At 45.8% G+C, this 143,414-nt stretch overlaps 3 protein-coding genes across 4 annotated transcripts; 2 read left to right on the top strand and 1 right to left on the bottom strand.

The window, feature by feature from the left end:
- Nucleotides 1-11,798: 11,798 nt before the first annotated feature.
- On the bottom strand, nucleotides 11,799-85,504 carry PTDSS1 (phosphatidylserine synthase 1). 2 transcript variants are annotated; one of them, XM_062188207.1, is made up of 13 exons: nucleotides 85,242-85,504; nucleotides 70,570-70,661; nucleotides 56,014-56,058; nucleotides 53,210-53,334; nucleotides 44,590-44,748; nucleotides 40,221-40,372; nucleotides 37,735-37,876; nucleotides 35,399-35,511; nucleotides 32,585-32,650; nucleotides 24,260-24,359; nucleotides 16,285-16,353; nucleotides 14,516-14,576; nucleotides 11,799-12,893 (listed from the first exon to the last, which is right to left on the bottom strand). In XM_062188207.1, the coding sequence occupies exons 1-13, from the start codon at nucleotides 85,418-85,420 to the stop codon at nucleotides 12,784-12,786; spliced, it is 1,413 nt and encodes a 470-aa protein (XP_062044191.1). In that variant the 5' UTR covers nucleotides 85,421-85,504; the 3' UTR covers nucleotides 11,799-12,783. The 2 variants fall into 2 exon arrangements, with proteins under 2 accessions (XP_062044191.1, XP_062044190.1); XM_062188206.1 differs by having other exon boundaries at nucleotides 14,507-14,576; nucleotides 85,242-85,502.
- A 359-nt stretch (nucleotides 85,505-85,863) lies between these two features.
- MTERF3 (mitochondrial transcription termination factor 3) lies at nucleotides 85,864-106,330 on the top strand. Its single transcript, XM_062188208.1, has 8 exons — nucleotides 85,864-85,961; nucleotides 88,982-89,329; nucleotides 90,823-90,975; nucleotides 97,015-97,204; nucleotides 100,087-100,234; nucleotides 100,615-100,686; nucleotides 102,465-102,626; nucleotides 106,080-106,330. Exons 2-8 carry the CDS (start codon nucleotides 88,996-88,998, stop codon nucleotides 106,272-106,274), a joined length of 1,254 nt encoding a protein of 417 aa, XP_062044192.1. The 5' UTR covers nucleotides 85,864-85,961; nucleotides 88,982-88,995; the 3' UTR covers nucleotides 106,275-106,330.
- Nucleotides 106,331-110,059: 3,729 nt separating this feature from the next.
- Nucleotides 110,060-115,473, top strand: LOC133757620 (cytochrome b-c1 complex subunit 7). The gene is made up of 4 exons (XM_062188209.1): nucleotides 110,060-110,164; nucleotides 112,328-112,399; nucleotides 114,545-114,711; nucleotides 115,320-115,473. The coding sequence occupies exons 1-4, from the start codon at nucleotides 110,146-110,148 to the stop codon at nucleotides 115,395-115,397; spliced, it is 336 nt and encodes a 111-aa protein (XP_062044193.1). The 5' UTR covers nucleotides 110,060-110,145; the 3' UTR covers nucleotides 115,398-115,473.
- Nucleotides 115,474-143,414: the final 27,941 nt, after the last annotated feature.

Raw genomic sequence — 143,414 nt, forward strand, 5'->3', positions numbered from 1 at the left:
CCGGTTCTGAAGCTGAGAAACGCGCACTGCTGAAGAAGGGAAAAAGAAGCTTGGGGGGAAGGATACACGTCCTCAATGGTGGACATGCTGCCCAGAGCAGGCACCAGAGGGGTAGGGACCCAGATGTGGCCTGAACCCCAGCTCTGCTATAGCCAGGGGTGTGCTCATGGCTGAGTCATTTCACTACCCCAGGCCTCAGTGTTTGACCTGTGAAATGTAGGGGTTCAACAACAGGCTGACTCCCATCCCCACTCCCTACCCCCACCAGGTCTCCCCCACCCCCTGGCTTCTAGCTCCTCTGCATATGCATGTGTTGCAATGTGACAGTTGCGTCATGGGGGCTTTGCCATGCAGCCCATAACCTCCCTCTGGAACTGTTTGCAAGTCAGACGCTGGACTGCAGATCCTGCCTGTTGGAGCGAATCTCTTTGGATGGGAAAAGGGCTGAAACCATGCTCTCCTGTGTCATTTCCTCGGCCATCTTTTACTACTGCCCAGTCATCTGCTCCCCTAGTAGGTGGATGATGGGATTACAGTCTTTCAGAACGGAGGGCCGGCCCCTCCCTGAGGCCGAGTGAGTGATTCATGTTTGGCTGTCTTCCCCAGACAGAAATCAGATGAACACGGACATTTGCTCAGAAAGGAGGCTCTTGCCCATGGGGTGGCTTTCTCAAGGAAGCGCATCATTAAAAAAAGACAGAAACCCACAAGTGCCTTTATTCGGGGATGAACCATTTTGCTCAATGATCCGGCGTCATCGCCTTTCTGAAGAGCCTGCAGTGAGCGGATGCAAGAGGAAGAACGTTTGTGTTCAAAAGCAAAAATAGTTCCCCAAACTAAACCGGTCACAGCGGGAGAGAGTTAGCAGGATGAAAGATAATTAGTTCAGTTTGGGCAGCGCCACCAGTGGAAGTGCCTTTTCTTTAGGGCTCTTTTCTCATTAAAGTGGTAACCAGGCCTCACCAGACGTGGAGCAGATGCCAACCCCAGCAGCCAAGAGTCCATGGCTCAGCAAAGCTTAGGAAAACAAAACAAAGCAAAACAAAACCAGAGGGACTCCAGGTCCCGTCAGGAAGGCAGGAGCTTGTATGGGAGCTGGAGCTCCTCTGTGAATTGGCAGGTCCCATGAAGCAGATCCAGCCAGTGCCCAGTGGAAAGGCCCTTGAAACAGGGGGCCTGCTGCAGGGGAAAGGTTCCGCTTTGCTTTTGCAACCCGTTTACCATACACCCTTAGCAAGTGGCTCTGGGGAGGAACTGACAAATCTGCAGAGGCCATAGGAGGAGGAAAGGGACCAAGGATCCCACCTCTTTCCTTCTCAAGCAGCCCTCATGGGAGTCTCCTGCATGGATTAGGTTGGCACTGGTAGAGATGAATACCAAGGCCCCAAAGGGAGATTCGCCCATCCAGAGGAATGGAGGTTTCCAGCAGGCCAACTAGGTGAAGGTGGGGTCTGGAGTAGGTTGCACCTGAACTCCCAATGTCCCAAGCATAGTCTTCTATGCTTGGTGGCACCTCACCACCCAAGCTGGGGCATGACCACTGTGGGATGGGGCTGGCAACAAGTGTCATGGCACCAGGGGACCACTGTTCACTGCCTGTGCTGAGCCAGTGTGCCGGAATCACAATGCTCTGGGGTTGGGGGAACTGCCCAGTACTCTGACCCCCCAGTGGATGGCATAAATCCCTGGTGTTCTTAAGGGAATTGGGGAGGGGTCAGCGGCCTCTGTGGACGTAATACACTTGCTGCTGAGAATGGCATTGTGGGATTTGAGCAAGTTTTTTTAAAAAGATTCATTTATTTATTTCAAAGTCAGAGTCACCAGGTAGGGGAGACAAGGAGGGATAGAGAGCTCTTCCTCCCACTGCTTCACTCCCCAGATGGCCGCCATGGCCAGCCTGGGCCAAGCCAAAGCCAGTAGCCAGGAGCTTCATCCCGGTCTCCCACATGGGTGCAGGGGCCCAAGTACCCAGGCCATCTTCCGCTGCTTTTCCAGTGGCATTAGCAGGAAGCTGGATTGGAAGTGGAGCAGCCAGGACACGAACTGTTGTCCATGTGACCTGCCAGTGTCGAAGGTGGCAGCTTTACTTGCTACACCACAATGCCAGCCCGAAATTTGAGCAATTTCCTGGAAAAAAAAAAAAGATGTACCCTACTTGAACCTCAAGCAGGTAAGGCCAGTAATACTGGCTTTCTCAGAGGTGGATGTACTGTGAAGTTACTGAGGTTCACACTGTGTGTCCCCTTTTCTTTTTTTTAATTTATTTTTTTATTTCATAAATGTGAATTTACAAAGTGCAACTTTTGTATTGTTGTGGCTCCCCCCCCCCAACCTCCCTCCCTCCCACTGCCCTCCCCCTCCCTCTCCCATCCCGCCCTTTATCGAGTTTCATTTTCAATTACCTTCATATACTGAAGATCAACTTAGTATATACTAAGCAAGGATTTCAACAGGCTGCACTCACACAACCGCACAAGGTATAGGGTACTGTTCGACTACTAGTGTTTTTACGTTTCATAGTAAAACACATTAAGGACAGAGGTTCTACGTGGGGAGCATGTACCCAGTGACTCCCGTTGTTGATTTAACAATGGGCACTCTTATTTATGACGTCAGCAATCACCCGAGACTCTTGCTATGAGCTGTCTAGGCTATGGAAGCCCCTTGAGTTCACCAACTCTGAACTTGTTTAGTCAAGGCCTTCAGAGAAAGGCGCCTCTCTCCTTGATGGCCTGTTCCTTCTGATGGGGTCTTGTTCACCAGGATCTTTCATTTAGATTGTTTTTTGCCACCATGTCATGGCTTTCCATGTCTGTGAGTGTCCCCTTCTCTTGCATGGGCCTGGTCAAGAAGGCAGCTTAGCAATGGGACCACTTGGCTCTTGCTTTTGTGAAAGTTCAGGAGCGAGAGCTTTCTGCATGGGTTTTCTTAGAAAGGGCCCATAAACTGGCATCCAGGGCAGAAAATCACAGCCTTCTCTGCATCTGGCCAAGCAGGTGCCTGGGGGAGGAGACTGGATGCTTTGGCACCTGCCCCAGGCCATGTGCAGATGATCAAGAAGTGTCCTCCATCGCGACCTTCAAAGAACAGATGTCCTGAGAAACTGGGAAATGTGGCATTTTCTGATAACACTCCAAAGCAGCGGCTGTCAGTTTCTACAGGAAAAAGGCAAGCAAAGCCACCCTCTGAACGCCGGGGTGGGCCCACGACACAGTTAAGTGTGCCAGCGGAGGAAGCGGAGGCAGCAGAACCCAACTACAGATGCAGACCGAGGTGCACCTGCACCCGAGGACCCTGCCCAGGATTCCTGCAGATGTAGAGCCACCTGCATCAGAGGTGTCCCATCCTGGAAGGCTGGGGGCTGGGTGCTGGAGACCCTGCAGTCTAGCCAAGGGGATCCATGACATACCCACCGTCAAAGAGGTGAATGAGAACACCTAGGAGCAGCAGGATTTCCGCAGGCATCAGGATCTAGGAGGGCCTGAGTGAAGGGTTTGAGCCTTGAAGGATGAGTGGGCTGCCAAGTAGAATGTCAGGGGCAGGTGTTCCAGCCTTGGCGAAAGTGCAGAGACCCTCGAAGTATGGTGCCCTGGGTGGGCTGTGGGCTGTGGTTCCTCAGGGCTAATGACAGGGCTGTGAGGGTCAACAGGAGCTGCCACTGGCCACAAGGCTGGATGGGATCCTGGTGACCCCTCACATGCGGAGAAGTGAGGGCTTTGTCCTGAATTCCCCTCTCACTGAGTATCAAGCCTCATCGCTTCTCTGTATTAGGTCTCTCCAGTCTGTCCCCTTCTCCCCAGTCTAAGGCTGCCTGAGTTCACGTCCCCACCAGCTCCTGCCTCATCTGTCACCATCACTTCCTCCTAAATGGCTCCCTGCCTCAAATGAGGTCATCAGCCCAATGACCGCTGTGCACACTCACTGGGCGCTGGCGCCAAGGTGCACATTGTTCTATGCACTTTTTGAGTGATGCATCTAGTCATTCTTCTTAACAGCCCTATGAAGGTTTGAGGAAACCGAGGCGCACAGCTGAAATAGCACACAGGTTGTAAGTGATGGCAGCAGGATATGAACCAGGAAAAAGTCTGGTACACGAGCCCAGATTCTCCCACTATCACCTCTCACTCATGTAGAGGGATCAAGAAGACTTGCATGCTGGTCCTGGATTTCTTGAGTCACTTATGTTTTTTTTTTAAAGATTCATTTATTTATTTGAGAGGTAGAGTTATAGACAGTGAGAGGGAGAGACAGAGAGAAAGGTCTTCCTTCCGTTGGTTCATTCCCCAAATGGCTGCAAGGGCTGAAGCTGCGCTGATCTGAAGCCAGAAGCCAGGTGCTTCTTCCCAGTCGCCCATGCAGGTGCAGGGGCCCAAGCACTTGGGCCATCTTCTACTGCTTTCCCAGGCCATAGCAGAGAGCTGGATTGGAAGAGGAGCAGCCAGGACTAGAACCATGCCCATATGGGATGCAGGTGCTGCAGGCGGAGGATTAACCTACTGCACCACCACGCCGGCCCCTCCTGAGTCACTTATCTTCCTCAACACTCTTGCTTCTCCAACCAAAAAATGGGGCGACACCACTGAGAATCTTGTGAGGAGCAAATCATGTAACCCATGGAGAGCTGCAAGTACTGTGCCTGGCATAGTTAAAGGAAGTGTTAGCTTTTTAATACTATTTCACCAAGTACAGCAGAACACATCACTGACCAGTCACATCAGCAACTCCAAGACTGGAGGGCAGCATCCACATATTAAATATAAAGAAATTTATTGGAAAAGCTAAATATTCTTTTTCTTTCTCCCAAACGGTGCAACCAGGCAGCCAAGTATTTTCCTAAAGAAGATACAATGAACTGTTTGCAATGATGTTTTAAAATCAAGAGCTGGCATAGGACAGATGGGGAATATGGAAGCAGGTGCATCTCACATACAGGGTAGATTTTTGTTTTTGCCCTTGGGCCAACTGTATTACACCCATTTTGGGTGAGATTTCACACAATGCCAACAGGCTCTGAAGTCAAGTTCCTGGAGCTGTGCTTATATCTTTGTTCTAAACTTAAAAGGCAAGTCTGCTGTTTACATTGTCTGAAAAACCGGTGACAATTCAATTCACAGGCCCACAATCACATTGTGGGGCATCCACATTCCAGGGGTCCGATTCTGTCACTTCCTTTTGTGTTCAACTTGCAAACCTTAGTGAAAATATGAGGCTGTGGTTTACATGTTCTCTGTGTTCCAATTGGGCTTCCCTCCTCTGTTCAAGTTTCTGAGAGGTTCCTAAGCAGAAATTTCGGGCAGAGACACAACACTGTCAAATGGACCCAAAAGCTGAGGTTATCTGAGTGGCCAAAACATGCACATCAAGCCAGTGTCTCTGGAAGCCACAACGGCCCTCTCCTTCAAGGCCTCTGTCGGCTTGGCTATTCATGCTCAAGCTGAACCTGGCGTTTTGTGAATCAAATGTGGTCCCAAGAAAATGACAGGAAGACACAGAGGGGGAGTGTGTGAGTGAATGAATAGGTGCTTGTGAGAGTCTGGATTTCTGTGGGTGGAGAGGTCTCTGATTTCAAACATCCTGTTCTCACACACACGAGGCACACCGCTCCTCCATCAGCATTCTTCCCTGACCACACCAAGAAAAACGCCACGCTAGTGACTGTAATAGACGCTCCAGCAGACTCGGGCTGTTTGAACGGTAGCTTGGGAACTTTGAGCCCTGGGTGTTTTTTCAGCTTGCACCCATCATTTTGAGCTGGGAAGAGGCCGGGCTTAAGGGGAAAATGCTGAACACCAGCACCACAACACCAACCATTGGCTTCTGTGGTCTGAGAGTTCCAGCAGATGGAATTCACACGGTGACCAGCGGCTCCTTCCCACCTCGGCGGAGCAAAGGGCTGCCGCTGCCCAGCTTGTGGGACCTAAGACAGGGGCTGCCCACCCATGGGAACCAGAGCTTCAGCCTGTGCCACCCTCGGGTCTTCAGGGCAACTGTGGGGCTCTGTGTGTACCACCGGCAACAGCCATGAGAGCTCTGTTCCCAGTGAGCGAGCAGAACCCCGACTGATCAGAGCGGCAAGAGGAAGAGTTCCACCATCAGACCAGGAATCTCCTCCTAGAAAGTTAAGATCCTGGGCTTGCTAGGTGAGAACGCTGGGAATTGGTCTGGGTGAGAGCAACCAGGCTGGTGAGTGTACGAGAGTCCTAGTCATGGTCATCTCCCATTGCCCTCCGGGAAGAGTGGCATTTCAATGTATCTGACCGGTGAGTCATCACAGCAATGCTATCTTTCACTTTGGAAAGACACTGTATCCCAGCAGGACGTTTGCTGTTATCTGTTCTCCTTAGAAATACAGTGGTGGGGTGTGGGGCGGGGAGGACCCAAGCCCTTAGAAATGAAAGCCATATGCAGCCAGTATTTTTTTAAAAAATAACCCATGCAGGCCACTCCAGTATCGCCGACCGTAGGAATTCGGTATTTATAATTTACATTCTTTCCCATACTCCGCTGTGTTTCAGATGTGACGAGCCGAGGTTTATGGCCCCACCAGATTGTAAATCACATTCCTGAGGGCACAGGGAGCTGCTCCAGGGGCGAGGCACTGCCTCTGGACAGTCTGCAGAACGCCTCCAAACGTCAGGAAGAGGACCCACATGGAGACGGACCTGAGCTCAAGCAACGGCACCTCAACTCATCGGAGGCCCCAGAAACAGGGATGTGGAGGCCAGAGCCTGGGTTGGCACAAACAGGAGAGACGCTCCGGGTGGATGGCAGTCGCTCCCTTCCACGGTGCTGGCAAGCAGCCGGTCACGCCCAGAGCCGGCATCTGCAGAGTGGCTTGGGGCTTAGCCACCTCTGAGAGTGCCAGCAGCTGAGATCGGTGTCTCCTACCAGGGAGGGGGCGACAAAGGTGTGGGATGTCCCCCAGGAGCTGGCTCCTCACCCTCACCCCGCCCACTTGCCAGCTGCTCAGGCTGCCAGGAAGGAGGTCGGTGGGAACACCCGGGGGCTGAAGTCTGGCTGTGCACAAGATCAAGCTTGGAGAGAGCTTGGGCGCTGGGTTGATGTGCCCACCGTCTGTGGCTGTGTGCTGTGAGGTCAGGCACACATGTTCCCGGCATGTGAGGACACCACCACCATCTCACAGGCTCCACGCTTGCATCCGTGAGGAGCTGTCCATGGCGGGGGCTCTGGGACACACACCCTACTCCCGCCCTGCCCAAATGTGGCTCCGCCCTGCACTGGCTGGCGTCCAACTCAGGAGCAGAGCAAACTTTGTGCTACTGCAGCCACGTGGCAGACTCAGGGGCAAGGCGAGGGGGCTGCCAGGGCCCCAGCTAGGGATCTTTTGAAAGTTCTAGTCCCCCAGAGGCCTATGTCTGGGACACCTGTGGGCAGCAGCACTAGTGGCCCTTGTCCCCCCACTCCTGGGCTGGACTTCATTCTAACTGAAGGTGGAGGAGTCTCAACATTTTGAAAGCTGGAGACATTCTTAAGCCTTTCCCAGGGCGCCCTGTAGAAGACCCAGCCCGTCCACAACTCACGCAGCGGGACTGGCCGGAATCAGGCAGGGCTCCGCACAGCCAGGCTGACAGTCGGATTCCCAGTACAACGTGTTTCGCAAACCCTGCCTGCAATTTCACTCTGTAATTAGGTCTATTGTGTGTAGCCTTCAGATGTGAGGATGCAATATTTTGGTTCTTTAGTCTCCAATTTAAGAATTATTTTAAAGGCAGACAAACCTCATTTCCTGTTTTTAAAGCCCCATGAGTCCCCTTTACTCAGCATCCAGAAGGGAGCCCACGCCCCGCACCCTGGCCCAGTGCTCAGGGGGCTCTCAGCAAACCCTCCAGCCATCGCAGGGCAGCTTCGGGACCTACAGGTGGCAGGCCCTGGGCTTGATGTCTTCAGAGCGCTCCAGTAACAACATACAAAACTTTAATAAACTGAACATCCAAGCATGAGGCTCGGTAGGTTAAAGAGGTGGGGTGGCTGCCTGCACCGGCTCCAAAGGCAAAGTCCTGGGGCAAATTCTCTTTTCTGAATGTTGTTCCTGTGCTCCCCAGGGGTTGACTGGACGGAGATAGTGTCCTCCTTCTCTGCTTCAAGAGGGCAACACTGCTGGGAGCCTGGGAGCCCTGTTCCCTAGGACAGCGGCGGGAAGCTTGCTGGCCACCCTCCTCTGACCAGCAGAGGGTGCTGTCCACAGAACTAGCTCTTCAGCCAGAGTCTTCAAGTGGCCCAAGGCAGAAATGAAGCTCCTTATTCCTGGCTTTGGCCTGGCCCAGCCCCGGTCATTGCAGCCATTTGGGGAGTGAACCAGCCGATGAAGGCCTTTCTCTCTTTCTCTGTCTCTACCTCTCTCTGCAACTCTGCCTTTCAAACACATTTTTTAAAAAATCTTATCTTTTAAAAATACTGTGACAGTTAAGTATCCTCATAGGCCAGGCAGCTTCACGATTCCACCCAGCAAGTTCCAAGGGAATATGAGGGTAGACAAAGTCACAGACAGAACTTCTGCAAGGGGCCAATGAACATCAGAGGTGAAGGGTTTTTTTATAATTCAGAACTCCTAAAAGCTAAAAAAAATTCACTTTTCCCCCTTTTCTTTGGTAGACATCAATGACCAATTCTTTATTTTAAAAGGAATTTTCAAAATTAGAGAAGCAAAGATAGAAAGAGAGACACAGAAAGACCGCGTGCTCTCATCTACTGCTTCACTCCCCAAATGTCCCCAACAGATGGGCAAGGCCAAAGTTGGGAGCCAGGAACTCAGTCTAGGGTGGGAGTGGCAGGAAACTGACAACTTGAGCCTTCACTGGTGCCTCTTGGGGTCTGTGTTAGCAGGAAGCTAGAATCAGGAGCTGGAGGCAAGTTTCAAATGCAGACATCCTGATACTGGTGTGGATATCTTAACTACTAAGCCAACCACCTGCCCACCAATTCCTTTAAATTCAAAGGTAGCAAAATAAAAGAGCCATATTTATTTATTGCATCAAATGCCGGAGTTCAATCTAAAAGCCATCGCAATCTTTGCCTGTGATAGTCCTACCATCAGGTCTAGATTATAATGCGGTAAGGGGAAATGTTATAAAAATGCCATCATTACAGGTTTGCAGCAAGTGCAATTGGTCTCAGCGTTGCCAGTGCCGGCCCTTGCAAACAACAAATCTCAAATGCAATCCACGAAACGTGCACACACAAGCAGGGCAGAGGTTCTACGATGTAAGGAACACTGATAAACAGAGAGCTGGTCCTCCTTACATCCTGACTTCAGTCCTATAAACAGGAACTATACCTAGCACGGTCATCCTTTACCTGTGGGATTTCTTTTTTTTTTTAATTATTACTATTATTTTTTATTTTTATTTTTTTGACAGGCAGAGTGGACAGTGAGAGAGAGACAGAGCGAAAGGTCTTCCTTTTGCCATTGGTTCACCCTCCGATGGCCGTCGCAGTAGCGCGCTGCGGCCGGCACACTGCGCTGAGCCGATGGCAGGAGCCAGGTGCTTCTCCTGGTCTCCCATGCGGGTGCAGGGCCCAAGCACTTGGGCCATCCTCCACTGCCTTCCCGGGCCACAGCAGAGAGCTGGACTGGAAGAGGGGCAACCGGGATAGAATCTGGCGCCTGACCGGGACTAGAACCCGGTGTGCTGGCGCCGCAAGGCGGAGGATTAGCCTAGTGAGCTGCGGCGCCGGCCTACCTGTGGGATTTCTAGCTGTCATCACAATAAGATTGATTAAAAAGAAAAAAGAAAAAGGTGTCCCTGATAAAGACGGTGATGGGCCCTGGAATTCCACGGCAGTCACTGAGCACAATCCAGAGTGTGGAAGTGAAGTGCCCTGTGTTTAAGGGGCTCACTGCCATCCGGCTTCCAACAGTGGTGTTTTCTGTCCCACTCTGCATGCGGCAGCCTCGTCATGTGTGTCCAGCCTGTGTCTTTTCAGTCAGCTAAACGTGAGCTAAGTGCACTGTTCTCCCCCAAACACTGTGAACGGCCCAGGCTTGATGAAAAGAGGCCACCACTGGGGGATGCTGCCCAGCACGTGGCAAGACCGACAGGGCTGGGCCTCATGTGTTCTGCAGCACGCTCTCTCTTCTCTCACCTGCGCAAGGACTTTATTCACGAGCTTCCTACAGAATCCTCCCACCCCACCCCACTGAAAACAAGACTGGCGTTTGTAGGCTGTCTTGTACCGTCAACATGTTTAAGTGGTCAATAAGATGTCGCAGCACTGCTGTGGGAGTAGTTCAGCCAAGGACCCTGCCAATGGTGCAAACACACACAGGAAAAAGCACGGGAGGACTGGCAAGACCCAGAGTGACAGAAAGGGAAAGTACCTAACACTCAGTGCAGTGCTACCTAAGGAGAAATAGACCCAGAACATTCTTCTTGCTTTATGCCCGACATAATGATCTCTTTTAAGAGACAGAGGTTTGCAAATGGGGAACTTGAGATAATTTACAGTTGATGACTTGGAATCAGGTTCTATTTCCATCTGAGTGAGCCCCATCCCCAGAGTCGCTGTGGGACACAGCTGGAAAAAGCAGGCCGAGTCCAGCGGTATGGTTTGCAGGGGGACTGGCAGCTGTGGGTCTGACCAGCCATGGGAAGGCTGGTTTTGTAACCGCTGTAGTCAAGAGCTCTGATCGAAAGGGGAAAAAGAAAGTTTCAACTCATAGTAAGAGCACGGACAGTAATCTGAAGACTTTCCCAGCTGTTTCCTACAAAGCCAGAGGGACAAACACTGTCCCTCACACTGTGCTCATCACATACGCCTCAGTAATGTCAACTGTGGCACACGCTAAACAGTGCTGGCCTTGGAGAAAGGACGTGGGCAGGCCTATCAGTGGACGGGGCAGGCGTTCCAGTGCACCAGGCCCAGCTCTCCCAGCTCTCCCAGTGGTTACTTGGCACCACTGACGAGCCAGAGGCAGGGTGAGGAAGGAAGTACAGAATATGATGCACCTGAGATGTATGTTCAGAAAAGCGGGGCACAGATGCAAACAAAACATACTCAAGGGCATGCTTTGTGAACTGCACCTCTGTTTTAAAAAGGCTTTTTTGAGGGGTTGTAGAAGCGCAGGCAGGTGTGTGAATCATGCACTCTTAGTCCGTCTTCCACATTTACACAGATGGGTGTGTCCACGTGGCTGGGCTGCATGGCAAAGCTCAGAGCTGGGGCCCAACCCAGCCCACTCCCTTCCTCAGGACGAAGACCCAGCTGCTGTGCGGCGCCACCACGACACATCCGTCCGGCTGCAGGAGCAAGTCGGCGGGTGGCTCTGAACCACATGGCGGCCAAAAGCCCAGGATGGGACCCCAGCTTGGTGTAATTCATTTAACCCCTTCACCTTGGAAATCTTTTGCAGCCAAAGACAAACAGACGCTTCTAGGGTCAAAGATTTCCTTAAAGGGAGAAAAGACATTGACAGCTTTGTGCTCTGTGAAATGAGGGAACAAAAGGGCTGCTTTCAGTGGGTTTATATCTGTAAGCTAATCAACCAGGCACTGGCCACTTGTTGGATGGAAAACAAATCCCACTTTGGTCACCATTATCATAGCAAAAAACAATGAGCATGTGTTCTCCTGTTAACTGTTTGGGAAGGTTAGGAAACCGGACATATGCGGTTGAAAACCCTTTAAAATACCTATTATTTTGCTTTTTTTCTCTTCACCATATAAAACAACCATATGTGCATATTATCCTAGAGTTTCTTGCAAAATACAGAGATTTCTTACAAACAATGGAAGACGCCAGTAGGACATAAAGAAATGAGCAGCTGATGGAGACAGACCTTTGACGGGCTTGCGCGTGTTTTATTGAAAACAGGAATCCATCAGAGGTGGTGAACTACCGGGGAGAGTGTTCTAGAGCATGGCACGCATGGAAGGTAATACTCACCAGCACCTCACACGGGACTAAAGACAGTGTCAGCTGTAACACACCAGGGAAGGAAAACGGAGCGAATGTAAAAGGCACCTGGCTGGGGGAGGAGCCGTGGTGTTCACTGCCCCTGTCACAGGTTTGCTTTTGTGCATGGTGGGTCAGTCTGGACGAGTGACATTTGCAACGGAACGAAATGGGTTCAGATGTGAAGCTCAGGTTCCTATGCAGGCAGCCAACCCTTCCTCAGACTGCAGCGCACCTGCCACGCGGCAGAAGGTCTTCAAAGGGGGCTGAGGTTGCTAGACAGGAACGCAAGAGCGCTCCCCCCTCTCCTCTCTAGATTCAAGGAAGGGGAGCCTCCCCCAGTTTCAACAGTGGCTTCTGAAGGCTCTTAAGCATCCTAAACTTAAAAACAACAAAATAAAAGACAGAAAAATGGCCTGAACTTACAGAAATCAATCAGATGGAAAGGCAGATTCATAAAAATAAAAACCGGTGACCAGTCCATTAACCGTCCAGTTAACGCCTTGTCTGAACGTAGATGTTGAACGGCATCCACAACACACAGCAGCCTGGAGCTGCCCTTGGCAACACTGAGTGAAGAGCTGCCTTGTCCGCCCAACACACGGCACTGTTTCCGGTGACTGTGTGCCAAGTGCTGAAGTTAGGACAGACCCTAAATTGGCAAAAGACCCCAGGCAAAGATCTGCCTGCTGCAGCCAGGTCTGTGGGAAACAAGACTTACGCTCTTCACACAATGACCCCCCCACCGTTCCCGCTCCTCTTCCCATTGGCTCTGCGCGTTCCGACCTCCTAACGGGGAGATCTAAACGAGTTCTGCTTCCCTCTCAGTTCTAGGCACTCTCTGGGACATCTTTGATTAACCAGGGTCTTTCATTTCTTTCCAACTCCGTTGGTGACTTTAGACTTGGAATGCCGATTCCGTCTTCTGGAAGAATGGCTCTCGTTGTTGCCTGAATGCTTGGGTGGGCTGTCTTCAGAACCTGGCCAAAGGAACCAGAGCACACGGTCACCCTGGGCTGTGAGGCTCCCGGAGCTTATGCCCGGATGTGTGGTCTCTAGTCTTAGCTGCCATAGGCCTGCCAGCTGACGGTGCGCTCTTCCCTAGTACATGCACTCCCTCTAGTGGCCTCCTCGGTGCGTCAAGGCCAAGCGCATGGACACCCAGCACTAAAGTAAGGCTGCTGAGGGGCCTTGGTGTTTAACAGCCCCATGAAGCCTGGGTGCGTCTTGAAAAATGCGCTCAGCCCCCTGGGTAGCGAATGTGTGCTCGTGGGGATGAGGACCGGAAGTGGGAGAGCAAACAAGTGAGGCACAAACGAAGGACAACAAAAATGTGAGCCGACGGGCGTCCTTCCCACCTCTGCAAGCCAAGGGTGCGTTCCCTGGGTCTCCACACCTTGACCCGGGACACGCCAGGGTTCCTAAACCTTAAACTGGAAAGGATTCTTGACTTGTGGAATTAAAGAGGGCGCAGGGCCTCTATTCTTTGATCTCAAAGCCATTTTTCCAAATCAGGCTTCTGCTGCCCTGACAGACAGACGGGGGGCCACACTGCAGCAGCACCATCGGGCTGGCTCTGACCTCACACTGGGGCTGGGGTCAAGCCCTGGTCTCATGGCCAAGCCCATGGGTTCCCTGCCCCTGGGCTCTGCCATGGAACATCTCCACCTAGGAGTTGCCTGTTAGTCCAAGGGGTTTTTTTGCTGGAGCCTTACTATTTTTTTCTTTTTACGGATCCATTTAATAAGTCTAGCTCCACCACTGCTTAACTCTTTCCACTAGAGAAACTGGGGGTGCCAAGGCCTGGTCTGGAAAGGGCCAAGTCTACCTAACGCAGGTCTGGGAGCCCCATGGCCCCTCTTAACAGCACTCCACAGTGGGACACCCACCCTCTCCTTGAATGGGGAGAAACCAGCCCCAAAGGATGGCAGGCACCTCAGCACGGTGCACACTGCTGCTTCCCAGGGCAGGGATCTCCGAGCTTAACCCCAAAGGAACGTAGCACAGCAACTGTGACAGTGGCGCTTCTGAGCAACTAACTCACCAACTCGGGCACGCAGCACTGCCCCTGGCGGAGCTTCCCAATCAGCTTCCAAGAACTGGCCAGGAGCTATTGGCCAAAGGAGCCTCCTTGGGGTCACTGGTGCACAGGCCTAGTGCTTTAAAATAACCACGTGACCCAGATCTCTTCCAAAATGCTCCCTGGAGCAATGCCTCTCCCCCACTGCGCTGCCTCTTAAACCAACCCTTCTCCTCTTCTGACAATTCCCTCTGACGCTTTTCACTGGCAATGAAAGCCAAGAGGAAGCACATCCCCACCAGGGGGCTCGGGACAGTGCAGGCCTTGGCAGCTTTTCTCGCCTAGGGAAAGGCAGGGCCACGCAGAACAAAGCCGGCGTCTCGGGCAGATCCTTCGAGCGTTTTGTCTGTTTCTTAATGAGTGACAAGAGACGCGGGATGAGCAGCTTGGAGCTCCCACGAGGCCTACAGGATGGACATTCAGAGGATAACACTCCGAGTCCCAGCCTCCTTAGTGGGCCTGCCGGGTCAGAGGAGCCAGGAACACTTTATAAACAGAGCAAGAAACAGGTACCTTTTGTACCTTTCCCGTGGTGCCAGGAGATGTCCGGGCTGTAGGTGCTGTCTTCACACTCTGAGTAGGTCTGGGGAGACAGAGAGGCTTGGTGAGTGATGCTATTTCCGGGACTGCCCGGGAGGGAGCAGGGCTGGCGGGGTGGGGCAGGGGTGGGCAGTGTGGAGGAGCCGGCCCTGCCACGGGGCTGGGATCATCACGAGCAGGAGACAGAACCGCACACTTCTGGTCTCTCGGCCAGAAACACAAGCCTCTTCCGCCAAGGGATGCAGAATCGGCCTTCCAGAAACTGTCTTGCAACCCTTACGCTAAAGTTACAAAGAATGGGCAAGAGCAATATTTTTCCTTTAAAAAAAAAAAAAAATACAGCTGGGAAGACGGCAGTGCCGGCATCCCATATGGCATTAGTTTGTGTCCCAGATGCTCCACTTCCGATCCAGCTCCCTGCTAATGTGCCTGGGAAAGCAGCGGAAAATGGTCCAAGTGTTTGGGTCCCTACCACCCATGTAGGAGACCCAGAAGTTCCAGGCTCCTGGCTTTGGCCTGGCCCAGTTCTTACCCTTGCAGCCAGAGATGGAAGATCTCTCTCTCTCTCTCTCTTTCTCTCTGTCTGTATCTCCCTGTCTCTGAAACTCTTTCAAATAAATAAATAAATATTAAAAAAAAAAAAAAATGAGGACATGTTGTTGCACAGTGGGTAAAGCCACCACCTCATCGCTGGCATTCCATATGGGTACCGGTTCATGTCCTGGCTGCTCCACTTCTGATCCACCTCCGTGCTAATGGCCTGGGAAAAGTGGCAGAAGATGATCCAAATGCTTGGGCCCCTGCACCCATGTGGGAGACCTGGAAAAAGCTCTGGCTCCTAGCTTTGGGCTGGCCTAACCCTGGCCATTGTAGCCACTTGGGGAGTGAACCAGCAGATGGAACATCTCTCTCTCCCTCTTTCTCTCTCTCTCTCTCCTTCTCTCTGTAACTCTAACTTTGAAAGAAAGAAATCTTAAAAAAGAAAACAAAAAAGAAGGGTAAAAATATAGTCTTCTGTTTTTTCCTTTCTGCCTTTCAAAAAAAAAAAAAAACCTGCTATTTTTTAAAGATTTTTTTTTTCCACTTTGGAAGGCAGAATTTTAAAGAGAGAGAGAAATCTTCCATCCACTGGTTTACTACCCAAATGGCCAAAATGGCTGGGGCTGGGCCAGATTGAAGGCAGGAGCCAAGAGCTTCTTCTAGGTCTATATGGAATGCCAGCATCACAGGCATAGGCTTAACCTGCTATGCCACAACGCCAGCCCCATACAATAACTCCTTTAAAAAAGGAGTCAGGTGTTCAGTGCGGCAGGTAAGGATCGGACTGGGACGCCCTCATCCCGCACTGGAGTGCCTGGGTCAGGGTCCCAGCTCTGCTTCTACTTCCAGCCTCCTGCTAACATGCACCCGGGGAGGCAGCAGGTGATGGCTCAGGTACTTGGGTCCCTTCTTCCCATGTGGGAGACCTGGATGGAGTTCCCAGCCCCTGGCTTGGGCCTGGCCCACCTCCAGCTGATACAAGCCTTTAAGGAGTGGATCAGCAGCGGGGAGATGTCTCTGCTTCTCTGCTGTTCAAGTAAACAAAACTAACAAAATTAAAAAGAAAATACCGACAATCGGACGAGGGCAGTGACAAGCAGGGCAAGAATCCTGGCATGGGTAGATTTCCCTGGTGGCCAGGCTGAAGGAGCCCCACAAGCACAAGCCCCGGTGAGCATTTAAGGGGAGGCCAGCTCTGCTCGCTTCCGTACCTTCTCCCGGTGGCCATAGTGCTCCGCGTACCAGACCATGCCGTACAGACACAGGAAGGTGGTGAAGGCCTGGAAGGAGGAGACAAGCACAGGGTCACTGCGTGAATGGAGCTGAGCAAAAACCCAGCTCCCAGAACCTCAGGGTTCCCACGGGAGCCGTCCAGGAAGGCGCGACGCGTTCCTGCCACGTGTCCACGGAGCTGGGTTCAAGAAGGCTGGGTGTGGCAGAGATGAGTCCCTGAGAGACAGCAGGGGCTGGAATGGGGGCACGAGCCCAGAGTTTTTGACAAGGGTGACCCTGAGACCACAGCCGCCACCTGTGACTCTGACAGCGCCACAGATGACGTGGGGCGGGGGCGACAGCAGGACACCCTTTTGTTACGACTCTGTGGTCCCGCTGAGGAGGACTTGGGAGCCCCCATGTCATTTGTGACTTTCCTGGTGGCTCCTCGTCCCCCTGCCGTGAGGACTCAGGGTGGGGAAGAGTGTTCCCAAGCTCTGTCTGGGCCCCGGTGTCGCCTGCCGTGTCGTGGCACAGCTCGGTGGTGCACTGTTGCCCATGCTGCCAAGGGCCCGGCCCTGACCTTAGCTCTTGTTGCTTTCGTTCTTCTTGTTTAAGTAGATAGGGAAATCAAGGGAAAATAAAAATGCTTGGTCAGGCACCCAGGGAAATGAGAAGGCCTGATCCATGCGTGCCCAGGGACAGGGGCAACCTTGACCCCTGGTTTACACTGCCCACCTGCCTCGTGCCACCGCCTAAATGGTCCCGATTCGAGAACAGACAAGTATATCCAGATACACTGCACACAGGATGGGGCTACATCCCCATCCACTCATCGTAAACTGGAAATGCGCTTTGTACCCCTAACCTATTGAATGTCCTTGCTTGGCGATGCAGTAGGGTGCTTGGCTATGTCCCCTTGCGGCCCGGCTGCCTGGCTGCCTGGGAGCTGTGCTGGCTGCCACTGCCCAGCACGGGCAGGGAGGATCATACGGCCACCGGTAACACTAGCCTGGGAAAAGATCCACATTCAGACTCAGTTCCTTCTGGACCGTCCTCGCCAAGTTGAAAATCGTCGATGGGATCACGGTTGAGTTGAGGATCGCCTATACGAGAATCTGGAGTTTCAAAACACGTCAGGGAAAGCCCCTGAGAGCTGGGGAAAGTCTCGGGCTGCCACAGCTGAGTGCCAGTGGAGGGAGGGCGGAGGGTGTGAGAGAGCAGGGCCAGGACCGGCGCCCAGCAACAGTCTGCACTGTATGTGCAGCGATGACTGAGCCGCCTGCTCCCTCGGAACTCCTTGCTTTAGGGGCCCATTTACAGCAGGCCATCCTGGCTGGCCAGCTACTGTCTCTCCCACTGTGTACCCAGTGGCAAACTGGGCACCTGTCATTTACCTGTCACCTCACCCCAAATCCAGGTGCAAACTGGCTGCATCTACAGAGATTCCAAAGATCAAACTGACCACTAGATAAACCAGCAACAAATGAATGTATTAGAGTTATAAAATGGAAATTACTTTTTTTAACTTTGAACATATTCTTAATATTTGGATAATTTCTTTTTTTTTTTTTTTTTTAGACAGGCAGAGTGGACAGTGAAAGAGAGAGAGACAGAGAGAAAGGTCTTCCTTTGCGTTGGTTCACCCTCCAATGGCCGCCGCGGTAGGCACGCTGCGGCCAGCACACCGCGCTGATCCAAAGCCAGGAGCCAGGTGCTTCTCCTGGTCTCCCATGGGGTGCAGGGCCCAAATACTTGGGCCATCCTCCTCTGCACTCCGTGGCCACAGCAGAGAGCTGGCCTGGAAGAAGGGCAACCAGGACAGAATCCGGAGCCCTGACAGGGACTAGAACCCGGTGTGCCGGCGCCGCAAGGCGGAGGATTAGCCTATTGAGCCACGGCGCCAGCCTGGATAATTTCTTAAATAAAATGTGCCATTTTCGGCTTATAGATAAGATTGTCCATAAATTTAAGCTGCTAAAATCAATCAAAGATACATTTTAATTTGTGTGACCTGAATCTGTGTATCATATGTTTTAAACTTGTTGGTAGAAAGAAACTAAAAACATTTTAGATGGTTGTGCTTAAGTTTACTGGTTAAACAAACTACACCATGTTAGATATTTAAGAGGTGTTTTCAAATACATGATTCTTAAAATTTATAGAAGGCATTGGACCTTCTGGTAAATGTTTTCTTAAGTTGTTATCTAATGGTTGAAACGGTTTGCTAAGTATTCATGTGATATTGCTATTGTCAGCAAGCGATCTAGGACTTGCTCCCTCATTTCTCTATTCTAAGCCCAACTTGTTCTTTCATTTCTCTATTCTCTTCAAAGTAGGAAACTAATTCTATTATGAAGGAATCTGTAGGACGCACAATTTAATCTTTAGACCTTATAAAAGAGATGGCTAACATTTTTGTATAATAGCATAGCCAAAATAAGAACTTAAATAATAATCTCATAGCTAGATTCACTTCGCCATCAGCAAAGTATACAGTAAGCAGAAAAAACCTCCCTTTCAGACCAAAGGGAAAGAAAGTTTTTAAGCGAGAATATAATTTTCCTCATGGGCATTGTCTACCTTAGAAAAACTACTACAGAACATGCCTGTGAATATAGACTTGTAGTTCAGGCCACCGAAGATTAGAGATGGGACTTGAGCACTCCCTTGACTTGCATCCTCTGGTCTGCTTTAACACAAACCAGGAGGAAAAGAAAGCTAGGCATCAGAAGCAATGGGTGGCAGGCCTATTAATGGCTGATCTGTACAGTGATCTGCCCTCAAGGAGACCCAACAGGCCAGTCCACTGCAGTGGCTTTCAATGTGGTAAGCCTGGGCTTCAGCAGAAGTCAGCTTGTGAAGAGCCCTGGCAGCTCTGCCAAGAGTTGGATCACTGGAAATGGACCTGCCCTGGAGTCGAAGGATGCCCAGGTCAGACCCACAGATCTTATTGGCTCTAAGCTGAAAAGCCCTTCACTCAGCCCAACTTCCAAGTGACCACTGCAGCTGAGGGTATGGTCAAGTAGGGTCAGCAACATTGCAGGCAGAACTGTAAATTTCTTGTTAGAGATGCCACCTGCCTTTACCTGACCAGCTCTCCTCCCACGCCAGCCAAGTAATGAAAGTCAACAGAGTGCCTTCCCCTAGGAGGTTCACACCTCCCTTAGGATATACCCCATGTGAAGAGATAGATAGGTCTGGGCCTCTTAACTTACAAGGCCTAAAGCCCACCAGATTATTATCAAGCCCCTTCTATCAGGTTCTATTTGCCTCTCAATCAGAAAACTTAATTGTAGCTTAGACAGCACCTTTCTTAGCTCCTCTAATAATGACTCTGTCCTTTGTTCTAGACCCTGTCTAGCGTACTTGGGCCTCATTCCTGTGTAATCATAACCTCTACTCTACCACCAATGGCTCTACTCCCAACCTGTGTGTACTGATGGTCCTCTTCCCCACTTAATGCTGTATAATTGTTCAAACCTGGTAAATGCCACTCTTAGGATCATTGGTTACTATCCTCACTCTGTCTTTTATGACCTTGTCTAAATATGATCAGAGTCGGCAAACTTGGAAGGCTTCCATAGCCTTGGCAACTCATGACGAGAGCCTAGGGTGGTTACTGGTGCCATAAACTAGAGTGTCAATTTGTTGGGTCAACAACAGGAGCCACTGTGCACTTGCTCCTCATGTGGGATCTCTGTCCTTAATGTGCTGTACATTGTGATTTAATGCTATAACTAGTACTCAAACAGTATGTTTCACTTTGTGTTTCTATGTGGGTGCAAACTGTTGAAATCTTTACACTAAATTGATCTTCTGTATATAAAGAGAATTGAAAATGAATCTTGATGCAAATGGAAGGGGAGAGGGAGCGGGAGAGGGGAGGGTTGTGGGTGGGAGGGAAGTTATGGGGGGGGGGGGGAAGCCATTGTAATCCATAAGCTGTACACTGGAAATTTATATTCATTAAATAAAAGTTAAAAAAAAAATGTGCCATTTTCATGACATGGAGAGTTTACAGTGTGTAAGCCTCTCCCATGTGTTGGGTTCTTTACAAGGAGCAAAACAGGCCTCCCTGAATTTCACACAGTGGGGCCCCATGGTTAGGGTCCCCCTCCTAAACCTGTTGCTGTGGGGAGGCTAGCGGGTCACTGCACTAGACTGCCATTGCGAATTCTGACCACTAGAGGGCAGGCGCCCAGGCTCTTCGGTTCTGCTCAGGCCTGGGAAGGCAGGAGTGGCCAGCTGTGGCTCCCTCCAGTAGCCGACAGCAGCAGGCAGAGCTGGTTTTGCAAGAGCCAGGCAAACATAGGCAGGTGGCAAGGACAGATGCTTATCATCACAATCGCCACACAAAGGGCTTGCCCGGCTGCCAAACCTCCCACATCACCTGTGGGGAGAGAGGCCCATTTCACACTTGTCCCAGGAGACAAAAGCCCGCAATTTGAAGGCTTGCAATCGCACCTGCCAAAAGCCAGGGCCCATACACACTTCCAATGTGCAGACTGTACCGAGAAAAGGAAAGCATGTGGGACGAGAGCCAGGCAGTCAGTCCATGACCAGCATGGGTGTGGCAGCAGGGAGGGCGGGGCCCCGGCTCAGCTTCCACATCCCGGCAAGGAGCACTCACTACTGTGCTACTTCCACCTTAACCTCCAGCTCGGTGCCCACCCCTCACCCAGCAAGGGGAACCATCAGGGGCTCGTACCTTCCTGGGTGTGAGACCCCTCCTGCTCTTTTAACAAAGGCCATGAAGAGGAAGAAATGTCAGGACCTATCTCCACCATTCTCTGGTCAGTAAAGGGGCCAGGCAGCAGGGACCCCTGAGCCCGCCCAGCCAGAGTCTCACCAGGGGATTCTGTCTGTCTGCCAACGCCCCAGCTTCTTGAGCACTGCTGCTCCACGTAATGCATCCTCAGGCTATGTATCTTGCTGAGGTTCGCCCCTTACTCAGAACCTAATCCCCAGCTTCAGCCGTGCCCTCCACATGGACAGCCAGGTCCTGAGTCTCTCATCTCCACTGATGACCAAGATGGCCTGGAATCCCCAACAGAACAGGCTGCATCCACCTATAAGCTGGAAAGTCCTTCAGACCGCAACCCTCCTGACCCAAACTCACCTCCTGCTTCACCGGCCTTCTCCTACAACCCCCACTCCGAGTCTAGGAACCTTGGAGTCACCCTCGGGTCCCCTTCCAGCTACCACGGGGACAGTGGGGTCCCGTTGAGTTAAGATGCTACTCAGATCTCCGTATTCTTCTTCTGCCCTATTTATGTCTTAATTATATTTAAAATTGGGTGGGGAAAAAAAGATTCCATTATTTGGTCTCTCAATTCCTCCAACCCCAGGGGATGATTCTAAGTAGCATAGACTCAGGTCTGGATTTTGGAGGTCACTTTGGCAGCTGTGTGCAGAATGGACCTGAAGCAGAAGTGCAAGAAAATATGGCATCCAGACAGTCTCGCGGCAGCGGGACTGCAGAGGGAGAGAGAGAGCTGAGCTACGCTGCTGAGTTAACAGAGCTTGGCCACTACTGATTTGAAGAGAGGGAGAGGAGCCAGGTTTTTAGCTTCAAAATCCTGCTCACACTTGACCTTCACCAACTCCCCAGCTCGACCGGTACTCCCTCTGGTGGCCACAGCCTGATGCGCACATCTATTGCAGCCTTCATCGCGTATCCACCTCCCGGGAGCAGTGATGAACAGTGTGGGCTCTCTAGCCAGATTATCTGGGCTGGAGGCTTGGCTCAAGGACCTCTTTGATGTTGGATGAGTGAGTGAACCTCTCTGCACCTTTGTTTCCTCATATATAAATGTGGGATAATAAAATATCTCATATAGCATCAGGGTCACAAGGACAAATAGTGACACGGCTTTGCCCGGAGTCTGGCGCACTGCGAGCCCCAGTCTACTGCTATCTGTGTCCCTGAGGAGCACTCAACAGGTGTTTTGCGAATGAGTGATGGACTGCACTGCCCGGGGGTGGGAGGAGTGGGGTGCTAAGTGAAGGGGCCAGCTCATGCCCTCAGCAAGTTCCCGTTACCCAGATAGGAGGGCAAGTCACAACTCAGCCACACAGAAGGCACAGGTGAAATGTCAGTAACACAACACAGAGAAAGTCAGAGGGAGGGAGACTGCGGGGAACCCCACAAAGCTTCTTGGATCAATGGTCTAAGAGGACCTCTCTGGCCAAAGATGTGGGAAGGGCAGCAGCGGGCAGCCCCGTGATGTGCTGTGAGAATGGCCGCCTGCCACATCTCTGGCGTTTGGTCCACCTGACCCTCTCTGTGACGTGTGGCTCCGTAATGCCAGTAAGGACAGCACCCACCTGTGCCCATGCAGCCAGACCAGGCTCCAAGCCAACCTGAGGTGCACACACCAGAGAGACATCCAAGAAGAGCCCCGGCCAGCTCTCCCCTGACCCCACAGCTGACACACTCCCCCGGCCGACACAGTATATATACTCTCAGTGGCATGGAAACATACACTGGCACACTAATTCTGTAGTTTAAATACAAAGGAGAGGACTATTCCCTTTTGTTGTCCAAGATGAGACAGAACAGAACAGACTCAAGGTACCCTGGCACACTGTGAGAATTTCTAACAAGTAACCCTGAAAACAGACACTGGGAAATACAATAGAAGACTTGACAAATACCAAGTTCAGTCTTGCCAAAAAAAAAAAAAAAAATCCGAATCTCATTAAGCCTCTAGATCTAATTACTGATTTAGAGAATATATAAAGGACAGAGAAATATGCTAAATTACAGGACAGGAAGAATCCACACTGTGGGAGGATCTACAGGCCAAGAAAGCAAGTTTCTTTAACAAATAGATGTCAAGGAAGACAGAACCAGAAACAGAAGGAAAGCCTACAGACTCAAAGAGACTTAAAAGGCAAACCAACCAATCACAATGAGTGGGTGTTGATCATACCACATTGCTGAAAAATATGAAGCTTCAGAAAAAAAACTCATAATTTAGACGCTGTAGATATTTACTAATATTAGGGAATGATTATCAATTATTCTTCAGATGCAGCAATGGTATAACAGCTGCTTTCAAACAAAGGAGCATTCTCATCTTCTTTTAGAGACACATCCTGAGAAACGAAGGTGGATCTGCTCTAAAAATAATGCAGAGTGAGGACAGCAGGCGGGGCAAAAAAGGAAACAAGATCGCGCGATGTAAGGCTGAGACTTGATGGCGGGCACGTGAGGCGTCATCTATTCTAGTGGCAAATACGTTGGGAATTTTCTATGACCATTAAAAAAGAAGGCCCAAATTCACTTTCTAGACCAAGTAAAGACTCTTAAGCATAAATGTAAAACTGGGACTTTTCTCTAAGATAGTAATGTCAAATGATTAAATTAAAAAGGGCAGTTCAGGATTTGGCTTCATTTAAAAATCGAGGGAAAAACCCTGGGACAAGAGAGGGAGGCCTAAGCGATTTCCCCTCTTCTTCCTTCCCTTCAGGGAGAGCTCCTCCTACCCAGGCGAGGGTTGTAACATTGCGCCATGGGGCAGAATTCCCCTCCGAAACATCTTCTATCACCTAGAAGCCACGGTCTGGTCTGTCCCTTCGTAAGTGCCGAGCGTGTTAAGACGTGTAAGACATGATGTCGAGATGAAGGAGCAGCGTTGCGACTGTCCTTGTCCCTTCACAGCAGTCTTTAAATGCCCAGCACGTGTAAAGAAATTCCCGTAGGTGACATCAATGGACACGTGGTGCACCTGCGGACAGCACGGTCTTTCTGAGAAGGTGACCTAGTTCAGATGCCAAGTGGTCATCTGTGTTTTGTTCTTGAACCATAGTCTGACAGCCAACCTCAGGTTATTACAAGTAGAACATCATCTTGTGGATTTCTAAGGAAGCTTCATTCACAGAGTGTGTGTGTGTGTGTGTGTGTGTGTTTTAAACAGACACCCTGGGAATTTAGCCAATATCCTTGAGCAAAAAGGAATGACTTACCACACAAAGAAGCCAAAGCACAACATAGAGTATTTGGGTCTTAGAGAAGAGATCTTGTCCAAATTTTATGCAAACAATAGCTTCCAGGAAACCAATGACCCTGTTAGACAGAGAACGACAGGTCAAATACTCACTCATCTTACCCGAGCATTTACCATGCCAGAAATATGCACGATTGAACCAGAAAGTTCAACTCACCCCAAGATTTTCATCCCCAACACTGGTAGGAGGCGTCCCACAAGATGACTTTGTACTAACCCGCTGTAGCTTCTTCAGAAATAAATCAACAGTTTTTGCCTCTCACTTCCTCTTAGAGACCCTCAACTGCTGGTGGTAACAGATATCATCCAACACGGGGCCCCTGTTCCCCTGTTCTCACCTGGGGAGGTCCTCGCTCAGGCTGCAGAGGACACTCTCCAGCCCAGCCCAGCACCTTGGCAGGGAAGTGTCTTCCCTTGGGTGAACGCTGGCTGTCCTGGGCTGGCATCTGCCTCCTGCAGCTTTATGCAAGGGTCCTGGCTCTGACCACTCAGGGTGTTTCAGTGTTGAAGGCAGGGGCTGGCAGGGTGGCACAGGGGGTTAAGCTGATGCATGGTTTGAGTCCTGGTTGCTTCACATTCGATCCAACTCTTGCTGATGCCCCTGGGAAAGCAGCAGACCATAGCCCAGGTACCTGGACCCCTGCCATCTACTTGGGAGATCCAGATAAAGTTCAAGGCTCCTAGCTTCAGCCTGGCCCAGCCCCAGCTGTTGTGGCCATCTGGAGATTGAACCAGCAGATGGAAGACTGATGTCTCTTTCTCTTTGTCTTTCCCTCCCTCCATCTCTGTTACTGCCTTTCTAATAAATAAATCAAATCTCTAAAAAAGAAGAACTTGAAGGAAGAAATACATTCCCTCCTAGCCTTCTAAAAATGTTTAAATAGCCCATCTTTGTTGACAACATAAATCCTTTATCCTCTCTTGATCTGTAAGCGATTTTGCTAAACACAAAAATGTTAAAACGCACACACATTCTCTCATGTTTTCCCCATTTGATCAAACTATTAAAGAAAAAAAGCTACTTTTTTGTTCTATGTCTTCACTCATGAATACAAAAATCAGGCCTGTATTCGGGTTCAGAGCTTGAAGGTAAAACGGAGGAGGCAGGGGTTGCACAGTGGCTGTGAGATCCTGAGGACAGTGTGGGACTACAGACTTCAGACAACGCTAGCTTCGGGTACCTTGCTTGAGGATCCAGACAATGGGGGATTGGTAGACTCTCACAAGTATTCTCTGAAAAGGCCTCAGTGCCCCTGCCCCCTGGCACACACACAGCTCACTGCCATCAGGAAAGGTCGAAAGGTCGTAGGCCTGGAATTAGAACTACAGCGGCACAGCAGGAACATCCAGAGTCTCCTTCATGCATCGTTAGAGGCGTGGGGGCTGTCTTCCCTTGCAGCCCCAGCCAAACAAGGGTCAGGAAGAAGGCCTGATTCTGCAGCCCGCTGTCCCCTGACAAAGCACGGCACGTGTGAGAGAGCACCATCGCAGCCGAAGAACAGTCAGGCTTTCTTCACTGGAATCCCGAGGCCCAGGCCACGGCCCAGCACGAGGTGGCAGGTGATCGTGCGGTGCGTCCAGCCTGCACGGTGAGGGGCCTACAAAGCATTTTCTCGTCTGCGGCTGGGACTCGCAGAGGAACTCCCAGCAGACAGTGCTGGGCCCAGGACAGAGGTGTCACCACTGACCTCTAAACCACACAAAACACCCTAAGCTCAGCATGAAAGATTTCTGGATATTCCACTTGGTCTGAGCCCCTTTTGAAAAGCATTGTGATCAATGGACTAGAGCAAGCTGGTCATGTGTTTAATTAATACTCTGTACACACACACACACACACAAACACATACACACCCCAAAACGGCAGTTTGTCAGAACCATGTATACTCTTTGTTAAATAAAAATTACAGGAGGTCATGGTTTGGGACAAAGCTCCTGTACCATGTCCCAAACAGGCTAAAAACAAGAATGGAGTCACTCATGCCAACATTCAACATCACTAGTCTGAAACTAGGCAGTTTCTTTGACCTTCTGAAAAATCATGATTAGAGAGAGAACAGCCAAACATCTCAACAGGCCAGTTTCAATCAGCACGATAACAAAATTCCCGCTCCTTAATCCTTACACACACAAAAAAGATAACCTGAAATAATCTGGTGTCAGCGGTCAGCCATGTCTCCACTGTCCCGTTCCCTGTGGCCTTACAGGTAACTGAAATGACCAATCTGCCCTGCCCCGTCTGTGAAACTACCTCTGCTCAGCTCCCTGGAATGTCAACTCTACGGCATGAGTGTTGTTGGAATATGAGATGCAAAGTGAGCCCATGAAGAACTTCAAGCTGTGATTTTGTCCTCCGTTCGCTTACGCTGCTGTTTCCATTCTATTTCACCTTAAGCGAATGCTGATCAAGGTCCACTTGACTGGCTGCTCAGCGCCCTGAAGTTTATTCTAAGGACCACTGCTTTTGAGTCAGAAACTTCAGGACGTGATTTGCTCCCATGTGTGGACACGCCTCACTGGGAAGGTGACAGAGGAGCAGGAGGAGGAGGCTGGGGTAGGCGTTTGGCCCAGTGGTGAGGATGCTGGTTGGCATGCCCACATTGCATAGCAGAGTGCTTGGAGCCAAGAGTGCTGGCTCCACTCTTCATTCCAACTTCCTACTAACGTGCACCTTGGGAGGCAGCAGACCATAATGGCTCAAGTACCTGGGTCCCTACTACCTGCACAAGAGACCTGGACTGAGTTCTCCTGGCTTTGGCTTGGCCCAACCCCAAGCACTGCAGACATCTGGGGGAGTGAATCATTGGATGGGAGCTCTCTGTTTGTCTGTCTCTCAAATAGATAAAACACATAAATTATTTTCTTAAAGGATCCAGCAAGGGAGCCAGCTGTGAGGTTATCTGGTTCTGGAAAGGCTCAGGAAGGGGCCGAGTGAGGGAAAAAGCAAAACTGAGGTCGGAGGAACACAGAGCAACATGAGGGCTGCTGCAGAGCTTGGGTTTTAGTCTGGGCAATCTTCCAGAGTTTGGAGCAGAGTGTTCAACACAACTGGATTCACACTGTGATGTCATCTTTCCAGCACTGGGAGATGGCAAGGGCGAAAGCTGGCAGGTATTGCACTAACCCAGGTACCAGGACCCACAGAGGAGCTGTGGGGATGAGAAGCAGTGGGAAGTGGGGGAAGCATCAAAGCCACCATCAAGGGACTCCTTTAATCTCTGGCCACTGCCCCCACTCTTATGGTGGCTCCCGCGGGGGTATCCTAATCAACAGCACCCTTTAAAAGGCTGCAAGACTCTAACGGTGCCCAATTTGGGGTCGAGGCCAAAGGCTCCAGCCCACTGGGAGCCTGGGTTAAGGCGCTCAGCTGAGACCTTACCTCCTCCTACCTCCTCATTCTCTTTATTCAGTTCAAGTTCAAATCTCTCTGACCTTTCCCAGGATGGTAAGCCGGCCACATTGTCATCTGGCAGAATTCAGCCAGCACCAAGACTCCCTCTGATGCCTGCAGCCATCCTTATCTCGCTTCAGCAGGTTAAAGGACAAACTTTCAGGAGATGAGCTGCTGGCTTCTGCGCTGGAGGCTCTGGATCTGCTGACTCACACAGGCTCAGCTCCACAGGATAGGAAAAACATGGTGTTACAGAGGAGCCAGGGCTGGGGAGCTCCTCCGTGAATGGAGCAAGACCGCAAGCGGGGTCATTACACAAAGTGGGGGCGCAAAGGCTCCAAGCCCACACGTGGACGCTGGGAGTACAAGCCGAGCCTGAGAAGCAGAGACAGACCTTCAGTTTGCCAGCAAAGCCTGCTCTTGCGTACTAAGGTTGCACCAGGAGGCCACCTGGCAGCCTGCATCTCACTAACCCTGTTCTGCAGCTGCTTGAGAACTCACTCCTAGGGCCACTCAGAGCCAGGCAGGCCACCCTCCTGCCAGCTCAGAGCTGGCTCCCAACAGTGCAAACGAGACATGGATCCATAAAATACAACCAGTGCACACTCACCTGGGAAGCCAGGAGGTGCAGAGTTTTAGAATGAGGCTCTTGTTTTGATTAGGGGGAGTAAAGGCATTTTCTTTTTTTTTTTAGAGGAAGTGAGAGTCTGGCTGGGCCTTGACAAACTGATAACAACTGCAGCTGTGCCCAGGATACTCTCTCCCAGAGAAGCTGGCAAAGGAACAGGGGGTCAGGGGTGCTGGTGCAGAAGGAGAAGAGTGCGGCAAAGTCTCCACCATTCAAAACATTCTGAGCACCCCTGTAACGCCATAGGTAGCAAGATCCATACCACAAAAACCTTGTTTCATGCACAAAATTATTAAAAAATACTGTATAAAGTTCCCTACATGTATAAGGTGTTCAGACCCGGGTCCCAGCCCCAAGATATCTCATTGCAAATAAAGGCAAATATTTCAACCTCCCTCCACTCTAAATTCCAAATCAGAAACACTTCTGGACCCATGCATTTCAGATAAGGGCCACTCAACCTCTCTATCTACCAAGGTCATTTGAGGAAAGGGAATCATATGAGAGAAGACTGTAGAGGAACTGCCAGGGGTTTGCGAGCTGGGTTGGGGTGTCAGTGAGGACGGATGGACAGACAGACACAAAGAGACAGGGTGAAGGGGCAGAGGCAGGCCAGCGTGTGAGCATGGTGGGCAGGGTAGGGGAGGCTGGCTTGAGGCTGTGAGATAACAGGCAGCAAGAGGGCGGGGATGACCCAGGAGTGCCTGGGGTGGGGGTGGGGGACCTGCCAACGTCTACCCCTCTCGATCTCTCCCTCCCCAAGTGACCCTTTGTGCTTGGGTGCCACTTCCAATGATGAGGATCTGTAGGAGGGCACAGAAGTGGGGTTTGGGGAGAGAGGTGGGAGCCAGAAAAGGTAACAGAGCAGTAGACAGGAACAAATCCAGGATGGAGGCTACAGAAGGAGGCAGGAGAAGGCGGAAGGGATGAGGGCAGAGACCAGAAAGGGCTGCAAAGAAGAGCTGGGCAGGCAGCAGCTCTGCAGACGGGCACTCGCGGGTGGGAGGCTGGGTCCGTCCTGGGCCCTCAGGCTCAGCCCTGGACTGTCAGAACTGACTGCTCCCTCCCCCCAGCCTCCTGCCAGGACCACGGCACAGAACTGCTTTTCTTTTTTAAATTGGGCTGACAGTCTCTCAGAAGCACAGGAGCTCAGCTATAATCAGGGCGATGCAGAACGAAACAAAGACAACATAAACAGCACACCTGGGGAATGTGCTCCCATCAGCCCGGCCCCAAACTCCCGCGGAGCTGAAGGAACACACGTGACTTCTAAACAGGGAAGGGGCCCGCTTGCCTCCACCACAGCTTTCTCCCTCCCTGGATGGAGTCCCAACTCCTCTGTGTGGTTCAAGGGCAGGGGACAGTGTGGTAAGGCAGTACTGAGCTATGAGGACATGGCAGTCACAGAAGAAAGTGCCTCCGCCTGCTCCAGGAAAAAAAGTCACCGGCTAGGAAGGAGATTCAGGTCCAGGGGCCCGTTTGACCTTTCTCCTGCCCCCTCCCATCTCCCCAAGGACCCCACTGTGGCATTCCTTCTCTTCTCTCCACACTTTGCTAAAGCCTGGGCTCACTCCAAGCCAGACGGTGGCTGCTGGTTGTCAAAGCTAGAAAGCTGGATAGTAGCTACTAGTTATCAAAGGAAACTGGACACAGAAAGGGTTTATGCTGGGACAGGAAAGGAAATGAGGGCCACAGGGAGGTGGGGGGTGGGGCAGAAAAGGGAGGAGGTGGCCTGGTAGGGGGATGGGAGTGGGGGGCCCCCGGAGGCGGCAAGCACTCAGAGAGAGGAGTCTGGAGGCCCTGCTTCTGTTCCACTCCCAGGCCAGCCTGTGGACAGTGCAGACTGACCGTGTGGTCGTGTGCTCTGGGCAGGAGGCGGTTCTCATCATGATCATGTTCAGGCCCATGGGTGGGTATACCGGGGTGATTTCTGAACAGGGATTTGTTATTTTTTTTCAGCACAGTGCACTGTGTCTCACAAGGGTCATAAATCTTGTTATTGTGGCCCTGGGAGTTCTCCATTCTCAACAAAGCACGCAGAAGTGGAGATCATCTTTCTTTTGCATTTCTGTTCTTTTCATCCCAGTCAACAAAGCAGGACATTCAGGGGAGGCGCTTTCTACCACTCTGTGGTCACAGCACCCCTCTCTGACCCCTCAGGTCAGGGGATACAGTTCCGTGGGAAATACCCAGTCCCTGGAGGAGTGAGAAGCTCCTGGGGACTTCTGACAGCCGGGAACGGGCAGTGTGAGAGGGAAAGGAGAGCTAAAGGCAGGATGCGGCACTTCCTCAGGGGCGAGGAAGGTCAGCCCACGTCCTCTGGCCGAGGCGCAGAAATCTGGTGGATGTGCGCCTGCTCCCCCTTGGACATTGCTGAACAGAGGGAACCTAAGCCACACCATCACCCCTTTAGCGGCAATCACCCATGGGCAGGAAATCAGCTTATGCCACAGAATTGATGGGGAACAAATGACGGTGGCCCTGTCTTCTGGGGATGGGGAGGTACTTGCTAAATCTCACTTGATGGTCTACATTCTTATCCTTTAGAAGTATTGGTGACCTCTGAGGATCTGGAATGGGAGCTCACACACACACACACACACACACACGCACACACACGCTACTCATAGGCAAATGCACACAAAGCAAACACTGGGAAGGAATGACATCAAAATACCAACGGCAACTGTCTCTGAATGGCTGACTTCTTTGCATGATCTTTAGTTTCTCTGATATTCTGACTTTTTAATCCATCTGCATGCAGTACTTTTTAAATGCTAAAGAGTTATTCTCTTAAAAAATACCCATTGGAAGTAGTAATTTTTTTTCTACTGTGCATTTTCTTTACATTTGTTTATATAGTCATGATCAATTCAGAACCTGGCTTAGGTCTAGGGGCTGAACCTGCACATATTTGCCGGGTATTTCTAGAACATCAGAGGCTAAATGGAAATTGTTGATGCTGTTTAAGCAGAAGAACTACTCGCCTGACATTCTGGAGAGGGTCTCTCATGTTTAACAGTCAGGGGAGGGAGCCTTACGCTAAATAATCTATGGTCCCTTTTAAAACGTTAAACAACAGAAAGTTAAGATGTAGCACTTGAATCTCTACCCAGACTGTAGATTGTGACCACATGACTAAGTGTTACTTCTCTCAAGAGCAGTAAGATCAGGCTGGCTTAGAGCAAGGAGCTATTTCAAGGGGTCCTTTTGGCATGAAAGTAACAAGAACTGTGGGCAAACACACATGAGTTGGATGTCACCTCACCTCAAGGTCTCTAGAGAGGAAACTGGACCAGTCCATTTTCTAATTTATTTTATAAAACAAGGTCTCCGAGTTCCATGTGGAAAATATCTTCTGATTTCCTAATTTTTTTTAAAAAAAGGGTACAGTTTCTATGTCCTCTTTTGATCATTTGCCAAATAATGATTCTTTACTTAAATCAGAAAAAGGAATGTTGAAAAATAAAATATGTTGGGGCAGGTGTCTGGCACAATGGTTAAACTGCTACTTGGGGGCTGGCGGGTAAAGCTGCTGCCTGCAGTGCTGGCATCCCATGTGGGTATCTGTTCAAGTCCCATCCAACTCATCCACTTCCGATCCAGCTCTCTGCTATGCCCTGGGAAAGTAGAAGATGGCCCAAGTCCTGGGCCCATGCACCCGTGTGGGAAACCCAGAAGTAGCTCCTGGCTCCTGACTTTGGATTGGCCCAGCTCTGGCCATTGCAGCCATTTGGGGAGTGAACCAGCAGATGGAAGACCTCTCTCTCTTTCTCTCTCTGCCTTTGCCTCTGTAATTCTGCCTTTCAACTAAATAAATAAATCATTTAAAAAAGGGGAAAAAAGGTTGCCACTTTGGATGCTTGTATCCCATACTGGAGTGAAGGAGTTTGAGTTCCAACTCTGCTTCCTCTCCAGCTTCCAGCTAAAGTTCACCCTGGAAGGCAGCAGATGGCTCGAGTACTTGGGTCCCTCCACCCATGGGAGACCTGGAACGAATTCTAGTTCCAATCTGGCCCAGTCCCAGCTGTTGATGGCATATGGGGAGTGAATCAGCAGATAGAAGATATTTCTCTCTCTCTCTGTATTTCAAATACACAATTTTTAAAAGAGATGGTTTAAAAAAAAAAAAAAAAACCTAAACTTTGTTCACTTACCTTTATACAAAAACTACACTGAAAGGTCCTTAACAAGGGGTCAAGAAATATGCAGAGAAATTTAGGGGTCTAAGTGGTTCTGAACCTTCCCCAGTAACAGATACTCACCCGAACACCCAGCACTGTGTTCCCACGCGCTTGCACTGTGTGTCGGTGAGGTAGGCGTAGTACTGCCTGAAAGAGCAAAGTGGGAACTCTCTGAGGGCTTCTGGAAGACCACAAGGCAAGGTAAAATTAAATCACGTTGACAGAGTGAGCCAAGAAAATGTTCTTCTTGTCCCACATGCTCCAGCTGCCTGGGCCAGTCCGGTTCAGGAGACTAAGAGCCAGGCCTGTTGAAACACTCCCAGAAGAGATTCAGAGTGGGAGTGAGGCTGGAGGGAGGGAAGTGCAGGGCGGAGAACCAGGCAGTTGGCAAAGGCGGTCTTTATTCAGCCACAGATGCCCACAGCCCAGAGCCAGGTTCCAGGCTCTCTCCGTGGAGGGGATGGCAGTGGTGAACTCCCTGGCTCGTCAACTGTCTCCCCTGGCACTCTCCAGGACAAAGGCTGTTGTTTGTAAACAGGCAGGAAATACAAATGTTTTCAGCTTTCAGAAACTGGAACGGGATCTCGGCTGCATCTCAGTGTCGCTGAAGGCCAGTGACTGGGGATGTGATAGAGAAGGTTGGAAACAGGGCGCAAAGGCTGACGGCAGCACTGTCTGCAGGAACCAAACCTGAGCCATAGAGACCACTGACATTTTTCCAGTTGTCACAGCAAAAAGTACAAAGCACAGATAAAATTCATTTCAATAATGCCTATGTTTCTTGAACCAAGGTTTATATCAGTACAGTAGCATACCGTAATGAGGTGTGTTGTGTGGAATCTGCACTAACTCTGAAATCTGGGGTGTGTGGTTTACACATTCAGCACATTTCGCTGCGAAGAGGCCACATCTGCAGTGCTCAACAGTCATGTGGCGAGGACAATGTGGCTCAGGGTCTCATGAGCACCCCCAAAGCTCCCTCCAGCCCTGCAGAGGCAGCACCTGGCCCAGCTCTTGGTGTGCAGCCCCAGGCTCCTTTGAGGATTTGATAAAGGCACAGACAACACACATGTGCTGCACCAAAGCTCATCTACAACCACTCCCTCCTTATCCGGAACCCCAGTCAAGAATCCTAGTTCAATACAAGGTAGGTTTTTCTCTGACTTCATATTTTCGTCACCTAATGGTTTTACCAGCTCAGTTCTTTGTATCCTCTCCCTGCATCCATCCCTTTTTCTCGCATGTTGTATTATCAGAAGAAAGGAACGTTCACTCAAGTATCTTCTAAGAGCAACCAGGTTCATGCAAAAGTCTCATCAAAAAGGAAGCAAATGGAGATGTGGGGCATATGACTTATCCATAAGCCTGTAAGCTTTCTCATGTGGGGCTGCCCTTTGCTGAGGGGGTTGGCTGTGTGAAATCCGTGAGACCAAGTCCATCTTGCAATGGACTTGTCAATGCACCTTCCTGCATGAGACTGTCTCAGGTAGAGCAACAGCCCTGCAGGCGGCCAAGTTTCAAAGGGAAAACAACTGTGTAGAAATTTACAGGTTGGGGCAAAAACTTTGAGACGCTGTCAAGAATTCCAAAAGGTCAGATTTTTTTTTTTTTGTCTCTAGTTTTTGTTGAGAAATGTTTGACAAAATTAAAATTTCATGAGACATCAGATGTGGTTTGCTATTTTGTTTCATACGAAGAGATTTCTTTTCTGTCTTATTCACTTTGTTGATTGTATCTAGTTTTACAAAAGAGCTGCTGCTAATCTCCCCTGAGAATAACTGTGAGGGCTCAAATTAAGGGACATTTTAAATGAAGAAGGGGCCCACCAAACCACTGAGGGAAAATGGCATTTAGGGAATGGTGGCTTTAATAGGCCAGTGGTCTATGAAGTTTCAAAGGGCTCCTGTCCCCCCCAACTGTTCCTTTCTCATTGGGCTCATAAGGAAAAAGAGGAGACAACATTTTTGCTTTAATTCCACAGGACTTGCAGGTGCCTTACTTGGTTTGCTCAATCCGGATCTGGAAAACATGCATACGTATGTATGTGTGTGTATAATTATTTTGTGCGTATGTGACAATGAGTATTGACAATAAGAGGAGCTGCCTAGGGGTCTGTTTGACCAAGGTGCGTATCTAGTCTCCTTGGCAAGGGAGGCCCTCGACCTGTGTGCTTTGCAAGCACATGAGAAATGATGGACTAAGTACTCCTGCAGTTTCTGTAAAGTTAACTCTCGTAACTGCTCGGTTCACATGTGTATCTTTGGCAGTTCTCTGGTGTTGCTACTGCTCAATGCTGAAACTCCACATCAGTGAGGAAACCCAAGTGCCACTGCTAAATGGGGAAAATGAAATAAATGAAAACAGTTTGCTTTGAAACAACATCTCACAGAATCCCCGCAGCCCAAGGGCCTTTACACCCAGAGTAAGGACACTTTTAAGAAGAAATCAGCTTCTTTGGGTTTGGAAAAAATCAGTAAAATACCATATTTAAAAATAACATCACTTATGACTTGAATTCTACCATAAAACTTTTGTGCTTTCCAATGATCTCACTTTAAAAAAAAATACTCAGTGTCCAACTCCTTTTTTTTTTTAAATAGGATGTGAGTAGGGGAAAAGATCTGCGGTGAAAAATTAATTAAGTGGTCAGAAAAAAGTGAGTAGCTCTATTGGTGTGCTGTGGATTATTAATTTTCTTCTTTTAAAGCTCCAATAATGTTCTGAGGTCTGAGCGCAAAGCATTTCCTTCATACTAAGAATGTTCAGGAGGCACGATTCTGTAGAATGCAATTTTCATGAACAACCTGCCAGTGGCTGTGACTTCCCTTCTGCCAAGCAGGGGGAGATAAAGCAAGTTAATATCCTCAGATGACAGTCAGGTGGGGATAGAATTACCTCACTGTGGGAGCCGTGATGCAGCCAATAAAGAGAATCCTACACCAACTTAATGGGTGGCTGGCTTGGAAGACAAAGATATGTTTCAGGAAGAAGGTATTCAACTCAGTCAGCTGGAAAAGAAGGAGAAATTAGACAACCTGGTACTTCATGCTAAGCCATAATCATGTTCCTTAAATAGACATTCTAAAACTAAAAGTAACTGGTATGTTCCAAGCATTTTTGGAAAATATATGGTGCTTTCCAAGGCTACCTATTCAAATGAATAACAGCCGGTACAGCATGAGAATGAACCAACTGGTGGTGCAGGGGTGGTGGGAGGGGTCCCCAAGGACTCCAGGCACCAAATCTTTTGCCATGTTTACTGGTTTGCATGAGTGTCACTTGGCTTGTGTGTGATCCTTGGGACACTGGGAGAGAAATGAAGTCATAAAAACAAGTGGGTGCCATGTGACACCCAAGCAGCCCTACAGAAGGTCTAAAGAAGTCTGGCCATGGATAAAGTAAACTCATCGACACCACAACGAAGCTGAAGATACACCCCAGAAAACGACGGTGTATTCCTGTAGCACATGCCTGGGACAGGGCAGATCCTCCACTAGACAGCTCTAAAGAGCGAGTGTGGGAGCTTGGTCCGTTTTTCCTAGGGGCAGTGGTAGTCCTCTCTGAGGTTAGAGTCCCAGTGCAGTTTATCATGAGTAGCCCTTAGCAGCACAGACGGCTCTGCCCAGAGCCCAGCTCCAGCTCACAAACAAGGTGTGCGGACCATGGGAAGGTCACTGCGCTTGAGATTTTGAGAACACATTACATGGACTGGCAGGTCCATTTCCATGATATAAAATGTGTATCATTTTCCCACGGTGTTGACTTCAAGGATAAGAAATTAAAAATAGTCCGCCTCTTAACACCACAGAGGGAGAGCTGATCCTGGTCCAGTGCTCAGAGCCACAGGAAAGGCGTGCTCCACAGAAGGCTAGGAGGTTCCTCTGTGGGAACACAATGGCATCTCTCCTTGGTAAAGCCAATCATTTGCCTTTCTAATAAAAGAACACTTAAACCTTCCTTGAGGTTTGCCCGGATAAGGCAAAACTTAATCTTGATCCATTCACAGGCCCATTCTTATAAACACAGTTGTCCCTTGTTATCCATGGAAACTGGTTCCAGAACACCCCACAGATACAAGATCCATGGACATTCAAGTCCTTCCTGTAAAATGTGCAGCATTGGCATATAACCTATGCACATCCTCTCAGATACTTGAAATCATCTCTAGATTATTTATAGTACCGAATACAATATAAATATTATGTGGATAGTTGTAGTACCGCATTACCTAGGGAATGGTGATGAGAGAAAAAAAGCCAATACATTTTAAGTACAGGTGCGACTTTTTAAAAAGTATTTTCAATATGCTGTTGGTTGAATCCACAGATGTGGAGTTGGCAGATAGAGAGGGCCGACTGTGCTGACTTCCCTAAACCACAGTGGTTACAGAACTATTCACATACCCTTCTGTACTGAGGTGGGCATTATATTCTCCATGTATGGCCAGGGAAGACTGACTGTCTTCAAAGTGACATCTGCTGATCTTTTCCTTATGTTGGGAGTAGTTTGGCACTTTTGTGTCCAAAATATAATTTCTGATGACTCTGAAAGACCCTTCAGATACAAGCTGATTTCCCTTAGTGAGTCGGCCAAAGTTGTGAAACCACCAGGGACAGGAGACTCAAAACAAAAAGGCTGTGTCTAGAAAACAGAGTTGGTGGACCATCCTTTGCCAAGACCCTTGGCTGTCTCCGCTACTTCCACCACAGAATGTGCTACATGTGAACCACGAATCCTGTCTGCCGAGGACAACACTCTGTAGGACCCACAGCTCCACAGAGCTCCAGGTCTCCCTGGCAGCAGAGAGCTGGGTTAGTGCTCTAGAAATCACCCGAAATGGTTACAGCTGGAGCACAAGTGGAACCAACACGCACTGACTCAGGAATGAAGGAAAAGCCTTCTCATTCATTCCTTTGGTCTTGAAAAATGACCATTCTAAAGAGCAATGCAAAGCTTAATTCATGGGGTGATGGATGCTAACCATGGCCACTTTCAGGGAATTTAATCTGCTTCTACTTTGTAACTCAGAGAGCCATATTTTAGCATTTCTTCACAGATGCAGCAAGACCTTAGGCAAAATAATATCACTTTGATTCCACAGGCCAGCTACAGAAGATTACAGGGAGCCAGGCATCTAGCTGGTGAGCAGCAACTAACATTAACTCTGAGTGCCTGGAAGGCTATTATTCTTTGTCCCCCCCGCCCCAATCCTGGGCTTCTGAAAAGAATACCTGCCAGATGATCATGAACAGGTATATTCCGGCCACTCTCTGGAAAGACGACTTGGGGTCAAACCATCTAACGTAGGTCCAGCTGGCGGGCGTGAACTGCAGCACGGCTCGTTTGATCTTGCCGGTGGTGGTGTGAATGTCCCTGGCGTGAAAAATCCAGAGACATAAGGAAGGGGCAACAAAATACGGGGGAAGACTGTGCATTTCTGATTGTTTAACACTTGCACTGAACAAGAAGATTCCTTTGGATCTGAATAATCTCAAGCATAGGCCTCTGTTCACAGGTGAGAGAGGCACAGACTCAACATGGAATTGCAACTGCAGCAGTGTTGTCATCACGGTCAGGGTGCTGCTGAGCTGAGAGAGGTCTCAGTTGGTGAACTGATGACAAGAGCAGGGAGGCTTCACAGACAACAGCCTAGCATCAGCCCAGGAGAACGTGGCCGCCACTAGGGGTGCGATCCCCACCCTCTGCTCCCCCCACCCACCCCGACGCCAGGCATTTGGGTAAAACAGCACACGCCCCATGCTGCTAGGGTTGCCCACATTATTTCTTTACCTTTTCTTCTTTCCCAAAGAAGTGGGCAGTGTGGGCTGATGAGCAGTGGTATTTAGCCTTTCTTAGTTTTAATCCTCTAAATCACTCAAAAGTTTCCCATGCCCGTGAGGGAAACCAGCGGTCCCACACTTAGGCCAGAGAGGACACCAGGCAGATGCAGGCTGCCCTCGCCAGCCTCAGAGCTGGCTGTGGACTCCAGCACTCTCGGACCAGTACAGGAGGGCTGAAGTCCAAAATAAACAATACTAACTTAATAACTGATGAAGAGTCTTTAATTCAAAACTATTAAGGACCTCATGTCTCAGCCACTGTGTAATTGTAGGCCTTGTGTTCTAGTGGGGGAGGGGCAAAGACAGAGGGCAGGAAAACGGGTCAGTTCCTCCGGCCACCTGTCCATCAGCAAGGGTGTCCTGTCTATTTTGGCACAATGGCAACAAAAATAGAGGCTACCCAAAAATAAACAAAAACTATGAAGGCCTATATTTTTTTAAATGGCAGAAGTACATGGAAAGACCTAGAGGAAGATGGGAATAAATGGAGATACAGTATGATCCAGAATCAGAAGATTTAACATTGCAAAGAGATGAGGCCGGCACTCGGCTCAGCAGTTCAGATGCTGGTGAGTCACACTGGGGTGCCTGGGTTTGATTTCCAGCTTCAGCTTCCTGCCAGTGTAGACTCTGGGAGGAGGAGGTGATGGCTCAAAGTAATTGAATTGCTGTTACCCAGGTGGTAGACCTGGACTGAGATCCCTAAGCTCAGGTTTAGTAATTTCCTAGCAAGCAGATAAATTGTACCAGGCTCTCTGATTCCTTAAACATTGCCAAGAAGTCTCCCTATTTTCACATATTTATGCTTCAAATTCAACTTAAGAATCATTCAAGATATCAGGGAATGGACACACATACATTATAGGAGAGAGCACAAACTGGTATAGTCAATTTCTAGGAATTTATTTACCCAAAAAAAAAGAAAAAAATTGTATACAAAATATATATTTAAGAATGTTCACTCTAATCTTTATAAAAGTGAACACTTCGAAACAACTAAATGAGAAAAGGAATTGTTAAATAATTTATGATTTATCTGCATGTTGGGATATACAAATATTCTTTAAAAAATGTTTTAGAATACTTTGATATATTAGTTCAAGTTTAAATGCAATAAAAAGAACTGCTTCTTTCACCATCTCTAGCATTGCTCATTTGCTCTAATAATGGCATGCTTCCAACCACAAATGGGGAAGCAACCAAACTAAGCAGAGTTCAGCCATGACAGTAGGCCGTGTGCACAGCCTTCCTGGGCAGCACACAGAGGCTGTGCAAGTGAAACCAGAGAGCCAGAGACAGCATCTGGGACAGGCAACAGGTGACTGAGTCAACAAAGAAAAGGATGAGCAGCCTGGCCATGGAGCACAGGTCCAAGCCCCAGGAAACAGAGAAAGGAGTGTGTGCGTGGACACGGAACATCAGGGTCCTGGGCGGGCAGGGAGGAGGGGACCTTGCCTACAGGACACCTTGTCTGTAGACCATGAGAGGCCACCACAGGGCATGACAGAGTGAATCTGATGCTCTTGAAGAGACCACTCAAGCAATGGTGTGAGAGGGGCTGGAGGGGTTGACTGGGGACAGGGGACAGGGGATGAATTAACCCAGGGACGGGAGTCTGAATGCAGGCTGAGGTAAACTGGTGGGGGTGGGTTTGAGAAATAATTTCAATCAAGAGGGTCTGAGGACCCTCTGAATACAGGGGATGAGAAAGGAAACTGTAAATGGTTTAGCGTTTTCTGGATGGATGCTTGAAATCATGTTGAGAATCACTTGTGACTCTTCATGACTAATGTGGAACTGGTGCCTCCCCAGGAGGGAATCTACACTCTACAGCAATCTACAGCGCTGTGGCTGGGTCCACAGGGAGGGCAACTCACTTGAAGCTGGCCCAGTGGTACGTCCGCATCTCTAGGAACCGGCAGACAACCATGCCCAGCCAGATGCCGCCGCCGTTACACAGCAGGATGTCCAAGATGACCTGATCCCACCAGCACTCCGCAAAGTTGGGCAGGAGATGCATGAAGAAGAGCTGAGGAAAACAAGAGACCAAAACTGGGCGCCCCGCAGGGAGGCATGGCTCCTGTCACAACACAAGGACATTGGCTGCTGACATTGGTTCCCAAATGTATTAAAAAACAACAGTAACAGGCTCTGTAATCTGGTCATTTTTGAAAATTTTTTACTGATTTGAGAGGCAGAGATCGGGAGAGCAAGCTGTCATCCACTTCCCAAACAGCCACAACTGGGAACCAAAGCTGTGAGCTGGAAGGCAATTCAGGTCTCCCATGTGGTTTGCAAAAATGCAATTACTTGAGCTATCATTTGTGCATCCAAGGGTCTGCTTCAGCAGGAAACTGGAATTAGGACCTGGAGTGAGGTACAGAACCCGGGAACTCTGACATAAGACAAGGGCATCTTAAAGAGCATCCTAACCACTAGGCTAAATGCCCACCTCTTGTTCCTATTTTTTTTACATCCTAAGATGGTTTTGCAAAGAATACTAATTCAAACAGCTACTCTATTTTTTGACACAGGACTTCAGAGAAATGGTAGTCCTTTAAAAAACAGCAATGAATGACCTTGGCTAATGACTCTATGGCAAGAACACAGGAGAGGACCTGAGACAAGTTTTCATAACTGACAACAAAGCATTGGCCAAATCCTGAAAATGAGCTGCCTGAGGAGTCAAGTTGTACATTTAAGAAATATTAAATGATATTTGGGTCAAACAATGAGGAAATCATAAAGTACTGAAAGGGTAGCTCTGGGTGACAGGATGTAGGCAACTGATAGCTTAATAAGAAATCTCACACTAACTGATTCACAGCAATGCCATCTTTTATATTAGGTGTCCCTGGTGTGCATGAAAATGAAGGGTGTTGATCTCAAGGGGAGGGGTCATCTTTATCCAGATTCCCAGAGGCACAAAATAGGCTAAATGCAAATGTCCCAAGGTGACCTAAGTGGAGTACAATGGGGTTGGGGACAAAGCAGATTCCTTTCAAGGGAGGGCAACTGGAGAAGGGTCTGGAAGCTGGGCACACTGGGGTGGGAACGTTAGGCCAGGAAGGACTGAATTCAAGAGACAGATCTGATGAGGAAAGGGGGACGGGGAAGACATAAGGTAGAAGGGGAGTCTCCCTGGGAGATCCTTCTGTCCTATACAGAGGGTGCACCACCATGTCTGGAGCAGCATGCTCCAGGCCAAACTGAGAAACTGAAACTGCAAGGGCAACACGGGGAGTTCTCTGGAAACAGACAACCTTGCAGTGACAAACCCCTGAAGACAGATGAAAAACACCACAGGGTTAAAACGACACCCAAGGAAGCGCTTTGTAAGCTACAAACTAATACACAAACACGAGGAATTTGTGCGATGGGCTTGCTGCCGAGAAGCTACAGGGCAGCCACTGCGGCTGCTGGTTTCTGGCTGCTCTCTCCCAGGACAGGTGTGGCGTGGCCCTGGACACATTCTCGAACTCCAAGTCACGAGGTGGAGTCTCTGCTCTTGCTCTTGGATGGGAAGAGGGACGTGGCAGCAGGAGACAAGGACGTCTACAGAAACAAAGCTGTGCACAACGGTGCAGAGTGCATCCTGCAGCCCCAGGAGCCTTCTGGAAGGGTTGCAGGTTCTAGGTTCTAGTGAGATGGGTGCCGACAGGTTGGAGTCTGGGAGCCAGGGGCCATGTGTGTCCATTCACTGTAGATCTGCAGAGCATGTGCCTTGTGGAAAGTAGAGTCCTTGGGTTTGGGACTGTGGAGACATGGCCCTGCCCCCTCAAGGGTTAGTGGATGACAGAGAAGAGATATTTATCAAGTATCTACTAGCCGATGTGCATCTCAAAAGAGTCAGCACAGGTGATCCTTTCCAGGTGCCTAAACACGTAGCATTCCAAAGGAGGGTGGGGCAGACTTCCTGGGATAGAGCCCTGGAGAAGAGGGAAGAGCTGAGAGGAGGGACCCTGGTGGGAAGAGCATGAGGTCTTTGAAAAGTAAAGATGGGCCGGTGCCATGGCTTAACAGGCTAATCCTCCGCCTTGCGGCGCCGGCACACCAGGTTCTAGTCCCGGTCGGGGTACCGGATTCTATCCTGGTTGCCCCTCTTCCAGGCCAGCTCTCTGCTATGGCCCGGGAAGGCAGTGGAGGATGGCCCAAGTCCTTGGGCCCTGCACCCGCATGGGAGACCAGGAGAAGCACCTGGCTCCTGGCTTCGGATCAGTGAGATGCGCCGGCTGCGGCGGCCACTGGAGGGTGAACCAACGGCAAAAAGGAAGACCTTTCTCTCTGTCTTTCTCTCTCACTATCCACTCTGCCTGTCTAAATAAATAAATAAAATTAAAAAAAAAAAAGTAAAGATGACTGGGGCAGAGGTGGCCAAAGCAGGCAGAGGCCGCAGTGCTGGGGTCCATTCACTTCAGGCCGTGCAGGCTGGCTCTGTCTGAAGAGTACTGGACAAGTATGGAAGAGCCCTTAGGAGGAGGAGGACTTGATTTGGTGCAAGTCTGAGAAGTCTCTGGCAATAGACAGTGTGAAGGGAGGAGAGCAGCACTTTAGATGAGAGAAGGCAGTGGGAGAGACACAGCTGGAGCAAAAGTGTGAAACCACTGCGATGGACAGCCGGGGTGCATATACGTCAGCAGACTCTCCAGGACCTGGGGAGCACAGGACACTGGAGCAGGAGAGAAGGGACAGCACAAAGCCCAGTCTGCAGGGCGAGATAGGGGGAAGTGAGGCCAGGTGCCTTGCACAAGGTCATGCAGCGGAATTCCCAGCATGAACGTGGCATGGGCTTCACATCTGGAATCCAATGTTAGTTCATCCAAGGGAGCAAGGCTCTGAGCTCTGATTCCCTCATCAGAACAACGGGAATGTCCTGCCTTTCCTGGCTTGTGATGAGGATTTATGATGACATAAGTAAAGTGTTCGGTCCCGGTATGGATGGATAGAATTTTGCACCTTCAAAACTCATAGGTTGAAGTCCTAGCCTCCAATACCTCAGAATGGGAACTTATTTGGAAACAGAATCATTGCAGATGTAATTAGTTAAGATGCAGTCAGAGTAGAGCAAGTCCCTGATCCAATGTGAGTGGTGTCCTACTGTGAAGACTCAGACATGTACACAGGGAGAGCGCTGTGTGAACAGAAAGCCAAGGAATGGAAAGATTGCCAGAAAACTAGGAGATCAGAGAGAGGCCTGGGACAGAGTCTCAAACAGTCCTTAGAGGAAACCAAAGCTGCTGCCACCAGGACCTCAGATGTCTAGCCTCCACGTTAACAGATGCTTTCCCCAACTGGCACACTTCTCCAGGATACAGAATACCGAATGGCATCAAGAAATAGACTGGCAGGGCAGGTGTTTGGGGGCAGTGGGTTAAGCCACATACATCCCAGATCAGAGTGCTGACTTGAGTCCTGGCTACTCCATGCTATGGATCCAGCTTCCTAATGTGCTAGCGAGCAGCAGCAGATGATGGTCCCAGTACTTGGGTTCCTGCAGCGCACAGGAGACCAGGATGGATGAACTTCCTGGCTCCTGGCTTCAGCCCTGACCAGCCCTGGCTGTAGAGGGCATTTAGGGAGCAAATCAGCAGATGGAAGATCGCTCTCTTACAATCTCCCATACCTCTCTATCACTCTGCCTCTCAAAAAAATAAATAAATTTTTGGGAAAAAAAAGAAAAGAGAACAAAGGAAGAGGAAGAAAAAAAAAGAAATATATTGGCACATGGCCAAATTTTGTACCCTGGAAACAATTATGAATAATAGAATGCTTGAATAATAATGCATTAGTTCTCAAATGTCCACCTTGCTAATCCTTTTCAAAAGCACATTTCTTTCATTAATTACCTGAGCCCCACTTTTGATCTCTGTTTGTGGAGCTGTATTAGGAACCAGTTTTCAGCTACAAAATACCCTGGGTGCCCTTGTAATTCCTCAACACCCAATTCTACTTCTCTCAGATTGGAAACTAGGGAGCAAATGAGGATTTCCTCATTACCCTCTTTTGTCTCACCTGTGATTTTAACTTTACTCTTTAGCTTTGTTTCATCTGTTTCTCTTCCAGACTTGTGGGACAGAAGCACACTTTATTATGTAAACACAGAGAGTATGCTTTGGTTTCTTAAACAAAGGTATAAAACACTCTCATGGGAAGGGAAATACAGCATTCTCCCGGTGCCTTGGCACTGGAGAACGGATTACCTGTTCCCGCTTCGTCCAGGGAGCCCCTCCCCACCGCGCTGCTTACTTCGGTCAGCTCCCAGGTGATGCTGATTGTCCAGCACAGGCCGTAACTGCGGATCAGCAGGGCCTTCATGGCCCAGCCCCAGAAGTGCCCAAATGCAAATATATCGAAGTGGCTGACAATGCGCTCCCAGGTGATCACGTGGCAGTTCACAGCGTACTCCTGTTTAACAGAAACGGAAACCATCAGTGACACTCTCAAAGGCAACTCCATTCCTTCTGACCATGAATGAAAGCATGGGTAGAATCTTAACAACCGATATATGTCCTACTAAACTAAAAAAAATTGTAATGAATCTTGAGGTAAATGGAGCAGTATTAGAATTTACAAATCAGAACTGCTTTCTTGTGAATTCCAAATGCTGAGTTAATATGAAAAGCAAAATAATTTTACAAAGGCTCAACACATCTTGAGAAGTGGCATCACACAGACCACGCTGTCCGATCACAGAGCAACTGAGTAAGAACCAGGGATAGAAACAAGAACAAGAGGTTAAAACACAGTTCTAAATGCCATAGATTAAAGAACTCATAATACAAAACTTTTTAAGAACTGAGTGACAACAATAAAAATACTACATATCAAAACTGATAGGATGGAAGTTAAGCAGGACTTAGAGGTAAATGTACGGCCCTAAATGTTTACAGTAGAAAAAAATGAAATTGAATCCTTCAACTTTGCAAACCAGGAAAAAATGGAGTACCTCCTCTTCCAAAAATACAACAGTACTTCAAAGTGTTTGTGAAAAATTTGAATTAAAATTTATTTTGGGGCCAGCGCCACGGCTCACTAGGCTAATCCTCCACCTGCGGTGCCAGCACTCCAGGTCCCAGTCCCGGTTGGGGCACTGGTTCTGTCCAGGTCACTCCTCTTCCAGTCCAGCTCTCTGCTGTGGCCCGGGAGTGCAGTGGAGGATGGCCCAGGTCCTTGGGCCCTGCACCCTCCTGGGAGACCAGGAGGAAGCACCTTGCTCCTGGCTTCGGATTGGCGCAGCACACCGGCCATAGCGGCCATCTGGGGGGTGAACCAATGGAAGGAAGACCTTTCTCTCTGTCTCTCTCTCTATCTAACTCTGCCTGTCTAAAAAAAAAAAAAAAAAAAAAGTTTATTTTGGTGCAAAAAGTTTGGAATTCCATGTATAATATTTTCATAGTATGCATTTATCATTCACTATTCAAGACTCCTATACATGAATTTCAAAATTTCTGCACCAAAATAAACTTATCTTTTAACTCTATTTTCCATAAACTTCCTGAAGTATCCTTATAGATCATAATTTACAAATATTATATAATTTAAATATTAATATTATAAGGCTTTTAAGATTCTTGGTTCCATTTCTAATTTTTTAAAATATGATATATAGGAGCTGGAGCTGTGGCATAGCAGGTAAAGCTACTGCCTGCAGTGCCAGCATCCCATATGGGTGCTGGTACGAGTCTTGGCAGTTCCACCTCTGATCCAGCTCTCTGCTATGGCCTGGGAAAGCAGAGGCAGATGGCCCAAGTGCTTGGGCCCCTGCACCCACGTGGGAGACCTGGAAGAAGCTCCTGGCTCTCAGCTTTGGCCTGGGTTAGCCTCGGCCGTTGCAGCTGTTTGGGAAGTGAATCAGTAGATGGAAGAGATCTCTCTCTCTGTCTCTCTCTCTCTCTCTCTGCCTCACTGTAACTCTGCCTTTCAAATGTGCAATAAATATTTTAAAAATACACATGATATATGGAGAATTTATAAATTTTACATTTAAGTATAAAACAGTTATCATAACTATATGATGATATAACATTATTCAGGAACCTCTACATTTCATATCCCTTCTTGCCAAAAGTAATCACGCAGAAAAGTAATAAGATTTGGAAAATATCCATCAGCTGGCTGGCAATACCCCATTAACTGTAATCTTTTCAGATTCTAGAAATGACACTGGTAGCAAAAGAGAGACCCAGTGCTTCCCGTCTCTCCTGAAACTCAACGCGACAGATTGCTTTCCCAGATAAAAATATACTTCAGCTTTCAAAGCTGCAAGGACATTTTCTAAGAGATCTACTTTTTGAGCAGCAGTGTGATGTAATATGATGACAGGTAAGTGGGAAATCTGGAGAATGGAGGATAAAATTCAATAGGGCTAAGTCCCGATAAGGCTTAAAAAAAACAAGCTGCCCTGCCCCGGGGTGAAAATCCTCCTCACCGACTCTGCAACCTGTGTTCCTGTGCAGAGAAGCCCCGGCTGGCAGGGGGAGGCAGCTGCGGGCTGGGCAGACCACCCGTGAGCATCCGCACAGTGGCACGGTCCCAGCAGCCCCGAATTCCTCAGCCAGCCTGCCTCTTACTGACTCTGGGGCACACCGCTCAGGGGGAGGAAAGGAAGGGCTGAGGCCTGTTTCCAGACAGCTACCCTTAACGTAAGCACGGTGGCTCTGGAGGCCTTTGAACCCTGTGAGACTATTCCTAGGCTTTGATATTGGGGCAGGGCGGGGGGCTCAGAGAGTTCATGGAAATCACCTTACCTTTAAATTCCATTTTCTATGAACTTTTTGAAGCTTCTCATATGATTCAAGAATCATAAAGAGCCAAAGGCATGTCTCAGCATTATGATTGTGAGTGAGCAGATCTGCCAAACAACACTTTTTTTTAAAAAGATTTATTTATTTATTTGAGAGGCAAAGTTACAGACAGTGAGAGGGAGGGAGGGAAGGAGGGAGAGAGAGAGGGAGAGAGAGAGAGAGAGAGAGATCTTCCATCTGCCGGTTCACTCCCCAAAACAGCTGCAATGGCCAGAGCTTGGCCAATCCGAAGCCGGGAACCAGGCGCTCCTTCCAGGTCTCCCATGTGGGTGCAGGGACCCAAGCACTTGGGTCATCTTCTGCTGCCTTCCCAGACCATTAGCAGAGAGCTTGATCAGAAGAGGAACAGCTGGGACACGAACCGACGGCCATATGGGATGTCGACACTGCAGGTGGAGGCTTAACCTACTACGCCACAGTGCCGGCCCCCAAGCATCACCTTTGAAAGACGCTAAGATCTGGGTCTTGAAACTGCAGATGGACACTGACCTGGAACCAACCACTGGGGATTGGTTCTAGCACCCCACAGGAACCAAAGCCCTAGATGCTCACATAACATGGTACAGAACCTACACACAACCTGTGCACTCTGAATCAGCTCTAGGCCTTCTGATAGTACCCAGAACAGCGCAAATGTCATGGAAACAGCTGTTACATTATATTGTTTGGGGAAGAATGACAAGGAAAAAAGTCCGCGTGGTTCTACACAGCTGTGTTTCCTCCAGGGGATATTTTCAATCTGCAGTTGGCTGAACCCCCAGATGTGGACCCCAAGGATGAGGGCTGACTGTAATGCAGCTGGTGATACGCAGGCAGGTGCAAGCCCAGGAATCAGGAGGCGTCACCTAGAGCCAGAGCCAGTAACGGGGCCGAGGGATCACCTTCCCTGGGCTGTCCATGGGGGCTCCACTACTCCCTCACTGGCCTGAGAAGTAACCATGTATGAAGTCCTATTTGTTTTACTTCCCCACTTTTTCCTTTCTCCACATCACTGTCATTATTATTTCATATTTAGACATCTTCAATGGCTTTCTGAACTGGGAAATGGGTCAGGTATGCAAAAAGGTATAGATGGTGCTAAAAAGCACCCAGGTAGCCATCTCCAGCTTAAGACTACGGGGATTTTTAACTGATCTCCTTGCAGCCACCTTTGCCTTTCGGAATCTATTCTCTACAAACAAAGCAACCTTCAAAATCATGTCAGATCATTACATGCACATGTGTATACTTGCACATGTGGGCATGTATGTATGTGGGCACATGTGTAGTATACGTGTGTGCACATGTAATCTGGGGAAGGGGGTGTGTTGCGTTACATCCCAGTGCAAAAGGATCTCCAAGATCACACACCCTGCGCCTCTGGCACTACTCTCTCCTGTCTTTGCGAGGTGATTTTGGAACCTCTTTTGAATCCTCTTCAGAAATTATTTGCCTCCAGACAGCACGGGGTTTCATTTGCCCCCTCAACCATGCAGAAACATTCATGTGTCAGGCCTTATCTTGTGCAAGAAGTTTGAGGTTATCCGATGGGCAGCGGAGAACAAGTCCGCCTACCTGGTTTACTAAAGCCAGCTGCTCCACCGAGCTTTGACGGGAAGACACTGCTAAGTCTTTCATGTTTGCAAACTCAGACTAGAGGTCGGGGTATTACTGATTCACCCCCTTAAATGTCCACACAGATTATGCAACTCCTCTGCTTATTCTAGATTTCCATGGCCTTTCACTGTGCTTAGAATAACTTCAAAGTCACTCCAGTTGGCCTGGCCCTGCCAGCCTCCAGAGCCTCAGGGCCAGCTCTGCCTCCTGCACACCTTAGCTCCTGACTGATGCCGGCTCCCCACCACCAGGCTGCTCCTTGTACCTGAGTGGTGGTCTCCACCCCCAGCCTCACTTGCCCTGGCTAACCGCCTCTCATTTTTCCATTGTCAGCTTAACCACCTGCTCTGGGTGGCGCCTTCCTTGACTTTCCAGACTAGATCAGATCTCTGATAAGCTGCATCACCCACTCCTCTCCCCTACAGCAATGCAACCACATGGAATGATCACACTTTCTGGATTCCATGACATGCCTTGTTCTCACTGTATTATTTTGAGAATTAGGATGAATATTTAAACATATTATAATGTATGGCATTTTAAATGGAAAATTTTCTTTTTCTTTCCTTTCCCCAAGGATACGCCTATAATTAACTGATGGTGCATCTTAAAACTGTTGTTCATCTCCTAAACCATGATCAATTTTTTTTTTATTTATTTATTCATTTGACATGCAGAGAGAGGGAGGGAAGAACACTTATCCTCCGGTTCAATCCCCAAATGCCCACAGCAGCCAGGGCTGAGCTGGGGCCAGGACTAGAAGTAGGGGCTGAGAATTCAGTCTAGTTATCCTGTGGCAGGATCTCCATCACATCACCACCCGGGATCTGCTTCTGCAGGAAGCTGCAGCGAGGACTCAAACCTAGGCACTCCAGTGTGGGATGTGGGCAGCCCAACCACAGGCTATAGGTATGCTTCCACAATCAATCTTAAGGTTATGATAAGAGATCAGGAGTGAGTGTTGTGGTGTAGCATGTTAAGACACCCCTTGGAATATCTGCATCCCATACTGGAGTGCTGGTTTGAGTCTTGGCTATTCCACTTTCAATCCAGCTCCCTACTAATGTGCCTGGCAAGCAGATGATGGCTCACGTACCTGAGTTCCTGTCACCAACATGGAGACTCTGATGGAGTTCCTGGCTCCTGGCTTCAGCCTGATCCAGCTCAGGCTGTTGTGGTCATTTGGAGAGTGACCTAGCAGACGGAAGATCTCTTTGTCCTTCTGTACCTCCCGGGCAAACCAAGAGCTACCTGGGAAGCAGTTCTACCACAAAGATTGAACCGGGATCTGGAATCCCATGCAGCTGTACACCAACTTCCACTTTACAGGACATGCAGGTGGAGAGACACACACATTCAATGACATCTACAAACGCAAACTACAAAACCCAGATATGAGAAACCCAAAAGAAAAAAATATATAGTTTCCTCAACAAACTCTAAGGAAAAAAGAGAGGTGGGGCAAGGAAAACTAATCAGGAGATATTCAGGAGATCCATTCAATGCAGGTGTGGGCCTTGCCCTGCTCCTACTTTGAATAAATCAGCTGTTAAAAAAAAACTTACCAGGTAACTATGGAAATATGAGTATTGACTCCATGCTGTTAATTGTGAACTGGTTACAGTGAAAAACAAGTCCACATATTTTAAGTCGTAAAGTCTAAGAACTGCTTCAAAATAATCCAGGTCATGGAGAGTGGAGAATGAAGTAAGATAGTAGGGGATGTGTTAATAATTGATGCTGGGTACATGAGGCCTATAGATTCTCTCTACTCTTGTGCATGTTTAGAATTTTCCATAGCGAAATTAAGAAAAAATTTTGAAGTGGTCTTTGGGTTTAACAGTCCACAACGAAATTCTTAGCTGGCCTTCTCACAGCCTCTAAGCACCAAGAGGACAGAGAGGGAGCGTGTCCATCCATTCCCAACTACCACCAGCAGCCTGTCAAACAGGGACAGCTGAGACCCAGCTTACTACAGAAGGAGGAGTGGGAGGAGGAAAAGAGGAGAAGAGGGAAGAGGGGAAGAGGGACGGGAGGGGGAGGAGGAGGAGGAGAGGTAGAAGAGGGACGGGAGGGGGAGGAGGAGGAGGAGAGGTAGAAGAGGGACGGGAAGGGGAGGAGGAGGAGGAAAAGAAGAAGGAGGAGGAGAAGGCAGCTGCTTCAGACACCCATCTTACAAACGAGGTGTACTTTCAAAGCTTGTCTGAGGCTTGGAGCACATATTTCTGAGCCAAATACATATTTTAAAGCTTTCCAGGTAAACCTCTAATAATATTTCATTGTCTCTCCAGTCTGATCTATAACATTAGATCTAAAGGGGAAAGGGGGTGCAAGTTTCAGGACCAGCTCCCAGGCAGGGACTAGTCCATGAATGAAGTAGGCTAGGAAGGGGTGGCAGCCAGTGGGGAGGAACTCCGAGAATCAGGGCACTGCAGGCCCCCTGTGCTGGATAAAGCAACTACTCCTTAACAAACCCAATGACACCAAAGGCATTTCTCTAGTCTTCAGTGAACACCCAGGAGCCCCAGAACTGTGAAAGGTTACTTTAAAGAAGTAAAAAGTGATTAAGGATGGAGAAGCCATAACTGTAGAAGCTGCAAATAGCTTCAGGCTCTGTTTGGCTTGGCAAGAAACAACTGGCCAATAGTTGACGACTGACTAGATTGTAAACACCAGTTTCAGCTGTTCCGGGGCTGTAGTTTTGACATCTGGTTGTCCCTATGATGTCAAATCCCTAAGGAAGCTGGATGAAGGGAGCGATGTTTAATTCAACTTCCTCCCTCCGGCCGTGAGAAGTGGCTCAGCAGAGACACAGCAGCACATCCACATGCAGCTTGTCCTATGTGAGAACACAGTCGCTCCTGTTCAATGACCCAACAAAGCCATCTGAGAAAACATGAGATTTGGGGTATCGTTTTCCCAACTTCTACTGCAGAAGCATCACAACACTTCTTATTGCACTGTATACTGGAAGCACGGTCCACACGAGAAACAGCTCTGGAAGCCGGAGAGATCCAGCAGCTTGTAGTTTGACCAGGATACTGACTGTCTTAAGTTTGTCTTTCTTGCCCTGTAAGATCTGAACACCTGACATGCATGTGCGAGGCTGATGTGGAATAGACAGAGTGCCCCATAGTGCCTGGCATAGCAGACAACCCACAGTCAGCCCCCTGAGGTTGTTCTCACTGCTGCCATGGGTTCTTTATCGTCAGCACCGCAAGCTGGGAAGACCCCTCTGCCACTCTTCCTCAGAGTGAGACATCTGAAGGCAGACTTTTCTCCCTGTCATTTATCCTTCTCAGCATTCTTTTACTGTTGCTTTAAGTGTGTCCCTTTAAAAAGCTAAAGATAGAGGTCAGCACTGTGGCATAGTGGATAAAGCTGCCACCTGCAACTTCAGAATCCCATATAGGTGCTGGTTCAAGTCCCTGCTGCTCCACTTCCAATCCAGCTCCCTGCTAATGTGCCTGGGAAAGTAGCAGAGGACGACCCAAGTCCTTAGGCCCTTGCCACCCACATGGGAGACCCGGATGGAGTTACTGGCTCCTGGCTTTGGCCTGGATCAGCCCTGGCCATTGAGGCCATTTGGAGAGTGAACCAGCAGATGGACTCTCTCTCCCCTCCCTGTGTCTCTCCCTCTCCCTCTCCCTTTCACTCTGCATTTTAAATAAATAATGAATCTTAACTAATAAACCAAAACTCTGAGCTACAGAGTCTGGAGAGCTTCTGGTTGGCAAAGATATCCAGATGCAGGGAGGGTGTTGCACCCCAAATGCACAGGGACAGAAGCTCCTGCATCTGGGTCCCTTCCAGCTTCATCCCATGTACCTGTTCACCTGGCTGTTCATCTGTGTCCTTGGTCATACCCTTTCCAATAAACCCACAAATGTGAGCATCTCCCTGGGTTCTGTGAGCTGTTGTAGCGGGAAGAGTATTGTGGGAAGCCCATTTGTACCTTGTTGGCAGGAAGCATAAATGACACCGTGGACTTGTGATTGGACTTGTGAATGGTCAGTGTCTTGTGCGACTGTGAAACCTGACATTACCTCCAGAGCCCTGAAGGGACTGAAAGGGCACCCAGCTGCTGTCGGGAGTGCTGGAGAATGGTGGGGAAGAACCTACAGGAAGAACCTGCTCACCTGGTCACAGAAGTGCTCACTGTCTCTATCTTACTACAAAGGGAACAGGGGAGTGAGTAGTTTGTCCAAAGTCTTACAGCCAACACCTGCTGGGGAGACAGAACCCAGGCCCCAAGCTGTGCACAATGTCCCTCCTCATCCTCACACATCCGTTCACTTATAAAAGGACAGAATCTCTTTGCCTGAATCATGTGTGCAAAACCCTACAATTCAACACCTGCCCAGAGACCTGGTGCTCAGCTAACTCCACGGGAAATACGGCAAAAGAACATTAAAAACCTGACGTCTACAACCTCCCAGGCCCACGGCCTCTCACCAAGCACCTACCATGATATCTGCTTCCCTGGTGGCGTAGCGAAGGTTTGGATCCAGCCAGTACATGAGGGACTTCACCTGCTCGAAATTCAGGAAGAGCAGGAACACCAGGAACAGGAAGTAGAGCACACTGAGCCCTGAGCGAGACAAACATAGGGTCAAGGCGGGGACAGAGCCAACTGTCAGACACACAGCCCCCGGTAGAGGCAAACAGCTTATTACAAAAACCAGACACAAATAGTGTCACATAGCCTGTTGAGACCTCTGTGGCAGCTGACTGTTTTGGATGAGGGAGCCTGAACTATGGTCCTAATTCAGTAAGGCTGCCTGGGACCGGAAGCATGGGCAAGGCACAGGGCGTGCAGATAGGGACAGAGCAGGTAGCACTAAAGTGATAGGTAGGGCTTTCAGGCCACAATAAGGATTTCAGATGCTATCTTAAATGAGGAAATAAGATAATCCACGTAATATTTTATGAAGTCAACTGAGTAAACTCACAGTAGACAAGGCTGGGTGTAGACCACCCGGTCTAGAGGCTGCCTTTGTACTTCTGCTGGGAAGTGTGAGGGGGCATGGGGGTCTGCACTCCATAGTAGCCCTCGCAGCATTATTTTAATTGCTATCCTAACAATTACTCCATGTCATGTAAAAATAGAGAAGTTAACAACGCACTCCATGAAGAAAAAAAGCTTGTGCACTACATTCAGAAAGATTGGAAATCCAACCACCAGGGGCTTTGCCATTTCTTTCTGTTGAACCTCTTACAATGATAATGATTACATAGGACATCTGGACACTTGGAAACAAATGACCTTGAACCACAGCACCCTATCCAAACTTGGCTCAGCACTAATCTTCAGGAGCCACTCCAGAGCAGAGCATGTCCGGGCCTGGAACCGGTCCACCGCGAGCACCGCAGCACCAGACCTTCCAGCTGGGCCTCTCGCAGTGCCCGGGGAGCTCAGGCAAGGCCCAGCAGAGGGCTGCCTGACCCAAACCGAGCACCTCAGGACCCAGGGAATGCAGTTTTAGGCACGTTGGTATAAAACGTGCTTTAGGTTTGCACTTATGCAATTGGCAAGCTTTACAAATCTTCACCTTAAATGTCATCCACTATAGTTTTTTTTTTTTTTTAAATTATGATCTTTTTGAAATAATTGAGACAGAGAGCAAGTGTCTCTGGCATAGGGGTTCTGAAGTGGAGTTCCCTGTCGAGCTCTGAGGTCCGTGAAGCCCTGAAGAACATATGCAAAATGGTGTGTGTGAGAGAACACCTGTGTGTATTGGGAAGGATTATCAGAAAGCTCTCAGGTAAAAAATCAAACCACTCAGTAGATACAACAGATCACTCAAAATAGAAGGAAAAAAAAACCCTCAGATGTTCCCAACCAGCTGAAGGTAACTTAGGACTTTAGGCAGCAAGATCAAGGCCATGGGATACAGACTGCACAGCCAGGAGTTGCTTATTACAAATGCCAGTGTGATCGTGTCACTCCTGGAAAACCCCTCCACAATAAGGACTTCTCACTGCCCTTCACGCCCAAGCTCCCAGCAGCCTTGTGTAGCCATCTGGGCCTCACTCGGACCTCCCCTTCTCCTTCTCCCAGGGTCCACTGCACTTGGGCCCCACTGGCCTGGAAGGCAGAGAGCTCTTTTGAGCTGTGGGGCCGTATGAGCAGGGGTCCCGGAATGCTCCCAGCCAGGGCCCTGCAGGCGTGCTTCCCTCCTGGTGTGCTAGCTTCAGACTGAGTGTCACTCTCTTCAGGCCTCGCCTTGCCCCTCAAACTCCCACAGCTACCCCGTCACTGTACTCACCTGGTTCCAACTCGCTAGCCATGCCTGGCGTGACAGCTGGAGTGTTCCGATCAGTGATCTGTTTCATCATTTGTTTGCCACACTGTCCTCCCTCCCCAACTGGAAGGGTGGCTCCAGAGAGTGGGCTCTTGTCTGTCTGGTTATCTTCTCAACACCCCCCCCCCTCAGTTCATGGCCTCAGGGCCCCAAGCAGCCAATGCCACAGTTGTGTAGCCCCTGAGCAAAAAGCTCACCAATAAAGAGATAAAAGAGCTACCTATGATCTCTGAAGGTTGAAAGAATAATTGGTAACTTTCAGCAAACATCAATTTTTAGAGTTCTTTCACATGTTTACATAAGATTACATCAATACAATCATTCACTTACATGATGTCTTTTTTTTTTTTTTTTTTAAGGCACAATGAAGCCAGTATCCAAAGTTTTAAAGATTGATTTTAAGCCCATTGAAGCAGCTTGGCTATTTGGACTACAAAATCAGGTAAAACTCAGATATTCAATATTCACGTTTATCAATAATTGTGGGTCAGATTAGGGCTCCTGGGCAAAAGGCTTCTCCCTTTTCCATGTTGCTTCCCATTCATGACACTGGCAAAATGAAATGCTGGGCTTCTATTCCCTCCTGGACGCTGACCAAGCGTGCTGAGGACACACATGGGCTCGTACTAGCAAAGGGACGTGAAGGTGCATAAAGGGAAAGAAGTGCCGTGTGCTGGGGCCAGATCCTCTGCACACGAAGATCGACAGCACTGGGAGGGCGGGGGGGGGGGGGGGGGGGCCAAGGAGAGAGGGCAGAGGAAACAGTTCACAGGTATGAGAATTTAAGTCATGGCCAATACTTTATTTTCAGTCTGAGGATTTTAATAGATGTATGTTGGGGATCCCCAAAAGGAAAAAGCTATCAAGTTTTAACTGTAGAGCGGAAAACAAAACTGCACCAATGATACACAGGAAGATGGATTTTTAAGAGGCAGACTATACTTTTACGTCAACTGGAAACTCACCAAAAACCATTCGCCATAAGGCTGGGTGGGGCCGAGTAAATGGACCTGCAGACAGAAGATATTACATAGTTAGAACAAGCTGAAAGAGCTGTCTTCAAACAGAGGAGCCGAGACGATAGCTCAAGAGAGCGCTGCTGATCTATACACAGATAACAAGAAGGAAGAGCTGCCTCTTTTTTGGCTACATAAATACTTGATGCTAAAGACTAGGTGGAAATGTTTTAACCACATTGTAAGACCGTCCCCATAACCATCACTCTGCACAATACAGATTTCTTTTTTAAGCTCTGTCTTTAGAAGTCAGAACATAATTTGCCAGGGAAACAATGTTGCAATGGTGAGTGGGCCACCAGGCCTGCTTTGGACAACACAGATCATAGCTGAACAAGCAAATGTTCCCAGTGGCTTCGGAGCCCCAGGGACAGTGGGCAGCTCAGTGTGAGAGGGAGAGGGAGACAGACACTGAGAATGAAAGAGAAGGGAGAAACACTGTGTTGTGAAAACACATAGGGTGGGGAGTGAGCTGGAAACCCTATGAGCAATGGAACACGCTAGTGCATGGCTTCTGATCATGGCCTGTGGCAGCACAGTACCTTTTACATGGCAAGCCCGTACAGACAAGGGAGCAGGTTACACACCACTGAAGCAAAGGTTTCCCAGGACAAAACTTAACCGTGACTACAACGGATACACCAACGTTTTCTCTTCTGTGCCATTAAAAAGAAGAGGAAGGCAAGCTCGGCCTTGTATCTACTGAACTGATTTACCAGTAACTGGAGTTCCAGATGCAAATATGGAACCCACAGCTGGAGGGTGCACCTGTCCTGTCTGGGGCTGCGCATACCTTTTGAACTGCAATTCCTACACATGGGGAAGTTCCATTATTAGCAGTCTCATACTGCTAGGAGATGATGCCAGATTTTGTTTCCCAGTCTCCTCTACAGGTAGGGCTTGGTCTTCACTTGCCCCTGCACCACCCTTCACCCCTTGAATGAGTGACAGCAGACAGAAGTCTACAGGGCTCCTCCTTCTCTCTCTGCACCCCACCCCCATCTCTGAGTACCTCTCTCCCCATGCCTCTCTCCCCACTCTGCCTCTCTCCTGGCCAGCAGGGCCAACTGGGGGCCCAGTGGTGGAAATCCTCAAACTGAGGTGACACCAGGCGTGGTGGCAGTGGCTGTTCCACTAGAGTCCTGGCAGAAGTGACAGTGGGGCAGAGTATGGCCAGTGCTGGTTGGAGGTTCCTGTTAGACTAGTCTGAGGTGGTGTCTATCCTTAAGCACAGCCTGGGGCCTGGAGTCCAAGCCCTTCTCTGAGTCCCAGGAGCCAGTCTCCCTCCTCCTTTAACAGGTTCTTTGAGGAGCAGTTGGCTTCTGTGGCCTGTAACCTTGAATCTTGTCCGAGGCAAACATTACATTGTAAATCTTATTCTGGAATTCATTCTAAAATTGTCTTTTTTTTTTTTTTCTTAAGATTTAGTCATTTATTTGAAAGGCAGAGTTACAGAGAGAGAGAGGGAGAGCCAGGGAGACAGAGAGACAAATCTTCCATCCATGGGTTCATTCCACAAACAGCTGCAACATCCAGGGCTGGGCCAAAGCCAGGAGCTCCATCCAGGTCTCCCATGTGAGTGCAGGGGCCCAAGTACTTGGTCCATCTTCCACTGTCTTCCCAGGCACATTAGCAGGGAGTTATATTGGAAGTGGAGCAGCCAGGACTTGAACTGGTGCCCATATGGGATGCCGGGACTGTAGATGGTGGCTTAACCTGCACACGGCCCCCTATGTCTTCTTATAAAGACTACAAACATATTTTAGGGGCAGGCGTGAGACTTACAAGTTAGATGCCTCTGTCCTGTAGTAGAGTGCTCAAGTCCCAGCTCCACTTCCTGATTCCAGCTTACTGCTAATGTATACCCTGGGAAAAGCAGGCTTAGTACTTGGGTTCCTGCCACCCACATGAGAGACCTAAATTGTGTTCCTGGCTCCCAGTTTCAGGTTTGGCTCAGCCCTGACCATTGCAGGCATTTGCAGAGTGAACCAGAGAAGGGGAACCCCATCTCTCTGCTGCTTCTCAAATAAAGATTCTTAAAACAAAAACATATTTTAACTACTTTCTTTTGACCAAATTCACAATATAGGCTGGCCACAGTAGTACAGCAGGATAAGCCACTGCTCAGGGTATCTGCCTGCCACATTGCAGTGCTAGCGATTATGTCCCACCTCTGCTTCCAATCCAGCTTCTTGGGAGGCAGCAGATGATGGGTCAAATACTTGAGTTCCAGGTACCCATGTGGGAGACCTGGATGGAGCTCCTGGCTCATAGCTTTAGCCTGGCCCAGCCCCAGCTGTTGGAGGCATTTATGGAGAGAAACAGGGGATAGCAGTTCTCTCTCTCTCCCTCTCTATCACTCTGCCTTTCCAATAAAGAACTACAAATGGAACACAACACAAATCCTATACTATGACACTCCGTCACAAATTACGCACACACACACATCCCTCCCCCATCCAAACGCATTCAGTTTAGACAGCGACATCCCCTGTGGCGAGCTCGGTTCATGAGATTCTCCTTTACCCAACTGCACCTGGTTCTGAAGCCCTGGGATGCAGAAAGTGAACACTCAAATGGTAAGGAACTGATCAACGAGCACAGCCAAATCTGGGCGATTTCTGAGTTCCGACGGTGAGGGTTTGGACGGTAAGGAATGCCTATTCCCCCTTTCAATCAGCTGGGTCTTTCTCTGAAAGTCTTTAAACCAGAATCCCCTTCCCCATACTGACATGGCTACTGCTCATCAAAAGTCATTGGGAAAGTGAGGGCTGACGTTGTGCCATCTCTTAAGTGATCTTCCTTTCTGCATTAGGCAATGGCTCCCCCCGCTCTTTTTTTTTTAAATAAAGATTTATTTATTCGAAAGGCAGGGTGATGAAGAGTCAGAGGGAGAGAGACAGAGAAAAAGATATGTTCCATCCACTGGTTCACTCTGCAAATGGCTGCAACAACCAGGGCTGGGCCAGGAACTCTAACAGGGTCTCCTGTGTTGGGGGCAGGGGCCCAAGCACTTGGGCCATCTTCTGCTGTTTTCCTGGGTGCATTAGCAGGGAGCTGGATCAGACGTGGAGTGGCTGGGGCTCTGACCGCAGCTCCAAGATGGGATGCCGAGGCAGCTTAAGCCTCTGCACCCCAACATCTGCCCTAGGGGATGTTTCTCGGTTTCTTGCCATGAATGACTTCTGTACTATGCCTGGCTTGTGAATATTACTTCATCAGTGCCATTAAATTGACCTCTCATAACATGGGATCCTGGCACTCTCTGAGGATTTCATCTTATTTTCTAAAAAAAAAAAAAAAAAAAATTTATTTACTTATTTGAAAGTCGGAGTTAAACATAGAGAGAAGGAGAGGCAGAGAGAAAGAGGTCTTCCATCTGCTGGTTCACTCCCCAGTTGGTCGCCATGGCCAGAGCTGCGCCGACCCGAAGCCAGGAGCTAGGAGCTTCTTCTTGGTCTCCCACGTGGCTGCAGGAGCCCAAGGATTTGGGCCATCTTCTATTGCTTTCCCAGGCCATAGCAGGGAGCTATATCTGAAGTGGAGCAGCTGGGACTCGAACCGGTACCCATATGGGATGCCGGCACTGCAGGCAGTGGCCCTATGCCACAGCGCTGGTCCCAGGATTTCATCTTCTAAGGTCTAACTCTAAAATTTTAGGACCTATTATGTGGCATGCACCAGAATTCTATGGCTGGTCAACACTTAAAATCCCACAAATGGTGCTACAGGGGAACAGCCAGCAGTGCTCTCCTGGACACTCACTGTGCACCAGGCTAAGGGACAAGTCGCCTCGCTCGACCTTCCAGTTCTCCTGAGGCTCGGTGATGAGGGTGCCACCACCATGCCCACTTCACAGAGAAGGAGACTGAGGAACGAGGAACTTGCTAAGGGGTCCTGAGGCGCGCAGGAGCCGCCCCCCCACCCCCATCTGGCGGTCTACTCTGTCTCCGGGCAGAGGCTCCTGAGGAACATCTGTGTGCTTTCCTGCATGCTCTGCCTGAAGTGGGCCAACCCAGGGGGACAGGAGGGCACAGGCAGAGGGCTAATAAGGCTCTGAGACAGCTGGTTTTAAGGTTCAGGAGATCAAGGGGAGAGAAACCAGCTAAGGGTGTTGAGGGTAGGTGAGACAGGAGAGAGGGGGATGGTGAGCGGCTTACGGGCCTCTACAACATGGAACTGGTAAGCAAGGTCAGGAAAGACAGGGGGTGATGTCCTAGAGACGTGAGCCAGGGACTGCTCTGACCCAGGCAGGAGGGGACCACTGTGAGTTCTGCCTACAGGTGAGCTGAGGCCCTGCAGCAAAAAGCCCTATTCGGTAGCTATCTGCAAAACCCAACACAGGATGTGGGCATTGGGCCCAGTGGTTAAGACACCCACATCCCACATGGGAGGGCCTAGGCTGGAGTCCCGGCTCTGCTTCCCATTTCGGCTTCCTGCTGATGCGCAGCCTGGGAGGCAGCAGGTGATGGGATGAAGGTGTGAGGCATCACAACTCCCACCACCGCCTTCCAAGCTGCCCTGGTGTGTCTCACGTAGTATTTTAAGAAGTGCATTCTAAAAGTGTTACTCACTCAGAGGGCCGTCTTTACCATCAGACAGTGACACTGCTGAAAAAAAAATGCTTTTAAGTGCAGGATGAGGCCAGCTCTTTTCCTGTGTTGTGAACCCTGACACCTAGGCCTCCCAGGTCACCCACTCAGCGACTCCAGTCTTGGCCTCACCTTTGAGGATGCTAAGAGTGCATGGGGAGGTGCCACAGGGCAGTCTTGTGCTCCCCAGCATCCGCCTCCTACCTTAGCCTACCTACAGCTTCCTATGGACACCCCCTGCTCCCTGCTGTCCGTGCCTCTCCCAGCCATGACACTTTCCCAGCAGCCTCGTCTCACTGCTCATAGGAAGCTGGTTCTCCTCTTCTCCCTCTGATGATGGCTATGGCCCCCAGGATTATTAGGAGGGCTCATGCTATGGTTGGCTTCCCACGGGAGTTTGTGCTTTGTTTCTGATCTTCTGACAGCTGTGTGGAGGGGTGGGCCTTTGGATTAGAGGTTGATACCACATGGGGTGCATACCTCCCATGTGTGGAATGCTTGGGTTCCAGTCCCAGCTTTGCTCCAGATTCCAGCTTCCTGCTAAAGCATGCATACCATGGAAAGTAACAGGTGATGATGCAAGTACTTGGGTGTCCACTACCCATGTGGGAGACCTACACTAAGTTTCCAACTCCTGGGCATTTGGGGAATCAACCAATGAATGGGAGGTCTTCTTGTCTGTCTCTCTCGGCCTCTCAAGCAAAAGAAATAATGGGGTTTGGTTTTTGCTGTTGTTGTTGTATGGAACTGAGTGGATCTGCAATTAGGTGACTTATGTTCTTGTTCTTGATGATTCAGGAGAAGCGGGGAAGGTGTGTGACACAAAAACAAATGCAGCTTTCTTCTGGACTGTGGCTTCCTCATAGGACACAATTGAAAACTACAGCTTTTCTTTTCTCTATCCATCCCTACATCTAGAATACATGATTTTCAGTCAGATACTAGAAGCAAGCTTGAGTCCATGAGCAATGGACACCCAGTGTCTTTGTCATGAGAAGAGTTCGCCTTTGCAAAAGGACTTAAGAAATTGGAAAAGATCTTGCTTGACTCACTAGAAACAGCTGCTCCCGTGAATCATTATGTTTAAGAGAATGAGCTTAAGAAAATCAGAGGGACCTGGTCCAACAGGTCCAACGCATTTGTATCCTCAGGCAGGAGGCCCAGGCCAGCTTTTCCTTCTGCTACATCTCTTGATGATTATTCTAGTTTAAATTCTTCTAGGAAAACCTTCGATAGGCGGAGAAAATGATCTCCAAACAAATTCCAAACCTTCAGAAGATTTTTGTTTTAACAAGAAAAAGGAAATGAAGCAGGGGCTAGAGAATGGGGAACACAGGAACTTTCTCTTTTTAATTTAGAGATGGGTGAGCCTTCCGGATCAGTTTTAGACATCAAGGACACAGGAACCCAGGAAGACAACAAGGAGATGGGGGCTCACATGAAATGAAACGCTCAGGAAAATCCCACAATACTAACATTTTGCTCTCCTCATGATACCTTAAAGAAGTGCTGAGGAATGGGCACTATGGTGCAGCAGGTTAAGCTGCCGCTTGGGATGCCCACATCCCACGCTGAAGTGCCTGGGACACAGTCCTGCCCCTGCTCCTGGGCGGCAGCAGGTGATGGCCCAAGTGCTTCAGACCTTGCCACCATGTGGGAGATCTGGATGGAGATCCTGGCTCCTGGCTTCATCCTGGTCCAGTCCTGACAGTAGATCTCCCTTTCCCTCTTCTTCTCCCTCCCCCTCTCCCTCTCCTTCTCTCTCTCCACCTCTGCCCCTCTGTCTGCGGCACTCTTTCAAATAAATATATACCTAGAGAATTTTTTTTTTAAGTGCTGAATGGGTTTCTCTCGCAGATAATGGAAGGAAGAGGGCTAATGCTGTGATCATGTGTTCACTGAGATGCTACTGTAGACCAGGCACTGGAGAGACAGATAAAGCTGGGCTGTGCAGGCATAGCTCCAGGGAGCCCTCCCAAGAGTATACCAGAAATCTGCCTGTTGAAAGAAATCTCACAGCCAGCTGGAGGCTCAAACAGGTTTCTAAATTTCACTGCAGGGATGTAGTGCAGTAGTTAAAATTATACTCACATTTGAGGATCAGTTGCCATAATGGGATGGGGTAAAGCATCCAGGGGGGAAAAAAAATTAAGAGAGCCAGGAAAGAACAGAAAAGAAGAAGAGAGACAGGAGGACACAACGGCAGGGAGAGGAAGTGCGGCCGGCCTCTCAGTCCTCTCCATCGCCTGCTCTGCCCTCTGGGCTGCTCCCTCTGTGGCTGTGTCCAGACCTGAAGAAAGGAACCTGGGTCCTAACCCTGCCGTGTACTCCGTGCACCATCAAATGAAGTTCTGAGTGTCCACTCCTCTCCCATGTGACTCAGGGGGAATTCGAAGCGGTCTTCTCAGTCCCCTGTTATTCTTCCAGTCAACAAATCCTACCTACTGGGTATCTACTCGTGTAGATGCACCAGAGAAAACGGTTCCCCTGGCCTTGCTAGACACTGCCCGCCACACTGGTCATCAGGATAGAGAGGCCCAGGATGAGCACAACGTGTTGCACATGGCCAAGGAGAAAGAGGGAGGAGGTCGGCCTGCACGGGCCCCTGGATTGTACTACCAGCCAGCCCGGGAGCAGGCCTCTTTGAGAACTTGTTGTGTAAGAAAGCAAACATTTTCCTTATTGCTCAAACCATTTTGAGATGAGTTTTCTATTACCTGTAGCTAAAAGCATCCACACTGTTATAAAACCCTATGGAGAAAGTCAAGGGCTTTTGCTGTTGTTTACAGACTCTGCAGAAAGAACCCCAGGGCCCCTTTCTGTCGGGGTTGACCAGCTCTCCCACGTAGCCTGCCTGGGGGACGTCTGACAGTAGACACATGACACGGGACACAAAGCAAACTTGGGCCTCTCCGGGAACAGGCAGGCTGGCCTTTACTAGGTCAAGGAGAGATGCGCTGAAGTTGCCAGAACAGAATCATTCCGGTCTGCTGCACGTTGCAGGCACGCCCCCAAAACTGCCTTTGAAGGACGGGGCACGTTGCAGGCTGTTTCTCCTGTTCATTTTCATTATTTAATTTGAGACTACGTGCCAAGGGGTGGGGGGGGGAATACGGTAACAAGAATGGAGCAAGCCACCACGTGGCAAAGTGATGCCGGGAAGGCCTACAGTCTGCACACTGGCTTTGGGTGGGGAGCACACGGCTCAAGGGCGCCCTGCCCTAGGGGTACCCTGCCAGCTCCCCCATCTCCACTGGCACTTCCCAAAGCCATTCATAACTTAAACACATTCAACAACATTCTTTCATATGGAGAACTTAGAGTCTTAGCAATCATAAGTAAAAGGTAACTGACTTAGGAAACACACTAGGTAGATACAATGTGTTCTCCAGGAACACATGGCTTCAGAAGACTCTCTCCAGTTCCTGCCCTGGTGCTATGGTTTGAATATGGTTTGTCCTCTGCCAAACTCATGCTGAAATCTGACTGCCACTGTGGTGGTGGTGGGAGGTGAGGCCTTTAAGAGGTGTTGGGGTCATGAATGTGGCCCCTAGGGACTGGGTTAATTCTCCTGGAAAGCAATGAGTCCTTGCTCGCAATGGCCTGGATGAGTTACCGTGATAGAGCAAAGCTGCCTGTACATCTTGTCTCTTCCACGTGTGCTTGTGTAAAGCAGCTCAAGGCCCTCACCTGATGCATCTTGGACTCCCCAGCTTGCAGAACTGTGAGCCAAAATCAACCTTTCTGCTTTACAAATCATCCAGTTTCAGGTGCTTTCTTACAGCAACAGAAAATGAACTAATACGCCTGACTGATGCCCAGATCCCTACTACTAGCATATTGCCCTCCCACTGTCCCCTTCTATACCTTTCTGGAACTTCCGTTTTACCACATTCTGCCTACAGACGAGTGGGGGGTGGGGTGGGGGGAAGGGAAGATAAAGCAGGACCAGAGTAAGAAGAGGAGAGAGTAAGAAGATTCAGATCAGTTTTCTAGCTTGTACCAGTCACGGCTGGGCAACAGAGGAAGGTAGACTCAACCCCCATGCAACTCCTACAGGATCCAGTGTTCACTAGGTACAGATCAACTAAACCCCACTCTGGGGAAGAAGAAAAGCTGGAGGCTGACAGGAAGGAAGGGAAAGGAAGAGACGGAAACTTCTTATATAGGAAGACAGGGCTAAAACACATGGCAATGAACCTGATACGAGACACAACCAGAAGGTCACCAAGGGAGGAAACTGTGGGGGTGGAGTCCTAACAGCAGGCTCCTGGAAGCAGCTGTGAGACCTCCAGGGACAATGGAGGGCTGGGGGTTTCAGCTTTCTCACCAGTAAACTGAGCAGGCTGATCCACACCAGCTCTGGGGGCCCTCCCTGCTGGGCCGGGATCATACAGCCAGGATAAGACAAGCACAAAGACAAGCTAGCTTCCCTTTTGTCTTCCCAAGATCAAAACGGAAGCACAGTTCCACAATCACAGGCTGAGCGGGGTAAGTCAACTTTGAAGATTAGAGGACTTTATCAGGGAATAGAGGGAAAACCAGCAGAGATCACACACAATATTCCGTCAAATAGATTTAATCCTGACCTTTGATATCTTAAGCAAAACATCTGGTGATGAAGCCCCACGCCTCAGCTCCCACTAAGGCTTCACCAAGGGAACAGCTGTAAAACCATGGCTCCTAAGACACTAAGGTTTTAGAATTATCAGCCTTCCAAAATGGCTCTGGGCTCAGAAATTGCAAGTTATAAAAATGAAAATGAAGACCAAAGAAGAAACGCTCAGGGGCCTGCATTGTGGCACATCAGGCAAGGCCACCGTCTGAGGCTCCAGCATCCCATGAGAGTGCAGGTCCACTTCCAATCCAGCTCCCTGATAAATAGCCTGGGAAAGCAGTGGAAGATGGCACAGGTGCTTGGGCCTCTGCCACTCACGTAGGTGACCTGAATGAAGCTCCTGACTCCTGGCTTCAGCCAGGGCCCAGTTCTGGCCATTGTGACCATCAGGGAGTGAACCAGCAGATGGAAGATTCTGTCTGTGTGTGTGTGTGTGTGTCCTTCTCTCTGTGTAGTTTTTTCAAATAAATACATCTTAAAAATAAGAAAAAAAGATGGCTGGCGCCGTGGCTCAATAGGCTAATCCTCTACCTGCGGGGTTCTAGTCCCGGTTGGGGCGCCGGATTCTGTACTGGTTGCTCCTCTTCCAGTCCAGCTCTCTGCTGTGGCCTGGGGAAGGCAGTGGAGGATGGCCCAAGTCCTTGGGCCCTGCGCCCACATGGGAGACCAGGAGAAACACCTGGCTCCTGGCTTCGGATCAGCGCAGTGCGCCGGCCCCAGCACACCGGCTACAGCAGCCATTGGGGGTGAACCAACGGAAAAGGAAGACCTTTTTCTCTCTCTCTCTCTCACTGTCCACTCTGCCTGTCAAAAAAAATAAATAAATAAGAAAAAGAAAAAAAGAAACCTTCGAAGCCATGCAGAAGTAACCCTGAGAACTAATCAACCAATAACACAGCCAAGGAAAGTGACGCCTCCAAGAATAGACTGGGTGCCTTTGGTTGATCTGTTTCCTGACCATGTACGGGAGTTCCACAGTCTGCTTGACTAATATGGGGAGGAAAAAAGAGATAGCACAGGGGACAGAGGAAGAAAAGGAAAGTAGGAATAGAGGGGATGGACCAGTGATGGTTGTGGTGTCCACTGATGACTGAGAAGTAAGGGGTCCAGAAGGCAGAATGGCTGAGGGAAGGCTGGCACACAGGGACTGAAACCTGCATGGTCGCCGACTCACTTCCCAAGCTCCAAAATCTCCCCTGGGCTCTGGAGGCGATCAGCCGTGTGCTGACACCTGAGGTGTGAGGGAGTGCACCACCCTCTCATTGTGAGCTGTATTCTTAGGCATCCTTGTAGAGAGTGGGATACATAATGTCCAAACTAAAATCCTAAGAGTTTGTGTGATGGAAAATAGCCAAAAAAGCTGGTTTAAATTTTACTATTATTATTATTTGAGAGTATGTATATTCCCATCTGCAGATTCACTCCCCAAATGTCCCCAGTAGCCAGTGTGGGCTGAAGCCAAGAACTGGAACTTAACCTACATCTCCCACGGGGGTGAAAGCTACCCAACTACCTGAGTCATCACCACCGCCTCCCAGGGTGTGCATCAGCAGGAAGCTGGAATCAAGAGCTAGAGCTGCATCAAGCTCAGGTAGCCCAGTGAGGGACAAGGGTGCCCTAACCAGCAACTTAACTGCTGGGCCCAACACTGGCTCCTATGAAAGCTGTTTGATGTTGGGAATTTATGTGGCAGGGTCAGTACTCCTCTGTTCCATGACTTTATCACACAAGGTTCATCTTGCCTGAACACCTCAGTCATTGTGCTTTCCCAGAACCATCAGCCTTCATGGAAAAGCCAAGCTGTGTCCTATCTTCCTAAGATACGAAGGTTTGCATACATTGAAAAGCTATCATTATTTTTTAATTTGAAAGCTTACTGGTTGCAGAATTAAACTCAGCTCCCAAGTACTGTAGCTATCTAGACTAATTCATTCTGTAAGAAATTCAGAGTCATGGCTTTACTGGCTTATTATGTTAATAGCAAAAACCACTATGTTCTTATAAACACAGCACTACTTAAAAGAATTTTAAAAATAAATAAATAAATAAAACTCCATTGCCACCATCTTGGAAAGACTGGAGGCCTGGCCATGGAATGTTTCTGGGTAGTAGCTGATGCCACTCATGCTGAGCTTCTTATGTTACACATCCGACTCTACTAAACAGCACAGGAGGCCGTGGGAGACACACATCTTAAAGTGTGATGTTGCCGGGACTGTGGCGTAGCAGGTAAAGCCACCACCTGCAGTACCAGCATTCCATATGGGTGCCGATTCAAGTCCCGCCTGCTCCATTTCCGATCCAGCTCTGTTATGGCCTGGGAAAGCAGCAGAAGATGGCCCAAGTCCTTGGGCCCCTGCATCCATGTGGGAGATCCGGAAGAAGCTCCTGGCTCCCAGCTTCAGATCGGCACAGCTCTGGCCACTGTGGGCAACTGGGGAGTGAACCAGCAGATGAAGACCTCTCTCTCTCTCTCTGTCTCTCCTTCTCTCTCTGTGTAACTGTTTCAAATAAATAAATAAAATCTTAAAAAAGAAGAAGAAGAAGAAGAAGCAGCAGCAGCAGCAGAAGAAGAAGAAGCCTGTCACAAGAGAACAGGATAAAATGACTTAAAAAAAAAAAAAAAAAAAAAGGTGTGATGTTTAAAATCTGAGTAGGGCCCATGCAGCTTAACCTGTAAGAAAGAATGGAATGATTTTGCAATATCATTGGGACAAAAGAAACAGGATACTAGAGTAAGCATTTAGAAATGGTTACAGAGAACAAAGAAAGAATATTCTATGGAAAAGGTGCTGAAAGGGAATGAGAAAAAACAAAGCACTTTATATGAGGGACAATTCAGAGGAGAGGGAGGAATCGTGAGTGTGGCAGAATCCCAAACTTTTTTTTAAACTAAAGCTTTGCCTCACTCTCTGTATAATCATACTGGGGGTAAAATTCACAGTAATAATTGTTTAATATTTTTCCCCTGATGATGAAAATATCCCAAACGCATCATCAGCAAAGTTAACTGTAATAAAAGGTCACTTGGGAGGACAAATAATTTAAGTAATATTCATTATAGCCCTTAGCAAAAGCGAGCAGTAACTCAGCAATAACCGGGCACTTTATGACTCAGCTCATGATAACAAAAACAGCTACAGAAAGAACAATGGCTAATTCTGAGAGCTTCCATTTCATCACTGTTCACAGCACGCTAGGATGTGCATGTGGTTTGTCTTCCAAGGGTTCATGTGTTGGTAGTGTGGTCCTTGGTATGGGGATGCTGTGGTGATGGAACATGTAAGGGGTGGGAACTATACAGAGGTCACAGGAAGCACTGCTCTCTCTCAGGAGGAATTAATGTAAAGGAATAAGACTGGGGCCTGGACCTGGGGCGCAGAGGGCTAAAGCCCTGCTCTGCACACCATATGGGTGCCGGTTCGAGTCCCGACTACTCCAGTTCTCATCCAGCTCTCTACTAATGCGACTGGGAAAGCAGTGGAGGATGGCCCAACTCCTTGGGGCCCTGCACCCACGTGGGAGACCCAGAAGAAGCTCCTGGCTTCAGATCAGCTCAGCTCCAGCCACTGCAGCCATATGGGGAGTGAACCAGTGGATGGAAGACCTCTCTCTCTCTCTGTCTCCACCTCTCTCTGAAACTCTGGATTTCAAATAAATAAAATAAATCTTTAAATAAAACTAAAAAGAAACAAGGCTGGCCTCTCCTTAGTCTCTCTGGCTTCTTGTCTCTCAAGGGGATCTGTCTTTCTTGCATGTGCTCCTGCCACAGTGTCATTTGTCCTGATGTTATGTAGTCCAGGGGCCCTTGGGAGAGCCCACATAACACTGTTTGGACATTCAGCCTCCAGAACTGTAAGCTAAATAAAATTGTTTTCTTTATAAAGTACTCAGCCTTGAGTATTTCATTACAGCCCTGGAAAACAGACTAATATAGAGTTGATACGCATCAACTTAGTTACCCTTACGACAGTCCTTGTCTGCTCTCTCCATGGAACAGAAGAGGAAGCACTCCTGGAGAGCCTCCCAAGGGCCACAGGGCTAGAAAGCAGGATGGGTAGTCAGCCTTCAGAACAGTGCCACTGACGCTGCAGAACATTCAAACTCTTACAAACAACTGGGTATTTATTTATTTGATAGGCAAGGAGACAGAGAAAGAAGGAGGGAGAGAGAGAGGGAAAGAGGGAGGGAGGGAGAGGAAGAGGGAGAGGGAGAGAGAGAGAGAGAACACAAGCTCCCATCTGTGATTCAATCCCCAAATGCCTGCTATAGCTGGTGTTAGGTTGCGACTCCATCCGGGTCTCCCACGTGGGTGGCAGGGGCCCAAGTTTGGGCCATTACCATTACTTTCTCAGGATCTACTTTAATAGGAAGCTGGAGACAGGAGCCCGAGCTAGGAATTAAACCTAGGTACTCTAATGTAGGACTTGGATATCTTTTTTTATTTTCTATTTTAAGATTTACTTATTTGAAAGAGTGAGAGAAATGGAGCTGGTGCTGTGGTGCAGCGGGTTAAAGCCCTGGCCTCAAGCGCTGGCACCTCATATGGGCGCTGGTTCTAGTCCTGGCTGTTCCTCTTCCCATCCAGCTTTCTGATATGGCCTGGGAAAGCACTAGAGGATGCCTCGAGTCCTTGGGCCCCTGCACCCACGTGGGAAACCCAGAAGAAGCTCCTGGCTCCTGGCTTCGGATTGGTGCAGCTCTGGCCGTTGTGGCCATCTGCGGAGTGAACCAGCAGATGGAAGACCTCTCTCTCTGTCTCTAGCTCTCTCTGTAACTCTGTCTTTGAAATAAATAAAATAAATCTTTAAAAATAAATAAATATATAAATAAAGAGAGAGAGAGAGAAAGAGAGAGAGAGGGAGAAACAGAGAAGAGAGAGATCTCCCATCTGCTGGTTCACTGCCCAAATGCTCACACCAGTCAGAGTTGAACCAGGCCAAAGTCAGGAAGCCTGGTACCCCACCTGGGTTTCACACATGGGTGATGAGGACCCAAGTCCTTAGAATCATCACCTGTTGCCTCTCAGGCACATTGCCAGGAAACAAGAGAGGAAGTAGAAGAGCCAGGACTCAAATCAGTATTCTTTAACAGGATGTAGGCATCCCAAAGGGCAGCTTAACCTGCTGCTCCACAATACCCACCCTGGGCCTCAGCATCTTAAGCTCTAGGCTAAACACCTGCCCCTCAGGTTCTTCTACCTTCTAGGATGTTCTTCTAGATGATTCGCATCTCAGAAACAAGAAAGGGCACAGTGCACTGAAAAACATGATAACACATCATCACATCACTTACCATTGGGGAAAGCTAACACGCTGATGATAAGGAAGAAGAAAACGACAGACAGGATGCCCCTCCAGATGTTGTCTTCTGGAACAGAGTCATCCCTGAAAACAGAAAAGCAACACTGAGTACTGACTTCCAGATCTAAACAGTAAACCCAAAGGAGCAAGACTTCCACAGAAACACTAGGGGACCACTGATTTTATTTTGCTGAACAAAACTATTACATACAACGTCTTCCTACACACTGTCACTTCCTAAAGTCAGACACTCTCCTGATAAAGTCCTATACTTAAGAGAAACAGTTGGCAACCTTGCACACCAACACACATTCTCTTCTGACAGATGCCAGAGAATCACTGTTCTTTAAATAGTCAGAAGGTAAGGTTTAGTCTGCAGGAAAGTTGTCTGGTTTGAAGAATAACTGAAAATGACCTTCATGATGCAAACTGTGGCAAAAGAAATTTGTCAGGACTCAGGAAGCATAACACTTTAAGGAAGAAGACAATACAATGAGATTACATAATCAGTTCTTAAAAATGGGCACTTGGCTATCTAAGCAATGTGAGAAGTTAAAAGAAAACAAAACACAAGGTTTAAAAAAGCAAAAGAATGGTCGAGAAAGGAGGAGAGCCTTGTTCCTCTTGTGCCTTGTCATTTCCACTGTATTGCTGCATCCATTCCCTCCAAGACCCCAGGGACTGAAATGACCCCATTTGTTGGCTCATGTAATCCATCTTCCCCATAGAAGGTAAACTTCTGATACAGGGAATTATTCAATTGTATACTCTCAGTCTTCCACAAAGGCACTCAGTATGTATTTGTGGACTGCATATTGATTACGGAGAACATTTATTATATAAGACCAAGTACAGTTTCCCAAATGGAAGCTTTCTTAACATTGATAGTGGGAAAGAAATAGGCTTTGACAGTTTACATTAAAAAGAGAAGAGTCTAGTGATGCAATCAGGGCTCAAGAGAAACAAAAGAGAGCAAAACAGAAATATAAGACAGCAAGAAAACTTTCTGAATTATTGATAATTATTGAGAAGCCGAGAGGGAAGTTCAGTGTTTAAAAAAACATAGGCTAGGCAGACAGAAAACGTGTTATGGAACAGAATAGAAGAAAATATTTTAGATATAAAGAGACTAGTAGCAATGAATTTAAAATTAATACAAGAGGCTATTATTATTATTTTTTGACAGGCAGAGTGGACAGTGAGAGAGAGACAGAGAGAAACATCTTCCTTTTCCATTGGTTCACCCCCCAATGGCCGCTGCAGCTGGTGCGCTGCAGCCGGCGCACCACTCTGATCTGAAGCCAGGAGCCAGGTGCTTCCTCCTGGTCTCCCATGCGGGTGCAGGGCCCAAGCACTTGGGCCATCCTCCACTGCACTCCCGGGCTATAGCAGAGAGTTGGACTGGAAGAGGGGCAACCGGGACAGAATCCGGCGCCCCGACTGGGACTAGAACCCGGTGTGCCGGCACCACAGGCAGAGGATTAGCCTATTGAGCCGTGGTGCCGGCCACAAGAGGCTATTATTTACCTCTGGAAAGACTGCAGTGAAAGAATTTCTAAAACACAAATATATTTTGTAAAAGATTTATTTTATTTGAAAGGCAGAGTTACAGGGAGAGGTGGGATATACAGTGAGAGATTTTCCATCTGTTAGTTCACTCCCCAAAGGGCTGTAACAGCCAGGGCTGGGCCAGGCTGATGCCAGAAGCCTGGAACTCAGTCTGGGTCTCCCACGTGGGTGCAGGGACTCAAGCACCTGGGCCATCCCCCGATGCTTTCCCAAGCACATTAGCAGGGAGTTGGATCGGAAGTGGAACAGCCAGGACTTGAACTGGCGCCCATATGGGATGCCGGCAGTGCAGATGGTGGCTTAATCCACTATACCATAACACCAGCCCCTCAAAACACAAATATTAATTACTACTGAAGAAAAAGAGATTTTAAAAAAATCTTAGAATAAACCGAGCTTATGTAGGGAAAAAAAGTCTAGAGCATCAAATCACATGAAGAGGCATGGAATGAGACAAGACCGAGCTACCTAGGAAAGGACTACATCCTAGGGTGTTGGTTTAAATCTGCTTAGGCAGCTAAATTGCTTCACCCAATTAAGTAATTTCCAGACTGTAACAGGACTGAATAGAGGCTCTGAGAAGAGAGATCATACAATGTTTCTAGCATCATTATACCATCAAATACCACTACAAACCAATGCTGTTAACTTCAAAGATCACATTACAAAACCAAACCACAAGGGGCATGCATTGTGGCACAGTGGGTTAAGATGCTGCCTAGGATGCCGGCATCCCATGTGAGCACAGATTTGAGTCCTGGCTGTTCCACTTTTGATCCAACTTCCTGGTAATGCACCTGGGAAAACAGTGGAAGACAGCCAAAGTACTTGGACCCCGGCACCAATGCGGGAGACCAGGATGGAGTTCCAGGCTCCTGGCTTTGGCCTGACCCAGTCCTACCATTGTGGCCATCTGGGGAGTGAACCAACAGATGGAAGATCTCTTTGTCTCTGTTTATCCCTCTCTTTCTGTTGTTCTAACTTTCAAAGAAATAAAATAGGGCCAGCGCTTTGGTGCAGCGGGTTAACGCCCTGGCCTGAAGTGCCACCATCCCATATGGGTGCCAGTTCGAGATCTGACTGCTCCTCTTCCAATCCAGCTCTCTACTATGGCCTGGGAAAGCAGTAGAAGATGGCCCAAGTCCTTGGGCCCCTGCACCTCCGTGGGAGACCTGGAAGAAGCTCCTGGCTCCTGGCTTCATCAGCACAGCTCCAGCCATTGCAGCCAATTGAGAAGTGAACCATTGGATGAAAGATCTCTCTCTCCCTCCCTCCCTCCCTTCCTCCCTCTCCTCTCTCTGTGTAACTCTGACTTCAAATAAATAAATAAATCTTAAAAAAAAAAAAAAAAAAACTTACCAAAAAAAAAAAAAAAAGATCATTTGCCCCTTCTTTCTTGGTCTCTCCCTTTCTCTGTAATTCAGCCTTTCAAAGAAACAAAATCTTTTTTTTTTTTTTTTTTTTTTTTGACAGGCAGAGTGGACAGTGAAAGAGAGAGAGAGAGACAGAGAGAAAGGTCTTCCTTTTTGCCGTTGGTTCACCCTCCAATGGCCGCCGCGGCCGGTGCATCTCGCTGATCCGAAGCCAGGAGCCAGGTGCTTCTCCTGGTCTCCCATGCGGATGCAGGGCCCAAGGACTTGGGCCATCCTCCACTGCCTTCCCGGGCCATAGCAGAGAGCTGGCCTGGAACGGGGGCAACCGGGATAGAATCCAGTGCTCCAACCGGGACTAGAACCCGGTGTGCCGGTGCCGCAAGGCGGAGGATTAGCCTGTTAAGCCACGGTGCCGGCAGAGAAACAAAATCTTAAAAAAAAAAAAAAAAAAACTACAGAATCAGGCAGACTTCCAGCCAAGGGCAATTCTATTTCGATAGACACCTAAGAACTGAATGTGTGCCCAGAGGTTATGAACATGGCCCTAAAAATGCCAGCCTGATCCTGGCCAGGTACCTTCAATGGAGTTTGGCTCAGGCAGGGAAGTCCCACATTCAGTTTCCAGGACCAGAAACTGAAGAATGGCTGCACGTGGGGGAACACATCGTCCTCAGGGGAGACCAACATCACCCTTCTGATACTGGTAATGACGGGGACAATAATAATAGCTCCTGCTTATCAAGTATCCACCATGTGCCAGGTACCCAAGAGGCAGTTAACATTATCTCTGTCACAAAAAAATGTACCCTATGGGATATTATCTGCCATGTGGGGTTACAAAGATGCATAAAGGTTCAATAACTTGCCCCAGGCTGCATGGGTTAAGAGGTTGCAGGTAAAGAGGCTGCAGATGGCATTCAAAATCAGGTCAGCTAGACCCTGACAATGAGGAGCTTTCCCCAGTGCCAAGCTGCCTCATGAAAAGATGATGTCACTTCAAGACAGGCTCAATCAGTCTGACTCATGTTAGAGGCAAAGCCTGGTTACAAGCGACTTTAATAAGGCACACAATATGGAAGGCACAAATTGAAAGCAAGGCTAAAATTAATACATACTGTGTGGAAACAGAAGGCTCGGTCCAGAACCCACACGTTACACCAAAACATATCCTGGATGACTCAAAGAGTTAAAGGTTTAAAAAAGAGCAATTACTAGGAGAATGGGAGGGAGAATTAAAAAGCAAACAAACAAACAAACAAAAAAAGCCAATGAATTCAATGGGGGAGAAAACTTGCTCAAGTTTAGATACAAAATCTAAAAGTCACAAGGGAAAACTCAATCCATTTGCATGGTAAAGAAATCAGTAAGGAAACCAAAGGAAAAGTGATAAACTCGGAAAAAAGTATTTGCAACACTATCAATTCTAATGCACAAAGGCATTTCCTCCAATGTCAATTAACAGGAGGAACAACAGGTGTATGTGGAAAACATAAATACAGGCAGAGGAGAAGAGACTGTTTAAAGAACAGGAAATCCAACTGCTCTCAGAGATATGAAAAGATGCTCAACCTCACTCCTGGTAAGAGATAAACAAAATAACTACATGAGACCATTGCTTAAATCTACCTTATTGACAAAGGTACAATGTAATGACTGAACTGCTGTGGAAATCTAAACACTGCTTTCTTTGATCCAGCTGGCTTTATCCATTATAGAACAAGCTCCTCCAGGATACACTACTTTGCTGGTGTAGTATAAATTTAAACCACCTTTATGAAGGGCAATTTGGCAATATATTAAGTGCTCACATGGACATGCCCTGTGACTCAGCACTCCCACTTCTGGGAATGTGTCTTTCAGATCTACTCTTTTTTTTTTTTTTTTTTTTTTGACAGGCAGAGTGGACAGTGAGAGAGAGACAGAGAGAAAGGTCTTCCCCTGCCGTTGGTTCACCCTCCAATGGCCGCCGCGGTAGGTGCGCTGCGGCCGGCGAACCGCGCGATCCGATGGCAGGAGCCAGGTGCCTCTCCTGGTCTCCCATGGGGTGCAGGGCCCAAGCACTTGGGCCATCCTCCACTGCACTCCCTGGCCACAGCAGAGAGCTGGCCTGGAAGAGGGGCAACCGGGACAGGATCGGTGCCCCGACCGGGACTAGAACCCGGTGTGCCGGCGCCGCAAGGCGGAGGATTAGCCCAGCGAGCCACGGCGCCGGCCCAGATCTACTCTTAACTTATGCAAAAATGACACATGCACCAAGTTGCTCACTGCAGCATTACGTGTTTGTAAAAGACTGGAAACAAGTAAATGCTCACCAAAAAGGGACTGATTAAACTATGGTCTTGGCAGGTGTGATGGTGCAATGGATTAAACTGCCATTTGGGGCCCCCACATTCCGTATCAGAGTGCTGGTTTGAGTCCTGACACCTCTGCTTCCAATCCAGCTTCCTACTAATGCTTCTTGGGAGGCAGCAGATGATGGCTCAAGTACTTTGGCCCTTGCCACCCACATGGGAGACCCGGATGGAATTCTAGGCTCCTGGTTTCAACCTGGCCCAGTCCTGGCCAACACAGACATGTAGGGAGCCAACCATCAGATAGAAGATCTCTAAATTGAAAATGAATCTTGATGCAAATGGAAGGGGAGAGGGAGCGGGAGGGGGGAGGGTTGCGGGTGGGAGGGAAGTTATTGGGGGGGGAAGCCATTGTAATCCATAAGCTGTACACTGGAAATTTATATTCATTAAATAAAAGTTAAAAAAAAATATGGAAAGAAAAAAAAAAAAAAAAAAAAGAAGATCTCTAATTCTGTGGCTCTGCATTTCAAGTAGGTGAAAATAAGTAAATAAGCACTACAATAAAACTTTAAAAATGAATTATAGTCCAGTCTCACAAGGGAAAACAAAGCAGCCATAAAAAGAATGAACTTTTCATGAATTAACTGATTCAGAATAACTTAAGAGATATCAAGAAATCAAGGAAATTGTACAACAGTGGCTATAACAAGCAACCCTTTGCATACAAGTGAGGATATGTATGGACATACAAAGGTATATTAAAAAGTTCATGGAAAACAGAAATTAAAAATAAAATTATTTGGTGTAAAAATTTTTGAAATTCACTATTTTTCCATAAAACACATTTTCATTATCTTTTTAAGACCCCTTAAACACATGAATTCCAAAAATTTTTGCATCAAAACAAACATCATTTAATTCATATTTCCATAGACTTTTAAAGTACCCTCTTGTAAGTTGTAATTTGTGCTGCAAAGAATGTCTCTGGAAATCTATTCCCAAATGATAACACTGGATATCTCCAAAAAGGAGAAATGAGGGATTGGCAAGAGTGTGGCAGGGAGACTTTTCACCACATACCCCTTTGGTATATACTGGATTTCAAGCAATATAAATATGTCACTCTTTTTAAAAAATTAATTACTATTTTATTTATTGACTAGCTATGGTAAATTAGTAAATCACTCTATTTAAAATCAACATGCTTAAATACAGCACTGAATTTCTTTTGAAAAATGTTTATTTTTATCTACTTGAAAGGCACAGTGAAAGCGCGAGAGTGGGAGAAACACCTTTTATCCATTGTCTCACTCTCCCAAATGGCCAGGCCAAAACTAGAGGCCCAGAGCTCCATCTGGGTCTCCCACATGGGTGGCAGGGGCACTAGCACTTGAGCCATTATTTGCTGACTCCCAAGATGTGTTAGCAGGCAGCTGGGATGGAAGTAGCCAGGGTTTGAACTGGCACTCCCAATATCGGATCCAGGAGACCTAAGCTGTGGCTTAACCCGCTGCAACAATAAAACTGCAACTTTTAAAATTCTGAGCAACTGTATTAGAAAGAGGGGTTCAAACGGATGGTCTACTATCAGATGGAAAAAAAGGTCTGGTAGAAAATCTGAAAAAAATAGCTGAGGATCCAAAAATTTGGCAGTTTTCAGTGTGCTTAATTAGAAAACAAAATGTATCCTAGATGGACAGTGAGGTCTTTAGCTAAATTGAAAATATACTGTACAGGAAGACCAAACTCCAGCAGTAAAAGATTGTGGGGTGGGCTGGTAAAGCTTACGAGGAAATCTGAGTTATCGGACTTTCTAGGCCTCAGCTTCACATTCTAGATGCGTTCTCTGAGCCTAGAGAGCGTGTAGCCTTGGCACACAGAAACCTCTTATAAGTGGTGAGTGCACAGAAAAACACAAAGTGTGGCTGACAATACTTGTTGAACTCAAAACAACCTGAGCATAACTCAGGTTGAGTCCTGGTAAGGGCTGCTGTGAGTCCGTTCTCTCCAAACTCCAATAATCCATGCGCGCACACACACACACACACAGGGAGAGACAGACAGATCTCCCATCTACTGGTTCACTGAGAGAGAGAGAGGAGAGAGGAGAGAGGAGAGAGGAGAGAGGAGAGAGGGAGAGAGAGACAGATCTCGCATCTACTGGTTCACTTCCCAAATACCCATAACAGCTGGCGCTGGGAAAGGCCAAGGCCAAGGCCAAGAGCTTGCATCTCAAACCAGATCTCCCACATGGGTGGGCAGGGATGCACATACCTGAGTCATCACCGCTGTCTCCAGGGCATGTATTAGCAGGAAGCTGGCACCTAGGCACCCACACCCAGGCACTCTGATTCAGGATGAGGGCCTCCATGTAGGCCCTACCAGCTGTGCCAAATGCCTGCCCCAGAAAGATATTCTTCATCTATAAGAATCATTTCTCATTAGCCTGAGAAGCCAAAAAAAAAAAAAAAAAAAAACACACCAAAAGCCCTACTCCAGGTGTCTGCATGTGACTGGCCCTCTGCTGGGGTTGTCCCAGTCTCCTCCGGCTCTGCCAGGATGCAGATGTATGGTTCTCACTTCTCAGGGAAGATCATGACTTGTGGATGGGGCTGTCTAGTCCTCATCTCAACTTTTCCTGGCCTCAAGATTTTTGGTCAACTAAAACTTTGCTTTCAGACAACAACAACAACAAAAAGATAGAAAAAGAAAAGGCTTTCAGCTTTTCTGGGCTATTTCCTGTGTCTACTGCAGCTACTAACAAGAAAACACCCAAGTCTTCAGTGCTCTGAACTTGCAAAGAACTTGCACAGCTAGTCTTTGAACTGTTCCAGGGTTCTGTGGGGACAGACAAGGGGAGCGTTACCTTTGTTTCAAGGATGAAAACGAAGCTCTTGGTCTGGCTTGCCCAGTTACACACATCCGGGCAGAGTGAAGCCAGTGCCAGCATCTGTGGAATGCTGATTCCAGCCAAGGTTGCCACATTCGCCAATAATGACACAGACATACAGGCAGAAGGAGGCAAAGTCCTCTTCCCTCTCTGCTAACCCCCAGAGGTACACCTGTGCCAGAACAGCTCAGACCACAGTCAAGATACTGAATATGCAGCTTAAACTAAGATTGTAGTTTCAGCTCACCAGGACACATGTTCCCCTAAGGCACCTCTGGTGCCCAACACCTTGCTGGGCACACATAGGCATCCTCAATGTACTGGGTGGTGGGAAGGAGCAAGATGATACAGCAGAGAGGCCAGGTGGCTCCACTGAGGGGAGGAGGAGTCACAGGGTCCACTGATAGTGACTTTCCTGTTCCCCTGTAGAGGGTTAGCTAAGGAGGCCTACTGAGACCAGCAGCAAGTAGCAAAACGTCCTGTCAACTTTTCAGACTCTAAACTTCTGTGGAACACTGCTTCAACTAGTAAGGGGAACTATCCAAAGAGACCATGTTCTTTTTTTTTTTTTTTTTAATTTTTGACAGGCAGAGTGGATAGTGAGAGAGAGAGACAGAGAGAAAGGTCTTCCTTTGCCGTTGGTTCACCCTCCAATGGCCGCCGCGGCCGGCACGCTGCGGCCGGCGCACCGCGCTGATCCGATGGCAGGAGCCAGGTGTTTATCCTGGTCTCCCATGGGGTGCAGGGCCCAAAGACTTGGGCCATCCTCCACTGCACTCCCGGGCCACAGCAAAGAGCTGGCCTGGAAGAGGGGCAACCGGGACAGAATCCGGTGCCCCGACTGGGACTAGAACCCGGTGTGCCAGCGCCACTAGGCAGAGGATTAGCATATTGAGTCACGGCACTGGCCCAGAGACCATGTTCTAAAAGCAGTAAAAGTCAAGCAAAGCCCTGAGTTTAAATTAAAAAACAAAAACAAAACAAAACCACAAAGGCTGCAGGGAAATTCTGTGTTGGTTTAATATCTGACTACAGGTGTGGCAATTCCAGGAAACCAAGGCAAACTCCATCCACCTGCGCTCCGTCTTTCACTAAGGCTTTCTCCTTTGAGTCAGGCAGACAGGGCTATCTAGCCTTCATCACAATACCTCAGCTTCTAGGTTAACTGTCCCTCCCCCTCCCATCTTCTCCTTCATTACTTTTAATATGAAATAGAGACAAATAAGGTGGGGTTTAGGAGACCAGCCACTGTTAAGAATCCTCTCTCCCAGTGGAAAGTTAATCCTGGGTTACCCGTAGACAGATGTTAACTAGCTTCGGTACTATCTTTCATACCACGCCCATTCCATGTAATAGTAGGTATAATTCTTGTCAAGGAGCTCAGCCAGGTAGCAACTAAAAGAGGAGAGGAGAGGAGCGATACCTTTGAAAGTCCTTCCAGGATAAATGATTTCTTAATTCCATTCATTCAGTGTTCACTGGGTACCTTCCTGGCATGGGTAAGGTATCAGGCCACAAGGAGCTGACATGTGAGAGAAACGACAGTAAAAGGTATGTGAAAGTATGGAAACATTTCTTCCTCCATACTGCTTGGCACATCAGGAAAGCCGTCTGGGAGGGGCACGATCCACACGGATTGTGAAGGATGCCACGGGTTTGTGGGTGCACAGGAGGCCCTGGAGGGTGCATTCCAGTCACAGAGACAACAGCTCTGGGTGGGGGGTCAAGGGCTGGCTGGGGCTGCTGGGTGAGCTGTGGACAGGTGGGGGAGGAGAAAAGCTGGAGAAGTAGTTCTGCTCTATGGAAAAGACTTTACAGCCCAGAGAGCTCCTTCCTCCAAAGGATGGGCAGCCAGGGAGCGGCCCCAAGCAGAAGACAGATGGGATCACTGTTTTGTCCTAAAGATCATGAGGGCAGCAGTGGGGGGCAGATGGGAAGTGTGCTATCCCCGACCACTGGTGCACTTCCCAAATGCCTGCAACAGCTCGCGGTTGGCAAGGCCAAAGCCAAGAGCTTACATCTCAATCCAGATCTCCTGCATGAAGTGAGCCATGCTAAGGCTTGGGAAAGCAAAGAGGAGAACAGCCCTGAAAGCAATCAGTACTCAAGGAGACCTGTTGAAGAGAAACCAGGAGGTGAACTGCGGGATGTCAGAGACCTAGGCTATGTGGAACAGGCACTGTTGGATTGAACGAACAGAGACTCCGGGGCTAAGAAAGAAGCCAAGGCTCCCTGGCCTAGTCCTGCTTTCTGAATTAGCTGAGACTGAAAAACTGTTAACTTCCCTACAGAAATCTGGGGCAAATGGATTATATCACAGGAGAAATGATGTGATGTCTGGTGACAGAGTTCTACCTAAACTGCAAAACACAATTATTTAAAACAAAGCAACCTGAATTAAGGCTACATACTACAGAGGCATCTGAGAGACAGCAATTCCTAGTTATACAATCTCTTGGGGACTTTAAGGCACAACTGAACCCAAATAAATAAAGTGCCTATTCACTAAGAAGACCCCAAAGAAATATATAGCATGTTTTACCCTTTAGTAGATTTATAATCTTATTAGAGATACAAAACACTAGAAATTAGTATAAGAAGAGGTATACAAGATGATTATTTAAATTTAATAAAAATATGATTCCAACAGTAAGTGGGGAGAAGAAATGTTAGATGCTTGATGTTGTTGATGTCAGGGAACAAGGACATCCAGCGCTTCTGTTACCGGGAGAGCAGAAACACAATGCACATAAGGAAATAGGACCAAGGCAACTGAATCAGCAGCGTCAGGAGATGTTTGCTAATGGGAACTTAAGTGGTAGGAAGAGAAAGGACAGGAAAGGCTGGCACGTAGCCAAGAGCCAAGCTACACGAAAGGCCAGAAGTATGGCCCAGTGATATGAAGAACTGGAGTTCCAAACCCAATAAGGAAATGCAGTTAAAACTGTCGTTAACAAATAAGAATAACTAAATCAAAAGTCTGTCCATTTCTCTGTCCCACCTGTCTCCTTAGTGCCCTATCAAGAAGAAAGCTAGAGTAGACGAAACTGGTAACCACGTAGGCATGGCGACCTGCACGAAAGCACTCTTCTCTAGGTTTCCTGCTGGACAGGTGCTAGAACAGGCACCACCACATAAAGCAGGTGCTTCTTCACGATAGGTGGGCCTCCATGAATGTGATTTAACAGATTTTAAATCTAAATCTCAAGTTTTTTTTTTTAAGTTAACGCCATCCAATATTTCCACATTTACCATCCTCTGGCAGCAGAGTCAACAGGAGGGCACTGCAGGAACTGTCACACTCTGAGCTTGAGACGAAGGTTTCCCTTGGCCCACTTCCCTGCACAAACTTCCAAGACAGGCCAAAGCATCTACTTTAAAAAAAATGAGGCAAAATGAGCTTCCTCAAATCTTGGGGCAATGATTAGGGAGCATCTGGCTTAAACTATGGTGATAGGGAAGGGGAGTTTTACAGCTATGGCTTAACAGTGAGTTGGCCTACTTGCTAACAAAAGAACTACTTGACAAATCCAAACTTGTCTCAGACTTCAGTGCAAGGTGTCCAATCCTCACAATCCTAAATTCTTGCTGGCTGTCTGCATACGGGACATTACCCAAGTTCTATTCCTTACATACTGGGAATATGACAACCCAAAAGGACTCATTCCCTGTTCTCTCAGACATCTGGATTTCCTAAACAAACTTGAAGCCACACAAGTATTTTAAAGTTTTACTGAAAGAACTACACTGAACAGTTACTCAACTAAAATCCTTATAAAACAAGTACACGGTACTGGATGGAGATGATTATGAATGAGCATAAAATGAATAATTCTCATTAAAGAAGTCATTACTTTCAATCTTTATGGAGGAGGATAGAGCTATCACTGTAATGTTCCACTTAAAAGGGTCACAAATCAGTACAAGAAAAGGAGCAAGATACAGTAAGTACTAATTCCATTAATGGTGCTTATGATTTCATACAAGGAGAAACTTGTTATTAACTGGTTCTTGATAATGTGATTTTTGTCTCTTTACAAAATTAGTGGAAGAAATAAAATTGTTATCATTTTTGGAAAGACCAGTCTGAGGTTCAGATTATGATTTTTCTATTACTCTTGACAGGCTGTTAAAATCCATATTCATTTCTATCCTCTCACTACTGCAATATATCAACTGCTTTGGCAGAATACGGTACAAAAGGGAAATTCCAATAGAAAATGACTTTCTGTATTAGAAGAGTGGAAGAGGGCTCTACCTTGAAAGGGCCTAGAATAAAACTCGAGATAAAGGTTAAAACAGATTGTTCATTTTTGCTTCTCTATTTAAAAAACAATACCAAATTATTTTTCTAGTTTCCAAAGAATCTCCCTCACTCATTCCATCATTGCAAACCCAAACATTAGATGAAGTTAAAATGAAGCTAATGTGAAACAGGCATGTATGCTATTTGATGTCCATTTTCCCAATGCCTCTATCTTTTTCTCAATTACAGAGCATAGTACATAGTCTTTCAATAGGAAATATGATTTAGAAGGCATTGGCATACAATGAAACCATAGAGCAATTCACGACTACCAAGCACTTAACATTTGCCATGCACTGAGTTTAGCACAGCTCATTTAAAAAGATTAATTCTTGCAACAGACAACCCTAGGAGGTATTAGTATTTTTCATTTTGCCTACAAATATGAAAACTGAGGCTTAGAAAAATGAAGTAGCAACATAGCTACTAAGTAGTAAAATCAAGTGACATTATCAAGTAACTGAGGGTAATGTCTCCATAATTAGGGACAATCCTGATTTCTCTCCATAGTTAGAAATATCAGGGGTCTTCAAAAAGTTCAAGAAAAAAATGTGTTATTATGAAAACAATCTATGCTTGGATTTCAAAAACATTGTGTAGAAAAAGAAACTTGTATTTCCATGTTTCCAGGAGGTGGTCAGATAGTGTGGGAAGGTCTGGTCTCACTGTGCTACACAGCATTTGCACACTTCACTAGACCAGTTGCAATATCACTCAGTCATTAAAGAGATAGCAATTGCCACCTCTCCCTCATACCTTCAGGTAGATTCACACACACAGAAACACTTGCATAATAAGAACCAAGAGTCAAGTGGATTATGGAGAGAGGGAGCAAATGTCATGGGGGACGAAATCCATTTCCTGCAAATCTGAATGACTCAAGTGTGTGCACGCAGGTGTATGGGACAATTCATTCTTTGTCATCCAATGCTGTCCCATAGGTCACAATACATTTACCATCCTTTAACATATCTCCCATTACCACTAACCGTTTCCTCAGGCTTGTGACCACCAAAGAATACCCCTACACATTTTCTGCTGATCGCTGGATCAAACAGCTGGGAGACAAGTAACTGACACAACTGTACATCTGTACCACCTACTGGGTTAGTCTTTAAGCCATAATGGTGCAGTAAGCATGACTTTCCTTTCTCTAAGGAGGTTCGTTCAGAAAACAGAAATGCCCAGACATAGCAAAACCATGTGTGTTCCATTATGAACCAGTGGGGAACGAGTTCCCTGGGTTGCACCAGATGGACCCCGGCAGAGGGCCACAGAGTTACACCCTGTGGCTGTCCAGAGTTGGGTTATGAATTGCTTGGAGCACCTGTGTGTGTTTTCAGGCTAAGAGGGTTGTGTTATGTCCTGTGAGGTTTAGGTATTTACCATGCAGCAGGCAACATGGTAACTGGTAACTGCTTGACAAAGCCTCTTCTCTGCATGTACATTAGGGGTGTGTGACATCACACTGTGTGATGTGCGGTGGGCTGGTGTCTATGTAGCAGCGTGCACAGGAGGTGATGGCAACTGGCTTGGGCAGGATGAGAAAGGTCTTCTGCGATGTGCGTCTGGAGCGGCAGTTTGTGGTATAGCTGGTATTGTTTGAGGCTGGGGGAAGGGTTGTGTTGGATGATTGGCGTGCAAGGCATATGGGAAGCCGCTGCACAGAAAGACCGTGGGGGTGCACCTAACCTGGGTATTATTTGCGCGTGGCAGGTAATGCTTAATAGTGGAGGAACTGCACTGGAATGGATCTAGGTTGTGTCCTGGGCCTGTGGGTGGTGCGTGCAGGAGCTGTGTAGTGGGGTGTTTTCTGTGTGGAGTGGTGTGTGCAGAAAGTGGTGCGTACCGGATCATTCATCCGGTGTGCTGGGTAGAGACCGGGGCTGGAGGGGACGCAGAAGAAGGGGCCCTTGTGATGAGTGGAGTGATGCTGAGTGCCGTGGGGGTGGGGTGGGGTGCGGGGGTGACCGTGCTGGGTGACCCGCGTGTTCCTGGTGCGGCCGGAGGTGCTGCATGGGCAAAGTGATAGTGATGGGCAAGGGTGGGGCGCGGGCTGGGGGGTGGGCTGGGCATGCGGTGGACGAGCTGCGTGGGCGGCGGGTCCGCTAGTGTGCGCGCCGCGCTGCCAGTCAGCTGCCTACCCCTGGAGCCACGCCGGGCCCCCTTCCCCACCACCGCCCGCCCCCCGCCTCTTCCCTTCGCCCTTGGGCGCGGCCCAGCCCGTCTCACCTGGTGAAAGCGAAGTACATGAGGCTGACGATAGTGAAGCTGAGCAGGGTGATGGTGTGAGGCCGGTAGAAGAAGTCGATGGTGATGTCCTCCACTTGCTGCTCGTTGATCATCCGGAAATGCATCTTGTAGTTCACATCATCCTTGCTCAGGGTCCGGCTCCCCACGCAGGACGCCATGGCCCGCCTCCCCGTCCTGCCGCGGAGGCTGCGGCCCCGGCCCGCGGAGGCTGGGACCGCGGGGAACACGAGCCACAGCGGACGAGCAGCCGGACGCCGGGGCCGCGTCTGGCGCCCAGCACCAGCCGGGAGCGCAGGGAAGGACAGGCGCGGGAGGGCGGGGTCGCGGCGCCGGCAACGCGGCCTCCGGAGGGGGGGACGTCGTCGGCCGACAAGCGGCTGGCCCTCTGGCCGGGCTTCTCTAGGCCCTCCCGGAGCGTACAGACTCACAATGCACGGAGCACGAGGAAGAAGCAGCACGAGCAAGGCAGCCGCGGCCTCTGGCGGATTCTTCCCTGGCTCGTAGCCCGCGGCGCCCCCCCCCGCTCAGGCCTGAAGATGGTCTCGCCCACTCCTGCCGCAGCTCACGTGGGCCAGGCAGCGCCGCGGCGCCGGGGCCTGCCGGCTGACGAGCGGCGTGCAGGGCGCCGGGGCTGTGCGCGCGGCCCGGCGAGCCCGGAGACCACGGCGGGACTGCTCGGGGGCATAGGCCCCGCCACAGGTAAAGCGGGAGCCTCCAGGCGCGAGGGGCGCGCCCGCTGGGTTTCGGGTCCCAACCCCCGAGGTCCAGGCCGCGCTCCCAGGCGTCGCGGCCTTGAGGCCCCCTCTTCGTGGCCCTGTGGTGGCGGTGGTGGTGGTGGTTGTGGTTGGGTCTGTGTTGTGTTTTCCGCTAAGCTGATGTGAATAAAACGCAACCAAATGAGCGCGCTCGGCGAGGGACGCAGAAGCAGGTCCCGCGTGTAGACGGACTTGGCTTCCTGCGGAAACTGGGTTTGAGGAACTAAAACTGGCTATAAAAAAAAAAAAAAAAAAAGCCCAAGGAGGGCGACAGCATTATCTGAGAGCCCTTTATTACGAAGCCACACTTAACCCCTTTGCGTTTCCTGATTTCGTTTGTGAGGCCCACAGAGGTGGAGAGAACTCTTGGACCCTTGAAAGGCGATCGCTTGCAGGGTCAGCTCCCGTTCCTAGCGAAGAACCAGGCACGCGGTGGAGAACTGGATAGTGTCGTGAACTTTAGAGTTCTGTAGGGCTTTTTCCTTTAATCGTCCTGATGCAAGGGTCATGATAGAAGAGTCCCCGTTAACACTTGGCAGGGCGTTTATCCACTTCTGCAAATGCCTTACCCGCTTTCGAACCCGCACTTGTGTTGGGTTTCTGTGCAAGGCTCTGGGCCCCGGGAGAAAGTAAAGTCACCAGGGGCCTGAATGAGACCCACTCCTACAGTGAGTCTGATTGTGACGATGTAGAGACAGCCCTGAAACGGTGAGCTAGGGAAGTTGGTGCACTTGTAAATACCAATGGAAACATCAACAGAGGTGTGCACGGTGGTCTTCTAATGAATATGGAGCATTTAAAGTGAATCTGCCTGTTGTGCAGAAGCCATTAATTTGTCTGCAAAGACTTCGCAGTGAATTTGGGATTGTGGGAGTTTGCTTTAAGGCGGGACCTGCTTAAATAAATTTACAAGTCTAAAATGTTAGAGCTCACAGGAACGTTTAAGAGTAATCTTATTGTACTCTGAATCTTTAAAATCGGTGATGGGGCGGTGGTGTTGTGGCTCAGTGGGTTAAGCTGCCGCTGCAACAGCTGGCACCCAGTAGAGCAGAGTTGATGCTCCATTTCTGGCTCCTGCTCCCTGCTAATGCGCCTGGGAAGACAGCAGCCGATGGCCCAAGTGTTTGGGCCTCTGCCGACCCACGGGAGACTAGACGGAGTTCCAAGCCCTGCCTTGAGCCTGGTCAAATTCTGACCATTAGGGCCATTTGGGGAGTGAACTTAATTTCTCTCTCTCTCTCTCGCTGTTATTCTGCCTTTCAAATAAATAAATTAATTAATTAATTTTTTTCAAAAAAGTTGTCATCTGAAGAATGGTTCCTGAGCTCCTAACCTGGGGTTCAGCACGCATTGTGTTAGGCTACCACAAGAAACTTAGTCTTGACTAGGTGTCCTGGTTGAGAGCTCTGACTTCCAGTTGGTGCCCTTGGGGTTGCTGAGGGAAAACTGACAGACTTGGAGGCTCAGTTCCTACCAACATCTAACAAAGCTACCCATCCCACCAGGTTATCGGGTTACCGTTGAGTACTTACTTCCTGTCTAAAATCATTTCAGAATGAAAGCCAGACTTTCACTTGTATAAAGCCCTCTGAGCAAATGTCCTAAAACTGCAAATCTCCAAGAGGAGATTAGACCCTCAAGTATTTGGTATAATTCAGAGCTTAAGGCAACCTAAATTCCACCATGTAGAAAAACGAAGCAAAAAGTTGTATTGAATAATGGATTCTGCAGAATTCACTCATCTGGGCTTGTGTTGTAACAATAATAATGCTACCACTTAGTGAGACTTTGTTTCCCATAGATTCATCTCCATGCTATGTTTTGTTCTTTTTTTTTTTTTTTAAAGATTTATTTACTTATTTGAAAGTCAGAGTTACACAGAGAGAGGAGAGGCAGAGAGAGAAAGGTCTTCCATCCAATGGTTCACTCCCCAGATGGCCACAACGGCCGGTGCTGCACTGATCCAAAGCCAGGAGCCAGGAGCTTCTTCCAGGTCTCCCACGCAGGTGCAGGGGCGCAGGACTTGGGCCATCTTCTACTGCTATCCCAAGCTATAGCAGAGAGCTGGATCGGAAGTGGAGCAGCGCACCCATATGGTTGCCAGCGCTTCAGGCCAGGGTGTAAACCCACTGTGCCACAGTGCCAGCCCCTCCATGCTGTGTTTTATGTGGGTCATTTTATTTAATGTAAGAGCATATGCATCCAATTTATCTTTCCAATTATCTGGCTGAGTATAAAATTCTTTCACATTACTAGACTTTAACAGCAACTTTTTCTGATAAAAATCTTTTGGGAAGCAAGTACCTTTTAAGTCAAGATATATGTGTATTCCTTGCTGGTTGCCTGTTTCTGTAACTTTTTCTGCCTCTTCATTTTGCTGCTAGTTTTTACCTTTTCTTTTTGAAGGCTTTTCTTTTTCTTGTTTCCTACAGTGAACCAAAATTGACAAAGCTGATTTTGTTCAGTTCCCTTTTGAAGAACAGCTTTACTTATGAGATAATTGACAGTGTTTAGCTCTGGGGATAAAGCAAGAAAGACTTTCTGTCTTGCATATAGCAGAGATAATATTTTGATGATTCATTTAAGAGAGGATTTTGCTTTTTGTTTTGACTAACTTATATCCATAAAGTGCATATGAATAATTCAGTGTTATTTTTATCAGCAGTCTGCTTCTAAAATGTCCTTCAAACCAGTTTTCAAGAACGTTTATTTTGTATCACTGTATTTTCTTTAAATGCTTAAGTTAACAGATTGAGTTCCACTGTGATTTGAATATTTGCAGATTTTTTATTTCTGTTTTAAATGTTTGTCTTACACCAGTGACTTTGCTTTTTTTTTTTTGTTTTGTTTTAACTGTAAAGCCTATCTTTATTTTTCTGGTTCAGAAGTTCCTGTCTTTTGGTTTGTAACTGAGACTGCTAAGTAAATTAAATTTTTTTTGATGGTTATATTTTTCCTTTGTAGACTATTGAAAGAAAATGGCCCTCTCAGCCCAACAGGTACCCAGATGGTTCAACACTATTAAACTGAGTAGCTTCATTAAAGCTGCCCAACTCAGGAGAAGTTTCCCAAGGCCAAGAAAAATACCGCTGTGTGGCTTTTCTACTCAGCTACCTGTGTCCTCTGACATTTGCCTTCTCCACCGGGGATTTAAGACTTATAGGACTTCTTCCTTGTGGAATAGTTCCCAAGCGACCAACTCTAATAGGCAAGAGAACCACTCTGCCCAAAGCGCTTTGCTTCCTTCTGGGATTCAACAGTCACAGAAGACACAAAAGCTACCCAACTTGGATTCTGAGCTGTCTCCTGAAGGTAATTCTGAGCTTTCAGAAAAGTTCCTCGTGCCTCACTTTAGTCATTGAGAAAGACCTATTTACACTCTGCTGGCCCTTTGTTGGTCATATTTTATACTAGGCAGGAAAAAGAACAATGCCAGTTCTGTTCACTTACTTCTGTTAAAAAACTTTTTTACAAAGAGAAAAAGGTTGAGGTGGTTGAGGGTTAATATGTATAAGATTTTATAAGGCGCCGGCACCATGGCTCAATAGGCTAATCCTCTGCCTTGTGCACCGGCACACCAGGTTCTAGTCCCGGTCGGGGCGCCGGATTCTGTCCCGGTTGTCCCTCTTCCAGGCCAGCTCTCTGCTATGGCCTTGGAAGGCAGTGGAGGATGGCCCAAGTGCTTGGGCCCTGCACCCCATGGGAGACCAGGATAAGCACCTGGCTCCTGGCTTCGGAACAGCGCGGTGCGCCGGCCGCAGCGTGCCAGCCAAGGCGATCATTGGAGAGTGAACCAACAGCACAAGGAAGACCTTTCTCTCTGTATCTCTCTCTCTCACTGTCCACTCTGCCTGTCAAAAAAAAAAAAAGATTTTATAAGACTTTATTATTTAGATTTTTTTTAAGAAAAATTATCTCCTGGTAATTAGTCTTATTAGGATATAATTTGTCTCAAGTAAAATTCATCTAAGGTATATAGTTCAGTGGATTTTGACATGGGCATTTAGTTCAATAAACACCGCCACGACAGTAAATAGAACAGTTCTGTCACTCCGTAAAGTTTCCCTGTGCTGCCTTTTAGTCAGTCTTCTCCTTCCTGTGCTTCCTATCATAGGAATACAGTATTTCACAAGTGAGGTGATACTCAGTTAAGTAGAATAGGGAAGAAAACTGGAAGGGGAGGCTGGGAAGAGATGCAGGCCTTAAAAAATGAGAAAGGGTAGTGATTAGAGTGAAAAAGATAGAACAAGATACACCGTCCTGATTCCTTAGCTTACAGTAGTTTACAGCTCTAAGTGTCTTGTATACATTGTTTGATTTTAAAAAACATTCTCTTAGTGAGGGACTACAGGTGGGAGAAACAATGACAAAAGTCCTCTGAAAGATCTGTTTTGAGAATAACTTGAGAGAACTTGGGAACACGATGAAATGTGGACTGTTGAGATAGGCTGTACTTTTGGCCAACTTAAGCTGTGGTAGACCCCGTCCTGTTCTTGAAGGTCATTTGATCTTCAGCATTCTTACCTGCTAATTAAAATGGTAGGAAAACAGTTCTGCACCTTGAAAACTACCAAGAAATTTCTTATCTTTGAAGAGCAGTGGTTGATCTTTCTAAATATTCCTAACCTTACCTCTTTAGGAGACAAAATATTTTTGAACTTCTTAAATGTTTGATTCTGAAATGATCCAGATATATAACAGTTAAAAGAAACAAACAAGAGAAGAGGTGCTTTTTGCAGAAATTGTTTTAAGTTGGTTATTGAACACTAACTTGCCTCTTTCCTTCCTCCTGGCTGACTTCAAAGGACTGGACGATTTGCCCCCATTGTCTCCGCTGCAGCCCATCCCCGAAGAGGAGGCTGTTCAAATTATTGCAGGCTCCCCATTGCCCCCACTTTCATTCACTCTTCGAGACTATGTGGATCATTCTGAGACTCTGCAGAAGTTAGTGCTTCTAGGTAAGTTTGACTAACCGAGAAATGCTTCTTGCGTACACTCTTCATTTGCATTTTTGCCTTTCTAAATTAATATTTTAATCTATCAGAGTAGTACATGCACATGAGCAAAAGTCAAATACTGTGAAAAACTTCGCATCCTGCTTCATCCATCCTGACCTCTATCCTGTTCCCCACATGTAATTACTTAACTTTTATCACTCTATTTGAGTTCAACTCTACATTTTCAAGTGCTGTAGCTTGTTCATCAGTTTTGTTTTAAATTTTAATTTTTTTTACATTGCATAAGATTTTTATACATGTTTTGACTAACATGTAATAATTGTTCATAGATATTTATGGGTTACAATGTGCTATTTCAAGACATTTATATACTGATCAAATACAGTATTTAACATTTCCAGGTCCTTATCATCTGTTTATGTTCGGAATTTTGAGCTTCTCTTCCAGTTCTTTTTTTTTTTTTTTTAATATTTATTTATTTATTTGAAAGGCAGAGTTACAGAGAGGGAGAGACAGGCAGAGGCAAAGAGAGAGAGAGAGATCTTCCATCCACTGATTCACTCCACAAATGGCCATAACAACCAGGGCTGGTCCAAAGTGAAGCTGGGAGCCAGGAGCTTCATCCAGGTCTCCCATGTGGGTTCAGAGGCCCAAGGTTCTTACTTCACTCTCTGCTCACTTCCACTGTAGCACTAATGATAATGCATTGTAATTGTTCACTCATCTCTCCTTATGCAAAGCTACCCAAAATTACTAAAGTCTTCAGAAATATCTAAATATGCAAATATACAAATAACTGGAATATGAGGATGAGAAGTAAAGTGACATATCCCACATGAGAGATACAGATAAAGGGTTCTGTAAATTAACCTATGTGTTCATCAGTGGATGAATGGATAAAGAAAATGTTCTGTATGTACACAGTGGAATACCATTCATCCTTCAAAAAGAAGGGAATCCTGTCATTTGCAACAAATACAGATAAATCTGGAAGACATTATGCTAAGTGAAATAAGCTAGGCACAGAAAGACAAATATTGTGTGATCTTATTTATTATAATCGTGGAAAGTGTAAAAAGTCAAACACATAGGAGCAGAGAGTAGAATGGAGGTTACCTAGGGTGGGGGTAGGGCAGAGATGGGGGAGAAAATGGGGAGATACTGATAAAAGGGAACCAAGTTTCCATTAGACAGGAGGAATAAATTCTGGAGATTATTGTGCAGCACAAAGTCCGTAGTTAACAGTAATGTACCATATTCTAGAGAATTGCCAAGAGAGTAGATGTTAAACATTCTTACCAACAGCAAAATAGTAATCATGTGAAGTGATGGATGTGTTCATTAGCTTGATTTCCGCAGTGTGTATATTCATATATCAAAACACCATGCCATAACCCATAAATGTGTGCAATTTTTAAAACTCTCAAAGGTGAGAGATAGATGGTTGTTTGCTTCAAGGAGAGCCAGTCACGTTTCCTTTCAGAATGGTTTTCCTAGCCTTGTAACAAAGGCACGTACTGTGGGTGAGACAAGATAAACTCAATACATAGTTCCTACCTTTAAATAAATGTACGTACAGCTTTGGCCTGTTTCACGCATTCCTTCTTCAGTGTGCTGATACTTCAACAGATGTCTTAGCAATAACTTTGGTGGGGTGGGCTTTGGCCCTTGTTTACCTTTTCAGCTAATGCAATAGGTGATGGCTCAAGTCCCACCCCAATGGGAAACCTTGGCCCAGCCAAGATTGACATAGCCCCAACCCAAGCTTTTGCAGGCATTTGGAGAGTAAAGGAGTGGATGGAAATTGTCTGTGTCTGTGCCTTTCAAATAAATTTAACAAATAAAGTTTTTTAAAGATTTATTTATTTATTTGAAAGGCAGAGTTACAGAAGCAGAGAGAGAGATCTTCCATCCTCTAGTTCACTCCCCAAATGGCCACAGCGGCTGGAGCTGGGCTGATCTGAAGCCAAGAGCTTCCTCCAGGTCTCCCTTGCAGATGCAGGGGCCCAAGCACTTGGACCATTTTCCACTGCTATCCCAGGCCATAGCAGAGAGCTGGGTGGGAAGTGGAGCAACTGGGACTTGAACCAGTGAACATACAGGATGCCGGCATTGCAGGCAGCAGCTTTACCCATTACGCATACCACTGACCCCACAAATAAAAATTTTTAAAAAGTAACAATGACAGTAACTTAGCGAACTATGATTGCTTTGTTAGGCAGTGTTTTTGAGAATCCAAGTCCTAGTCTTGCTCAGCTTGCTTTTGCAGATTGCTTTTCTGTCTCTTTCTCCGCCTCCTCTGTGTCCCAGAAGTCCATCCTTCTATGCACTAGGGCTTCTACACCAGCTGGCTTCTGAGCAGCTTCAGCCAGTGGGGGATACCTGCAGGAGAGAGGACAGAAGTGCCAGCTGGGGGTGTTTTTCCCCTTTCCCTGCCTTCCTGGAGTCCTGTAACTGCTCGCTCCATGACAACGGCTCCTCCTGAGCAGCCCTTTAATCACTTCCAGCTCTTTCTGGTCCTGATAACGCTTAGTCTGTTCAGTCTCCCAGTGCTATGAGAGTTCTTGTTTTGCCCTTCAGCTCATGCCACCATATAGAGTCTCTTCTTGAAAGTCCTTCTCATTGGAACTTTAGGGCAGTTTCTGTTGCCTGCCAGACCTCGATTGATCAACTCTGTGTAACCATAATGCAAAACAATGATCGTCTTTGTAGTTACCAAACTGATGAGATAAAGCCCGACTACCAATTGCCGAGAAGTTAGATTATGTATTATTCATTTTTATATCCCCACTGTTAGCAGAAGTGCCTGGTCCACAGCAGGCGTTCAATGACTGTTCAAGTTAATGAAACGGTGAGTGAGCCCCAGTGATTTGTACTTGGAGCGCTGTGCTCTCCTGATGAGATTCTGCTCTCCTATTGCTGGTGAAAACCAGCTTTTCAGGCTTTTTGTTGCAGCACAGTCAGGGTGTGACAGCTCATGCTGAGCATGGTGCTTCCACACATGTGCACTGCAATATTTAGTTAAATTTGAAGTCTGGAACCTTTATCTTATTCTAAAGTACCTCCTCCCCCATTCATTTACAGATTTGGGGGGAGGGGTTGGTTTCCATCGTATTTATTTATCCATTCAATAATTGGATGTATTTTTCTAATTTTTAAATGGCAAGGGAACCATATCTAGTTGTTAAAAGTACAATTATTACAAGAAAAAGACCTGTTATCTCTTCATTCCCAGTTTCACCTCCCAAAAGTAACCACTATTACCAGTTGTGAACACTTTCCTCTATATAAATACAGGGAATTTCAAAAAACTTCTGGAAAATTCACATTATTTTTAATTACATTTTTCTATGAACTTTTTTAAAGCCCCCATTTGTATATTTATGTCATATGGAAAGCCATACATTAGCTTTATATCTTTCTGTAGTTAAAATTAATACTTTTTTAAATTCTGTGTTATTTTCTAGTAAAAGTGAATACACATTTGGAATCTTACTATATTTGGTATTAATTTTTGTATAAAATTAAGAAATTTTAGTTTTGTTCAGAAATCTCCCATTATATATATATTTTTAAAGATTTATTTATTTATTTGAAAGGCAGAGCTACAGAAAGGCAAAGGCAGAGGCGTAGAGAGAGAGAGAGAGAGAGAGAGAGAGAGGTCTTCTATCCACTGGTTCACTCCCCAAATGTCTGCAAGCTAGGCCAATCCGAACCCAGGAACCAGGAGCTTCTTCCGGGTCTCCCACATGGTTGCAGGGACCCAAACACTTGGGCCATCTTCAGCTTTCCTAGACCATAGCAGAGAGCTGGATCAGAAGTAGAGCAGCTGGGTCTCGAACCAGTGCCCATATGGGACACTGGCACTTCCGGCTGTGGCTTTACCCACTATGCCACAGTGCCAGTCCCCCATTATATTTTAATGAATAGTCTTTCCTCCACCATTAATTTGGAATGCCATTATTAATGTGTAATTGATTTATAGTCTTTTTAATTTGAAAGTGAGAACAATATGGGGGCGGGGGGGCAGAGACATTCATCTGCTCAATTACTCCCCAAATGCCAGCAAATAGCCAGGGCTGAGCCAGGCTGAAACCAGGAGCCAGGAACTCAGTCCAGGTCTCCCATGTGAGGGGCAAGAACCCAAGCAATTGGACCATGATATGCTGCCTCCTAGATACATTAGCAGGAAGCTAGATTGGAATCAGAGAAGCCAGGACTCAAACCAACACTGCAATATGAGATGCAGGCATCCGAAATAGCAATTTAACCTGCTGTACCACAGTGTCCACCCTTCAACACCTGTTTAATGCCAAAAAATTTGGATGTAGAATTATGTTGAGATATAATAATATTTGAATTGTAATGATTATGATACTTTGTTTTTCTGGTTGTGAGTACCATTTATAAAAGGATATTTTGGGGCTGACATCATGGCATAGCAAGTAAAGCCTCTCCCTGTGGCACCAGCATCCCATATGGGCTTCATTGTGTTTTGTCTGCTCCACTTCTGATCCAGCTCCCTGCTAATGGCCTGGGAAAAGCAGTAGAAGGTGGCCTAAGTGTTTGAACTCTGTCACTCACATTAGAGACTCCAATGAAGCTTCTGGCTTTGGCCCAGCCCTGCATGGCTGTTGCAGCCACCCAGTGAGTGAACTCAAGGATTGAAGAGCTCTCTTTCTTTGTTCCTCCCTACCTGTGTAACTCTGACTTTCAAAATAAATAAGTCTTTAAAAATCTTTTATTTATTTTATATTGAAGACTATAATGTTGCCTCTAAAACTCAGTTTGAAAGTTAAGTTTAATAGGAAGAAAGATTTTTTTTTTAGGAATATGAAATTTCAGGGCCAGTGCTGTGGTGTAGCGGGTAAAGCATCTGCCTGCAGTGCTGGCATCCCATATGGGTGCTAGTTCAAGTCCTGGCTGCTCCACTTCCTATCCAGCTCTCTGCTGTGGCCTGGGAAAGCAGTAGAAGATGGGCCAAGCCCTTGGGCCACTGCACCCATGTGGGAGACCCACAAGAAACTCCTGGCTTCAGATCGGCACAACAGTAGCTGTTGGGACCATCTGGGGAGTGAACTAGTGGTTGGAAGAACTCTCTCTCTACCTCTGCCTCTCTGTAACTCTGCCTTTCAAATGAATAAAAAAATCTTTAAAAAAAAAAAAAAAGAATATAACATTATCTTCAAGTATTTATTCTTACCATCAGGGATAAGCCTTTCCTTTTCATGTTTAATTGAATTAAATAAAATGGAAAAAGTGAGAGAATAAAATGCTTAGTTTCAATGAAAATTTTGAATTACAAGTTACTTTGATTCCTTGTTAATTAATGCTGAAATCTAATTATTCTGTAACCAAAAAAATCTTTTAAAATAGCAATTCAGTTTTTTTCTCCTTTTTATTCTCTCTCTGTCCTGCTTCTGTCTCACTGAGGGTATCAGGATTATGAGGATGCATGAAGGGTGGAAGTGGTGTATGTTCTGCTTTATTGTGTATCTGAGGGCTGTGCCTGTTCATACCACTCACACATTTCTTGAAATCCTTAAGGAGCTCGTCTCTGTCAAAGACTTAGTGATCACAACGATGAAGAAGGCATAGGATCATTTTTATTCCTTCCATAAAGGGGATCATGGGCATATTTGTAGCTAAGAAAATGATTAAATCTTCAAAGAAAGTCAGTTTATTCATAGGGCTTGTTACCCTGCATCATTGCCTGTTGAATCACAAAGGGGCACTTTTCAATCAGTATTCCCGAAATAACAGATAAAAATGATGGTCCTATGTTTATGTAACTCAATGGATTTGTCTTTGGGGAAAATTATCCAAAAGCTCTATTTTCTTCTATAATTGTCTTTGAAATAAATACCATAATTTTATTTTGATTTGTTTGTATTTCTGCAACCAATTTTAAAATACTTAGAAATACCTGGATTCTCCTTTAGATAGGTCATTCATCTCCAGTAATTTCTTGTGCTAATGGGTATGAACTTAAATGGCTGAAAGACATTATCTTCCAATGATATTTATAATTTATTATAGGAGTGGATTTGTCCAAGATAGAAAAGCATCCAGATACAGCCAACCTCCTTCTGAGACTGGATTTTGAAAAAGACATTAAGCAAATACTCCTGTTTCTGAAGGATGTGGGTTTAGAGGACAATGAGCTGGGAACATTTCTCACTAAAAATTATGCAATTTTCTCTGAAGACCTTGAAAATCTTAAGACCAGGTATGCAGGGCTTTTGGGATGGTTCATGCATAGCCCGCGAAGTGATTGTGGAGGAAATACACATGTTAGTTATTTCTGACATCAGTGCTGCACAAGGATCTCCCAAGATAACGAACAAGAATATGATTTGTATTTGTTAGGGTCTTCTTTGATCCAACTAAAGTATTTAAAACAGTTCTTTTATTCATGTTTCAATTTATTGCTGAGCCAGTATTTAACTGCTTTTGTTTAGTAGAAATTGAAACAATTTTTTCTAAAAAAAAAAAAATCCATTATCAGATGGCCAAATTATCTGGGAGTGCACTTAAAGATATGAAAGCCGGATCTGGTGTTTTTTTTTCCCAGCCAATTTTTAACAGTAGACATTTGACGTTCTCTTAGCAAATTACTGTATAATTTGCTTTCATTTCTGTAAATTGGCTATTTTAGTTATTCCTTTATTCTTTAAAGAGCACTTTCATAAACATCTTTGTACTTCATTTAACATTCAGAAAATAATTGAATCTGAGTGTCATTATAGTGAGATGATATTGATCTGTGAGATAAGAATCCTGTTAGGCTTGAGAATACCACAGAGTCTCTGTCCTTAGGTTAACATTTTGAATTCATCATCACCTTCAGATCTCTCTCGAATCAATCGATACTCTCAGCTTCACCGCCTGGAAACACTCTTCATCCTGTCGCCCAAATCAGAGAGAGGTGTTGATATTAACTTGAGCTTCTCCTCTTTCGGCATTCATATGTACTAAGTCATCATGTCCTATCACGTCTGTCTTTGTATGTCTCTCAAATCAGTCCATGCACTTCTTTTAACCTACACTTTGAATTCTTTGCCCCAGGTTCCTGTCATTTCATAACAAGATTACTCTCCTAATTTGTCTGCCTCTAATCTAAACACACACACACACACACACACACCACCAACACTCAGCTGTCTCCACACTGATGCTGAGCCTCACTAAGTTTCAGAGAGCTTTGTTAATTTCTTGAAGTTTCATAATCAAATGCCTTTTATTTGAATTAGAAGAAAATTGACCAAAAATGACATCTGTGTTTAAGACACTGTTGAGATACCCGCAGCCCCCAGTTCCAGCTTCCTGCTAATGCATTCCTTGGGAAGCAGGGATCATTGGCTCAAGTAGTTGGGTTCCTGCCAGCTACATGGAAACCAGGATTAGGCTGATGCTCTTGACTTCAGCCCACTTGTTACTGGGTACATTTGGGGGAGTGAACTAGTGGAAGGAAGATATCTTTGTCTCTGTTTCTCTCACTCTCGCTCTGCCTTTCAAGTATATAAAAATAAATTTATTTATTTTATTTAAGATACATTTATTTAAGATGACTATGAACAACAAAGATTAAGTATACACACACATGAATATCAACATGTTGGGAACATCTTATGCTGGATTTACATTTACACGTCTTTTTTTTGTAAATTGCTTGTACCCTTTCTGTTTTTTTAATTGGGCCCTTTTCTTTCCTTTTTTGCTAAACATTCTTTTAGATATCGAGCAAATTATTTCTTTCTCTGAGACAAAGTCTTGCACATAGACTTTCCAAGTGGTCACTTGTCCCTTGACTTTGTTTATAGTGCTTTTTGTCATATACTCAGAATGTTTATGAAGGCAGCTTTTCCTCTCATGACCTCTAATGAAGTTCTTTAAAGGAGTAATGGTTGGGGCTGGCACTGTGGCAAGTTAAGCCTCTGCCTACAGTGCCAGTATCCCATATGGGTGCTGGTTCAAGTCCAGGCTGCTCTACTTCTGATCCAGAACCCTGCTCATGTGCTTGGGAAAGCAGTGAAAGATGGCCCAAGTACTTGGGCCCCTGTACCCATATGAAAGACCTGGAAGATACTGTAGGCTCCTGGCCTCAGCCTGGCCTCTGCCTGGCCTCAGCCTGGCCCAGCCCAGTCATGGTAGCCATTTGGGGAGTAAACCAGTGAATGAAAGCTATCTTTCTGTATTTCTGCCTTTTAATAAATAAATATTTTTTTTTAAAAAAGTAGTAATAGTTATTTGATTATAAAGTAATGCAAGTTCTGGTACAAAGTATAGAAATGTCAATAAACTAATGTAGGCATGCCTGAGTTCAAATCTGTTTTATCATTAATTACCTAAGTGATAATTAGCTTGTGACCTAACACAAGTTATTAACTTGTTTGAATCAATGTTTCTTCCTATGTAGGGTGGACAGTTTACCTGGCTCACAAGGTTTTTTGTTTTCCTGTTGTGAATTAAGAAACATAATATCTTGGTATATTTTAGGCATCTAATAAAATACCATTCACTATGTTTTTAGATTTAAAATAAATGTTATTTTACAGTCAAACTTCCTATATTTTACTACCCTGTTTTGGTTGCCAAAAACTTAGGAAAATTTCTCAGTTGTTAATAAAATACCTTTTGAAAGACTCTTGTAAAAATTACTTAAGAAAATACGTAATAAATGTACTAATATAAAGGATTTTTCTAACTCACAACCATGGTTTAAGGTCTTTCTTTGTGAGAAGAATTCTGAATCTCTTATTTTCCCACTTTGTGTCTTATTCTTTGTTAGCAAAAACAAACAAATGAAAAAACTTGAACAGAAGCAATTTTACTTTTTCCAAGCAAGTAGTAAAACACATCATTATCTGAAAAGAGAATCTACTTGTTACTGGGTTTCAGAATTATTTCCTATTTGCATGCAGAAATGGAAACCATTATAGAGTTGGGTAGATGTTTGGTTTAATCATATTTAGATCATTATTACAGAATATTTGTATTTACATTTTTTATGGTGTGGGAGTCTGTTTAAAAATAATTGTCACTTTGGAGAGTAGTTTGCTGGCAGGAGACGTTTATCATATTTGCGTGTATTTTTGTTTATTTCTCCAGAGTGGCCTATCTTCAGTCAAAAAATTTCACTAAGGCAGATATTGCACAGATGGTCAGAAATGCTCCATTTTTGCTGAATTTTTCAGTGGAAAGACTGGATAACAGATTGGGATTTTTTCAGAAAGAACTTGAACTTAGTGTGAAAAAGGTAAAGAAATGGAAACTTTGAACATTTCTATGTCAGGTACATTCAGTAACTGTGACATCTCTTGTGCTCACAGATGCCAAGCCTGTAGAAGTCCAATAAATGCCTGGCATTTTTCCATACAAAAATGAGTTACCTTGCTAGATTAAACATAAAGCTGCATAACTTTATAACATTCCAGCAGATTGATTCCTTACATTTTGTTTTCAATATCTGTTTTTTCCTCACTTTTTGTGTCAAGTTTATGTATTTGCAGTGTTGTTATTTCTCTGTTTGGGTCATATTTTTAAATTTTAATTTTGTGTTCCTAGAAATGCCTTAGTTTCCAAAGTAGTTAAGTATGCACCTATAGTAATAATGGATTGTTTTCCTTATGACAATAGACGAGAGATCTGGTAGTTCGTCTCCCACGGCTACTAACAGGGAGTCTGGAGCCCGTGAAAGAAAATATGAAGGTAGGACAACTTTGAGCTGTTTGCAAGATCAACTCCTTTCTTTGAGTGTTTAGGTTCTCTGCAGACACCAGATTTTGCTGTCATCATCTTAAAACTAGATTTTAAAAGAAGTCCTTTCTAAAAAGATAGAAATGGAAATTATAGGACAAACACGAAAAGCAGTGTATTTCAGGTAAGGATGTTATCTCATGTTGACCAGATGTTACATGAGCAAATCACTTGGCGGATGCTGCTACCCATAACCCCCGCAAAACAGCATAGGTGCATGAGCAGCACCGGGCAGCCCAGCTAAGGGTCTGTGTCTGAGGGAATTTGGGAGGCTGGATCCAGATGACTTTGTTGTGGGGAGTGGCAGCCAGCAACGTGCTCTCCTTAACACCAGTGCCAATTCCAAGCTCGGCTCTATCACAAAACATCCGAATACTTCACTGCCCTTCCTCCAAGAGATTAGTATGAAGCCAAGAATAGCTGACTAGTTGGTACACAAAGCCGTGGTAGTGCAGTCATGCGTTAGTGCTTGGACAGGTTTACTATGTGAGCATCACAGGCCTAGGTTGTATAATCTACACACCTGGACTGAATAGAACAGCCATCCTTGTGAATGCAGTCTGTCACTGCCTACAGTGTTGTTAAGTGGCACATGACTGTATTTGAAATCATTATGAAAGGCTCATTTTCAGAGGTGCTGAGTAATCAGTCATGCAGAGATCTTCACTGAGCGCCTGCCCAAGCAGTCTGAGGAGATTGTTGCTGCTTTCATGGTACTTAGAATCCTGTGGGGGTTAAACTGCACAGTGACCAGATCAGCAGCCTTGTGGGGGAGCATAGGCTGCTAGGAAACCACATGGAGAGCCTCACTCATACTTGGGTGTTTAGTTTTATCATCTCTTGTGGAACTAGGGCATGTAGTTTTTCAGAGAACATGGTCCTGAGTATACCTGGGAGCAGAATCTTAAAGGCATTTGGAAAAATCTACTGCCACTCATGGAAAAAGGATGTACTCTTCTCTTGAAGGGAGGAGAGAACATCCACTTTGCTTATGGCCATGTCCAAATGCTGATGGAGTCTGTGATCACAAAAGGCATCCAGAGCCTTGGCAACCCATGGCAAGAGCCTCGGTGATCACTGACATAAATAAGAGTGTTAATTGTTAAAGGAACAACAGAAGTCACTGTGCGCTCATTCCCCATGTAGGACCTCCGTCCTCAATGAGTTGTTCTATGAAAGTCAACCAGAAATCTTGTTATCAAATTGTACTCTATATGTTGTGTGTGTGCGTGGGTGCAAACTGTTGAAATCTGTGCTTAACATGGAGTTGCTCCTATGTATATAAAATCAAACTAAAAGTGAACCATAATGAAAAGGAGATGGGAGAGGGAGATGGGATGGGAGTTGGGGTAAGAGGGTGGGTATAGGGGAAAGAACCACTATATTCCTAAAATTGTATCTATGAAAAAATGCATTCATTAAATAAAAACTTTAAAAAAAATCAATTGACAAAAAAAAAATCTGTTGCCAGTCCATTAACTGACTCGCCCTCCTCTATCCAGCAGTGTTGGGGTGATCAGCACCATGATCCTCTTGCCATGCACAGCTCATTCTCAGCAGAGGGTTTGGAACTTGCCTCACCCCAGAAACAGGAGGCTATAGTGTCTTGAAGGCATCAATGTGGCTGTCTCCAGATTTTAAATGTCATTTTAAAAGAATCAATGTGTCCTCTGGCATAGCACCAGAGTAACTATTTATGTTCATGACTTAGGAAATTTACTTTCCTTTAGGTTTATCGTCTCGAACTTGGTTTTAAACACAATGAAATTCAACATATGATCACCAGAATCCCAAAGATGTTAACTGTAAATAAGAGGAAACTCACAGAGACTTTTGATTATGTGCACAATGTGATGAGCATTCCCCACCACATCATCGTCAAGTTCCCACAGGTAATGCAGCTCACAACAGTGTGAGGGCACTGTTCCCCGCTTTCAGACTTGCTATGCAGGTGCAGAGTGCTTCCGGACACATCTGCTCCTCCTCAGAAGAAATCCACGATGAATCTGTGTGCCTGTAGTTCCTACCCCCTCCTAGCTCTGCTGGATAGACTGAGCCAGAGCAAATCCAACATAGTCTTATCTTTTTAAATTTAAAATAGATCACTTCTCTTGAAGTGAAAGGACTTTCTCTGAAGGTCCCTTACTTTTTATTCACAGTCTGTCTAAATCCATGGATTAACAAGCTATAGTGATGTTGTCCTGTTGAAGCATAGAAAAGTTCCAGTTTGCCATCATGCCAAAGCCATGTATTTTCAAATGAATTGCTTGTGGTCTTTACCTTGTGAGTGACATTACCTGCTGTTCACAGCAATGTTAACTCTTTGAACACTGCCGAATCTCGAGTGCCTAGAACTAGACCTGGTGCTCAGCAGGCACTCAGTAATCACTTGTTGAACAAATGAATGATTGCATTCCATCAAAGTGACCCTCTTTCCAGTTCGCCTTGTGAATAGGCACTCAGGAAGTGGTACTGAATAAATGACAGATTGAATTTCACTGGAGTGATCCTATACTCTACTTGCAGGTGTTTTCCTATTTTTGTTAACAAAGGTGGACAAAAATATGAACTTAATACAACTCTCAGATCTAGATTGCATTTGGCTAGTTCCTTCATTTATAGCGATGTTTATTTGCCTGTCATAACTTCTCTATGAATGGGCTCTTAATTTACAAGTTTACTTCAAAACTTCATGGGAAAAGAATTTAAAAGATAAGTTTAGGGGCAGGCATTTAGCCTAGTGTTAAAGATACCAGTGTCCCACATCTCAGCATACCTCTGGGTCTAGCTCTGGCTTCCTGATAATGCAGACCATGGGAGGCATTTTGAAATCCATGTATAGATGAGTCTTCAAAAAATTCATGGAGAATTCATATTATGAGAAATTGATGCATCAATTTCAAATTTTTTTGTACCAGAATAAACATTTTAACTATTTTTTCCATGAAATTTTTGATGTACCCTTGTAGGATTTTCCTGTTTCACCAAATGCTAATATATTATAAAAGTATTAGAAACATAAATTTGTGTGAAATTCAGCTTATGGAGCAATTGTAAAGTGAATAATCACTGGGTAATGGATAGTACAGTGACAGCTTTTAGGCACCCCAACACTTAGCTTCTGGGAATCCCAATCATAGAGCTGTGACTTCCAACTTGGGGTTACCCTAGGGGTCTGTATATTATTATTACAAGACAAAACAGAAATAAAAGGCTTATTAATGGAAAAACATATTAACTAACAAGCTAGGCGGAAGTGATTTAGACTTTAAGTTTTTGACTGGTGTTTTAAAACTCAACGGTATGAAACTAATTTTCTCTAGCAGGTAATAATTCTGCTTGTACATCTATGTTATGATTAATTAAAAATGGGGAAGGAACTATAAGGACTGTGCATAATCATTCAAAGGCGGTCATGGGAGATAAAACAGCAAAAGGAGCTTAGGGATAGTGAACATGAGGGAATCAGTAGTGTGAGGAAAGGGAGAGGGGTACATTCAGGACCCTCCTAAAACCCTGTCTCCCGCTTTCCACTGTAAAGGCAGGGCTGGAGACTTCTTTAAGGTAAGAGAAGATCATGCTTTCTCAGACTCGGGGGACAGTCTTGTTTGTTTGTTTGTTTAAATTCCTGAGAATTTAATGCTGCATTCTCAGGATGAAATTTTTGTGACAGTGGTGGAGTGGCCCCTGATGGTCCACAAACCCCACCTCCCCTTTAAGAAAAAAGAAAAAAGAAAAAACTATATCTGAGCTGTAGTCTTCGGAGTTGAAAGACTACACAGCTCTCTCATAGTAAAATCACCTTGCACTATTGAAGAAGAAAACCTATCTGGTCATAAGCTTCATAATGCTTCAAAGTGTAATATGTAGGAATTGAGTAAGTTTAGGAGCTTTAGGTTCATCTGTGATTTTGTCTATATTATATCTTGTTTGGTTATTTTTTTAAGCCAAGAGTCACTGCAGAACAGCCATACTTAAGATAAACAACACCTAAAAGCTTCATTATCAGTAATGTGGCAAAGGGAACACAGTTACAAAGAGAGACAGAATAGCATGTAGTTTGTTTCTGCAGGGGCAGAAAAAGATGTTTTATTCCAAAGGCAAACCAGCTCCATCTTGACTTAGCTAGCACTTCTACTGTTTTACTTTTTTTTTTTTTTTAAACATTTATTTATTTCACTTGAGAGGCAGAGACAGAGAGGTCTTCCATCTGCTGGTTCACTCCTCAAATGTCTGCGATGGCTGGAGATGGGCCAATTCAAAGTCAGGAGCCAGGAGCTTCTTCAAGGTTTCCCACACTGGTGCAGGGGCCCAGGCACTTGGGCCATGTTCTGCTGCTTTCCAGGCCATCAGCAGGGGAATAGACAGGAAGTGAAGCAGCCAGGACTTGAACCAGTGCCCATATGGGGTGCCGGGGCTGCAGGCAGATGCTTAATCTACAACACCACATTGCGAGGCCCCTCCTTTTTTTTTTTTTTTTTTTTTTTTTTTTGGTCACTATTTCAGGATACTTGTCCCCCATAGCACCCCTTCTGAGTGACCTATTACTTGGTTTACATGTAGGTGTAGGGAAGGACGCCTAAGGTTTTGTGCTGTGTGCCCAGAGTTCCCAGTGGTCTGTAGTACAGCCTGAGGAAAACTGAGAGCCATCACAGGAATGGGGCCTCACAGCTCTCATGCTTCAGCACACTTTCCCACTCTGCCTTCCTTCTTGGAGCGGGTTACAGGGATGTGGCTTACTTCTGAGTCTTTTCTGAAGTTTGTACCAATCGCTGTATTCCTTAGGAGATTAACCTGAGGCAGATAACACATACTTTCCTCTAGTTGCTTTCCAAAGAGGCCAGATTCATTTCATAATTTTTATTCTATCTGGGGAGCAGGAATTCAACAACAACAAAAAGATCACTTCAAAGATTATGAAATCTTATAACCAGTTTTCTGGTGACATGGATTTTAATCTAGAACACTGGTTCTCAAACTTGACAGCTATCAGAATCATCTAGAGGGCTTGTTAAAACAGATTTCTGGGTCCCACTCTTGCAGTTTCTGACATAGTTTGGGGATAGGGCCTGAGGATTTGCCCTTCTAACACACTCTCCCCTGTCTCTGGCGTAGTCAGTGTTTGTCACAGCATCACCTTTAATTATTTTATCATGCTTCTGTTTGTTGGTTGTGAGTCCCTTTTTCATCATAGATTTCTTAAGCTCATGGCTTTAAATCATGTGGTGTCATTTACTAAGCATGTGGATAAAAATTCTATTTGTTAAGCTATTTAGCTAAGTAAATATTTTAATTTTTCCTATTCAGTGTGCAATATTTGTTTTAATTTTTTTTTTCTTTTCCAGGTATTTAATACAAAGTTGTTTAAAGTCAAAGAAAGACATTTGTTTCTTACCTACTTAGGAAGAGCACAGTATGATCCAGCAAAACCTAACTATATCTCTTTGGACAAATTAGTATCTATTCCTGATAAAATATTTTGTGAAGAGATTGCCAAAGCTTCAGTCCAGGACTTCAATAAATTCTTAAAAACTCTTTAGTTTTTGATGAATGTTAAAATGTAATATTGTAACATAAGTGTATATTTGAATAAATATAATTTTAAATAAATGCCTCAAGTCTCAGTTGGTACTGGAAAAAAAAATTTTAAATATTTATTTATTTAAAATACACAGGTAGATAAGGAAAGAGGGAGAGAGAGAGAGCTTCCATCTGCTGGTTCACTCCCCAGCTGTCTGTAACAGCCAGGTCTAGGCCAGGCCCAAGTCAAAAGCCAGGAATTCTGTCTTGCTCTCAGATAGGTTGCAGGGGTCCAAGGATATGGGCCATCTTATGCTGCCTTCCCGAGTGCATTAGCAGGAAGCTGGATTAGAAGTGGTGGAACCAGGACTCAAATTGGCACTCCAGTATCGAATGCTGGCATCACAAGTGGTTGCTCAACCTGCTGAAGCACAACAACGGCCCTGGGAAACAATTTCTTGATGTATATTTGGGTCTACACACTGGTAGCTCTTCCATACAAGTTCCTAGTGACTTAATTCTTTTTTGACTCAACCATCTAGGAGAGAACCAAAAATATAACAAGCTTAGGGAGAGAAAGTTGATCTACTTGAGGCACAGATACTCAGAATTATCCACGGTGAACTACTAAGGATCAGGAAGGAGGTGAGGAAAGTAGTGTGAGAATAACTAGAAGGAATGAGACTAAGCAGACATGACAAACCTTTGACTGACAGCCAGTAAGCAAAGATTCTTAATATGAGTTGGTAACTTTTTTCCTCATTGACCATGTATTATCTTGGGTAAACAGTTCAGCCTCTGACTTTGTAAAATGATGCATGATGACTTGAGTTACCTGCCTTGAGACCCCCACATTGGGTAGACTGTTAACATGGATGGCTCCCAATGGAGCCTGGCTGGTATCTGCGCTCTTGAGAAGTCTCTCACACTGACTCAGGGCCAGGGTGAATTGGCCCATGGAACATTATCAAGCAGAAGCTTGATAAGCACTTGCACATCTAGGCCTGTCCCCTGGAACACAGCCACTCTGTAAAGAATCTGGTTACCCTACTTGAGACGTAGGTATAGAGTGATGCCTGGCCAAACCCCTGCCGTTCCATCCATGCTAACTGAACACCAAATAGAGTGAAAGCTATTTTGGATAGTCCAGCCTCAGCAGACACATGTGGACAGAACTACCCAACTGGATTCAGAATTGGGAGGAATCAACTGTTTTAAGCCACTAATATTAGGGGTAGCTTGTGCAACAGAGGTCTGTGGAGTCCCATAAGATACCTTGTGGGAAACTAAGTTTGCAAGTGGTCAGGGCCAGGTATAGTAGCCTTTCTGTTACTTATTTTATTCATGCACTCGACAGGCATTTGAATTCTTAGAACACTTGTGAGAGGGGCATACATATGTGCTTTCACAGTTGGTCCATGGAGGAGGTCAGGAAACAAGAAGGAACCGCTGGGATTCAAGGGATAGAAACATCTTGCCTGGTCTTCCTATGGCGCAGAAGCTCATCTTGCCTTTCGGAACACCCTCTCATAGCAGAACAGGCCAGCTGTACTGCTGTAATCAATGATCCCCAAACTTCAAATAATTTAAGATAACAAAAGTTTTGGTTTTTTTAAAAAAAAATTATTTTTATTTGAAAGAGTTACAGAGAGAGGCTGAGACAGAGGTCTTCTATCCACTGGTTCACACTCCAAATGGCTGCGACAGCTAGAGCTGTGCCAATCCAAAGTCAGGAGCCAGGTGCTTCTTCTGGGTCTCCAACACGGGTGCAGGAGCCCAAGGACTTAGGCCACCTTCTACTGCTTTCCCAGGCCATGGCAGAGAGCTGGATCAGAAGAGAAGCAGCCAGCACTAGAACCAGCGCCCATATGGGATGCTGGCGTGTCAGACCAGGTCTTTAACCCGCTGTGCCATAGCACCAGCCCCCACAAAAGTTTCTGTTGCATACATATCTCTTGGGGTTTTAAGAGGGGGTCTACTCCATCCACATCATCTTTAGGATTGATGTATTGTGTGTCTCCACTGCAACTGCAGGGTTCCAGTCACAGAAGGGGAAGGACTGTGGCAAATTGCTCTTAAAAAATAAACAAATACATTCTTCTTGGCAAAGCATTGCATAGCTGTGCCTAACATTAAAGGGGCAGAGCAGTGCAAATTCTATCCTGGGCCAGAAGGGAAGAAAACCAAAAATAGCTTTTGAATCCACACCAATGACTATCAGAGGGCATCCAGGCTCTCCAGGATTAACACCTATAGGGATTGGATTTTGCAACAGTCCTGTGTATGATTCCTTGACATAGGGTCTTCTTTCATTTGCTGACTCAAGCTGAAACTGAAAGGGTGTGGAGGAGGAGAAAATATATTGAGTACCTGCCCTTTGCAATGTGTCAGTGTATAAATGTATTGTACTTTTTCATGTCTTGAGACTTCACTTTGGGGAGTATAGACTGGAAGGTATAGTTCATTAGCTTTTAGTGCCAAGTGCAAGGCCAACTAATACAAGACATTGTGGCAGCACAGACAAAAAGGGGAGAAAACAGACTTTTAAAATTGGGATGTGATTAATGCCATTAAATCTAACATTTCAAATTTATTTTTTTAAACTTCTATTTAATGAATATAAATTTCCAAAGTGCAGCTTATGGATTACAATGGCTTCCCCCCTCCCATAACTTCCCTCCCACCCGCAACCCTCCCCTTTCCCGCTCCCTCTCCCCTTCCATTCACATCAAGATTCATTTTCAATTCTCTTTATATACAGAAGATCAGTTTAGTATATATTAAGTAAAGATTTCAACAGTTTGCCCCCACATAGCAACACAAAGTGAAAAATACTGTTGGAGTACTAGTTATAGCATTAAATCACAACATTTGAAATTTAATAAGAGACAGTTTTGTTTAATGTCCCAGGTCTCAGCTTCAGACTGGGAGAGAGATTGTTGGTGGGTGGTGGTGGGAGCTCACTGTTGAACTATCACCCCAATTGCTGTCTGTTACTAAATTATTATGCCCCATATTTTAAGTCTTAGACCTTAAAAATGGGCAGATTTATGTGCTTCTTTTATCTTAAAATATGCAAATTCTGCAAAACCTGTACATCTTAGATTTAATATTTTGACTTTTTAAAAAACTCATGTTTTAAAAGCCCTACTTCTTTTCTAAATGTTTATTTGAAAGGTAGAGGTACACAAGAAAATGAAGTATTTCACCTGCTGGCTCACTCTCCAAAAGCAACAACAGCCAGCGGTCTCCTTCAAGCGTGGCAGGGACCTGCATTAGCAGGAAGCTGGGACTCCAATCCAAGCTCTCGGACATGGGATGAGGGCTCCCAAGCGGCTTCCCAACGGCTGTGCCAAACGCCCGCCCCTTAGATTTAACGTTTTGAAATCTTTCCTGAACTTCGACTGAAATGGCTTGATTTTTTTTCAACTGGAGAAACCGAAGGCCAGAGAGGTTTACTGCTGGTATTTTTTTTTTTTCCCCTGGATTAGCATGTAGTTCATAACCCTAGACTTGAGTGTAAGACTTCCATTATAGACTTTGAATTACATAAGAAATGTTCCGTATAATGTTCGGCGTACGGCCTGACACAAATGACTCAATACCTGTCAAGGTTTCACGGCTAAGTAACAGAACGTGAAATAAAGCCCCGGTCTCCTAACTCCTTGCCTATCCAGCTTCCCATCAAGCGACAAAGAAAGATTCTCAAAACGCGAGATCTAATGCACCTGCGCAACATAAAGCGCAGGGCAGGTGCCTACCGCCCGCCGTCAGAGCTGCGCCTGCGCGAGCGTCTCCGTCACCTCGCGACGTGACGTAGGCGCCTGCGCCCTGGGCCCAGAGCGTCCTCTAGGACTTACCCAGAAGGCAACGCTTTGCTCGCGGGTCAAGATGGCGGGGAGGCCTGCTGGTAAGTGAATGACAGGGGTCTTAAGGTGGTGATTGTCGCTGCGTTCAACCTTTTGTTCTCGTCACAACTTGCTCCTCTTCCTCTGCCTTCGCTAATTGGCAAGGGTTTGCGGCATGAGGGAAAGCGGCGGCTCCAGGCCAGCCTGAAGGATGTGCTTCCCCCACCCCGTGCTGCCCCTAAACGGGCTTTGCCTGGAGGACTGGGACGTGGTCCAGCAGGTGAAGGTGCCCCGGTGGCTGTGGCGGCCCCGGGCTTCCAGCTGCCGGTGCTCGGCAGTCCTGCCCCTCGGCCTTGGCGAAGTTCAAGGACACAAGGAGGTAGTGGATGATTTCGTACCAAAGAGAACTGAGTACTTGCTGTGAGCCCAGCGCTGGCAGCCGCGTGAGCTCGATGCATTCTCGCCTTTACACTGCTGAACTAATTGGAGCAAAATGACCCGAGGAAACGGGATTGGAACCTTCACTCCCCGCCTCGTGCTTTTCACTAGGGATCAGGCAGCTAAGCAAAGGTTTCGGATGACCTTGGCTTACTGGAACGACAGCTTGATCTGTAGGTTTGGAGAAATTTGTATTTATTGCAGGCACAGAACAGATACGTTATTATGGAATAGAATGCAGAAATCGCTGGAGGCTTTCAAACGAGGTGCACATCAAGTAGCGGGTGGTGGTGGTGGTGTGTGTATGTATGTATGTATGTATGCCCTCTGCCAGTATATATTAAAGTACTTAAAAAGAAAAAAAAGTTGGTCCCCTTCTCCTTATCCCCAGTAATTGTCAACCATTCGGAAACAGATTGCCCAGTAAATCTGTTAACCTGTATGACAGTTAGATTTGGGGGATTGGGAAAGATGTTTAAGAATTCATTATTTTATTAATTTGACAGATATTGAAGGAATCTTGCTAAATTCAAGGCTTTCTGCATCTGTGTTGTGTTTGGGAACCACACCGACCTGATCTTACCTCTCATTACATATCTCTGACCTTGGGTAGGATGGCTTCTATAAGCCTGCTTTGTCTTGAACATTGTGATTAAACCAGTTTCATGTGGGGAAGGCAAATAGGACAGCATGGCGCAGTGTTCAGAGTATCAGTCACTGCTGTCAACATTGGTGAATGTGCTTACAAATGATTTGTTTTCTACAGTTGCTTTAGGTTATTGACTCTGATGTTTTTATTTCTAGAAGCAATTTTATACATCGTTTTTAATTTCCAAAGTGATTTACCAAGCCACATAAGCCATAACATACGGAGTAGGAGCTAGGAGGGGTTGGAGTAAAAGAAGAGTTTGCTTTTCTTCCTTGATATGGGACCAGCCCTAGACAAATTTTTGAAAGAAAATTTAAACTTGCTTAACTTCCTCTTGTGTAGTACATTTCTCCTATGAACCTCAGGCGCTACTATGTTGTCCTTTGCCCCCACTGAGTTACCTTATGAGGCTCAGCCCTGTTTCCCAAAGAGTTTTACATGACCTATTTTTACTCACTTATTTTCAAATATCCATCCATTTCTCTGGTGATAAAATAGCTACCTGGGAGGAAAATAGACTTTTACTAATCCATATTAACGTTTGAATGACCAACTCATGGTTTCCAACACTCTCCCAGAAATACATCTGTGTTTAAAGAGAATAGTCAAGTGAAATAATGGCAGTGAGAATAACTATTTAGGGAGTGAGGGTTATTTTGATCTGCCAGCCAGGGAATGTTACCCTCTTTTCACACAATTCCAGCTCCTGGAGAGCACGAATTTTACCATTATTTCCTGTAATCTGTGTCTGAAACTACGTGTGCTAGAGACGTTCCAAATCCCTTTTCAGTTTTCCACCTCTCAATTATGGTGGCAGCAGGGGGACACAGGGCACAGGATTTTGGACTGTGAGAGGCCAGAGAGGAATTGTGCCTATGGATACTTTATACTTAGACTTTTATACTTAACTTTTTTCTCCCATGATTTGCCACTTAATTTTTACCTACAATCACTTTTGTGCATAGATAGAATATACAGTTCTTATCTACAGTATATAGAATATAAAGTTTGAAAAGGAAATTCTGTCCTATGCTATGTTTGTATCCTCCATCAAAGTAATAAAAGTACTCGTTGCTAGCAGCTGTGTGCTCACACAGTGTAAATGACTTGCAGTACCTAACAGTGTGACAATTATCAGTTGCAGCATCAGGTCGGTGGCTGGATGGTATTCGAAAGTGGTATTACAATGCTGCAGGATTCAATAAACTGGGTGAGTTATCCGCGCTTTCTGTTTCTGATTTTTCTGAGAGTAGTGCTTTGTAAGAGTATTACTGGTTCCAGACCAATAGTTGTTCTCATTATATCAGAAGGTTTTAAAATTAGACCGTATCTTATTGTTAATGTTAAATCTGCTTCCTTTTTTTTTTTTTTTTTTTTAAATTCTTTTGAGAGGAAAGGCATGAAATCCTTCAAAATGTTTGGTGTGGAAATGATTCATGTTGCTAGGACATTTTCTTTATTATGTTTTCTTTCTCCCAACTCTACCACTTAAAATTTTAAAATTTTTTTTTTTTTCCTTTTTTTTTTTTTTTTTTTTTTTTAATTTTTGACAGGCAGAGTGGACAGTGAGAGAGAGAGACAGAGAGAAAGGTCTTCCTTTTGCCGTTGGTTCACCCTCCAATGGCCGCCGCGGTAGCGCGCTGCGGCCGGCGCACCGCGCTGTTCCGATGGCAGGAGCCAGGTGCTTCTCCTGGTCTCCCATGGGGTGCAGGGCCCAAGCACTTGGGCCATCCTCCACTGCACTCCCTGGCCACAGCAGAGAGCTGGCCTGGAAGAGGGGCAACCGGGACAGGATCGGTGCCCCGACCGGGAGTAGAACCCGGTGTGCCGGCGCCGCAAGGCGGAGGATTAGCCTAGTGAGCCGCGGCGCCGGCCTAAAATTTTAAAATTTAAGTTGCATAAACGTTGACTTTAGATTTTTCAAATATGAAAATTTCCTCATATCTTTACAATTAATGATTCCTGGACTTTTTCAGAACTTTATACTTTTCCATGGACTTTATCTTTTACTTGATGGACACTAGTTCCTAAGTATCATTTCGAGATTCTTTCATACCTTGATCTCAGATCTAAAATACAAAAAAGTAGAAGTGTGGTTTATTGATGTGAGTTTAGGACTAAGTGGACATTTTAAATTGGTTTAGATCAAATGTGAATTTTTGTGATGGTGGATTTTAAGAGATTAATAGTGCTTCAAGATATAACCCAGTGTGGCTGTTTGGCGCAGTACTTATGATGCCAGTTAGTGGGGGCAGTATTGTGGTGTAGCAAGTAAAGTCACCCTCTGCAGATTCCAGTTAGTGTCCTGGCTGCTCCGCTTCTGATCCAGCTCCCTGTTAATGGCCTAGGGAAAGCTGTGGAGGACGGCCCAAGCCCCTAGGCTCCTGCTACCTATGTGGAAGACTGGAAGAAGCTCTTGGCTCTTGGCTTCAGCCAGGCCCAGTCTTTGCTGTTGAGTCCATCTAGGGAGTGAACCGTGGATGGAAGACCACTCTTTCTCTATCTCTCCCTGTATCTGTAACTCTGACTTTCAAACAAATAAATAAAAGTCTTTAAAAGATGCCACTTAGGATACCTGTATCCCATATTGGAGTGCCTGGGTCCAAGTCCCAGCTCTGCTTCCCATTCCAACTTCCTGCTGATATATTCCCTGGGAGGCAGTGGATGATGGCCCAAGTGATTGGGTCTCTGCCACCCATGTGAGAGTCCTGTGTGTGTTCCCAGCTCCAGTTTTAGCCTGGTGCAGACCTGCCTGTGTTGGGCATTTGGAAAGTAAACCTGCGAATGGAAGAGTACTCTCTATTTTATTTCTGCCTTTCAAAAAGTAAAAATAATAAATAATAAATAAAGTTAAAAACGGTCTGTTATCTATGTGAAGCACATTGAGTTTCCATCATACCTGTTGATTTGAACTCTTGCTGTTTCAACCACATCATAAGATGTGTCATATCTTGCTCATTTTTTAAAAATTCCTGCTTTTTTTTTTTTTAGAGAGGGATTAATTTATTGTTTTTGAAAGTCAGAGTTCCAGAGAGAGGAGGAGAGACTAAGAAAGAGATCTTCCATCCACTAGTTCACTCCCCAGATGGCTGCAATGCCAGCGCTGGACCAGGCCAAAGCCAAGAGCATCACCTAGTCTCCCACATGGGTGCAGGGACCCAAACACTTGGGCCTCTTCCACTGCTTTTCCCAGACCATTAGCAGGGAGCTGGATGGGAAATGGAGCAGCCAAGACACAAACCAGTACCCATATGGGATGACAGGTGGTGGCTCTACCTGCTGCGCTACAATGCCATCCCCAAAACCCCTGGTTTTTGAGATGTATATTCAATCTACCTCTTGTTTTCTACCATAGGATTAATGCGAGATGATACAATACATGAGGATGAAGATGTAAAAGAAGCCATAAGAAGGCTTCCTGAGAAACTTTATAATGACAGGGTATTTCGCATTAAGAGAGCACTGGACCTGACCATGAGGCATCAGATCTTGCCTAAAGAGCAGTGGACAAAATATGAGGAGGTAAAACAGCTTCTGTGTATATGACAGTGTTGGCCAATAAGGATTGAGTGTTAGAAACCAGAGAAGCATATTTACTAATGTAGTGTCAAATAAATATATTTTTGACAGCCAAGTAAGGGTTAGTAGAGTGTTAGTTCCATTTTAGAGAAAAGCACATTGAGACCCTCAGGTGAGTCACTTCCAAAATCACTGAGCAAGTCTTTAATATAAAGAGCCAGGGCCATTGTTCTCCTTCCCTACTCTGCTTCCTGCTGAGAGGGAAAGATCTTGATGTTCATATGAGCAGCCTGTTGAGTGGCCCCTCTCAGAAAGGGCTTCTGTGACGCTGACACTCCCTGACCTGTGTTCAAACCACTCAAAAGCCTGTGACGCTCATGCACTTTCTGCTCCCAGAGGCAACCTCTCAGTGCCTGTCAAGGCCATGTATTACAATATGCTTGTGATTTTTACATTTTGAAAAGCAGATGGTTCTTAATCAGGTTGGGAAAAGATTAAGATGGAAATAAAAAACAACTCATCTTGATAGATTTCTTTGATATATTGAGTGCTTGGGATACGTCAGTATGTGATTGTAGGATATGATACTTTTCTTTTTATTTGTTCTTTAGGATAAATTCTACCTTGAACCATATCTGAAAGAGGTTATTCGGGAAAGAAAAGAGAGAGAAGAATGGGCGAAGAAGTAATCACATATTTGAAAACTGTAGATACTGCTGTCCTCATGTATTTTTCCAAAACTGATTAAAGCTGAAACACAAAGAATTATTTGGTCTGTAGATGCATTACTTTATATAAATGTCTGTTGTAATCATTGTTGGACTCTGTTAAATTCTAGACTTTATCCTGAATAATTACTGAATTCAGGTATCTGTAACAATTCTTTCTAAACTTCTAAGATATTTTTACTGTTTTAATGAACAAAGACAATTCACCCCCTAGTTTGCTAGGATTGGGAAGCAGCCCCTTAACCACTGCTCTCCAAATAAATTTGACTTTGCATCCTGTTGTATTAAAAGAAATAACATGCACTCCTGTGTAAATGTAGAATAGAGGTCTTCAGGAAATTCATGGAAAATACATACTATGAAAAAACTGCATGGATTTCAAAATTGTTTTTGCACCAAAATAAGCAGATCTTTTGATTTATTTTTCCATGGACTTTTTGAAATTTCACTATATTGCCAAAAATATTTTCCAAGTGGATTATATTAATACAAAACCTATTAGCAATGTGTGGGATTCAAATTTATCTGAAAAATTCTGAGAGGAAAATAACTGGAGCACTGAAATACTGGGTGGCTCTTGAATGAGAAATCTCTAAATTGGTTATCTACAGTTAGGTTCGATAGAAAAGTGTTACTGTGTAAAAGTATTTATTCATCAGCTGACTTTTAACAGATACTCCCTTGCTGAAACATTCCTTAGTATGTACCAACACTTTATCAGTTTCTCTGATTTGTAATACTGTTATTAATGTAATTCAAATTAATTGTGAAGTCAAATCACAAAACATTAGAATGTTAAAGGAAAATTGCTTTTACCAGGAACAAAACCATTATCAAATGAAGATCTAGCTGTCTGGGACAAAAGAAAATTGACATAATTTCAGGTTGTTTAAAAAGAATATCAAAGAGAGGCTGTTAGGACATTTAATGAGGCTTTTTTAAAAAAGTGAGTTCAGGGACTGGCACTGATGTGGCATGGTAGGTGAAACCGCTGCCTACAGCACCAGCATCCCATATGGGTGCCAGTACGAGTCCCAGCTGCTCTACTTCCAGTCCAACTCTCTGCTATGGCTTAGGAAAGCAGTGGAAGATGGTCCAACTATTTGGACCCCTGTAACTAAGTGGGAGACCTGGAAGAAGCCTCTGGCTCCTGGCCCAGTTCTGCCTGTTGTGGTCACCTGGGGAGTGAACTGGCAGGTGGAATACCTCTCTGTCTCTCCCTCTCTCTGTATCTTGGCTCTCAAATAAATAAATAAATCTTAAAAAAAAAAAAAGTTCAAAATACATAAGAAAATTGCATATTATGAAAAGAATACAAGGATTTAAAAATTTTTTACACCAAAATAATGAACTTATCTTTTAATTCCTTTTCCTATGACCTTTATATGTAGTAAGAACTGCAAAATTTTCTAATTAATTCTAAGACCAGCCACCATTTTATTGAGTGGCTAATATCAGGCATTGTGCTCTATAGTCATTGTCTAATAGCAATGTGGCTAGATAGGTACTAACGCTAAAGAAAAACTGAAGTAATACTAGAATGGCAAGAGTGAGCAAGGGTGATCTTGGGTTCTCCTTTTCTCTGATACTTTTTTTTTTTTTTTAAATAATTGAGTAGTACTCACTTTTGTAATGGAAAAAGCAATAGCAGGTATTCATGTTCCAGGTCCAAAAGCATCCTTAGAATCCCTTCCCTTGCATGAGCCCTTGTGCTGAGGGTGCTTAGGCATGAAATGGTTTTAAGATTGCACAAGTGTTCTAAAGCCTTTTAAAGAGTGAATCAACACTGAAGCGCGGTGGGCAAGCTCTTCCTTTGAGTTTTCTCATTACCGGTGTGTTTTCTAGGACAGGGAGGAGGGAAGACCCCCCCAGAGGAGATCAAATTTCCTTGATGTTTTGAAGCAGAAGATCGAGTCATATTGTGACAATATTTCAGTATAGTCCCCTTTGACAGAAGGAAGCTCTTGTTTTTACATACTTTTAAATTTTTGTATCTATTTTGCAGTCAGATTTTTTGAATTTTTTTTTTTTTTTTTGACAGACAGAGAGAAAGGTCTTCTTTCCATTGGTTAACTCTCCAAATGACCACCACGGCTGGCGCTGTGCCAATCCGAAGCCAGGAATCAGGAGCTTCCTCTGGGTCTCCTACATGGGTGCAGGGCCCAAGCACTTGAGCCATCCTCTACTGCCCTCCGGGGCCACAGCAGAGAGCTGGACTAGAAGAGGAGCAACCAGGACTAGAACCTGGTGCCCATATGGGATGCTGTACAGCTTTTGGATTACAGTGGCTTTCCCCCACCCCAACCTCCCCCCAACCCGCAATCCTCCCATCTCCCCTCCCTCTGCCATCCCATTCACATCAAGATTCATTTTCAATTCTCTTTGTATACAGAAGATCATTTTAGTATATATTAAGTAAAGATTTCAACAGTTTTCACTCACACAGAAACACAAAGTGTAAAGTACTGTTTGATTACTAGTTATACCATTGATTCACATAGTATAACACATTAAAGACAGAGATCCTACATGGGTAGTAAGTGCAGAGTGACTCCTGTTGTTGACCTAACAATTGACATTCTTGTTTATGGCATCAGTAACCACCCAAGGCTCTTGTCATAAGCTACCAAGGCTATGGAAGCTTTTTGAGTTCACCAACTCTGATCTTATTTAGACAAGGTCATAGTCAAAGTGGAAGTTATCTCCTCCCTTCAGAAAAGGTACCTCCTTATTTGATGGCCCGTTCTTTCCACTGGGATCTCACTCAGAGATCTTTCATTTAGGTCTTTTTTTTTTTTTTTTTGGCCACAGTATCTTGGCTTTCCATGCCTACAATACTTTCATGGGCTCTTCAGCCAGATCCAAATGCCTTAAGGGCTGATTCTGAGGCCAGAGTGCTGTTTAGGACATCTGCCATTCTATGGGTCTGCTGTGTATCCTGCTTCCCAGGTATTCTATTTTAAGTATTTATTTGAAAGAGTTACAGAGAGAGAAAAATCTTCCATTCGCTGGTTCACTTCCCAAATGGCCTCAATGACTGGGCAGGGCCAGGCCAAAACCAGGAGCCAGAGCTTTATCTGGGTCTCCCAAGTAGGTTCAGGGGCAAAACCACTTGAGCCATCTTCTGGTGCTTTCCTAGCAGAGAGCTGGATTGGAAGTGGAGCAGTCAGGACTCAAACGGGTACCTATATGGGTTGCCGGCATTACAGGTGGTAGTTTAACTCACTGCACCACAAAATACCCCCCTCAAGTATTTTGAAGTAACAAATTGCTGACTAATACACCATAGAACACTACATCAATGTTTTACTGTTTTTTTCTTTTAAGTTGAACCAACTCCATTCTTTTTGTTTTTTGAGATAAATAAATGAAAGTCCAAGCAAGAGAGAGGGAGCGATCTTCTGTCTATTGTTTCAGTTCCCAGATGGCAGCAATAGCTAACGCTGGGCCAGGCTGAAGCCAGAAGCTAGGAACTCTATCCACATGGGTTGCAGGGGCCCAAGTATTTGAGCCATCTGCTGTCTTCCCAGGCACATGAGCAGGAATGCTGAATTGGAAGCAGAGCAGCTGAGACTTGAACTGGCACTCTGATATGGGACGCTGGTGTCACAAGTGGCAGCTTAACCCACTTGCTGCTCACGTTTTACTATTAATTAAACATCATTGTAATTGTTCTCTTGTTATGAAGAATAAAATAGAGAGCAGAGCTGGTATTTGGCATTGAAAAAACAAAGTGAATGAGTGGCAATTTGTTAATGTGTCTGTGAAATTTTTTTATTTGAAAGAGAGGGACTTTGTGTTACCAAAGCTGTCCTGTTCAGAAACCACCACGAGAGTGACTGCGACACCCAGGCTTGCCAGTGCTGTGGACAGAACGGGACAGTGCTTCACAGCTCTTTCTGGGTCTGCCTGCCCAGGCCTGAGTTCATTTGCTTGTGGTGGAACTTCACAATAAGACTTACCCTCTCCATGCCTCAGTTTCCTGGGCCATGAAGTGGGCTAATGATGGAACGTATTTTAACGAGTTGTTGTGAAGATTGACTATGGTGAATGTCAAGCACTTAGAAACACCTGCTGGCACATAGTAGGTGCCACACACAGAGGGCTGGCTTCTTCATGTGAGTGACCGACTAGTAGCAGAGGTTGGGGCCTCTCTTTTTCCCTTCCATTTCCTCTATGGTGCTCTCACGCCTGGCCCATCCCCTGCCCCTGGAGGTCTGGCTTTGAAGTACCCATCACCCAACATGAGAGGAGAAACTCAGTCTATCTAACAACTTTGATTAGGATGGACCCAGACTAAAATTTTATTGCCTCCTTGTTTTGCCTTTTGGATTTAGCCATGTTTTAAATGTCCCACATTGTGAATCCTGCTCACTTGTTTTGTACTGGTTTCAAATTTCTGATATCTATTTTTCTTGTTCAAAGTTTGAGATTGATTTGGATTTTGAATATATGGCTTCCCTAAACCTTGGAAGAAAACAGATTTGTTGACTCTGATTTGGTCCATGTGCTTGTTTGTCTATATTACCGTGCTTTGCAATTCCATTCCAAAGAAGGACATGTGGCTTTCATTCATGGTTGGAACACACTACACGGTGTCACTCAGCCTTTATGTTATCACCGTGTAGGAGGCAAGTAAGGGGTGGTAGGGCCTCAGACCCCCACATGCTGGCTATGGTCCTAATTCTATATCACACTGAAATGTTTGATTATCCTGAACTGAGATCTCATGACCTCAATGTTTATGGTACTTCAAAAGCTCATGGAAAAATAGGATTAAAGGTAAGTTAAAGAAATTTTAAAATTTATGCATTTTTTTCACAGTATGCATTTTCATGAACTTTTTGAAGATTCATTGTCTATATTGATAACAATTTTTTTGCACCAAATAAACTTCTAATTCCATTTTCCACTAAACTTTCGCATACCCTTACATATTATGCTCAGTCAGTGGTACCAAAAGGTAACTGAGTCACTAACAGCACCTTTGCTTGTTTTTAAATTCCAGAATCTCAATAAACTCCAAAGTGTAGGTATTGGTAATTATTTCATATAGCTGTTTACTTGAAGGACTCCCTTTTAAAGCATTAACTCCACACTAATGCTGATTTGCTAAGACCTTCAGTAGTAAGAATAAAAATGGGCCAGAGCTTAAAGTTCCTGGATCTGTGATAATCCTTCCAAATTCACAACCAGGATGGTATTTTAAAATATAGACATCCTGTGTGTGGCTTTGAAAATAGCTAAAGTACTTGGAATTAAAAAGTTAGGTGAACATAAAAACTGTCATGACCAAATCTTTGACCTATGGTGGATGAAGAGCAGATGGGTTTGCACTGCATGGGCAGTATGTATTTTAAAAGCTACAGTTACAAAGGGAATGAGAAACAGGAGAAAACATTTGAGGCACCCAAATTAGAACAAGGCTTGAAATACTGCCACTAGGTGGCGATGCACTACAACATTATAACCTCGAGGTAGTCCACACCACGAAAGATTTATCCATTCTGTACCCACACCAAGTGCCTCTCCTTCATTTTTCAGGATGACAACACCTTAGAGGTTTATGACCATCGGGAGAATTTACTGCTAAGCTATATACTGATGTAATGAAATCTAATATAGGCTGTGCAATGAGTTATGAGATGCTATTTAGTTTCAGGATTTTATTACTTCAATCAGTTATGACCATATTTCCTTTTATTTGATTGCTCACTCTTTAAACATACCAGATGACTATATAAGGAACACCTAATAAAGTCCATAGATGTTAAAATATAAATGTTTTAATTTATTTGCCATAATTTGTTTAAATTCTGGTTATATGGGTGTTCCTATTAAAGCTGTAACATGTTAGAATCCTAGATCTCAGATTAGATGGTGCCTGTAAGTTATATTTTGCTAAGAGATTTTATTGTATTTATTAGCAATTGAGCAAGGAAGAAGAACTGAATCATGCAAGGTAGTTAATTTTTAGCATAAATACCAGAACGCCTGTTAATATTAGAGAGGTTTATGACAAACTATTTAAATTGTCATTCTGGATTCTAACTATATATCCTTCAGTTGAAAGAATATATTATTTGTTTAACTTTGTATTTTAATATATTTGCCCATTTTTGCATAAATGCCAAAAATGTCATTTTAAAATAAACCCTTGTGAAACTTCTGATGACATTATTCAATTGAATCATTGTTCTGTTAGTATTCTATTTTTAAGAAAATTTTATGCATATCTATGAAAATTGTATTTACAAGCCAAACCAAAGAAGATAATGATTTGTTTAATAAAGGAACCTGTAATTTCTTTCCTTTCCATGCATTTGAAATGTGGTTTGCCATTCAACTGGAAACTCAGATATGAAGCCAACGGTGCAGTAAGTAATTTGCCTTCATAGATTGGGGTTCTTCGGCTATACAATGAAGGACTCTGGGGACAGTGTTGTGGCACAGCAAGTTAAACCACCACCTCTGAAGCCAGCATCTCATATCTGATTGTCGTCTCAAGCCCCAGCTGCTCCGCTTCAGATCCAGCTCCCTGCCAATATGCCTGGGGAAGTAGCAGAAGATGGTCCAAGTACTTAGGCCCCTTTCACCCACGTGGGAGATCTGGATGGAGATCCAGGTTCCTACCTTTGGCCTGGTTCAGCTTTGCCATTGCAGCTATTTGAGTAGTGATTCAGTGGATGGAAGATCTGTTTCTCTCTCTCTCTCTCTCTCATCTCTTTATTGCTCTCTTTCTCTATTACTCTGCCTTTCCAATAAATAAATCTTTTGTAAAATTGGAGGGATTTGACCATAAAGTCTTTAAGACTCACTTTAAGACTCATTTCAGCACCCAAATATTCTGGGCTCATTAGTTATGTATTTTATTGCCAAGATGTAGTAATTCAAGGACACTTCAAAAAAGTTCATGAAAAGGCAGGCATTCGGCACAGTGGTTTAGCTGCTGGTGGGAGTGCTCACATCCCTCCCCCCCCCCCATAAAAAAAGAAAAATAAATAAAAGTTTAAAATTTTAAGTCAATGGAAATGCATATTATAAAAAAATGAACTTCAAAATGTTTTCACACCAAAATAAACTTTTAACTCTATTTTTCCACAAACTGTTTGAAGTCCCTCATGTAGATGGAGTGCTAACTTAATAGCAGGCACCATTCATATCTCGTCTCTGTTAATGCTCCCTGCAAACTCTGGCATGGGTGTTATTATGCGCATTGTATGCCAGAAGAAACTGGGCTTTAGAAAAGCACTTTACCCTAGTTTACTCTTCTGCGGGGTTTTGTGTGTGAGTGTGCAGGTGTGGGTTACTGTTCTAGGCCAAACACAAGGTCGTGTAGGACAGTTTCCCAACCTTAGTGCTGTGGCCACAACTCGTTGTTGAGGATCTCCTGTAAGTTGTAGGACTTTTAGCAGCATCCCTGACTCGTCACAGCGGGAACCAATAGTACCTCCCACCCCCAGCTGTATCAACCCAAAAGGTTTCTAGATATTGTCCAGCGTCCCCTGGAGAAGCAGAATTGGCCCCAGGTGAGATCTGCCAACATAGCAGGTGCAAAGAAAGAAAGAAAACGAAGATGGTGGAGACAGACATGTAATTAGACATAGGAATATGTAAATGGCTGTATAAATAAATAAGTTGTCTATAATAAGCATGGAGTAAGTTGTCTATAATAAGCAGGAAAGGCCCTCTGACAACTGATTCTAGAAGAGTGAGCCAAGGCAGCTGAACCAGGGGCTTTCTAAGCAGAGGGCAATGAGTAGGAAGTACTCTGAGGTACGGGAGGGGCCCTTGCCAGTGGGCGGAGATGTGGGAGACCAACCCAGAAAGGGCTGTGCCGCTCAAGATGGTGGTGGTTCATTTAAAAAAAAGAAGAAGAAGAAGAAGAAGATTTATTTATTGATTTATTTGAGAGGTAGAGTTACAGAGAGCAAGAGACAGACAGAGAAAGATCTTCTATCTGCTGGTTTACTCCCCAAATGGCTGCAATGACCAGAACTGGGCCAGGAAGCCAGGAGCCAGGAGATTCTTCCAGGTCTCCCACGTGGGTTCAGGGGTCTAAAGACTTGAGCTATCTTCTACTGCTTTCCCAGGCCATAGCAGAGAGCTGGATTGGAAGAGGAGCAGCCAGGACACAAACCAGTGCCATTATGGGGTGCCGGTGCCACAGGCAGAGGCTTGGCCTACTACACACAGTGCCAGTTCCTGTGCTTTGTCTTGTGAGCAGCAGAACCTGTGGGTAGAGCCTGGGAAGTGAGAATGTTGGGTCTAGGGAGATGAATATTTAAGGTTTCCCGATACCTCACTGCCAATTTGCCTTTCACGAGGTTATAATACTTTATGCCCCTCCAAAACAGTTCCTGCAGAGTACTCTCATTACAAACCATCCCTGTGAATTTGGTTGGAAAAAGAGTTTCTTGTTTAAATTTGCATTTCTTGGGTTGAGTTGTCAGAACATTTTCCATATACTATTATCAAGTTTTTTCCCCCCTCTTTCATCAATCTTATTCATGTTCTTTGCCTATGTGTCTATTTTCATTTTCACAACTTTTCTTTGTTTAGTTTTCCTCTTAGCTCCTTCACCCCAAATTTGAGTCAGCTCTTATCTATTTGTGTGAGACCTTTATGTATTTAAACAGTATTCCTTTTACTTAAATTTGCTGAAATGCTATTTTCTTATTTGCTGCTTGAATTTAATTTTGTAATTTTTTGATGCCTTTTCAACTTCGTTCACAGTGCTTTTTGTCAAATGGAAGTTTCCCGTTTGTATGCTGTACAAACGATCAGCCTTATCCTCTGTGGTTTTACGTTTAGGTCATGCTTTGAGAAGTCCTCCATTTACTCCACGGTTACATGAATATCCAGTGAGGTTTCCACCCAGTGTTTGTCACTATAAACGGTAAAATCATAAATCATTGTGTATGGTGTGAGCAGGGTGTGGCTCAGAGAGGCACTAGGAGTCCAGTTGACAAGGCTACATGAGCAACCAGATGAGCAGGAGGTGGGGGGATAACGAGGGAAGTGAGGAGGGGGTCCACTTACAGGGGATGCGCTAAGGGATGCAGACTGGTGATCAGCCCCTTCTTTTTTTTTTTTTTTTTTTTTTGACAGGCAGAGTGGACAGTGAGAGAGAGACAGAGAGAAAGGTCTTCCTTTTGCCGTTGGTTCACCCTCCAATGGCCGCCGCGGTAGCGCGCTGCGGCCGGCGCACCGCGCTGTTCCGATGGCAGGAGCCAGGTGCTTATCCTGGTCTCCCATGGGGTGCAGAGCCCAAACACTTGGGCCATCCTCCACTGCACTCCCTGGCCACAGCAGAGAGCTGGCCTGGAAGAGGGGCAACCGGGACAGGATCGGTGCCCCGACCGGGACCAGAACCCGGTGTGCCGGCGCCGCAAGGCGGAGGATTAGCCTGTTGAGCCACGGCGCCGGCTCAGCCCCTTCTGAGGCTTATCATTCCCCATGATTGTGGTGCTGGGCACCCCAGACCCCCCGTGTGCCCTTCCTTGCCCACTCTACACCCAGGAGGGGCTGGCCTGTGTAGGCTGCTGCATCAGTAGACACCCTTGCCTTCTGGCTTCTGGCTTGAGCTTGACAAGTGGCTGGCTCACCCTCGGGAGAGGGCAGACAAGAGGGAGACAGGGTGTTAATGCCCCAGATCACTCCCTACTTGGCCATGGGTTGGCACTGCTTACATTTCTCTACAGAAAGACATGGTTCCCATCACGCAGCCCCTCTTGGGGTTGCAACAGCTGTCTCGTCTCCCTCCCTGGTTTGCTCCCCTTGGCCCTGCCTGCCCCTTGTAAACAGTCCCTTCACTGGACGTGCCTCGGTGGCCTGTCTGGGTGTGCTGCCATTTCCTGCCGGGATCCTGACTCACACAGAGGATCTGGACTCCCTGCAGGAGGGGCTGGCTTGTTCCATGGGACCACCATGGGCTGCCTAGTGGCACTAGTCTGGGGTCTCTCCCTAGAAAACCTTGTAAGCTTGCCTCATGTCCTAGGGTCAGTCTCCAGGAGACCGCAGGCCTGCCTGTGGAAAGCAGCAGCTCTCCAGAGCCTGTTTCCTAGCGCCCGCACCACTCTGCCTCTGCCCACCGCAGGTCTGCTTCCAATCAGAGACTTGCCTTAACACACAGCATAGTACAGGTAAGTGGCAGTGCTAAAAGACGCCAAGTGATGGAAAACAGAAGTCCCGCCCATCCGCACATGGCAGTTGCTGTCTGGACAGCGCGTTCCTCCTGTTCAACTCCCTCTTCACCAACACACTCTGCCAAATTCTCCTTCTGACCTTTGTTCCTCCTGTTCCTGATCACCTGCCATGCCGCCTGTGACCCTCACCATCCCCCCTGCTTGTCCAAAGTCTAGTCTAGCTTTACTTTAGGACAAAATTCAATGCTATTCTCTCAGAGAAGCTCTCTCTGATCCCCCAAAACACCTGCTATGTTTATTTTAATTTCTGAAGCACTTGCTGCTTCAATCATTTGTTACTTCACAATCATGATACTACTGGCTTACGGTTCACTGTGTGCCATTCATAGTCTTACTTATTCCTTGAAAATTCTCTAAGGTGAGTACCATCATAGATGCTCAGAGCTATTAGGTAACTAATACAAGATCATAGTTAGCAAGTGAGCAAACTGAAGCTTAAATTCCAGCTCCATGAAATTGTTATTCTTTCCTTTCTGTAATGTAAGATGTGTAACATAATGTTTTGATATACATATACATTATGAAATGATTACTATAATCAAGCAAATTAAAACATGTTTCACCACACTTACTTACTTTCTGTGGGTATAAGAGCACCTAAATCTACTCACTTAACAAATTGCTGGTGTATAATACAAGAGTATTAACCTTAGTCCTCACTGTACAACAGGTCTCTAGACTCATTCACCCTACCTAATTGTGACTTTGTACCTTTGACCTGTTTCTCTTTCCTTTCTTTCCCCACATTTGCCAACCAACCACCTTTCTACTTTCTGTTTTTAGGTGTTCAACGTCTTTTATTAGAGTTCACTTCAGTGAGCTTGTGAGGCATTTTTCCGTCTGTGCCTAGCCTACTTCACTTAGCAAAATGTCTTCTGGGTTTATCCATGTTGCCACAAATGGAACTATCTCAGTCCTTTTTAAGAACTTTTTAAGTCCTTTTTAAGGACTGAATAATATTCCACTACACACACACACACACACACTACAATTCCTTATCTGTTCCTCTGTTGAAGTCACTTTGGTTCTTTCCATATCCGGGCTGTTGTGAACAGTGTCACAATGAACATGGGGTTTAGATATTTTTACAGGGTGGTAATTTAATTTCCTTTAGCTGTATATCCAGAAATGAGATTGCTAGATCTCATGGTAGTTCTACCTCTAATTTTTTGACAACCTCCATGTGATTTTTCGTAATGACTGCCCCAATCCACATTTCCACCAACAGTGCACTAGGTTTCCTTTTCTATACTCTGTCATCAGCATTTGTCTTCTCTTGCATTATCCACACAAGCTATCCTAAGAATGATAGCCACGGTGACTTTTTTTTATAATCAAGAAAAAATTTAATTCATATTTTAAAGCCAAAATAAAAGCAAGAAATTAATGAGAAACAAATATCGATATTTATTATGAAAGAAGTACAAGTCAAAAAAAGGTAAAGGGGGTTTATACAAGTATATGAGGTTTCATATATATATTTATAAAATATAAAAGAATATTTCTTTAAAATACAAAAAATTATAAAATTAAACTATGAATACTAATTTAGAAAACAAATTACAAGCACAAATTATAAGTTGCTGGCATTTACCACAAAGATAGGAAAACAGAAAACTCAATTTTCAATGATTTCCAGAAACTTATTTATGATGCATTTTTCTTGAAAATTTTACAGGAATATTTAGAAAACATTAAGTTTACTAAAGTCGAATGTAAACAATGAAACAAAACTTAAGTTTAACTATGAGCTTCTAAATAAGGACTTTCCACTGGATTACATCCACACAAGCCAAAAAACTTATTATACATTATCAAGCAATATCTTTATTTTGCTTCCAAGTTCAGCCTGCTAAACAGAGTTCTCTGAATGTTTTCTAGTTTTGAGTGTTGTATTATTCATGAATCCCTTAAATACTTAAATACACTCTGTTAAATTGATTTTCCTGAATGTTTTTATTTATCATAGTCTGAGACATTGTTTTTCTCATGACTGCTCCATCACTACTCAGTGGAAGGGAGTCCTGTGCTCCACACAAAGGATGAGATTACACAGAGGCCACAGTGACTTTTTAAAATATTTATTTATTTGAAAGGCAGAGTTACAGAGAGGCAGAGGCAGAGAGACAGAGGTCTTCCATCTGCTGGTTCACTCCCCAGATGGCAGGTGCTGTGCCAATCCAAAGCCACGAGCTTCTTCTGGGTCTCCCATGTGGGTGCAGGGGCCCAAGGACTTGGGCCATATTCCACTGCTCTTCCAGGCCACAGCAGAGAGCTGGATCAGAAGTGGAGCAGCTAGGACTCAAACCAGTGCCCATATGGGATGCCGGCACTGCACGCAACAGCTTTAATTTGCCACGCCACAGCACTGGTCCCCACAGTGATTTTTGACTTGCATTTCCATAATCATTAGTGATGCTAGGCATCTCTTTATGGATGGATTGACTATCCCTTATCCCCAGAATGGTTAAGACCAGCCATGTTTTGGATTTGGGAATATCTCTGTATACATACTGATGTTCTTGAGGATGGGACCCAAGTCAAAATACAAAACTAATTTATACTTTATATATAGCTCATGCACATAGCCTTAGGGCAATTTATATACTTTTTTAAAATAATTATGTGCTTGAATCCAAGCTTCACAGTGGAATTTTCCATGAGTGGTGTGGCGTCGTGTCATGCTTAACAGGATCTGGCTTTTGGAGCATTTCAGAGTTCAGACATTCAGATTAGGAATGCTCAACCTGTACTTGTCAGCCACTTGCATGTCTTCTTTGGAACCTATTCAGGCACTTTGCCCAGGTCTAGTTGGGATATTTGGGTTTATTTTAAATGTTATCTTTTCAACATGTGCCGGCCCACACTTGTCACCTTTACATTCACAAATTCAGTTTCAGTTTGCATTCATCTTTTGCTCCTAGCTTTCTTTTAGGTGCTATCCATTCAATTAAATCTTTAGTTTTTACAGTAGTGTAACGACACTTTCTTAAAGGAGATGACAGCTGAACTCTACAATGTTGGAAAGAAGCCACCATGTGAAGCCACCCTGGTTCTCAAGCTGGACTACATGGGGAATCACCTGGGGAGCCTAAGAACAAGCTAGGAACCAAACCCCAAAGCACTCAATGTCTGGGAAACACCCCAAGATTCTTAATTAGCTGGTTTGGCACGCACATGGTTTTAATGTGGGATTACGTGAAGAAACATTGATTGAGAGAAGAACATTTGTAGCTGAGAGAACAGCAAGTGCAAAGGACCTGTGATAGGGATGACTTGGGGCAGCCAAGGAGGAGCCGACAGAGAAAGCTGCTGTGCTGAATCCAGATGGAGGAGGGGAGAATGCAGACCCTGGGTCACAACGGTAGGCACAGCCACCCTCTGGAGGGCATTTGAGATGAGAGGAAGGAGTTTGAATTCCACCTCACTGCAACTGGAAGCCCTAGAGAGTTTGGAGCAGTGAAATACGATGATGCAGCAAGGAGTGTGTATAAAACTACCTCATTCTTTTTAAGGAATGCATAAAGCTCTGGATTATGGATATCCCATAATTTATTCAACCACTTTACTGTTGATTGACAGTTGGGTTGCTTCCAATCAAATGTTATTACAAAGAGAGCTGCCGTGAATATCCCTGTGCACTTGTGCCTTTAAATTTTTGTAGGATAGACTCCAAAGGCTTAAAAATTTAGGCAGGGAGTATGTTCGGTATGGCAGAAAGAAAATCATTTAAGACTCCCTGTCATGCAAGGGAGAGAGATCTCGTAAGCCCAAGTGTCTCAGATGCGTGTTTCACATCGGCCTGGATGAAGCCAGGGTTAGCAGACCATCAAGATTTTGCAACCAGCCACTGGAGTGTCCTACAATAACACTGAAGTGTGAGAGACGCAGGCACACCCAGCATTTTTGAAACAGACATTTCATTTCCCCTTAGGTTTTAATAGTATTGTAAACTGATTATGTGTACTCTGCTTGCCCTTCTATCCAAGTAATTTAGCTAACATAGTGTATGTTTAGTCAGCTTTTTAAAATCCCAACTTAAGTACAGAACCTTCCTTTTAGATAACTATACCTTCCTTAAAAATAATTTCCACTATCGAAAGAAAACGAGCCTCATATGAATGGTTTTCTATGTATTCACAAGAGATTTCCTTAAACTCTCTCCATCTTTTTTATATTTGTAAACAAATAAGCTATGATTGGGTCATGTAACTAACACTAGAATACTTTAAATTTCTGTGAAAATGGAATTGAAATCAAAATTTATTTTGGTGCAATCTTTGGGAATCTATACATAGTTTTTTCATAATGCACACTTTTCATGAACTTTGTGAAGACTTCAACTATCCATGGATTTCAAATTTATTTATTTATAGAGGCAGAGAGTTCTTCCATCTCCTTGTTCACTGCCCCAAATGCTTGCAACAGCCAGGGCTGGGCTAGGGTAAAGCTAGGCACCAAGAACTCAATCTGGATTTTCCACGTGGGTGGCAGGGACCAAAATACTTGAGGTATCACCTGCTGCTTCTCAGGGTGCACATTAGCAGGAAGCTGGAATTGGGAGCACAGCTGAGACTTGAACCCAGATACTTTAATATGGGTGTGAGTATCCCAAGCAGTGGTTTACTGCTGCACCAAATACTTGCCTCTTAAAATATTTTTTGCTTGGAGGCCGGCGCCGTGGCTTAATAGGCTAATCCTCTGCCTTGCGGCGCCGGCACACCAGGTTCTAGTCCCGGTTGGGGCGCCGGATTCTATCCCGGTTGCCCCTCTTCCAGGCCAGCTCTCTGCTATGGCCCGGGAAGGCAGTGGAGGATGGCCCAAGTGCTTGGGCCCTGCACCCGCAAGGGAGACCAGGAGAAGCACCTGGCTCCTGGCTTCAGATCAGCGAGATGCACCGGCCGTAGCGGCCATTGGAGGATGAACCAATGGCAAAAAGGAAGACCTTTCTCTCTGTCTCTCTCACTATCCACTCTGCCTGTCAAAAAAAAAATTTTTTTTTTTTGCTTGGAAATAAATTTATTTATTTTTATTTTTTAAAAATTTTTGTTGTTATTTTTTTTTTATTTTGACAGGCAGAGTGGACAGTGAGAGAGAGACAGAGAGAAAGGTCTTCCTTTTGCCGTTGGTTCACCCTCCAATGGCCGCGGCGGTAGGCGCGCTGTGGCCGGCACACAGCGCTGATCCGATGGCAGGAGCCAGGTGCTTATCCTGGTCTCCCATGGGGTGCAGGGCCCAAGAACTTGGGCCATCCTCCACTGCACTCCCTGGCCACAGCAGAGAGCTGGCCTGGAAGAGGGGCAACCGGGACAGGATCGGTGCCCTGACCAGGACTAGAACCCGGTGTGCCGTCGCCGCAAGGCGGAGGATTAGCCTAGTGAGCCACGGCGCCGGCCCAATAAATTTATTTTTTATCATTTTTTTTCTGTGAACTTTTTGAAGTGCCCTTGTATTTATTCATGCATTGTGCTAGCATGAGAGTCTGAAGGTGAATCACATTCAGTCTTTGCCCTTACTGAGTTCATGATTGTGTGTGTGTGTATGTGTGTGTTGTGGTGGGGAGTTAGGGGGAGATTGCCCACTAAGCAGGGAACCATAGCTCAAGGTAAGAGGAAGAGGATGATGTGAGAGAAAGCGGATGGACCCCAGCTAACACCAGGCTGGGGTTCAAGGAGGGTAACATGCAGTTGGTAATGAGCAGCTGAAAGGGACTATGGTTTACATCAAGCAGAAATGTGTGCAGGGAGAATATTGTGGGTTCAGTGGGGAAGTGTGTTAGTTCCTCATTGCTGTAACGTAGACTTAGCTTACAGCAACACAGGTTTGTTATCATAGATTTCTGGAGGTCAGAAGCCCAACATGAGGCTTACAGAGAAGTCTGGGAGAGAACCTGTTTCCCACCTGAGCTTCTAGGATGCTGGCAACACTCGCTGGTGGAGATGTCACTCCAATCCCTGCTTTTGTGGGTGAGTGGCCTGCTCCCATTGTTGAACCCCAGGCCCATCCCAATAACCTGGAACAATCTCCCCATCTGAAGATCCTTCACTGACTCCCACCTCAGTCCCTTTGTGCCATGTCAGATAATATATCCCCAGTTCAGGAATGAAGAGGGGAGCATCCTTGGGGAGGAAATTGTGCAAACAACCACAGAAGGTAAGAGAGAAAGCTCCAGGAAAGGGATGAGTAGACTCAAGGTCACACAGCAGAGGTCTTGCCAAGACTCAGGCTGCAGCATGACACTGGACCCTGCTCCAGCCTCCAGTAATTTCTCATCTACCCCTGTGCCTGTGTCATTGGCTCAAGACAGAAGTCTTGAGTTGGAAGCTGGAGAAACCTGGTTCAGGTGTGCCAGGAAAGTGACTGACTCTGAAGCTTTGGTAGCAGGAGCAGAGGGGTTCATCGTCCACCGGGATGCACACCATACAGCATTCCCTCCCTCTACCCACAAGGAGCATGTGCATGTGCAGCCTATGTTATGGACACAGTCAATGAGTGTACACCACGGGAAGACATTGATTGTCAAGGAAGTCTATCCCTGAGGGAGAGGATGCCTGCACTGAGGCTTGAAGACAGGTAACAGAAGAATGTAGGTGAGTTCTTGCATCTGCCTTCTTCAGGTAACTAGCTGGAGGACACTTCATCACGCTGTCATGAAGAGAACTTCACTAATATGAGGGGCTTGTAAAGAAATAAAAGCTGCACAGAACATTTGTAAAGCATTGTGTTTAAATCAGCATTGTGGTGCAGTAGGTTAAACCATTGCTTGCAAAGCTGGTATCCCACATCAGTGCCTGTTCAAGTCCCAGCTGTTCCCCTTCTGGTCCAGCTCCCTGCTAATGCACCTGAGAAGGAAGCAGAGGATCGCCCACGTACCTGTGTCCTTACCCACATGGGAGACCTGGTTGGAATTCCTGGTTCCTAGCTTCTGCCTGGCCCAGCCCAGCTTGTTGCAGATATCTGGGGAGTGAACCTGCAGATGGAAGATCTCTGTCTCTCCTTTTTTCTCTGTCACTTTGCCTTTCAAATAAATACGTATATAATCTTTTTTTTTTTAAATCAAAGCCTACAAACAGAAAGCTAGGACCACTCACATTTTAATATACTCCTACTAGATGTGCAGATTAACAAGATCTTTCTCAAAAGCAATTTAGCAATTGCTTTAAAGGCCAAATGTCTTTAAAAGCATATACCATTTGCTCCAGTAATTTCACATCTCAGAAAGGAAAAAAGGTATTTAAAAAATGCAGAAATTTATGTATAAGGATGTTTATTACAGTGTTTTTCGTAGTAGCAAATGTGGGTAATATCCCTTTCCAACCATGAATGGGGGCCTGGGGGTTGCCTTGATGGGCTATTATTCACCCTTTAAAAGTGATAGTCTCAAAGGCCCTTAAGGATTTGGGGGAATATGTGTGCATTCTTAACTGGGGGAAAAAAGCAGCTTTAAAGAAAAACATATAACAAAAATATTATAAAAACCACATATGAGCTTGAAAAAAAAAAAGATTGAACAGTACTTTTCCATAAATTTCCAGAGGTCCAAGCCTTGGATCTTTGAAAATCTATCCAGAGGAACTAGGACTTAGACTCCCTGAACTAAAAGGATATCTCTAAGTAATGGAATTAGGGATGATTTTATCTTTTATATGTACTTTTTCCTATTTTCCAAATTTTCAATGCATTGTTCTTATGTTCAGAACATTTAAAAATAATAGCATTGCAAAAATTAAGTTGTGTTTTAAGGAGAAAATCAAGAAGAAAAATTAGGCATGTGTTGCCACTTTTTCTTAACTTGGAGCGTACATTAGAAACACCTGGTACACACCCCAGCCCCACCCCAGAGGTTCTGATTTAGCCTGCAGACAGCAAACAATAAAAACATAGAACTCATTGGGAAGCCCTGGTTAAGGATCTCCAACATAATCCAATTTCAGACATGTTTCTATTTCCCATATTTTTTTAAGAAGAGATTTATTTATTTATTTGAGAGGTAGGGTTACAGAGAGAGGGAGAAACAGAGAAAGGTCTTCCATCCTCTGGTTCACTCCCCAAATGGCTGCAACGGCTGGAGCCAGGTGGATCCAAAGGCAGGAGCCAGGAGCTTCTTCCAGGTCTTCCCATGCAGGTGCAGGGGCCCAAGTACTTGGGCCATCTTCCACTGCTTCCACAGACCATAAGCAGAGAGCTGGATTGGGAGAGGAGCAGCCTGGACACAAACCGGTACCTATATAGGATGCAAGAACCACAGGCGGAGGCCCAGCCTACTACACCACAGCTCCAGCCCCCTATCACCTGTATTTCTAAACAATCTCTAAACCTCCATCATCTCTAAATGCTCTTTTTGTCTTAATTCTTTAAAAGATTTATTTATTTACTTGAAAACAGAGTTTCAGAGGAGATGGAGGGACAGAGAGAAATCTTCCATCCACTGGTTCAGTCCACAAATGACTGCAACAGCCGGGGCTGGGCCAGGCCAAAAGCTAGGAGCTTCGTCCAGGTCTCTCATGTTGGGGTCAGGGGCCTGAATACCTGGATCATCTTCTGCTACTTTACCGTGTGCGGGGAGCAGAATCCAAAGTGGAGTGATAGGACTCGAACCAACCAGCATCCATACGGATTGCTGGCATCAGGGGCAGCAGCTTAACTGGCTGCACCACAATGCGGCCCTTCTCTACATTTCTTCAAACTAAAGTGTTTGATTCTCAAATACTTCTCGTCATTTCTTCACCTCCTTTGTTACTTCTTTGTTCTTTTAATTAAATTTTTCTTCATTTATTTGAAAGGCAAAGAGAGACAGTGACAATGTTATAGCAAGATGTATTGCCTCAAAACTTATGCAGCTATTTAAACTGTAATATTTTAATGCTAATGTTTGATTAAAGGTGGAAACTTGATCTAACGATGGGGTAGGCGGGACTTCTGGCACCTTTCTTGGGTTCTTGGGGCGTGCTTGGGACAGGGGGTGTTCTTGGAAGAGTTTGAATTTTTGGAGTTCAAGTTTTTCTTTCCTGCTTCCTTCAGGATTTTAGTTAAGGTAATGAAAAGTGGATTAATATAGAGATACAGGAGGGGGGAAGGAGAGAGAGAGGAAGGAGAGAGAGTCCATCTGCTGGTTCACTTCCTAGATGGCCACAGCAGCTAGGGTTGGACCAGGCTGAATACAGGAGTCCATAACTCAATTTGAGTTTCCCACTTGGATGCCAGGGACCCAAGTACTTGAGCTGTACCTGCTGCCTCCCAGGGTGTGATTAGCAGGAAGTTGGTATCACAAGCAGAACTGAGACTCAACTCCAGGCACTCTAATATGGGAAGCGAGCATCCCAGTGGTGTCTTAACCATTGCACCAAATGCCCACCTCCCTTTTAACTTCTTAATAACATGCATCTTGCTTGAAGCACTATTCTGTCTAGCTTATATCTTGGAAATTTTGCATGCTTTACTATGCATTGTATAATTGTTATCATCTATAAAATATTTTGGATTTAGGAACATAATGATACTTCCCACTCTATCCTCTGATAGAGACTCCCAAATAAGTTTGCCAACTATAGATCCATTGCTGTTTTGCCACCATTTTAGGTGATGTGAAAGACCCGGTTATCAGAAAGTGGCTTTTGTTGTCCCTCTTTACAAGATCTGGGAGCAGTCTGTTGACAGCATATAGAATAAGTCCTTCATTGCCTCCAGAGCAAGGTCAAGTCTTAATGCCCTCAATTGAAAAAATGCAAAGTTTAGTTACTTAACATGGTAATCAAAATTGTATGGGGCTGGTGCAATGGCATAACAGGTAAAGCCGCCACTCATATGGGCATCCATATGGGTGCCAGCATCCCATATGGGCACTGGTTCAAGACCCAGCTGCTCCACTTCCAATCCAGCTCTCTCCTATGGCCTGGGAAATCAGTAGAAGATGGACCAAGTCCTTGGGCCCTTGCACCCATGTGGGAGATCTGGAAGAAGCTCCTGGCTCCTGGCTTTGGCTCAGTGCAACTCCAGCCATTGTGGCCAATTGGGGAGTAAACCAGCAGATGGAAGATTCTCTCTCTCTCTCTCTCTGTCTCTGTCTCTCCTCTCTCTACATTAACTCTGATTTTCAAATGAATAAATAAATCTTTTTAAAAAACTGATACAAAAGCAAACACATCAGATGCCTTTTATCTGGGGCTAAAATTCCTACTGGGAATTGATTAAGAAAGCACAGATTGCTGAACTATTTGCTGAAATTTGTTTTTGGGGTTATGACATGCCCATGTCTTTCCTTACTCAAGTACTTACAGCATTAGGTGACAGCAAGTGGATGGACCCAAAGCAGAAACAGTGATTTGGGGGCAATGCTTCATTTATTTTTTCTCTCTAGATTGCTTTTTTTTTTTTATAATCCACATTGAAATTTTAAGCTAAGCTTTTGTTAACCATCTTGCACATTGATTCTTAAATACTGTGCTTACCTGATGAACCCATATTTTAATTTTTTAACTATTGGGACTATTATTTGAGGATCAGGAAAAAGAAAAGCGATTTGCCAATGAGCAACTGTTTCTAATTATGACTGGGTAGACTTAAAAAGCAAAATATCAATATTAGAACTTGACAACTTGGAATTTGGTCCTGAGGCTTGATTGAGTTTATATCCTCAATCCCATAACTCAATTATTCTAAGAGGAAAAGATCTATGGATTTCGACTGAGAAACCTAAGATAAGGGTTTGAGAGTAGAGGAGTCACTGAAGGCAGTTATACAAATATGCGAAGAGATTTTTTTTTTAATTTGACAAATATGTCTTTTAGTTTAGGCATTGTGTCTGATTTACACAAAAATAGAATTATATTATTTTTAGGTTTCTCTCTAATAACTTGAAAAATACTTAAGTTAATCTTGACCCAGAAACTTTATTTCCTTTTAACTATGAAAATACTGGCAGTAACAACAAATTGTGGTAATTTCTGCTGTGAGTTGACGGAAGTAGCTTAGTCCAATCAGACTCTACAGGCACTGCATGAAGATGGCGCACTGCATTTCTCAAGAAGAGGATAGACAGACCTTGATTCCTTGAAGGGATGAGATGGTCTGAACAATTGAATTCCGTAAGTCTAGTTGAGTACTTCTATAGTTCAGGCAATGGATGGAACACTGGGGAAACAAAAATGCTTTAAAAGTTCACGGAGGGGCCGGCGAAAGGAAGACCTTTCTCTCTGTCTCTCTCTCTCACTGTCCACTCTGCCTGTCTAAATACAAACAAACAAACAAACAAACAAGACTTTTTCTCCTCTCCCCCAATCCATACATTTAAACCCTAAACCCTAATGTGAAGGTATGTGGAGACAAGGTCTTTGGGAGATAATTAGGTTATGACCCCTCATGATAGGATTAGGGTCTTTCAAGAAGAAAGTTGCTTCTTCTCCTTTGCTCTGTCACATGAAGATATGTGAGGTTGGCTGTTTACAAACAAGGAAGAAAGCCCTCTCCAGCCACTGGATCTGCTGACACCTCAATCTTGTATGTAATGATCTCTTAAACAGTGAGAAATAAATGTTTGTAGTTTAATCCCTCTGTGTGCTGTTTCACCAGCCTGGGCTGACCAATGCAGCATCTATACATCTTTTGCATCTTTTGACTGTGTTAGGATCATTAAGCTCTATATTTAAGTTGAAGACAAGCGACACATCTTTGGTAGGTCACTGGATGGGTATACACATATTTTGTAGAGAATTAGCTCCTCAGTCTCACTCACCAATGACAAGGCAGTGTTGGCATATAGGGACTCTGCATCTGGTTTGGCACAGTAAAACCTGCATTCTTAGCAGGAGATGGTCCATGGAAGCAGTGCAACCATGGCCCTCTCTTGGTGCAGTTCTTTCTGTGCTCTTCTAGGCAGCCTTCTTTTGCTGTCCTTCATCCATGGGAGTGGATGGGTAGAGGGAAAAGTATTGCCCAGGCTGTTTGGCCATCAGTCGCATACCTAGGTGTAGGGGACAGGCTGGGTCTGTGTGGGGTGTTTAAGGGATTCTGAAGTTAGACTGCTTGGGTTCCAATCCCAGCTCTAATGTCTATCTGCCATGTGCCATTAGACTAGTTACTTAAGTTCTGTGTGCCTCTGCCCCCCTCTATAAACACCAGTGGTGGTGATGTTGCTCATCAGATTGCTGTGATTAGGGAGGTAAGTAGAGCCACAGAGCAGTGCCTGGCACTTAGTAAGGTGGACACGTGTTGCCCATTATAACCTCACAGATGGTGACACAGAACTAACCAGTCACGTTGACCTTCATCTTTCCAGCCCTGCAGCAGATTCTTCTTTACATTTAGACTCATTTGTTGCTGCCTCAGGGGAACTGACAGTGGGAAGAGGGGAGGAAAAAGAACTAATTTTACTCACTTGGAGGAAAGCAGGTGCAAGGAAAGGTGACTTGGAAGGCAACACCGGGAAAGCAAATCTGCATCCCAAGAACCCGATGCCAGCTGTTCCAGATTGATCGACTGGCCTGAGGAACACGGAGGCCCTCGCTGCCTCCCACTTCCTCTTAACATTTTTCTCTTTTAGGTGTGTGCCTGCCTGTAAGTCTCAGGGTAGAGCAAGAGGGGCAAGTGTCCGTTGTGTTGGCTTACGAACAACTGAAGGGCAGACCTGGCTGTGCGTGGACATAGCACATACCCGCTCCATCCTAACACTCGCTCTGCCTTCTCTGCCTCACCCACTGGCACCCAAGGATCCACAAAGCTTTGCTTGTACATTGGATTTTTAAGGGGATAGTCCTAGATTTGTATGCTTGTGAAGAAAAAGTTATCTGGCCCATATCTTTGCCTCCTGTTGTCAACGGCAGGTCAGAGGCTTCCAGAGTTTCCCGACCACAGAAAGCTGAGCTTCCCAGCTGTAGCTCTCTGAGTAAGGTGAGACTGACCTCAGAGTTTTGTATTTATCATTCGGTTTTGCCAAACAAACCAGTTGAACGAAAAACATGGAATTGAGACCGTCTTCACAGAGCCAAAACCTGAACAGTAACAAGAACAGAAACTTGGCATGTGGGTCCCCATTTGTTTCTGAAATACGTCTCCTGTCCTCTCCCTCCCCTCCCCCTGGGGTGTTTAAACATCTGAATAAAGATTTCATTCAAAGGGAACCGATTGGCTCTCCCACAAGTGGGGTGGAAGATGCGTCATTCAGCGTCAGCAGCGTGGCTAAAGGCAGGAAGGTGGTATTGCTGGCACCAGTTATGTCAGGAGATCAGCTTTCGCTCTTGGCTGGGAGTGCTTTGTTATTAGAGTTTGTTTAAAACTGGACTCCTTAGAGTCCCTTTCTGAATAGCACCATCAGCATCTTTCTAAGCTGCAAAGATGTTTCTTTCCCTACCTCAGATCTGGCCTTAAAAAACCAGACAATGTCAACTGGCTTGTGTAGGTGTTCTAGACCATGAGATTTTCAGGCTTTCTGAAGTCTTAGAAGCCTTACCCCCCAAAAACGAGAACATTGATTAAGAGATATGTTTTAAGTATACAGGACAAATGTCAATAAAACACAAAGTACATTTCTTTGAATACAGTAACTTGTGTTGAAGGTCATCTCACAAAAGATAGCTTAATAAAACATTATGGTGCTAAAAATGGAGGTTTAGGGATTATAACCAAATTCAATTCAACCCAGTAAAACTTTCTTGCAATTATACTGCTATGCTCTTACCTAGCAAATGGTAACTGAACCAAGTCAGTGTTAAAAAGGTAAAAACGAACTGGGATGATGGAGAGAGAAAGAAGAAACAGATGTGACCTTAGAGTTATAAATCCTAGCAGGTGCTGGGATGGTGATGTCTTTATCTGAAAAAGAAGGGGCATGTCTGGGGACAGGTGATGATGGTTCTGTACTGGTTGGACGTGTTGAATGCATGTGTCCACATGACACCTCCCAGCCAACTTCATGAGCTTCATTAAGACAGCAAGACTTCCTGGGTATTTTTATGTCTAGAACACTTTCCACCCAATAGTACCTGGTGGATGGTTGGACTCATGAGTTGATAGCTCTATGTGGAGATGTCCACCATACAGGTAGGTGTGGGGGGAGGGGGAGAGAGGGACAAGACTAGTGTCATTAATTTGGAAAAATCCATGGAGATATGATCACTGAAGACCTTGGAACAGGTATCTGTGAGTGAATGTTGAATGGGAATGGAAGGGTATGGAAGGCAGACTTGGCAGATTTCTTAAGTTTCCTTGCTGCCAGCCCTCCTGGGGGTCCCCAAATCTTCCAGACCATGAGTCTCCTTTGGCCCATCAAAACTCCCAGGCTTGTTTGAGTACAGGTTTGAGGATTAAAAGCAAATGGAAAATATATGATCCCTGCCACAAGATAACTCTAAAGGAGGTATAACCATACTTTATGGAAAGTGGAATTAAAAATATTTTACTGTAAAAAAACTGGGGGCCCAGCATTGTGGCATAGCAGATAAAGCCACCACCTTCAGTGCCAGCATCCTATATGGGCACTGCTTCATGTGCTGGCTGTTCCACTTCTGATTCAACACCTTGCTAATGACCTGGAAAAAACAGCAGAAGATGCCTCAAGTGCTTGGGCCCCTGCCAATCATGTGGAAGACACAGATGAAACTCCTGGCTTCAGCCTGGTCCACTGCTGGCTATTGGAGCCATTGGAACCTGAACCAGTAAATGGAAGATCTCTCTCTTTCTCTGTCTCTTCCTCTCTCTTTGTAACTCTGATTTTTAAAAAATAAATCTTCAAAAAAATTTGACCTTCATCCATGATTATTTCATAATATGCATTTTAAATATCTCAAGTATTTTGCATCAAAATAAACATATTTTGATTCCATTTTCTGTGAACTTCTTAAAGTACTTTCATATCATCTTACAATGGGAAAAGAAAGTCTCCGGGGAATTATACCACAGATTCATTGGCAGCCAACCTTTTCTTGTAAGTTTGCTGAAGTCCTATCTCTCCAACAGCACCTGCACTGAAATGTTCTCTTGAGGCAACTGTGACAATGTTCTAAGGAGGTGTCAAGCTTCTCCTCTAGGCCAGTGGTGGTGAATCCCACTCGAGGCAGAGGCATACAGAACGAAAAGGAGTCCCAAGCCTAGGGTGCTATGTGGTCTAAAATGAAGACCCTGCATTTTATGCTGCCCTGAAACCTTATAAAGTTGGGAAGATCTTAAATGATCTAATTCCAAGTCCCCATCCCCACCCCCATTAGTAGGGAGCTGGATTGGAAGTGGAACCACTGGGACTTGGACCTGCGTGCATATGGAATGCTGATATTCCAGGCAGTGCTTTACCTGGAATGTCACAATGCTGCCCCCCTGTTTGTTATTTCTTCAATTGATGCATAGTTGTACAAATGTATGGAGTACAATATGATGTTTCAATACAGGTATACACTGTAATAGTCAAATCAGGATGATTGGTATATCCAGTGGTGATCCTTTCTTTGCAGTGAAACATTCAAAATCCTCTCTAGGTGTTTTGAGATGTACCAGGCATCATGGTTAATTCTGGTCACTTTGCCATGCAGCGGGGCACCAGAACTGATTCCTCCTGACTATAACTTTGTACCTGTTGCCCAAGTTCTCCTCACGCCCTCTTGTCTCCTGGTGACCACATCTACTCTCTACTTCCATGAGATCAACTCTTAGCTGTAGAGGCTTACTTATCCCCAAATCAACTGCTCTCCCTGAATCTACAATCTTTTGGGTTGTACCCATTTTCAAACTCTGGCCCATCAAGACACTACTTTGGTTCCTTTGTTCTTCAAACGATCACCAACTGTGAGATGCAGGCTTTCCTGAGGTTACAGGGCCATCTGTTTACCTTGAATACTAGTAGAGTTGACAGGTTGAACAAGTGAAAATGTAAGAGTCCCAATTAAATTTGAACTCTGTATAAACAATGAATAATTTTTAGTATAGATATGTTCAAAATATTGCATGACATCCTGTATTTTACTTGGCAATGCTAACTACTAACCCTAAGTAGGATGAGCCCTAAGTAGACATCTCTGTTCCTACTTCAACAATCAGGAATTACCCTCTGACCTCCTTTCCTCCATTTGCCAACAACAAAAAAAAACCAGAGTCAGAATTATCAGATCTGAGAATGTGGACTGATGAAGTATGGCCAATGGTGGGCTCTGATGAGAAAAGGCAAATTGTGAAGAGGACACAAGGCTGGGTTTTGTGATCTTTGCAAAAGCAAGGCCAGCAAGTGTGGGGAGGAGAACAAAGCTTCAAGACCCAGAGATGAGGACCTGAGAGGGTCTGTTGATGTTTGGTAGTGAAGTGAAGGACACTGAAGGGTTATTTTGGTAATTACATCAATTTATTATTTGTGTACTGACAAGCAGAGTCAATCAAGGAAGGAAGATTGGAAAGAGCAGAGAGAGATGAATTATGAATGAAGAATTCAGAAGAAGGGGAGCCCATTCTGTCTTTTGTCAGCTGGTCTGATTGAGCAGTTGTGCTATGGGCTGTGTGTCCTCCAAATTTGCAGGTTGGGTCCAAATCCCCAGTACCTCAGAATGTGACTGTATTTGGAGATGGAACTTTTATTTTTTTAAAAAAAACTTTTATTTAATGAATATAAATTTCCAAAGTACAGCTTATGGATTACAATGGCTCCCCCCCCCAACTTCCCTCCCACCCACAACCCTCCCCTTTCCTGCTCCCTCTCCCCTTCCATTCACATCAAGATTCATTTTCAATTCTCTTTGTATACAGAAGATCAGTTTAGTATATATTAAGTAAAGACTTCAACAGTTTGCCCACACATAGTAACACAAAGTGAAAAATACTGTTGGAGTACTAGTTATAGCATTAAATCACAATGTATAGCGCATCAAGGACAGAGATCCTACATGATATTTTTAAAAAATTGATTAATTTTCTATGCAATTTCCAATTTAAAACCAAGTTTTTTTTTTCATTTTCAATTATCTTTATATACGGAAGATCGATTCAGTATATACTAAGTAAGGATTTCATCAGTTTGCACCCACACAGAAACACAAAGTGTAAAAATACTGTTTCAGTACTAGTTATAGCATTACTTAACATTGGACAACACATTAAGGACAGATCCCACATGAGACGAAAGTACACAGTGACTCCTGTTGTTGATTTAACAATTTGACACTCTTGTTTATGGCATCAGTAATCTCCCTAGGCTCTAGTCATGAGTTTCCAAGGCTATAGAAGCCTTTAGGGTTCGCTGACTTTGATCTTATTCCAACAGGGTCATAGTCAAAGTGGAAGTTCTCTCCTCCCTTCAGAGAAAGGTACCTCCTTCTTTGATGGCCCCATTCTTTTCACTGGGATCTCACTCACAGAGATCTTTCATTTAGGTCTTCTTTTTTTTTTTTTTTCCTTTGACAGAGTGTCTTGGCTTTCCATGCCTAAAATACTCTCATGGGCTCTTCAGCCAGATCCGAATGCCTTAAAGGCTGATTCTGAGGCCAGAGTGCTATTTAGGACATCTGCTATTCTATGGGTCTGCTGTGTCTCCCCCTTCCCATGTTGGATCATTCTCTCCCTTTTTGATTCTATCAGTTAGTATTAGCAGACACTAGTTTTGTTTGTGTGATCCGTTTGACTCTTAGATCTATCAGTGTGATCAATTGTGAACTGAAGTTGATCACTTGGACTAGTGAGATGGCGTTGGTACATGCCACCTTGATGGGATTGTATTGGAATCCCCTGGCACGTTTCTAACTCCACCATTTGGGGCAAGTCCGATTGAGCATGTCCCGAATTGTACATGGAGATGGAACTTTTA

The sequence above is a fragment of the Lepus europaeus genome, chromosome 4 (assembly GCF_033115175.1).
Source record: "Lepus europaeus isolate LE1 chromosome 4, mLepTim1.pri, whole genome shotgun sequence".
Taxonomy (NCBI): Eukaryota; Metazoa; Chordata; class Mammalia; order Lagomorpha; family Leporidae; genus Lepus; species Lepus europaeus.

What these genes read in the sequence shown, in the direction of transcription:
- MTERF3 (XM_062188208.1), top strand. Translation starts at nt 88,996, where the DNA reads ATGGCCCTCTCAGCCCAACAGGTACCCAGATGGTTCAACACTATTAAA. An exon ending in TTCTGAGCTGTCTCCTGAAG is followed by an intron (nt 89,330 to 90,822) that starts GTAATTCTGAGC and finishes CTGACTTCAAAG; the next exon opens with GACTGGACGATTTGCCCCCA. An exon ending in TTGAACTTAGTGTGAAAAAG is followed by an intron (nt 100,235 to 100,614) that starts GTAAAGAAATGG and finishes TTATGACAATAG; the next exon opens with ACGAGAGATCTGGTAGTTCG.
- LOC133757620 (XM_062188209.1), top strand. An exon ending in TGCAGGATTCAATAAACTGG is followed by an intron (nt 112,400 to 114,544) that starts GTGAGTTATCCG and finishes TTTCTACCATAG; the next exon opens with GATTAATGCGAGATGATACA. An exon ending in AGTGGACAAAATATGAGGAG is followed by an intron (nt 114,712 to 115,319) that starts GTAAAACAGCTT and finishes TTTGTTCTTTAG; the next exon opens with GATAAATTCTACCTTGAACC.
- PTDSS1 (XM_062188206.1), bottom strand. Translation starts at nt 85,420, where the DNA reads ATGGCGTCCTGCGTGGGGAGCCGGACCCTGAGCAAGGATGATGTGAAC. An exon ending in ATCACGGCTCCCACAGTGAG is followed by an intron (nt 32,651 to 35,398) that starts GTAATTCTATCC and finishes TTGCTCTTTCAG; the next exon opens with GCAGTACTACGCCTACCTCA. An exon ending in ACTATGGCCACCGGGAGAAG is followed by an intron (nt 14,577 to 16,284) that starts GTACGGAAGCGA and finishes CTGTCTCCCCAG; the next exon opens with ACCTACTCAGAGTGTGAAGA.